This window comes from Xenia sp. Carnegie-2017, unplaced genomic scaffold, assembly GCF_021976095.1.
Source record: "Xenia sp. Carnegie-2017 unplaced genomic scaffold, XeniaSp_v1 HiC_scaffold_4, whole genome shotgun sequence".
NCBI classification, from domain to species: domain Eukaryota; kingdom Metazoa; phylum Cnidaria; class Anthozoa; order Malacalcyonacea; family Xeniidae; genus Xenia; species Xenia sp. Carnegie-2017.
Genome location: NW_025813504.1, coordinates 5287015 through 5431193, shown reverse-complemented (window position 1 = coordinate 5431193; position 144179 = coordinate 5287015). Strand labels below are relative to the sequence as shown.

General features: G+C 37.2%; 6 protein-coding genes and 3 long non-coding RNA genes across 16 annotated transcripts; 4 read left to right on the top strand and 5 right to left on the bottom strand.

The window, feature by feature from the left end:
- The first annotated feature begins 10121 nt into the window (after positions 1-10121).
- LOC124455630 lies at positions 10122-10772 on the top strand. Its single transcript, XR_006951951.1, has 3 exons — positions 10122-10167; positions 10294-10428; positions 10556-10772. It is a non-coding gene; the product is annotated as an uncharacterized LOC124455630 (long non-coding RNA).
- Positions 10773-32366: 21594 nt separating this feature from the next.
- On the top strand, positions 32367-33605 carry LOC124455546 (protein ALP1-like). Its single transcript, XM_047006183.1, is given in 4 exon segments — positions 32367-32465; positions 32604-33114; positions 33383-33531; positions 33534-33605. Coding segments are annotated over 4 exon segments (795 nt in total). The 5' UTR covers positions 32367-32383; the 3' UTR covers positions 33587-33605.
- LOC124455547 lies at positions 33592-34785 on the bottom strand. The gene is made up of 2 exons (XM_047006184.1): positions 34451-34785; positions 33592-34380 (listed from the first exon to the last, which is right to left on the bottom strand). Exons 1-2 carry the CDS (start codon positions 34614-34616, stop codon positions 33785-33787), a joined length of 762 nt encoding a protein of 253 aa, XP_046862140.1. The 5' UTR covers positions 34617-34785; the 3' UTR covers positions 33592-33784.
- A 3771-nt stretch (positions 34786-38556) lies between these two features.
- Positions 38557-49455, bottom strand: LOC124455665. 7 transcript variants are annotated; one of them, XM_047006305.1, is made up of 7 exons: positions 49346-49455; positions 49165-49253; positions 44155-44197; positions 43982-44028; positions 40199-42700; positions 39481-39641; positions 39227-39325 (listed from the first exon to the last, which is right to left on the bottom strand). In XM_047006305.1, exons 5-7 carry the CDS (start codon positions 42690-42692, stop codon positions 39314-39316), a joined length of 2667 nt encoding a protein of 888 aa, XP_046862261.1. In that variant the 5' UTR covers positions 42693-42700; positions 43982-44028; positions 44155-44197; positions 49165-49253; positions 49346-49455; the 3' UTR covers positions 39227-39313. The 7 variants fall into 7 exon arrangements, with proteins under 7 accessions (XP_046862258.1, XP_046862260.1, XP_046862257.1 ...); XM_047006307.1 differs by lacking the exon at positions 39227-39325 and having other exon boundaries at positions 39557-39641; positions 40199-40259; positions 40462-42700; XM_047006302.1 differs by having other exon boundaries at positions 38557-39641.
- Positions 49456-67127: 17672 nt separating this feature from the next.
- On the top strand, positions 67128-86587 carry LOC124455396. Its single transcript, XM_047006046.1, has 6 exons — positions 67128-67283; positions 79063-79121; positions 84947-85009; positions 85124-85182; positions 85393-86154; positions 86363-86587. The coding sequence occupies exons 2-6, from the start codon at positions 79091-79093 to the stop codon at positions 86402-86404; spliced, it is 957 nt and encodes a 318-aa protein (XP_046862002.1). The 5' UTR covers positions 67128-67283; positions 79063-79090; the 3' UTR covers positions 86405-86587.
- LOC124455394 lies at positions 86415-102379 on the top strand. The gene is made up of 3 exons (XM_047006044.1): positions 86415-86586; positions 95327-95772; positions 98315-102379. Exons 2-3 carry the CDS (start codon positions 95514-95516, stop codon positions 101608-101610), a joined length of 3555 nt encoding a protein of 1184 aa, XP_046862000.1. The 5' UTR covers positions 86415-86586; positions 95327-95513; the 3' UTR covers positions 101611-102379.
- A 7883-nt stretch (positions 102380-110262) lies between these two features.
- Positions 110263-133570, bottom strand: LOC124455398. Its single transcript, XR_006951827.1, has 3 exons — positions 133560-133570; positions 123081-123089; positions 110263-111437 (listed from the first exon to the last, which is right to left on the bottom strand). It is a non-coding gene; the product is annotated as an uncharacterized LOC124455398 (long non-coding RNA).
- On the bottom strand, positions 112428-113691 carry LOC124455397. Its single transcript, XR_006951826.1, has 3 exons — positions 113345-113691; positions 112976-113047; positions 112428-112840 (listed from the first exon to the last, which is right to left on the bottom strand). It is a non-coding gene; the product is annotated as an uncharacterized LOC124455397 (long non-coding RNA).
- Positions 113726-124130, bottom strand: LOC124455395. Of its 2 annotated transcripts, XR_006951825.1 has the most exons (3): positions 124038-124130; positions 116853-116975; positions 113726-113886 (listed from the first exon to the last, which is right to left on the bottom strand). XR_006951825.1 is itself a non-coding variant. In XM_047006045.1 (2 exons), the coding sequence occupies exon 2, from the start codon at positions 116525-116527 to the stop codon at positions 114809-114811; it is 1719 nt and encodes a 572-aa protein (XP_046862001.1). In that variant the 5' UTR covers positions 116528-116975; positions 124038-124130; the 3' UTR covers positions 114694-114808. The 2 variants fall into 2 exon arrangements, 1 of the variants encoding a protein (XP_046862001.1); XM_047006045.1 differs by lacking the exon at positions 113726-113886 and having other exon boundaries at positions 114694-116975.
- Positions 133571-144179: the final 10609 nt, after the last annotated feature.

The window sequence follows — 144179 nt, the reverse complement described above, 5'->3', positions numbered from 1 at the left end:
AACACAAAATGAACAAGATTGGTCTGCTTTTAAACTGGTTAAAAACAAAGTGACGAGTAAACTAAGAAATGCAAAGGAACAGCAATTTAAAAGTCAGTTCAGTAATAATCAAAAATGTCCAAAGAAACTGTGGTCTTTAATTAAAGACCTATCTAAAGATACAAGGAATAACGACGACTCCGTCCCTATTGCTGACGAAAACAACAACTTGATAAAGGATGACCATTCAATCGCTGAACGCTTTAACCGCTTCTTCGTTAATGTATATAAACGTCTCCTAAAGGCGGCTCCTGTACTTCATTATGATGCTCTTCCTGGTCCACCAGACAAATCTAACAGTCAAATTGAGAATAATATTCCGCAAATAACTCCTAGTGAGGTTAACGATTATTTTCTAAGTATACCTACACACAAAGCCACGGGAATCGATGGGCTTGGTGCCAGAGTTCTAAGGATTGCAGCTCCTGAAATATCATGCTCCATAGCTAAAATTATAAATCACTGTATTGAAACTTGTACATTTCCCTCTCAATGGAAAATAGCAAAGGTTAAATCTTTTTCAAGAATCAAGGAAACAAGCAAGATAATTAAAACTATCGTCCTATTAGTATTTTGCCTATTCCTTCTAATGTCTTTGAAAGACACATCTTCAATGCAATGAACACCTACTTAACAGAAAATTCACTTTTATACCGCTTCCAATCAAGGTTCCGTAAAAACCACGCCAGGGATACTTCTTTGTTGTTTATTCTGGATCAAGTCCTTTTTGACCTTGATAAGAACAATGTCAGCGGCTTAGTTTTTGTGGACTATAGCAAGGCATTCCACTTGATCAATCATGACATTCTCCTAGTAAAGTTAAGATCATATGGATTTCCAGATTATGTTGTAAAGCTATTGCAAAGCTATCTACCCAATCGCAAACAGTGTGTTACTGTAAATAACTCGACTTCGTCCCACCCTATGTTAACCAATGGAGTTCCTCAAGGTAGCATATTAGAACCTCTACTGTTTTTAATTTTCGTCAATGATCTTCCCGAAGTTGTTGGATCGGACTCAACTATACATGCTTACGCGGATGACACCACATTTAAAGTGGTTATATCACGAATTTTAGCCCCGCTTTTTTATTAGCTAAATTTAAAGACCTTGTTTCAGTGATTTTAAATCTGCAATTATAATTGAAATTGGATTGGTGAAAGTGATTTTACGGACGTTCAAAGTCACGATTTTCAGCATTTTTTTTGCGAACTTTTTGATCGGTATGCTAATGACTTGTGACGTAGAAAGTTGAACACATATATCAACATGGCGTATTCTACTAGTAATCTTAATAAGAAACGCGGAGGAAAACGCTGTGTTGCTCGCGGACCTAATCAAATTAGTTGCACCAATGACTCAATAACCGAAGGAATTTCGATGCATCTGTTTCCTAAAAAAGAAACAGAGCCGCAAAGACATAGAAAATGGGTAAATTTTGTGCGTAAACATAGACCGGGTTTTGAGGCTTCCTCTACCTCGTGTCTGTGTTCTGCGCATTTTGAAGATTCTTGTTTTGACCTTAATTTGAGCGTGCAAGTCAAGCTAATGCTCAACATGCCCTTTACGGATGCAGTGCACTCAAGTGAGAAGACCTTATAAGATAAGCTCATGTGGCTTGCTATTTTCCATTTTTACATTTATGCTATGATTTAATTCCATATAATTTTTCTTTTGTCTTTTTTCCCAGACTGACATTGAAGAAAAGATTTTCTTTACCATTTAGTGCATCCATGTATCTCCTATTTGGTTTTCATCTAGGCATATTTCCCGACCATTCTAAACTCAGCAAAGAAGGCCAACAGTCTCTACAGTGCACAAGTTAAAAGACCTTTCCATCATCGCCCCTCTGATGGTATGTAACCTTTTGGTTACCACTTGGATATGCTTTCCGAATAAAGTGGTAAACACAAGCAGGTAAAGGCCGAGTATTCTCCCATCCCATAGACCCACAAAACCATCTCATTACCATCTGTATGCCACAGCTCTCAAGTACCTGAAGTAAATAAAAAGGTTGGACCAATTATTGTTGATGAAACAATGTTGATGATAACATTGTTTCTCATACAATTTACAATCTTACATATTTAATGATTGTGATGCTTGGCAGCGATAAGCACGTCTATTCCTATCTCTCAATAGTGGCTGACGTTTTCAAGGACAGCCTCATGAACTAAAGGCCCAAATTTGGCATGCTGTGTTATGCATGATATTTTTTCAATCCTGCCATCGAATGTCATTTTCTGCAAAGCTGGTCCTATTTCCTTACAGCATCTGTACTCTAATGCGCCTTCTAACAAATCGGTATGACAGCATTGACAATTACACCTGAAACGTGGGAGCATGGTGGTTTATAAAGTAACTTTATGTATATTACAAACAGGAGAAAACAAACTTACCATTCACAGAGTGGAATTACGCCATCACTTCGTTGTTCTAAGGTCGCAGGGATAATTCCATCGGGATCATCTGGAGTATGCACTTAATAACCATCTCCTGCGAGCGGTTCATCGTCATATGCGAAGTCGTTTAAATGCTCGACATAACCCACGGATTCCGAGCTCGAATCAGATACGCATTCAGACATCGAATTCGAATTATCTGAGCACTGATTTGAGGCCATACTTTCCGGACAACTGGTTTTTTAATATTTTATTGAAAATACTGTTATTATTTGTTTTTAAGACAAGAAAAATGACAACAAAATCACCTCCTATAATATAATATTATATTGACGGAAACAGACGTGTTCAACTATCTACGTCACAAGTATCAATATGGCGTCGTAAAAAATTCGCAAATAGTACCCGACTTTGGAGGCAAAATTAAGCAACTTATATTTATCTGTTTAAGTCCAGCGACATGTCATAGTTCTTCAAATAATCCAAATTTTCAATTAAGCTCATAAAAAAGGGGGGCTAAAATTCGTGATATAACCACTTTAAAGGCAGCGCTAATATCGATGATGCACCTTTGGAATTGGAACGACGTCTTCAAGAATACATGGATAAATTAAGTAAATGGTCTAGTTATAATGGGATTGTCCTAAATGCTGTTAAAACCAAAGCATTACTTATCACCGGAAAGAGGCTACATTCATCATTAGTTGATGGCAATCACCTGTCAGTGACCCTTGATGGGGCCGAAATAGAACAAGTAACCTCTTATAAATTGCTTGGTGTAACAATCGATCAAGATCTTACATTTAGTGACCACATTTCTAGCCTAAAGGCCAAGCTTTCTCAGCGTATTGCTTTATTGAAAAAGATAAAGAGATACCTTCCAATAAAAGAAAGACTTTTATACTATAACGCCTTGATTAAACCCGTCCTTATGTACGGGAGCATGGTTTGGAATACCTGCGACCTTAAAGAACTTCATTGTCTCCTAAGGTTACAGAAAAGAGCTGCCCGAGTAATTCTTGGAGTGGACCCTTATTCTAGAAGTGTTGTAAACTTTAGTAAACTAGGCTGGTTGCCTTTTTTTATGAAATCAAACTAAATAAGTGTACAATGATTTTTAAGAGCCTTAAATGCGATGTGCCGATTTACATCAGAGACTTGCTCAAGACGAACAGTTCTGTACACAATAGGTCTACCAGACATGGCAATTTAAATTTATTATGTCCCAAATACCTAAGAAATAACGATGGTGGCAAGGCATTTAGTGTTGACGCAGTTAAGTTATGGAACAGCCTTCCCCATGATATAAAAAAAGCCTAGTATAAAACTATTCAAAACAGCTGTGAAAAAGCATTTTATAAGCTCATATTAAAACCTGCACAACTTTGAAACAATTTTAAGCAATAGCACATTAGCTAATTTTAATTTTTTATAAATTAATTTTATCTTTCTGAATATTTTTAATATGTCCTGCTTTTTCTACCATAGAATTTTGTAATTTTTATATATTTATTCATTTATCAGTTTTTAATAATGCTGTATAATCTAGTTAGAGGGCCACATGTTTGTCAGCTTTTCAGCTGTTACGTGTCCCCCTCTATAAATAAAGTCCTTACTTACTTACTTACTTACAAATAAAATAAAGTATATGTATCAAACTTTGAACAAAATGCCTCCCAATCATCATTCGGTTGTTGAATTACTGGGCAAATGTGTTTGCAAAGAAGTTTTCTTGTTCAGGAATCATTGCATTTACACAATGGCATCTTGCTTTCAGATCCTAACCAGACCTTATGAATGTTTTCTCCACTTGTAATGATAAAATATGTCGAGGTTTCCTGTTTGATGTCGTGAGTTTTAATACCTGATTCCAACCTGTTCATGATATGTTCAACCACCTCTCGCGGTCTGATGTGGAGGTATTTGGGAATGCGAATGTCATAGCCTTTGTACGATGACATGGATTTGATGTTTTGCTCTTTGTACCTTGCAAGAAATCAGTAAATTTTGATTGAGTATTATAGCTGAATTATATAATATAACAGTGGTATAATATATGTATAGGTGTTTTGAAGGAAAAAAAATACATCTCTTACTTTTTGTAACTATCTTGCAAAAACTGATTCAAGATTATATCAACGAGATCAGATATAGAATTTTCCTTCGACTCTCTAGATAAAACTGTTTCAACCAAATGTTATGTCTCACTATACCGTTATTTGTGTAGATATCAACACCTAAGCTTCGTCGCGGTAAAAGTGTAGCCATTTTTAGAAGTGTAGCCATTTTTAGAAAAGTGTAGCCATTTCTAAAAACAAATTTTTTACTCCTTAACACCTTTAATTAATGAAAGTCCTGAGAGACATTTATTAGGGGACTGTTAATATGATGATATTGAAAAACGTACAGTAAGGTAGTACATCAAGATACAAACCCCAAAACTCTGAAAAGTGTTTTTGCAGTTGAACAGATTTCTTCCAAGGGTGGTTTGCTTGTAACATTTCAATGTTCTCCTCCATGTCAACTTGACAAGAGCTCTTGCCGATATTTCGCAAGTATCTAAGAACGTCTTTGCATCCACTCACTTCATTACTAGCTTTAGATATCTACACATTCCATGCATTTTCTTGGTGAAAGTCACAAGCATGAACATGCATGTCTATATTACATCAAAAAATCTTTATATTTCAGTTTTTACATTTAATTACGAGGATGATGTTGTCATTAGCGCTTTTGTGCTCACTTGTTTGTCATCTGCTTTGGGTAAAACAAAAACACAGCTTTATGTAAAGCAGCATAAAGGATATTTTTGATCTATTTATTATTCGTAAATATAAAAGATCTACGTTAAATTACGTACAAAAACAATGTGCCCTTTCGGTTATCACCATTAATGGCAGAGGCGGATCTAGAGTATGTCAAATCCAACGCGCTACTGATGTTTGAAATTATAAAAAAACCTATTCATAGTAATTAAAATTCATTAATTATTCTTACTTTATTATCGCATATACTTGTGATAAAAATCCAGTTTTATTTATTATTGAAAACTAATGACTAATCCAATGAATATCTTGTTGGTAACCAGATCAGTTGAATTTTAATTGACCTGGAATAAACGACTGATAAGCGGGGTGGCTTTACTAGTTTGACTGATAATGGAGTCTATGAACGCCAAAAACGCTCATTTTATTGGTCAATGGCCAGATCAGTGGACAGTCTGGAATGGTCACGACCGATAAGAGGGGTGGCCGGACCGATAAGGGAGTCCAATTTCTATTTTATAATTGTTTCATTTGAAATTTTGTTTTAATGTGATTGGTTTCACCGATTTCGACTGATAGCCTTCTGAGTTAACGTAGTTAAGCGTTGTGTTTGGAATGCGAGATAGATTATCACATTGTGATTCACTTAAGCGTGGTTTATAAAGTCTGTTTCACTGCATTTATTTGGAAAATCGTTAAAAACTACAATGTTAAATATTGATATGTATGCTGCTGTTCAGACTGCAATTTTGCAAGAGAATGATAAAGTTTGAATGAGGAATAGTGTGGGGCAACTAAAATGTCGAGAAAGGATTCTTGTCATTGCTTTTGAAAGACAAAACATCATTGAGCAGAGATTTCTCAGCAGAAAATTACATCCCCAAAATCATGCGTAAACAACACGAGGAAAAAGGCTTTAAAGTATCCAAACCATTAACACCTATTTTTGCGTCCATGAGATATGATTTATGTCTATTGACTGTTGTATAAATTTTAATGAAGCAGATTTCATTTTTTGCAGAGTATACTAAAGATTTACAGCTTGGACTTTTAATTTTAATATAAATATTGGCATAGATTCAGCGAATAGTGAATTTATATTTGAACTTTGAATTATCTTCTACATTTAACTACGTAGCTATGTTAGATATTTCCTGGCCAATTACTTAAATTTTTTTTGGAGGACTTATAGGAACACGACTTTTTTTATCCAATTTAGATCAGAAGCTCCTCTTTTGTCATCGACATGGTTTCCCCCACACCAACGTACCACTGCTACTGCCATATCAACTGTAGCGGGATACGTTGGTACATCTGTGTATTTTATCATTAGACCTGCCTTTGTCGATGATGTTACAAAGTCGAATGCTTTAAAAAAGGGTGACAACTACGTACTAAATAGAACTGAAGAGGAATAATACCAAGGACAAATCAATTTGTTATTATACGTTGAAGCCGGAATACAAGTAATCTTGCTAATTATCATTCTTGTACATTATCCATCCAAACCTCCAAATCCTCCCAGTCTTTCAGCGGCCACTGGTCGAGTTGATTTTAGGGATGGTGCCGGACGTTTGGGTAAGAACTATAACTTTCTTCTTCTTGCAACAATATACAGAGCTAGTACTGGTGTGTTTGGTGGCTGGTGTGCCGTTCTGTATCAAAATCTCTCGGACTACGGTATACGGGTGACTGAACATTTTGCTGAATGGCTTGGCTTTGTCGAAGTCACTTGTGGTGCTTTCTCTGGTGTGCTATTTTCCACGTAATTATGTCTGTCGTTTACTTGATGTCTGCCATATTATGTTTATTAGCAGCCAATCAAGTTGTCTTTTTAGTTTTTCCGTTAATAACATGCTATTCACTCGAAAATCGTCTGTCTTCATAAAAATTATTTTCCTCTTTTCAAAAGGAATGCGATTCAGCCATGTTTAAATTTGGTGAATATTTTATATGCGTTTATGTCGACCACAGAACATGTGAATAGCCAAAAAAGAATTGTTGTTATATTCGTGATTGGTATTATTCTCTTCATGATGTTTTCGATATCAAACGGTTGCGTTTTAGGTAGCGGTTTAACGCAATTTTGTGTTTTAATGTGCTGCAGCATTGTGCAATCGTTTAGTTACAAAGATGAGTGCATGTTACTTAGCAATTTTCCTCAAAAGAAGCTTTACAAAAAGTCAAAATGTCAGTACCTTATCAGTTACTGAAGTATCGAGTAACATTAACTCGTGGATTTTTGCGTGAACTTAATGGTCTTCTTTTGGAAGTTGTGACAATTTTTTCTTATAAACGAGTGAAGCGCTTCCCTAAAAAAATTTCAAGTGTTAATCCAACTCGTGTGTAACGACATTTATGGAAAAAATATTGATTTAATTCATTGGGCAGAAAATATTTTCCATAGCAATGAACAGTAATTTATCTAAACAATTTGTATGGTACGAGTAAACATGGGCAGGTGTCGTTTCCGGCCATTCTCTTAATTTTTGCAATTTCAAAGTCACAACTGAAAAGCTTGTTGATGTTCTTAAAGCATACATATTCATATAATGCTTTTTAGAAACGCAGATTTCTCATCTACAGCAGGATTTCGACTTGCGAATTTTTTCGCGCAAAGCGATAATTTTCGTGATTTGATTTCCACTAGTAATGATAAAACCGCGAATTTCAAAATATATTCATACAAAGCGGCTGAACCGGCAAATAAAAGAGAGCTTAGTATTTACGACCAGGAATATGTTTCCATTAGCATCGTTTGCTTCGTATTTCATGTAAGAAATTCCTTAGTCAAAATAGTCGTTTTTTTGTAGAGTAGAGCCGTTAGATGGTATGGAAAGTCTTTCACGAGAAACTAACTCCTCGACGTCCGCCATTTAGAAAACTGAATGTTTTACAAGAATCACAAATCAGAAACACTGAATTCTGATATGCCAGCGAATTTTTTCGCACCGAAAAAGTAGAAATCAATCGAACTCAAATTTTCGGCGTGACGAACAACTTATGTAAATTTCATCGCTGTGTATATGTGACATGTTGAACGTCTGCGCATGTTTATATTCGAAAATTATTCCTTCGCGCGAAAAATTCGCAAGTGAAAATCCAGCTTAACAATGGTTAGGTATTTTTGTTCTTTGAAACCTCTTATATTTTGCCTTATTTTCTTTTTTAGATTTGCTGATCATTTTGCTGGACATTTAAAATTATTCCTTATTGCTTTTATTGCGTCTTCGTTTTTTGCTGTTTTGTTAATTTGTTATGTTTTCACTGGAATTATTGGATTCGACCAAGGTTTAGTTTACGTTTTGTTTGGCATCAGTGGATTCTTTGTCAACGGAACGATACCATTCTTCTTTGAGCTGGCAGTCGAGATAACATATCCGGTTGCTAAGGGTATTACTTCCAGTGTTATTACGTTCTTCAACAATTTTCTGCAATCGGTATTTCTTCTTCCTCCACTATCACATTTAGGTACAAAAATGGATGATGTTGGCTACCGTGTGCACTTGTGCTGTATCGGCGATGCTTATGCTTTTTGTGAAAGAAAGTTACAAACGATCATCCGTGGAATAGCATTCAACGACAGAAAATTATTTGAACTCAACTCCAGGGAACACATGAAGAAAATATGTCATTGAGTGATTTTAGTGTTCGTAATTTAAAAAAAAATCAAACTACTGAAATTTTACCTTACCCTTTGCTCTTTTCCACTCATCGCAAAATGCTCTTGCTGCGAGCTTGCGAGTCTGTTCGCGCAGTCAAACAATTTTGTTCAATTAATTCAACTATGCTGCAAGTCATAGTAAGCTCGCTGCAAGTAACTCGTAGGCACTTGCAGCGAGCTTACGAGTACGTTTTGCGATGAGTAGAAAAGAGCCTTAAAGGACACATGCAAGCTAGAAGACAACTTTATTTTATTGTAATGCCTCTAGCGTGAAAATAAGATGTACCAAGTTTCAAAGTCGTCAGCAAACTATTTCAAAAGATATTTAGGGTTATAATCGGTAAAAACACGATATTCGATGACCATTGGTAAAACGCCGTGAGATTGTTTAAGTCTGGGAACTGGGAAGAGTGACGTATTAGTTGACATAAACAAGCATCGTTCTTATATCTTTCTACGACTTGCACGCAGTGCTTGCACGGCTTTCGGTAGTTTGCTATTACTGTTTTTTATTTATCAAAAATTAATGGATTCTTCTGACGAAGATGCCGATTATGATATTGTCATCAACAACAATGAGGTACAACCTTACATGTTTGAGCGTTTGGCCAACGCGCAAGGTGGTCATAGTAATGACAATTCTCCGTCATCGGAAAGCGAAGATAAATACATTCACAGAATTGGAAGTGTTGAATGGTTAGTTGCATTTTATTGACGCTTCAATGTTTTTCCCAAAGTAAAAACAATGTTTTTACCTTTTAGGTGCGAGTGGGGCTTTTGTGTGGTCATGAGTACAGGACGGGAAAGTATATGTTGCCAAGAAGTAAACAATACTGATACTCTGATACATGGCGATAATATTTGTATCACACAAGAGGAAGAGTTTGCCACAGTGTGTACAAACGAAGCTGTCGTAAAAACAGCTATGGTCGTGTACACACATGACATTGGACCTATGCCTGAGAGTGAAGAAAACGAGTGAGAGTCTGATCCATTGTGGCTATTGCTCATCGTCGACGTGCTTTCTGTATCAGACCATACAGCGCTACCTTGAAAATGTTCAATTTCACATGACGTCGTCTGTGATTTTTTGCTATGATTTTTTGTTGAAATTAACTCAACCTTTAGATAAAATTATCGTATTGCTGGATTTTTCACAAAAATCAAAACGGCCGAAATGGAAAGTCTATACCTCTACTTATCATATTTGGCACTTTTGTTTGAGTGGTTCATGACCTTACGTGTTTTTGAGGACGGATTGTTATGGCTGCTTGGTATTTCACATTGCGCTTCTAAGGTACGTTAAGGAATTTTCTATAGTTAAAATAACAAAGAAAAGATCAAACGACATTAGCCTGAATTAGTTACCACTGTATATGTTTGTGTTTCGCTGTCTACATATATTTTGACATCTTTATCTTAGACAAACTTCCTTTGAGGTGAAACGCACAAACATTTCGTGCCGATGTCGACACATCTTGGTCGTCGCCTACAAAAGTCGTCATGTTCAGCAAGAACGTCGTCAATAATCTAAAATTATAAAATTGTCCTCAATTTGGTAATGCTATATAGCTTAGTTTTTGATAAATGTAAACAAATATTGCTAACTATAACTATAATAATCACCTCTTGCCTTCATCTCTTCTCAAATGCAATTCTAACATTTGTTAGCTGCTTCCTTTTAGATGCTACACTTGTGGGTTCCACAGAGTATTAAAAAATCGTCGATACAGCATCCTTCTTAAGGCGAAGCCGTCCTACTGATTGCATCGCTTCAAAATTTTGCACGAAGCACGAACTCTCGAAATGTTGCGAGCACAATATTGAGCTCTTTGTTGCCTTCAAATTTTTGCGTCGGATTTTTTCAATCCAAATATCTCGCTTGCGCTTGTTTTCGGGAAACGAAAAAAGAAACCTTTTGCTGCGTTTGATGGTTCTTAGAAGAACCGTTTTTATAATTAAATGCGGCACAATAAACCATATTTTCAATGCTAAATTGTCGTGTTGTTAATGCAGGCAAAGAAGTTACCAATATATTTTGAACGAAGCGTGCAATTGACCGCGTTTAGCTAATGTCAACTATTACGTCACAACGACCTTTTTCCAATCGGACATTGACCAGAATAAAGTGAGCAATAAATAAATAATTACAATGCAAATAATTACTGATAACTCGACTGTCTAGATATGATTAATATTTGTGGTTACATGCTAAGCTTGCGTTGGTAATATATTTTGAGCTTTTAAGTTTTAACTACACTTATAACTTGTTAGCGAAGATTTTTAAAGAGAACAGAAATTCGTTTGGCCAACAGATCAATGGGGCTCGTGCTAATTTCCGTAAATTATAAAACACCAACATTAGCAATAACATACAAGTGTATGTTTGGGCCGTATTGTTTTAAAGTTTATATTTTTGAATTTTTTGTAAGATTGTGCTAAAAATTATTTCACAAACGGACATCATGCAAGTGTTTCGTTGTCTTTATTGCATAAATTCTGATTCATTATCTCTAATTGTGATCTTTTTAGGCAGAGCATTCTTTTTGCTGTCAACTTTCGATTGCGATGGTAAAATCAGAGCACGAGTCCTTACAAGTTAGGTCGGTGTTTAATTAGCTTCATAGAAGTCAAATTTACATCACCAATTGTGAATTTGAATTGGATCAATTTTCCACGATCATTAACTCCTTGACTAGAAACCCAGGGATATATGGTTTACACCATTGAGTTCTATAATGACTGGAGCGGCTAAGTAGACTAGGGCGATGCTGTCAAGAAATGGCGGCCAATGGACCGATTTCCGCTGAAATGACTGCTTTGCAGAAAAATATATTCTCGTCTTCCCCTGGTGTCTATAGGTATTTATATATAATTTTTTAAAAACAAACACGATATTTTTTGGCATTTCTCTTATAATGCCAATACTTCAATTGTTCACTTGTTGGAGTCGTAGTTTCCACAAAAGAACATCTCGCTTTCACAGGTAAGATATTTTCTTGTTTTGTTGTTCATCGAAGATTGAAAAGCAATTATACGCATAAAAAACCATAAAATTCGTAAGGTCGTATTTTTTATAAAACGCAGCAAACTTTTCTGTTATTTGTTAATGTATGAAATCGTAAATTTACCAATCTATTTGCAAAAGAGTTTCCCTGACGCCAAAAAGACCCTGCTCATTTACTCAGTGGGTAGATAGTGAAAAGAAACGATCAGCATAAACAGTACACATGAATTGGAGCGGAACTTGTTATGTTCTTCTATTTTCTAACACCATGCAAGAAATATCAGGTTGCAAAGATGACTGGAAGATGTTATTGATCAAGTAGAGTTAAGAAAAAACGGTAAGACTGAAAAGACAAATGATTTATTGTCTTACCTACCCAGAATTATTTAATTTGAACATGGTCAAATTCTATGGATGGAGACAATGCATTCACCAAGGCAAGGATGCCTTGAATGCTTTAAAATCAAAGTTCAAGAACCAAAGAAAGATGGCAAAAAGGTTGTGTGTGTCCTGACACTTGATGAAAAGTCAATTCAAAAAAACATGGAAAATGTGATGGTCATAAAGTTTGTGTTTACGTGAATATTGGGTATTGCAGATTGACGATTACTCATTGTAGATGAATAACTTCAAACTGTAAAATCCATTGAGTGTTATAACATAACTTCATGGTTAAATCATATCATATCTTTATCATTATATTTTAGTAGAGTGTTGTTTGAATGTTACTAATATCTAATGCACTATACTGAAGCATTAAAGATTCAGTGATGAAACCTTTGAAGTTACTGTATTGTATATTTCTTCATTATTTCAGTTTTTGGTCTTAGAAACTGTTTCAGCCTATTTACCTATTAGAGTGCAGAATGAAGATTATCATATGCATTATTGCCGCTTTTTTTAAAGAAAAGTTTTTTCACTTTTCAGAGTTTTTCTACAATTTTTTGCTTCTTATTTCTTTTCATGAGATTGATCATTGAGTTTCATCACTGAATCTTTAATGCTTCACATCATGAGATTGATGATCTTGAAGAATTTCTTATTACAAGTAAATACGCATGCTCAAGTATTGAATTTCCATGCCTTTTTGCGTATACGTGTGGATAGGCGAAAACGATTCAAATAAGCTACGTGTGGACGCAAGGGGCGGATCTAGGGTATGTCAAATGAGTCACGCGACATATGTTTATAGTTCAAAAATTATTCATCAAATTTAATGATAACAATTTTTTTTGATCATTAATTTTCGTTCTGTAATCGTTTGGATTTCATCGTCAAAATTCTGTTTTATGTATGAGAACTTATACAAATGCCACCTTAGTAAACAGATCAGTAGATAAAAACACATCTAGAATTATATTAACTGGCTCGACTGGTTCGACCAATAACGGAGTTCAAGAATGCTTATTTAAGTCATTCCTTTCGTCAATAGCCTGATCAGTGGACGATTGGAATAATCTTGACCAATAAGCGGGGTGGCCGGACTGATAAGAGTTTCCAATTGCTATCGTGTAATTGGTTCGTTTAAATTTTTGTCTTACTGTGATTGACCGATTTGACCGATTTCGACTGACAGCCAACTGAACTAACGTAGTCAAGCACACTGTCTGAAGTGACTGTTTGATGGTTTCATAGTAATTTTCCAGAGCATCATAGAAACTAAACTACAATCATATGGAATTAATGGGAATCTTTTACAAATTCATATATTGACATGAATGCTGCTGTCAAAACTGTGAATTTTTCAAGAGGGTGAAAAAGTTATGGATGAATTGTAAATTCTTGGCAAAGATGATCTCGTGAGGGACATTTCAGTCATTGATGTTCAAAGCAAGCCAACATTGTTTTGAGTTTTATCACCAGAAATTTACACCCGAAATCTTAAGTAAAGGACAAGTGAAGTGTATGCATGAATGTAATATATGAAAGTCAATTTATGCGAGTATGTGATGCGATTTATGTCAATGTGGCGTATTAAAGTAAATGGTTTGAACCCGGGAGTATCGTTACATGTTTGTAAATGTAGATCGTCCAGGTTGGTATAGTCCTGAGAAGGACTGTTTTTGTTGTTGTTGACCGACGTTCTGACAACCTTAGCGGTAGTCATCTTCAGAGTTAAATGAGGAGTAAACGTCAGGTTAGCCGTATTTGTTATCTGGTTCTTACGTCATTGTATTGTGTGTACAGGAAATATGTATTGTCATTGTGAATTAGTGTGAAGTGAAATATTTTTAGTTGTGATATGTGATTTAGGTGTGATGTTTTTAGTTGTAAGTGTGGGTGTCAATTGTGTCTTGTCATTGTCCATTAATGTGAAGTGTAATGTTTTTAGTTGATTGTTTGTTTGTATTGTGAATAAGGTGCCGGTAATTGCTGTGATATGTTCAGGGGGGGTTGTTTCAAGTTGGTTTACAAACTTTCTAATGTAAGCCGTTGTCTATAGTCAGTACTGTAAGTAATGCATTTTGCCGAGTTCCAGTCAATGTTGTGCTTTGTGATTCGGTGATGTTCGGCAATGTGATTAGTTTTGCCTCGTTTGTTAGTAGCTCGTTTGTGTTCAGTAAGTCTTATGTTTAAGTTCCTGCCAGTTACCCTAATATAGGGAAAACTATACACATACTATATCCTCTATACGTGACAACAACTTGACAAAGGACGAAGAACAAGCTCTCAAACGACTAAAACACGACAAAAACATCGTCATTTTACCAGCAGACAAAGGATGCGTGACTGTGGTCATTGTCAGGAATGATTACTTCAACAAAATGGACACCCTTGTTAACGACAGACAAACCTGCGAACAACTCAAACAAGACCCAACACCTTAACTAGTACGCAAATTTAACAGCAAGATCTTCTCGATGAGAAAATCTAACAATATATATGACAGTATTTACTATCGACTTAGATGTTCAGTACCACGACCCCCAGATTATACGGACTACCAAAACTTCATAAACCACAACCACTTACAAACAAATCAAAACACAGACTGCAATCCACTAAACATTCATTAAAAAACTGAGCACTATACAAATACCGGACAACTATATACTAGTGTATTTTGATGTGAAATCACTGTTCACCAGTATTCCACTTAATCTGGCACTTACTTGTACAAAAACCCTCATTACAAGCACTACGGACGTACTGCCACTACCGACAGAAGACAATATGGAGCTACTGGAGCTCTGCCTCACCTCGACTTACTTCTAGTACAAAGGTACACACTACAAACAATTACATGGAACAGCAATGGGCTCACCCGTTTCTGTTGTAGTTGCTGAAATCTATAGAGGAAAGGGCGCTCACGACTTATAAACATGCACTACCTTTTTGGTTCCGCTACGTAGATTACACAATCGCAGCACTACATGCAGACGAGATGGATGAGTTTCACACTCACATCAACAAACAGAACAGCCAAAAACAGAACAACCACAAAACGAAACTCTTCCTTTTCTCGACTGTTTGGTAAAACTTGACAATTAAAAACTACGAACAACAGTTTATCGCAAGCCAACCCATACTGACCGACTACTTGACCAATCATCTTACAACTCTTTATTATACAAAGCCAACACAATCAGCACATTAACAAGACGTGCACAAATCATATGTGATTCACCGGACGCTCTACACAACGAAAACAACTATCTCAAACGTGTTTTTGACAAAACCAACTATAACTCTGACTTTATCAAACGCAACACTTACAAACCCAACGAATCCAGCGAAACGAACAACTCAGTGACAACAGCAACGATACCTTACATCAAAGGTACGTCTGAGACTATCTCGCGTATCTTACGACCATACAACATACGTGTTGCACATAAGCTAATCACAACGTTACGACAAGTACTAACGAACATAAAGGACAAAGAACAACCCAACGAACGACAAGGTGCAGTTTACACAATAAACTGCTCCGACTGCCAAGCCTCCTATTTTGGGAAAACTGGCAGGAACTTAAACATAAGACTTACTGAACACAAACGAGCTACTAAGAAACAAGACAAAACTAATCACATTGCCAAACATCACCAAATCACAAAGCACAACATTGACTGGGACTCGGCCAAATGCATTACTTCCAGTACTGACTATAGTCAACGTCTTACATTAGAAAGTTGGTAAACCAACTTGAAACAAACCTCCCTGAACAGATCACAGCAATTACCGGCACCTTAGAAACGACTTATTCACAATACAAACAAACGATCAACTAAAAACATTACACTTCACATTAACTAACAATGACAATACACAATTGGCACCCACACATTATAACTAAAAACATCACACCTACATCACACATCACAACTAAAAATATTTCACTTCACACTAATTCACAATGACAATACATATTTCCTGTACACAAAATACAATGGCATAAGAACCAGATAACAAATACGGCTAACCTGACTTTTACTCCTCATTTGACTCTGAAGATGACTACCGCTAAGGTTGTCGAAACGTCAGTCAACAACAGCAAAAACAGTCCCTCTCAGGACTAGACCAACCTGGACGATCTACATTTACAAACATGGCGTATGGTAAGCAGATTGATGCTTCTATAATTTTTGTTGCCGAAGGACTTTTAGCTATGATTTTTTTAGTGCTTGGGGGATCGTGGCCGTTATATAGCAGTGAAGTCCTACATTCATGCAAATGTATTTCAATGAACAAAAAATCTGTAGCCATAAGGCGCCATACTATTATTTACTTTATCATAAACAAATGTTTGCGGCTTTTCAGTTTATGATCATTACTCATTCAATCATTGGACAGTTATACTACACATTGCCATAAAGTACTAACATGAATACAAAACAGAAATTCAGCACGAATTCGTGTCACAAATTCTTTGACATAGTCATACTATGTCACTCTAGTTGATGAATACACGCTCTCGTCATTTAACACAGCTTCTGCCCTGACCAGTTCAGCAACAGAACAACCACTTCCAGCACTATCAATAGCTTCAAAAGAGACTGACATGGCCACCATGCTTGAGATAGAATCAAAGTATTTGTTATTCCGAGTTTCAAAAAGATTTGAAAAACATGGATGTCTTGCATAATAATCAGCACATAAAAATAATTCTATAGAGGTCATCACCCTCAAAATAGTCACCACAGAGTTGTCACCAACAAGCAAAAGTGACAATGGACTATAGAGGCAGTTGCCATTTGTAGCAGATCTGAAATAATGTTTTGTAAATTTCAAATATCATGCTTCAGTTCATTTCTGTATATCTTATCTTAAGTATACTATTGAACACATCAAGAAATAAATCAATAGAAACGTTTTAAATATGATGGAATTTGCGAAAAATTTCGTGCAAATGAGAATATGCTTTCCACTAGAAATGATAAAACCGCGAAACACAAAAATTATTCGTTAAAAGCGTCTGAACCGGCAAATAAAGGAGAGCTTAGTATTTACGACTAAGTATATGTTTTCATAAGCATCGTTGGTTTCGTATTTCGTGTAAGAAATTCCTTAGTCAAGTTTTTCATGGAGTAGAGTCGTTAGATCACTTTGATGGTACGGAATGTCTTTCACAAGGAACTAACTCCTCAACGTCCGCCAATTTGAAAACTGAATATGATTGACAAACATCACAAATCAGAAACATTGAAATCTGATCACTGTGAAACGTATAGTAATCATGGAAATCTGATTACTGACATGTATACACAATAGAAATCAATGAATCTGATTGGCTAGCGAATTTTTTCACAGCGAAAAAGTAGAAATCAATCGAACTCAAATTTTCGTCATGGCGAACACTTAATGCGAATTTCATCGCTGTGTATATGTGACGAGTTGAACGTATGTGCATGCCTAAATTGGAAAATCATCGCTTCGCGCGAAAAAATTCCCAAGAGTAAATCCGGCTTAAGGGTGGTGTGAGAATGTAATGTGGTATCAACCACAGAATAAGAAATGAACAGAAGGCCAGCTCTGGGGTGCAATGTGTCCCCGCCATTACTCTGGCTAGTTCTGCGGACTGCGGTTGCTAACTACTATAAATTATACAGAACAATGGAATATTTGCGTAAGAAAATCGCTCTTTTAAATTGACAAATTGACAGTATTTACATTGTATTTTAAAGTTCTGATAATTATAACGCAGATTTCAAAAGTAAACCTTCACAATGTGTAAATTAATGTTCTCGCACAAAACAATTATATACAAACTCCATGGCCAGTACTTACCAGAGTAATGGCGGCCGTTGAATTTCTAGCATGCACAATGAGACATGCGCGAGGACACTGATTTCAAAGGCTCCGACACTAAGTTGGCCTTCATTTCCTTTTCTGTGGTATCAACATTAACATCTATAGTTTAATGTATATATGTCAAAAAGAATACGAAGCAAAAGCATCAAAAGTAGAATCCAAACCACACGCCAGAATATAAACGTGAATACAGCCTTTGATTAATTCGTCCTACCACAGGTTCTGTAATACAAATATTTAAGTACACCTATAGTAAAATAATTCATTTTATAAAGAAAGAAATGATAATAAAGATACTTTCGGATATTGACAATTCTAGGCAAATTTAGAGGCCATGCATCTAAATTTTGTTGAAGATAACAGATTTTCCACAAATATATTATAGCACAATGATATAGTGTTAAACATAGGCAACACTTCTCAATTTTTTAGTTATTTCGTCCACAAACAACAGTTAATAGGTCCTCTTTTAGTGGATATGAAATATCAAACATTTCCTCCAAGACAAAAAGCACGAACAAGAAAACATTTCTACTTGCCTTGGACAGAAAATAGCAAGAAGAAAAACAGGTGCCATGTCTTTTTTCAATATTTCCACGCAAAACAAGAACAACAAATTATGATTCAACTTAATCTATAAAAAACACCAAAATATCATGAAATAAAGTTTACAAATTTGATATATCACATTTAGCTACATTCAGTTTAAGAGTAAACTTGTTTCTCAGCCACGCAAGCAACAAATTATCAAATAGTTTTGTCATTTGTGTACAATACAAGCGTACGCATGGCAGATTAACTTTGTGTTATCCATTCAACATAGCACTGCTTGTCTCAATGATGTAAATCACTTCCTTTTTACGTTAATTTTGGGGATATAGACAAGGTCATTAGCTACCAATGAATGATGGCTACTGACGCCATACGTCATCATACTTTCGCTGATTTCCATATCATACATAAGTTTTGATTTGTTCGTTTATGTCAGTCTTCATCGTGACTTGCTACCAACTAGACAAGGTTACAATACAAAATGCCAAGAGTCAGAAGATATCCGTAAGTACTAAACAGAAGAAAATCAAGAGAAAGAATCCTCCCAAATGTAAGAACTGCCGAAATCACGAAATAATTGTTAATATCAAAGGACATTCATGTGATCGTAAAGTTTGGCCGTGTGATTTATGTGATGAAGAAAGACGAAACACAAGTGCAAGAATAGCAGTACTTAGAGCAAACAAACGTTTATTCGAATCAGATGGTATGTTGTACAACAATTTATACTTTCTTGTTCAATGTTTAACTGATATAATATTTGATTTTCCCAATAATTCCTACACAATATGCGATGTTAGTTTGGTGAGAGGATAAATATCATTTTGTCCAACTAAACAAGTTTTATTTTCTTATGTTCAATTTCTCTAAAGGGATCCTAGCTAGCAAACTGTTTTTTCACACATCTTTGCGATAGACAAAATCTTTCAAGAACTATTTGTGTAAAATGAGCTGACCCACTTGAATGGCATTATCGTCAAGAAAAATGTAACATGTGTTAGAAGCATTACTAACGAAAGTTATTTGCGTTGTTTTTTTTTTGTAATTGGCGTAACCTGTTCTGAACAAATTTCACCGCTATAGCAAATTACCATTCTTCATTACTATAGAATGTTTATCATTTTGAAATAAGTAAGACCAAAAATATTTTCAATGTTGCAACAAACGCCACTTCGCAAATAAGAAGCACTTATAGTAGCTATTTTGTTTACCACGTGGTAGAAACCTCGCGCCCGTTTGCGTTGAATCATACTGTGAACTTTGAAGCAATTCAAAGTTCATAAAAAATTTTTCTTGTTTGACCATTTTGATAATGGCAAAGAAAATATTATACTTATTTTCACAACTTCTACACAATATTATCTTAAACACTGTGCACTGCAAACACTGTATAGTATGTCGGTGTTGAAATGGAGTCAGAATATCACCAATTGAAGAACTACGTTTTCAAATATAATTCTATAAATACTAAGAGCTCTAATGAGTTTTCTAGATGACTTTTATTGATGGAATATGTTCCATCATACAACAAAACCAAACCGGCTTCAGGATTGAGCAAAAATATTATAACCACTAATTTGAGAATTAAACTACATTCATAGCAAAGTTATTGATTATGAATTTCTTATAATAAAAATCAACAAAGGAATGTGTTGAATGAAGACAGTTAAAGCAATACTGTCCCAGCAAACGTAAAATGCGCTATTGTTCATAAACTGCTGTTCACAGGCCAAAAAAAAAGGAAAACCATTAAACTAAAATACATTGAATGCTACCTGTAATAGAAAAGTCTATTAATTTTTTCAAGCGAGATTACACTCGTGATTACACCAAGACAAGGTGTGTTAGGCTGTTGCAGTATTAAGGAAGAGCTGATATCGATATATCAAAAAAATATCGATATTTTTTCGGATACTTTTTTCGTTCGTTATCTATAATGCTGTTGGCGATGACACATATAGCTTAATCAAATTGAAACTTAGCCAACAATTGCCTCGCACGTGTGATTGAGTCAAGATTGTCTAATAGTATACAAAACCTTTTAATAGTTTTATCAATTAACGCATACAATTGTAATCTCACTTATCTTGGAGGAGTAACACTGATAAAATTTGAAAAAGGGTAGCAGCTGGTATCTCCGCCCTTAGAAAATTAAAGCAATACACAGACAAACAAACACTTATCTCTATTTATAATGCCCTGGTACATCCTTACTTCACATATTGCTGTGAAGTTTGGGGTGTATTGGGCGAAACTCAGTCCAAAAACTTCAGAATAGAGCTGCAAAAATTATCATAAGCATGGGCAATGATGTCGATTATTGTAACGCATTACAAGAATTGAAGTGGGAACCTCTTGAAATACTTAGAAAAAAAGCTAAAGCAAAGCTGATGTTTAAATTATTAAAAAATGCTGGACCAAATTCACTTACTAGATTGTTTACCTATAAAAAAGACATCACTGATTACAATCTACGCAATATTACAAGTTGTCTAAATGTTCCTATGCCTAGTACTAACTCCTTGAAGAAAAGCTTTGCGTATGATGGGGCTTCTGTTTGGAATTCAATTCCAGCAGAAATCAGAAATAGCAAAAGCGTGTCACTTTTTCAAAAGAAAATTGCTGCTTGCATTTTATGATTTAGTTTAACATGTAACTGATGGAATAAACTAAACTCTGTAAATATTTAAACTTCTCTTCTGTAGATAATTTATTTCTTAGTAAATTTTGTAATTGTTTTTGAACAAAAGCACGCCCCTTGTGGAAATCAACCCCAGTTGACAAGGCCAGCGTGTCAAAATAAAGATTTTCATTCATTCATTCAATCTTAGTTCCTTACTAACACTACTCATACCAAAATACCACTCCACTAAAAACTATTTATAATAACTAAATATATCGTAACGCAAAGTATTTCGGTATTTTTTTTCGATATTTTCGGTACATTGATATTTCGCTCAATGGGCAATCGCAAAACTGATTAAATTTATGACTAACATCTGCTTCCTGAGTTCATATAAGTTTCAACGATGATAGTCTCGATTTGATTCTTTAAAATATTTGATAAGATTGGTTTTGTAAACTTTCTTTAACTAATTTTCCATTTTGAGTTTTTTTGTCACTTTTAAAGTGCTCGGCAACAAAAGTGCTCGAGTAAAGAAAATGTCTGGCTTGTATTTTTATGATTACCGAGAATATCAGTGCGGATTTAACAGAATTTCAAAAATAACAAAAAATTATATGCATGGTGCGAGTCTGGCCTGACTACTGAATACAATGAAATATTCACTAGTTGCAATGACTCTGCATTCAAAGATTAAAAATCATTTAATAGCAATTGACACAAAATCAAAAGCAATAAGTTGATTAAGGTCCTCTCAGAAGGTTATGGACAAGATAGTGAGAACAAAACTACTGTTGTACATTATTGTCTTCTCAATATTATCGGGATCAATGTATGAAACTGAAGGTGTTATAATTTGGGGAAATTTTTTCACTAGGTGTAAGGTTGTTAGCATAGGCCTGCGTGTTTTACAAAATTGGGATCCGTAAAACAAACAATCACGTGACACAAAAGTCATATTACTATTTGTGATTTTGTCTTTTATAGATGAATTGCAAGAGTCACATGTTGAAAAAAAACAAAAAAATGCCAAAACAAAAGGGAAAAAGACAATCTTCTCATAGCCAATCCACGCACAAAGTTGTAGCTGATTTACCATCGACGTCTTTCAAAAACTCAAAACCAAATGCAACAAATATCCAGAAGCTCGAAGAAATATTCCCAAACATTTTTCCTTATAGACTCGAAATGATCCTTGAACGTAAAGATATTGACCTCATGTGTACCATCCAGGAAATCAATGGTCTATTGACAGATGCTGAATTACTTCCAAAACGATCAAGAAGCTCTCCACTCACCAGTACATGTTCTTTCAACAACCCACACCACTATCAAAGTCATCCAGGTAAGGTATATCTTAAACAGGATTAGGGCATTGAAGAAAAGAATGTAATACCCAATCTACTACATATCTTACTCTGCAAAATTCTATAGTTACTTCTGAAGAAAGCCGCCATCTTAAAAAAGGCAAAACCATTGAACTATAATACATGGAACGCTACCTGTAATAGAAAAGTCTGTTAATTTTTTCAAGCGAGATTACACTTGGGATTACACCAAGAGAAAAAGTGTTAGGCTTTTGCAGTATTAAGAAAAAAGTAATATAGATATATCAAAAAAATATCGATATTTATCGATATATCGATTTTTTTCTGATATGTTTGTCGTTATTTATAGTGTTGTTGGCGATGACACATAGCTAGATCGAATTGAAACTTAGCCAACAATTGCCACGCACGTGTGATTGAGTCAAGATTGTTTAATAGTATACAAAACCATCAATTAAAGCATACAATTGTAATGTACCTAAGTATCTTAGTTCCCTACTAACACTACTCATACCAAAATACCACTCCACTAAAAACTGTTTATAATAACTAAATATATCGTAACGCGGTGTATTTCGGTATTTTTTCTATATTTTAAGTATATTGATATTTCGATATACCGAAAAAACCAAGATCGATGAACCGATATTAAAAAAAAGATATTTATCGAAATTTTGATAAACAGCAACAGCCTAGATAATAGTATAGCAATTTTTGAGAGAATCTCGAAACACCACACATGCAGCGGCATATTTTGGTGTAAGATTTAGTTTCAGTTATTTCTTTTAGGTAGCGTTCTATTTCTTTTAGTTCAAGGGGCAATCGCAAAACTGACTATATTTATGACTAATAATTGCTTCCTGAGTTTATATAAAGTTTCGAAAAATGATAGTCTCAATTTTATACTTTAAAATGTTTGATAAGAATGGTTTTTTAAACTTTCTTTTAACCAATTTTCCATTTTGAGTTTATTTTTGGCCACTTTTAAAGTGCTCTGATATAGAAAATGTTTCGCTTGTATTTTTACTATTACCGATAATATCTGTGCAAGCCTAGCCTGGCTAATAAATAGATTGAAATATTCGATACTTGCAATGACGCAGCGTTCAAAGATTAAACCTCTCATTTAATCGCAATTGGCACAAAATCAACGGCAATAAGTTGATTAAGGTCCTATCAAAAGATTATCGACATAATAGTAAGAACGAAAGTGTAGTTGAACATTATTATCTTCTCAATATTTTCTACCTGTATCAATGTATGAAATTGAATGTGTTAAATTTGGGAAATTTTGTCACTAGGTGTAAGGTTGTTATCATATGCCTGCGTGTTTGACAATATTGGAACGCGTAAAACAAACAATCACATGACACAAAAATTAATTTACAATTTGTGATTTTGTCTTTTATAGATAAATTGCAAGAGTCACATGTTGAAAAAAAGGAAAAAATGCTAAAACAAAAGGAAAAAGACAATCTCATATCCAATCCACTCACGAAGTTGTAGCTGATTTCCAATCCAAAATCATCCAAAATGGACAAAATCCAAAACCAATTCCCTCAAATGTCCAGCAGCTCGTAAAAATATTTCCAAAGATTTTTCCTGATAGACTCGAAATGCTCCTTCAAGGTAACAGTGGCGACCTCAATCATACCATCAATAGTAGAAGCCAACTCACACGTCAGATTATAAACGTGAATACAGCCTTTGATTAGTTCGCCGTACCACAGATTCTGTAATACAAATATTTGTGTACACCTATAGTAAAAGAAGTCATTTTATAAAGAAAGAAATGATAATAAAGATAGTTTCGGGTATTAATAAACTCTAGGCAAATTTGAGGCCATGCAGCTAAGTTTTTGTTGAAGATAACAGATTTTACTCAAATAAATTATAGCACAAAAGTATTCTTTTAAATATAGGCAACACTTTTCAATTTTTTAAACATTTCGTCCACAAACAACATTCAATAGGTTTTCTTTTAGTGGATATGAACCATCAAACATTTCCTCCAAGACAAAGTGCGCGAATAATAAAACATTTCAACTTGCCTTGAACAGGAAATAGCAAGAAGAAAAACAGGTGCCATGTCTTTTTTCAATATTTCCACGCAAAACAGGAACAATAAATTATGATTCAACTTAATCTATAAAAAACACCAAAATATCATGAAATAAAGTTCACCAATTTAATATATCACATTTAGCTACATTCAGTTTAAGAGTAAACTTGTTTCTCAGCCACTCAAGCAACAAATTATCAAATAGTTTTGTCATTTGTGTATAATACAAGCGTAGGCATGGCAGATTAATTTTGTTTTACCCATTCAACATAGCAATTTTGAATTGATGCAAATCACTTCTTTTTCACGTTAATTTAGGGGCTATAGACAATGTCATTAGCTATTAACAGTTACACTAGCTATTAATAGAGTTGACGCCACTACGTCATCGTACTTACGCTAACTTGCATATCCTACATAAGTTTTTTTTTTCTTTTGTGGTCAAAGAATCGTTTATTCGAATCAAATGGTATGTTGTACAACAATCTATACTTTCTTGTTCAAAGCTTAACTGATACAATATTTGTTTTTCCCAATAATTCCTACACAATATGCGATGTTTGTTTGGTGAAAGGATAAAATTCATTTTGTCCAACTAAACAACTTTTATTTTCTTATCTTCAATTTCTCTAAAGCGATCTTAGCTAGCAAACTGTTTTTTCACACATCACTACGATAGACAAAATCTTTCAACAACTATTTGTGTGAAAAATGAGCTGACTCACATGAATGGCATTATCGTCTAGAAAAATGAAACATGTGTTAGAAGCATTAGTAACGAAAGTTATTGACATTGTTCTATCTGTCATTGGAGTAACCTGTTATGAACAAATCCCAGCGCTATAGAAAATTACCATTCTTCATTTCTATAGAACTTTTATCATTTTGAATTGAGTAAAACCAAAAATATTTTCAATGTTATAACAACCACCACTTCGGCAATAAGAGGCACTTTTAGTTGCAATTTTCGTTTACCGCGTGGTAGAAACATCGCGCCGTCAGAGAAATGTTTCCGCTGATTCGTACTGTGTACTTTGAAGCAATACAAAGTTGATAAAAATTGTTCTCGTTTGATCATATTAATGTTGGCAAAGAAAATATTATAATTGTTTCCACAACTTTTACACAAATTACACAAATTTTACAAATTTAAGCACTGTGAATGAGGAAAGAACGCATGCGCATTTTCTTAACGTGTTGAGATAATAGCTCAGCACGCGCGCACACTTGGAGCCAATGTTCACTCGTGCACCATTTTATTCAACATGTTCAATATTCGGCGCCGATGGCGCGCGAGGCGAATATTGCTAAAAACTTGACCGCACACTTGAGGAAAAGGCGTGCTGCAACAGTCACGAGTAACTCTCAGCTCAGCCGATGGCGCAAGTGTGCGCCAGGCTTTAAAGATAATATTGGTGATATAAAGAAAATGGCTTTTATGTGAAACACTTTTCCACTAACGAGAATGTCTTTGTGACACCCTACGTCTTCTTTAATGACTAAAATAAAACTGCATGTATGCAAAACTAAGAATTGTAATCGATAAATCATAGTCGGCTTTAAATTCAGTCTTGCACAGGTGCTAAGTCGTTGCTAAAATAGAAAGTAAAAGGAAGTTATTTATATTAATGAGCGAAACATGGTTCCGTTGAATGGATGATATATTCAAAAATGATTTATTCAGAATCATCGACACTGCCGACACATTAAAATCAAAGAAGCACTCCACATTAACAAAATTAACCCTGACCTTAATGTTCAAGTTTTTAAATTTAATACGATATTTAGTTTATAATACGCTCGGACGCTCCCCAATACTTTATCTTATTTCCTTTTTATTGTCGTAATTATGTATCATATTACTCTTATATAAACCTTGTAGCATTTATTATTTCACTTTTACTGAAGATGGCATAATGAGATGTTGAAACATGTCTATCTGAAAAAAACTTGTCGTGTATAATAAATGCGGATGATATATTGTTAATCTGCCATGCGTGCGCTTGAATAGTACACAAATGGCAAGTACTATACGACAATTTGTTGCTTGAGTGGCTCAGAAACAAGTTTACCCTTAAGCTGAATGTATCTAAACGTAATATATCAAATTGATGAACTTTATTTCGGTGTTTTTCGTGTTTTTTATAGCTTAAGTATAATCATAATCTGTTGTTCCGGTTTTACGTGGAAATAGGTACAAAAGACATCAGACCTCTTTTTTTTCTTGCAATATTCTGTTCCAGGCAAGTTGAAATGTTTTCTTATTCGCGCTCTTTGTCTTGGAGGAAATGTTATATGGTTCATATCCTTTAAAAGAGGACCTAATGAAAGTTGTTTGTAGACTAAATACCTCAAAAATTGAGAAGTGTAGCCTATATTTAAAGGAATACTATTGTGCAATAATTTATTTGAGTAAAATTTGTTATCTTAAACATAAACTTAGCTGCATGGCCTTTAAATTTGCCTGGAATTGTCAATATCCGAAAGTATCTTTATTATTTTTTCTTTCTTTATAAAATGAATTATTTTACTATAGGTGTACTCAAATATTTGCATTACAGAACCTGTGGTAGGACGTACTAATAAAGGCTGTATTCATGTTTATATTCCGGCGTTTTAGACACAAAATGTAGCATACATGTATTACTTCATTTACAATAAATTTTACTAGCTTTGTACTATATTTCGTACTGTGGTCTGTATAGACTAATATCATTTGTCGCATATTATATGATTGTTATTATAGATATAAGTAACTAAAAAACAAGAAATGTTTTAAAGGATCTTATATAATCTCATCGGACACTTTTCCGTTCTGTGAACACTTTGTAAAACATGATGGAATATCTCACTAAAATTATTAATTAATAGACTTTGTAGCAAGTTTTAAGGTGGAGAACGGACGATTCTTTTACCTGAATGCATTGAATACAAGCCCTGTTGTACAAATTTCCTTGCTGTAGTATGATAGAGTGGATCTTAAAAATTATCAAATGTATCATACAAAGTATTTCAATTGCATAAAGTTGTAATACAAATAGGAAGTCATTTATGTTGAAAAATTTCAAGTAGTTTTCGCTTTGTTTACTTTGCACGTGTCTTTCTGCGTTATATCAAATTATTTGTTATGGCATTTCCATGACAACTGCATGTACAATCTGGTGCTTGCAAATTTTGGTGCTTTTGGTCACCTACATTAGAAATTGGTAATTTCATAAAGCAGCAAAAAGCCTTCATACTAACAAACCATTTTGAACTTGAAATAAAAGACCAAAACATGAGTGATTTGAAAAGAAAAGCTAAGACTGTAATAAAGTCTTTGTCATTTTATAAGATATCAGCCGAATTAAAGTTCTGCCAATTCAGCGCTGATTACAAATAAAAAATGTAACAATTTGTTTTACAAGCAAGGTGTCATTATGGGTTTAATATATCACTATATCACAATGATAAAATGACACAATTTCTTTGAATAAGTGGCGTATAAACTATCCACCAGAAACGAATTTGGTATTTGGTTAAGATGTGTGCAATACAGATGACAAAATCTGTTACATTCAATTAGTGTAAAGGAAAAATGTCCTGGAAACGATTTAGCAAATGTCTAAAATTTGAGAAACATTTAATATAATGATACTGTAACAATACAAAGCTTTGTAGACAATTCTTTTCAAAAGATATCCCATTTTTATATAGAATTCTATACTGCTCTAATATATTCTGGAGAGTATACGTCTGTATAACTGAACTTTATGGTGAAATAATAAATAAGTAAAATATATGTGAAATCATTGCTTTGTTTATTGAAAATTACTTAAAGTGAACAAACGAAACGTTGTGAGTTTAGAAAGAAAATTTGGAGCTTGCAGAAATGCACATAAAGTACTTTGCTTTAATGCTGCCTAATTTGAAATTAAAATCAAAATCTATTCTCTATCAGTAGCTGAAGATATAGTAGCATTTAGAAGCCAATGATTATCTGAACATTTTAAAGGCTTGCCGCTTAAATGAGAAGGTGGAGAATCCCCGCTGAACATACAAAACACCTTGTAATCGATGTAATCGATGCTCTTTGTTCTATATTTTGGACAAACATGATATTTTCTAGACATGCATGTATTCGAGGCATTGGCAAATTGACTTATATTTACATCGAAGATCTATTTTTTTATATAATATTGGGGGTAGCAAACTAACAATATGTTGCCAAGTGTGAAATGACAAGGGTTGAGGATAACAAGTCAAGAGTAAGAGTAAAGTGATGAGGGTCGATGATATTACATAAAGTATAAGGGTAAAAGGACGATGGTCGAGGATAATACGTCAACAGTAAGGGTAACATATACAAAACCTTTCTCATTATATACAGATTTCGGCAGTCTTATGTATTATCGGTGCGAGTAAATGAAATATTCATAGTTAGTAGAACAAATTTACGTATAGTCGATGTACTGTCCTTTGTGTGTGGGTTACTTTTCATATAACTGTATATGTGTAACAACACATTTCATAATTACCTCTATTGTCAGTAAATAACTAATCAGATGAAAATATTATGTATGGCTTACAACACTTGTAGCCTAACTCATTTACTCGCATTGATGAATGATATATACAAATAAGACTGCCAAAACATGCGCAAAAAAAGTTTGCATTTTACATTCAATTTGCAAATGCCATTAATGTATGAAATGCCATTAATGTATGAAAAGCATTTTCTATAAAGTAAAAATGTCTTCCTATGTATGCAGATAAACCTTGAAATTTGGCAAAACAGCAAAGTATTTTTCATGATCACTAGGTATTTTTTTTGATGATCATTCTAATTTCTAAAGTAAATTATTTCAGATTTACATTCAAACGAGCTTTGATCATATGAAAAGACATTTATCTTAACCAGTAAGCATGACACATGAACCAATTTTAACATTCATGTAATTTTATGATTGAAGGCATTTTAGTTACATTCTGTTTGTATTTGATAATACAATGCTACTAGTGATTGCTATATAGCATACCTTGCATATACTTACAGAAGATAATAGTCTAGTGAAATTCCTAGTAAACATTAATGGGATTAAGCTGTCTATAATTGCAAATTTTCACTCTGATAATTTTAGGTTAATCGTAGGCAGAAAAAAATTTTGAGTTTTTTCTCAAAAGGTGAAGTAGCTGGCACTGTATGTGGAGACGGGTAAAGGGTTACAATAAACTTGCATGGTTTGAAGTCTGTACTTTTCCACATCTATGAACTGTCCCTTTTAGTACCAAATTACTAACTTAACTTATTAAATAGAGGTTTGAATTAGGTTCCCTAGGGGGGTTTATGCCTGACAACTTGGTAGAAATTTTTAAGGACTATGTCTTTTTTGGAATAACATTATTGTAAAATAAAGTTTATGTTCCTAGACATGCTAATGAGCCATATATTTGGCATGATAATGAGCCTAAATATTTGGCATGATAATGAGCCTAAATATTTGGCAAGACATTCAAGTATTGTTCACTTCAGATATTTTTTGGAAAAAAACGTAAGCAAAATCTGTTGTTTTTACGCAGAAAACGAAGCCCACAAAATACATTTTGTATTGTCCTAAAACGCTGAAAATCGCATTTCCAAGACTTTGAAATTCACAATTTTCTCAGGGGAGAAGGCCTCTTACCCCCCTCCCCCCCAGGTGCGGAGGGCCTCTGACGTTTTATGACTGATGTTTAAATATTCCTAGATCCGCCCCTGGTAGAGGCAAATCTTTTCAGAAACGGAGGAAAAAATCTCCGTATTTTTATAAATCCGTATACGTGTGGACATGGCCAAAGTGAGAAAGAAGGGTGGAAGTGTTAAAACGACAGTTGAATTGTAAACACCATTGCAAGCATTAACGTTTTGATGATTATTTTCATTTTGCCCAATTCATATATCAATACAACAAAATCAAAATGTGCGATAACTTTACAAGTATTTGATTCAGTTGTACTTCAGAACATCACAAAAAGGTTACTTAAAGTAATTTCTATACAATATTGTTCGTTTTCATTTATAAGACCTATGCGAACTTGACTCTTTTTGAAATTTAATATGAAACTCAATTACAGAAAATCCGTAAATATCCAGAGATTTAATACCCACTTTTTTAAAGCAACAAGAAAAAATCCTACAATTGTGGCGAAAAAGCCATCGCCCATTGCATGAAAAGAAGCAAAATAGCAATGATAGCAAATAAGCTAACTTCTCTCTCGTGAACCGTGGAGATGAACTGTGATATACTTTTTTTCTATAGACTAAAAACTTTAATCGATCAAACAAGTTTGACGCTGGTAACGTACATCTGCATTCATACATGTGTAGCCGACATATAGCTCTTTCGTCGATAGTTATAAAAAACATCCTCGTAGGAACAGATAACGGACAACCACAGTTGACTCGCTGTTATGAGTTTAAGGTTTTTACCTTGATTTTCATCAAAAATTGCTTGCCGAATCCCAAATACACATATACATTTTCCTCACTCTTTATTCAGGAGGGAGTGGGAAATTGTGAAATTTTCAGAAAAGCGGTCAATTTCGGTGAATCTCAGCGGCAAAGGACGAAATCCTCCATTTTATTGGCGTCATCCGATCATTGAATTATAAATGTACTGACATTATACGGCCCTCATATCTGTTTTAGCCCTCAATGTTAGCTAATATGGCTAGCAATTTCAAAAGCCAAAACGACCTCATGGGGCTAAAATGGCCCATTTCTTTTTACTGCATGCAGTGAAAATCCTTCGAACTCACAATGGCAAAGATCTTACAAACAAAGCACTGAAAAATAAAGTTAAAAATTTGCAACAATTGAGGAGAGGAAAAAAGAAAATCGGCAACATGTCAGATATAATCAACAAATTGAAAGATGACCTTGTTATAAAATCTGAAATAGCAAATATGTAAATTACATGAATCATTTGATACAATCCACCTATCTTTTTTCTTTACAATGCTTAGAACAATACTACCATCTCTCCAACTGGCAGAAGATATACCGATGACATTAAGGAATTTGCTTTGACACACTATTTTTATTCCCCTAAAGGCTGCTTTCCACTGTTGCGTTTTTTTTCCGTGCGTACATCCATAGATAAAAACGCACGGATTTTTAATCTCCAGTGCTGCGTTTTGCGTTGTGCATAAATTTAATGCGTGCTGCAATTCAAAATGGCGTCGAAAGAGGAGCGAAAATTAGCAATTCTACTTTTGCTTCGCCAAAGACGAAAACGAAGGAATAAATACAAAAAAAGGTTTTGGATTAAAGATATTTTAAAACGGCGAAAAGAACTGGGGGAATACCATCGGCTCATTCAAGAAATGCGGTTAAATGATCCTGAATCATTTTATCAATACTTTCGGATGACCCCTTCGCGGTTTGATTTACTTCTTGGTCTGGTTGGGCCATACTTGAAAAAGAATTCCTTATACCGCGAGCCTGTGAGTCCTGAAGAACGCCTCGCTGTTACTCTTCGCTTTTAGCGACAGGCGACTCTCAACAAAGCATAGCATTCAGTTTTCGACTTGGCCATGCTACTGTGACCAAAATCGTAGAGGAGTCTTCCGAAGCTTTGTGGTCTGCGTTGCAACCGTTTATCAAGCCTCCAACGACAACAAGCGAATGGAAAAAATCGCAACAGATTTTGGCAGTTGTGGAACTTCCCAATGTGTTGCGGTGCCATTGATGGCAAACATGTAGTCATGCAATGTCCCCCTCGGGCTGGTTCGTCATTTTTTAACTATAAAGGTAAATAAGAGTTCTTAGATAACGATATACATTGTAAATTTGCTGCTTACATGTTGGACAAGTCAAGTGAAACTGCATGTTTGTGAATATTGTGATTAAGCGAGTATGATTTTTTAACAATTTTTTATTTCCATTTAGGAACACATAGCATTGTTCTGTTGGCAGTTTGTGATGCTAGGTACTTGTTTACTCTAGTGGAAATTGGCAGCTCAGGCAGAAATAGTGATGGAGGTGTTTTTGGTGAGTCTAAATTTGGAAGAGCCATTGAAGATGGCAGTTTAAAGTTACCATTTGCAGATCCCCTTCCAAATAAACCAACAGAAGTTTGCCCATATTTATTCACTGCTGATGATGCATTCCCCCTTAAACCATGGATGATGAAACCCTACCCAGGAAAATTTCTTGATAAAAAGCTCAAAATATTCAATTACCGTCTGTCACGAGCAAGGAGAGTTGTTGAGAATGCATTTGGAATCACTGCAGCTAGGTGGAGAGTGCTAAGAAGACCTATAATGGCTTCAGCTAAAAAGGTGGCAAGTATAACTAAAGCAGTCTGTGCACTTCACAATTACCTGATGTTAGAAGAATTCGGTATTCCTAATTCATCAAAAAGGTATTGCCCAGCTGGATTTGTTGACACAGAAGACAGGTATAATTGCTATTTTCTCCGGTTAAAATAACTTAAATCTTGAGCTTATAAAATGATGTTTTTTCTCTTAGTATATTTTATCTTATAGTTACTATAGTATATGCAAGTTTTGAATGCCTGTATCTAATTTTAAGTCAGTTGGTTATGGTCTTATCATCTTAAGCATCTACCACTAGTCACTATATGAAATGTGCATGATAATACAACTAAATGAAATTGCCACAGTATTCGATAACCTAAAATGTTATAACTAAAGAAATTTTTATAGGTATGGACAGAACCTGCCAGGAGGATGGCGATCTTTGACAGAAGGAGACACGGGTCTGCAACAAATTTCACGACAAGGAAGCAATAACTATTCACGAAATGCCAAATCTGTGCAAAATTTACTGACAAATTATTTCTGCTCACCAGAAGGGAAGTACCTTGGCAATATGCGTATGTGCAAAATAATGGTAGACAAGAAAAATAAACCTGTTTCTGTAAAACAATTTTACATTTATAATATCATCTTATTAATAAGTTGTATTTATTTAATTAGCAAATGTATGTTTCAACTGAACAAAGAATAATCTGTTTCTTACAAACATCAACGACTTTTCTAAGTAACTTGAAAGTTAGTTCAATAACTTAAGTTTTCCACTTCATTTTACTTTACATCCTTCTCATGCTAACTGTTTGTTGACATTGAAGAGATTGCTTCACTTAAAACAATTTGAATTTTACTCATTGCCTTACTTTTTGCTTCTTTATCCAACAAATGTAGCTGAGCAGCAACACTTTTACCAAATGCATCTTCTATAGTTACCATAGCTGATTGATTTTGCAAGGATTTCTCACCACCAGATATATATTCCATGATTTTTACATCCAAGGCCCGATCAAGTTGCTTTTGTGACATTGCTGCATAAGACCTTTTCTTACTTGGTTGTTTTGAAGCAACATTTTGAACGTTTTCAATAATCTCAAACGAAGGGAAAGATTCTTGAGAAAATGCCTCAATACCAACCGTTAAATCATCAGTAGAAGGTTCAGATGTGATGGTAAGTGGATCTTGGCATGGACTTGAAAGAACAACTGGTTGGAAATTGCTGTCCGAATTCTTTGTTCGAATATTAACATAAGGTTTCAGAAATGACATTGCCAAAAGGTATGGATAATGTGGAATTTCATCCACACCTGCTCCACTTTTTTTCCCATTTCCACTTAACACACGGACATATGAATCGCGTAGGTTTTTCCAAATTCTGTCTCTGTAGTCGTTTACTGGGTCAAAAAATATTTAAGAATACACTTCGTTTATTACAACACAACACAACATATGCATTTATATTACCTGAATACGTTGATTGACAAGCTGCATTCACAGCATCAGTCACTATTTGCCACGCATTTTCCTTAATATTTTTGTTCTTATAGTTAGTGTCTTTTGTATTCCAAAGCGCTGGGTATTTTTCAATTTCTTCAATAAGTTTCTCCTCAACTTTTGTATATTTTCCCATCTTTTTTCAACTTGTAAATCAATTGGCAAAAGCATGCTTCATTGTAAAGCACGTGATCTGTAAATTCATTTTCATTGGATAATTGCTCGCGTTTTTCAATTTTGCTGCGTAAAAGTTAAGTTGTGCTCAACTTGTGCGTTTACGCGCTTGGGGGATACGTACGGAAACGTAAGGGTACGCGCGTTGAAAAACGCAACAGTGGAAAGCAGCCTTAAAGCTTACTAATATGTTCGCTCAATAATCCCATTGCCAAAGCCATCAATGATTAGAAAGTGGTCTTCCTCTTTGGACTGTGAACCTGGTTTTTTGGAAAAGGCTTTAAGTCATTAGAACAGGAGGTAAAGAGCTCACCAGCAAAAAAAGACTGCTGTCTAATGATTGATGCCATGGCCATTCGTAAGTAAATTATAGTCGACCGAAAAGATAAAGAAAAGTATATTGGATTTATCCATTATTGACCTATAACACCAGAAGACCCCGATACTGTGGCCACTGAAGCACTTGCATTCCTCTTGGTTGGAACAAGAACACATTGGAAGTGTCCAGCTGCCTACTTCTTATGTGATAAGATGTCAGCAAAGACACAAGCACAGCTTATTAGAATGGCCCTTGTACAGGCTGCAGAAGCAGGGTTACGTGTCTGGAGTATAACAGCAGAGTTCTCACAAAATCTGACAAACTTTAACGATATAAATTTATTGTCATTATCAATAGACACTATTTTTGATAAGAACACAATATCTTTGACAATTTGCCAAATTTTTCGTGAAGATTACGATTATGACACATAATTTTTGATGGATGTTTTGCCAGCTATTCTGATAAGGAGGTTAACATGTTTTTATTTTTCTTCAAACGAGGAAGCATCGATCAATGGAAGTGCATGTTTTATTGTTTTCTCGCCAATAGCTTAATTGACTCACATCAAGAGTACGACAGATTTTCATATTTGAGTAATTTGACACACTATCTAGTCCTCTAACTCATTACAAGAATCAAAATAGGTATATGCAATAATATTTCTTCTTCACAAAATCAGTAAAGTCTATGTCGCACGTTTGATGCAGTCGAGACAAAAGTAAAAATCATTTATGACACAACCAGAAGATAAAACACTGCAATGTTAAAGCTAAAACAACACACATATGTTGTAACAATTTTAAAGAAAAACAAATTTATACAAAGACAATTTCCTACAATAAAATACCAACATGTCAAATTTATGCTGAGTTAGTAGAATCGAACATTAGCTTTCCTAATGTAAGCTCGTTAAATGTCTGCCCTTTTTTTGAAAAGCAAACCCAGAAAAGAAAGGAAACATATTTTCTTGGAGTGTATAAATAAAAAGTCTTCATAATTCTATTGTGAAGACTGACATAGATCATTGAACTAAAATACATGGAACGCTACTGGAAGCAAATAATTGAAGCCAAATCTTACACTCAGACAGGAGTGTTAAGTGTTTTGAGATTCTCTCGCGGGGTGAAAATTGATTGACTACACACGCGAGTCTGGGTGTAAAAGTTGCCTTCAAAAAATTATTAGGCTTTTTTATTACAGGTAGCGTTCCATGTATTTTAGTTCAAAGACATAGATACACCGTATTTATTCGTTTGAGCATCACTTCCCGAAAGAGCATCTCCTCGAATAAGCGCCGCATTTTGAATCGAACTGAGAAATTTTTGAATCAACCTGAGAATTTTTTTTGTAAAAACATAGCAAAAACGTGTTGAAAATTGTTGTTAAAATTTTTCGTAACAACGCACATATTAAAGATCTTTTTAAAGAGCATCGCATCTAAAGTTTTAAAAATTTGAAGAGCGACACGGCGCTCAAACGAGTAAACACGGTTCTGTTATTACAACTATACTATTTAATAAACCATGTAAACTACAGCTTGAAACAAAATGAAAGTACAATTGTTCAAAATTCTAAAAATAAACCATCGCAAAATTGACTTCCAGTGATTCTCATAACTTGATGTTGCAAATGCAAGTTCAAGCCTTTTTTGCTGAAACTGATTTGTGATCGAAGCACTTTAACTCTGGAACCAGTATTGCTAGAGCTTTGTCTAAATATTCAGGACATTTTGCTGTCATTGTCTTATTTCATATGAAAAACCCACAACACTTTGTTCATTAAATCACAGTCGTTTGGTTCAAAATTGTTTCATTACGTAAGCGTAATGTTAACATTTTCTTTTCTTTGCTGTATTTGTAAGTACCATAAACTCGTCCGTATAAGATGATAATTTTCAAGTTTCAGTCTTATTAAAAGTGAGCAAAATGAGCAATCACCATCACAAAAAATATTAAAACTAATTGTGAGCAAGATGACATTTCAAAGAACGCGTGACGAGGATGACTTCAAAATTACATCAGGCTCTTTCCTCAAATGAAGATGTTCCTTCTTGCACCATCGTTTGAATAAAGAATAAACGATGAAATTTTATATAGACAAGCCATAAACATATCACAATTCAGCTGAGCAGTTTGCAATGTATAGGTCCACTGATGTTCAAGTTCACAATGTCTTTGTTTTCAGCAAATTTCTTTCGTTAAAAAACAATTCCCATGAACTATCCATTCGTAAAGACAGGTGTTCAAACGATAACAATTTATGACAGCAGTTTTTTATTACAGTGATGAACGCGTCGTAGAACATCCCTCACAGTCGATTATTTTCTTTCTCTCTTCTTGTAAAACATTAATAACTTTTGTTTTCTTTTCATTCCCGTTCAACAACACAAAGTTTGGAGTGTTTAGCCACGATGGTTAGATAGTTTATCACGATGATAAATGTCAGTCAAAAAGTCATTTTAAACTTGAGTCGAATATTTAGTGGCGAAGGCTGCCAAATGTTTCGTCTTGCCAAAAAATTTAGCAAAGCCACCTTTCACCTCATCATGAATTTATGTTTCAAGTTTTGCATAAATTTCTTTCTGCTGATTTTTAAGAGATCGCTTCTGTGAAGCGTAATGACAACTCAATTTACGTTTAGAAATATACGTCGGTCCAAGCATTGCATTTCAACTTTTGTCAAACGTTTTCTTTCATTTTGACGATTTTTTTTGGGAGATCATGCTTATAATCAGAAATAAATTTATGAAAAACAGAACTTTTATAACTCGTTATATAACAAAGAACAACCAAGAAAAATGACCTTTCGGGTCTTAGAAAATAAAGAGCTTTAGATTTGGCTACTTGTACGACTATCGCTACGAAATTTGACCACAAATGACTTACCTAGGTTTCATAAACAAGTTGCTGTACGCGTAATCAAGCAGATTGTTGTTAAAACGATAAATACTAGTACGATTACAAACAACAAGACTTTATTTTTTTATAGTTTGTCAAATTGTACTGGGGTGAATCGTTTTTTGATAAACACATTCACCCACGAACGCGATTGTGACGTAAAAACAGTTCTGTAGTAAGTAATGAAAACTCTACATCACTAATTTCATATTTCTTTTTAAATCTTTTAAACAATGTTAAAGATTTTCTTATATCGTAAAATCTAAATAGTTACCAAAAAATTAATTTTCTATGATTACTGAATACAGCAACTTGTTTATGAAACCTAGGTAAGTCATTTGTGGTCAAATTTCGTAGCGATAGTCGTACAAGTAGCCAAATCTAAAGCTCTTTATTTTCTAACAAAATAAGATGTTCTTCAATGAGAACACTAGCACACGACCGCATCTGTAAAATTTTGCAACCATCTGCGGCGAGTTTCTTTATATAACGACCGCACGGCCATGTTACGGCACTCACAATGCACAAATTCTAGCTATTTGGAGTCCCGTAACGCGGACACATATAGCACGTTAGATGACGTTTTGTATTATATTTAAGGTGGCTCGATAGGCAAAATTCGCCATTTCCAAAAGCTTATTTTATCATTAAAGAATTATTGGAATGCCATGATTTTGGGGACAGAAACAAAACTCTTAAGCAAATTAACCATAAAAAATTGGTATATATTCATACAATTCTAAAAGTGTAGTGACCTGGTTGTTGAGCCTGTTTTTCCGGCAATGAAAATTATGGGGTCACAAGAAACTTACTATTGGCAAAACTATAATAGGTGTGGTTCCCAATCTTTTATCATATTATAAACAATCATTGAGCTATGCAAGTAGCTATGCATAATAAAGTTGAGATACATCATTATACATGTTTTGTAATAAAATTAAGTTTTATTCGCGAGGTGAGATGATTCTCACGCAATTCACCAGGACTTGTAAGCCAGAAAAGACGGTAAAAACAAGTTTGCGTTTGCGGCTGAAATGTAAAACTCTAGGACGTTCGTGCATATGCAGGAAATGTAATTCTTTAATCTCAAAACACTTTTTCAAGTCAATCAATGTAAAGTGATCCGTAATTATAAATCTATCGTCCAAAAAGACAAACTTAGAAAAAGATAAAAACTTAGTTAAACTGAAAATAACTTGTATGTTTTCAACGTCAAATACTTTCATATACATACATTTGTAACTTATTAATAATTTATCTGCTGATGGTGAAAACACAGCGTTATCGATGCTGGTAGTCTGCCACCTATTTTCACCTGCGAAATCTTCATAAAAACAACTACCTTGTGCTAGATCTTCTTTGGTTGTCATGTATTCCTTCTGAATGATGTAACTCCAACCTTCAACTAATTTGTCTTCATGCCACATTTTGTAAGTTATTTTACTTCCAAACCTAGTTTTAGCAAACACATGATACTTAGAACTACATGCAAGTACGTGAACATTTTGATAACTTTCAAAATTTACTGTCATTTCTTTTCGCTTGTTCTCTATTTTAAAAAAAACAACAGAGTTAGTTCTTTTACAAGCAATTAATTCATCACTTACGTCAAATATTTTGTTTGTATTTTTTAGTTCATCAAAACTACGGAGAAGTTTTGTCAAATCATAATTCCATAACTCTGGATAATTTTTTTCCGTGAGCAAAATGACTCCATTTTCCACAGCAACCATGTCTTGAAAAAGACATTTCTTGACAATAAAGTCACCTGTGTTGAGGTTGTTGATAATTACCTTTGAATTTTTTTGGTCACTCAGATACAAAAAGTTTTCATTTGAGAAAACATTCGTGTTACGAATTACATGGTAAGAATTTATTAAACGTGCCCGTGCCACTAAAATAAGATAAGAGTCGAATCCATAATGAAAAAGAAGAACATTGTCATCACTTAAGATATAATAATAATAATTTACTTCTAAACCTTCAGAAAAACGTGATCTGTTGTCATCAAATGGATCAAGTGGATACAAACAACATGAGAGATTACGATCAAAATCATCAAAATTCTCACCAGTAGGATTTACAATAAAAAATTTCTCACTGTTAAGCCCTTCATAACTACAACACCAAGAATGAAGACCAACAGTGAACATAATAAGAGGCCTATCACAAGGTGAATAATCGTCAAAACCCATGTTTCGTAATTATTCGCTACATCAAATATTCTAAACACGTACTTTTCACTAATAACACCCAAATATCTTTCGGACTTGGAAAAACAGAGTGAGACAACATTATTGCATCTAAGAGTGTGTTTCTTCTCACCTTTCTCAACTTCCCATACTGTCAAAGTATCTTTGTAACTAGTGACCATTGTGTACTTATCCTTCGAAAAACATTTGTTAGTGAAGAACTTTAACGTAGTATCATCGCAATGGAACGGACTGGAGGAAATTCTACCATTTATATCTAGTACCATATCAAGTTGGGAAGCAAAAATCAAATCTTTGAAAGGATGAAAGACAACGCAAAATTCTTCCCGTTTTAAGTGTTTTAACTGAGTAACGATATTTTTTATCCATAAACACCTGTTTTTTCTCAGTGAAAAAAGTTGCACGATGAATTCTTCATAACCGCAAACGATATAATCATGATTTTGCGAAACATCAACCGAAATCAAATTTTTACCTAAACGTAAAAGTTGAGCGTTGACTACACCCATGTTGAAGCGTTCTAGATAATGGGATTCTTTAAAACGTGTTTCGAGCATTATGAGAGCTTGGGGCGCAAGATCGGTGATTTCGTTGACAACATGCTGCAAAAAAGTTGTTATATCATTCATAACCACCGCAAATTTACCGAAAAGCAACGTACTAAGGCAATAAAGATCATTAAATAACAATCGAGTGGCCTCAGAAAGATGAAAGTATACGTCATGGGTGACAATTAAGTTGAAGTTTTCCAAAATACGATCTTTATCAACAAACAAAGTGGCAACTAAAATTTCTAAGTCAACAAGATATTTACTAACATTTTCAACAACATTATCATTATTGATAATTGTAAGCATATGAGACAACCAATACTTAACTGAGTACTTAACTGATGCACGCTTAATTATGACATAGTCAACGCCGGTAGCTTTAAGTTCATCGAGTGTTTTCAAACAAAATTCTAAAATAAGCGAATTACCATCATCTCTATCAACTGAGTAATTATGTTTAATATCATCGACCAACCAATCATTTAAAGATTTGTGAAAAAACGAAACGCATCCATTTGCTTCGATAACAAACAAGCATGATATAATTCTTCTAAATTTAGCTAATGAGCGTTTCAAGCAAAGCTTATTCTCAATTATATCGAACGGAAGTGGTTCTTTGGCAACAACTAAAGCATTTAGAAATGACTGAAATTTTTCTTTACTGATTTTAAATGTTTTTAATTCACTAATTAATCTTTTTAAGCAGTTTTCATAATGATCATTTAGATCTTTCGGTATGGATGCACTCAAAAAACCTTGACTTTTGACTTCCTTACAGAGAAGAGATGCAAGCAACATAAGTCCGTCAGCTTTCTTTATTAAATCATTTTTTAAATGCATAAGGCTGTCAGTAGAGCCAATTCTTTCATCGATCAATAATTTGATGTCATTTAAGTTACGATCATCACGGCAATTAATAAACAGTGGATTTAATTTTTGGAGCTTGCTTAAACAGGTTTCGTTAGGACTTGTTGTAATTACAAAGCGAAAGCAAGGCGGAAGTTTGTGTAAGTGATTAGCAATCAAATTAGTAAGGCCATCTCTTTCGGAATGACACATTTTATCCAAAGCATCCAGCACAATGAGAATTCGCTTGGGAAGTTCAACGATTTTAGAAAACAACTCAGTAAAAAGCAAGGTAAATAATCCTTCCATGTTTATTTCATCCAAAGGCTCTGAGAGTTTTCCAGAAACTTTTTGTTCAAGAAGTTGTTTGTAAGCAGGAAAAGTATGAGCAATTTGAAAGGCTAAAGATTGAAGAAGTACTTTGGCTTCATTAAAACGGCTGTTTTTGTGTTCAAAAAAATGAACAGCATTCAAATATTGAGGATAACGTTTACATAAGGTAGCTGCAATTACAGATTTACCCATGCCGGCAGCAGCGGAAATAACAAATGCACGATTTCTGGATGTATCGCAATCGAACCAAGCTAAAAACTCATCAAAAACCCATTCCCGCGTTCCTTCTAAAAATTGTTCATAGTGATGCGTAATTTCACTCTCGAAGTCTAAACTCACAAGTTTTTTCGACAAAACATCTTCCACATTCTTCAATTGATCTATTTCTCCCTGAGTTATTCCTAAGCGAACTAATGGTTCGCTTACTTCCACCCAAAAACATTGAAAGTCATCAAAGCTTACTGAAGTTTTAGGTAAGTGAGCGAAACGATCATTGCGAAATAACCTGATACGGGTAATATCTGCTTCAGTTGAATGATCAGTAGGATTAGGAATGTTGTTCCAAATTGAATCACGCGGTGGTTTTAAATTGCAAATATTGCGCAGGAGAATACAAAGTAAAGTAATGTCAAAATCATTTTCATTTGGCAATGTTGGAGGACTAGGATAAAGTAAATCCCACTGTTCTTGACCAATTTGTTTATTCTTTAATTTCGAAAGTTTTGCCTTATTTGTTTTTAAGATATGACATAAATCAATACCTGACAGTTGTTTTTTCAATGTGATTCGCAAAGCCTCACCACCAAGATCAACAATTAATCTCATCAACTTAAACGCATTTGCTTTGTCTTCTGAGCTCTCTGAAGCAGTCATCATTTCAAAATCTAGAATGATGAATTCTATAATGAGATTTACACATTCACGACAAAAAATGAATATCAGAGCTACAGCAAAAGATCTTAAAATGCAATACTTATGTGAGTCAGTTTTAAAAATACTAAATAATACTTTTTAGAAAATAGAAGAACTTCATTAACTTAGATCATTTCAAGACATATTGTCCAAAATTCTTTTTCAACACTGTCTGAAAAGTGCAATTGATAAATAAAACACCGTATTATAGAAAACACAAAGTTAACAAAGTTATAATTTTCTTTTTTTAGAAGTAAAATAAGTAGGTATCCGTCATTTTGGTTCCAATTAGAATCAGTCCTTGCAAAGATCGAGTCTAACTAAAAGTGTATCGAAAGAAGAATAGTAGTATTCATTTTTATTCATTTCTTTTAAAAATTCATTGTATTCATTGATTTTCATGTGAATGGAAGTAAAAATATTTGTATTGCATAGCAAAATAATGAGCTGTGTTTGCTGGTCTGTAGTAAGATCTAAAAACATTTTTAATAAAATACTTTGCCACAGAATGCTCTTAAATACATCTAATAACACGCTTTAGGGTATTTCTCGACTGTGATTAATTGATTTTATCGGTAGCTCCGTATAAAATACACTGTAAAAATGCGAAACAACCCAAAGCTACAGAAACATTTACACGATTTGGAGCAAGAAGAGAAAGTTGGTGACAATATCAACAAGCAACTTGCTGATATTGTCTACAAACGATGGTAAACAAAGCTCCCAGATGCAAAACAAATAGAAAAAATGGATAAATATTCCAGGCAAAGCAGCAGTGACAAATTTGTTTTTCTTCGAGTTTAAAATAATTAATTATAGGGGCTGATCTAGGGTATGTCCAATCAGTCACGCGATTGATGTTTAGAGCTCAAAAATTATTTATCAAATTTAATGATTACAATTTTTTTTTGATTATTAAATTTTCGTTCTGTAATCATTTGGATTTCATCGTCAAAATTCTGTTTTATGTATAAAAACTCATACAAATACCACTTTAGTAAACAGATCAGTAGATAAAAACATATCTAGAATTACATTAACTGGCTGATTGATAAGAGGGTGGCTCGACTGGTTTGACTGATAACGGAGTTCAAGAACGCTTATTTAAGCCATTCCATTGGTCAATAGCCAGATCAGTGGATGATCTTGAATAATCTCGACGGATAAGCTGGGTGGCCGGACCGATAAGGGAGTCCAATTGCTATCGCGTAATTGGTTCGTTTAAATTTTTGTCTTACTGTGATTGGTTTTACCGATTCCGACTGATAACCAACTGAAGTAACATAGTCAAGACCACTGTCTGAAATGAATGTTTGAACGTTTCATAGTAATTTTCTAAAGTATGAGAGAAACTACAATCAAATGAGTCACTTTTAAAAATACTAAATAATACTTTTTAGAAAATAGAAGAACTTCATTAACTTACATCATTTCAAGACATATTGTCCAAAATTCTTTTTCAACACTGTCTGAAAATTGCAATTGATAAATAAAACACCGTATTATAAAAAACACAAAGTTAACAAAGTTAAAATTTTCTTTTTTTAGAAGTAAAATAAGTAGGTATCCGTCAATTTGGTTCCAATTAAACTCAGTCCTTGCAAAGATCGAGTCTAACTAAAAGTGTATCGAAAGAAGAATAGTAGTATTCATTTTTATTCATTTCTTGGTTCACAAGAAAATCTACCGGTACAAAATCTGAGTGGTCACTGAAAATTGAGCTTGATGAAAACTGTCGCGATTTTGAACGTTGTCGAGCACGCAATGTCTTAGCTTACTTGGAAAATTCGGAATGCATTCTCTTTTTAAATAGCATACAAACATATCTGCCCGTGGTTAATTCTTTCTTCGGTGGCTCATTTGCTGGACTAATTCGAGGTGCTATTCGCGGCGTTTTAGAATATGAATAAAAATTTTCTTCCTTTCTATAGTAGCTATACTATACATATGATAGCCACACAAAAGCAGTGAAAAAGAAATCAAATAAATTGAAGGTTGACCATGAAAAAACACAACCGTGTGTATGGTGAGCTGATGTTGAACTAAAGTATTGTTGTTTGTTATTAGATTATGACGTTGTATTTTGGAAGTTATTCTTCGCTAGTTGTGCAAGTTATGAGGTATTAACTATAAAGCATTGATCGATCGAAAGTTCTGTGTTAAAAATATAATTATATACGCTTTGCATTTTTTTGAGCTCGTTACAGCAACTACAGAAATTTAAAGGTGAACTCATACATTTGGATTATTTTTGTTTTACATAGGTATAATTTTAATGCAAAGCGATAACTTGCATTCATGCATACGGTGGTTAAATGTGAGGAGAGTAAAAATCCATAACAAGTAAAATTCGAGGAATGTGTTATACATATAAAATAGGAACGTTTTATGAATGTTGTACGAATGTTAGATAAACGTAAGATAAACATTGAAAATGTGTTATATCCCAACATTAATCTTAACGTCGTTACACGTTTCCTACGAGTTCAGAAAGTTTACTCAATGTGTGCAGCAATTTTTCTCTTTTCGCGTTAGCACAAAGCAGTTATGCGTCTGCCGATTCGTTTTAGTGACTGTATGCTATCCAATTTTAATGCGCAGTCGACACACAATTTTTAATTTTACATATAACTAATCCAATGTAACTATTCTACATCACAAATAAACATTTCAAGCTTTTACATTCACATCCAGCAACAGAAAGAAGACTGACAACTTTTACGTGTGACGACTAATATAGGTTTTCATAAGGTTCCTATTTCCGTTCTTCCATAAATTTAGTATCGATTACAATTATCTATTATTTATTTACCTACAATGTCAGACCTCAACGTTGTGTAAACGTTGGATGAACGTTAATACAACGTTTATACAACGTGATTTTGCCAACATCAAATGCATGTCTGAAACCATTATAACACTGTCCTGCACATATCGATAACATAAAGCTATACGCGTCATTCACAAGTCGTAGCAAATTGACTACACTTTATAATGAATATACAACTTAACTTGCTAGAAGTAAGATGTTTTGCATAGTTTTATAAACGTGTTGAACATAATGATTCAAATTTTCAATCCAACGTATTGTTTGATAATTAACTTAAACAAATCATTTTTACCTTTACTGGTACAGCGAGAGGAAATTCAAACTACGTCGCATTCACCGCGCGACTTAGTTAAATTCCTTTTTTGTCAAATTTAGCGCGATTTTGTGACTTCCTAATTAATCAAAAACTACTTTTCTTACACCTGATGCAGGTTAAGTACTAAACATAGTTCCAACTGCCTGCGGGAGTATTACCCAGCGCTAACCTACACTGAGTCAGCACGCCTGAAATTGGGTGACTAAAGTCTCTCTCCTGATTCGTTTATTGCCGTTGTGCCGACTAACCAGCCAGTGTTTTTGTTAAAATATGCAAGCGGTGTCGTGAGAAAGTCAGCAAATATCACTTGTCTATGCTTGTTGTAGGCTGAATACATGTTTCTCTTATCAGTCACTGAGACAGTCCACAATGCTGAATATATGTTTCTCTTATCATTCACTAAGACAGTCCACAATGCCGAATATATGTTTCTCTTATCATTCACTAAGCCAGTCCACAATGCTGAATATATGTTTCTCTTATCATTCACTGAGACAGTCCACAATGCTGAATATATGTTTCTCTTATCATTCACTAAGCCAGTCCACAATGCTGAATATATGTTTCTCTTATCATTCACTGAGACAGTCCACAATGCTGAATATACGTTTCTCTTATCATTCACCGAGACAGTCCACAATGCTGAATATATGTTTCTCTTATCATTCACTGAGACAGTCCACAATGCTGAATATATGTTTCTCTTATCATTCACTGAGACAGTCCACAATGCTGAATATACGTTTCTCTTATCATTCACTGAGACAGTCCACAATGCTGAATATATGTTTCTCTTATCATTCACTAAGACAGTCCACAATGCTGAATATATGTTTCTCTTATCATTCACTGAGACAGTCCACAATGCTGAATATACGTTTCTCTTATCATTCACTGAGACAGTCCACAATGCTGAATATACGTTTCTCTTATCATTCACTAAGACAGTCCACAATGCTGAATATATGTTTCTCTTATCATTAACTAAGACAGTCCACAATGCTGAATATACGTTTCTCTTATCATTCACTGAGACAGTCCACAATGCTGAATATATGTTTCTCTTATCATTAACTAAGCCAGTCCACAATGCTGAATATATGTTTCTCTTATCATTCACTAAGACAGTTCACAATGCTGAATATATGTTTCTCTTATCATTAACTAAGACAGTCCACAAAGAAAAAACGTTTATAATATAATTCTGCAAAGAGAGGATGAATTCTCTAAAATTAAAAACTTTCCATACAAACGATGCTTTAATGGATCATATATCGATCTCGGTGTTTAGCTATATTTCCCGAAAAAAAATCTACGCCAAATTTTGCATGCCAGCATAAGTAAAGACCATTGGTTAATGCAAAGAACGAAAGTTTAGCAAAGCATATCTAAATAAGACGTACATGATGACATAGTCAACATGCTTATTTAACATGATAGCGTGTTTAATGTATAGTACTTGATATGAATATGATAAACTACAATACAAACATCAGCTTTAATTGTAGAGTTAATGGATTTGTTTTAAGAACATTATATTGCCAGCAAGTATAAAGGAATTTTGAGAAAATTTTTCATAAATGTTTTACAGTCATAGCCATAAATAACGTACTATGTATACTATAATGTAAACTTTGAAGCACAACTTATGCAAGTAAACTTAACAGGTGAACACTTCATATTAAGAGTCTGAATTAATTTTGTGGGTAAATTATTTTATTTACCATCTGAAATTTCCTTATGTGGAGGTTACGTTAAGAATTCTTTATGATATTAATAAATTACACTGTGGAAATGTCAGAGTACCTAAGACACAAAAAAACAGGGCCTTAATGTAGTAAAGAATTCTAATGGAATGGGAACAACGTATGAGAGCACACAGGGAACAATTTATACAATAAAGGTACCTAATGGGATATTCATGCACCTAATTAATGTTAAAATGAAATTATTCAAGATCACCATAATACTTTCAAATGAAATCCTTCAATCAAATGTAATCCTATGCTTCTATTTATGATGGTGTTGATATATATGCTTCATGCACTAGGTAATATTTGTTTGCCAGAAATTTCTAGAACTCTCCAAATGTTAAACCCGAAGAAGAATATGGGGATGTTTGAATATTATTTGCTTATGACCATAGCAGCTTTAACTAAACAAAATGTTAAGAAGTAGAGTAGTTTGTTATGTCTACACTCAGTGTAATATATTACCCTGACTTTAGTTTATGTCTAGCCATAACAAATTATTTCTTTGTGTAGTTCTTAATGGCCTGGTTATTCAAATAAGAGCTTACATCAGGTGATGTTGTCAGAGGGGGCCTGAGCACCACAGCAAAATTCTTGCCACCCCTCCCTCCAATGTTATGTTTTACATATATTATATTATTAAAACGACAGCAATGGTCCTTCGATTTTGACTGGCCCCCCTTCACTGAAAATGCTAGCTACAGCACTCTTTAAAACATCATTGAATTATTTGACAACAAAACAGATATTGAAGATGTTATGGATTTATTTGCAAAAGCCATATAAGCAAAACTGAGTTGGCATTTTAGTTTCTTGATTGTGATATATACTTGTTTATAATTTAACTGTTCAATAACCTAAGCAATGTTACCTTTGTGCTATCTTTTGACATTTCTTTCTGTTGACACTCAGTTCATTTCAGTTAAATAAAATCTTGCATAAAAATTTTAGATGAACCGATGAAAAATGAATCCATAAATGAGTTGGAAGAGCATGTATGTATTATTGTAGGTTAGGTTTGTAAGAGCCAAGCCTCCCATGTATAAATTGTTTTTATTGTGTTTTGGGAATTCCAATAAATTCTAATGCAGAGGAAAACCAGTCAAAATACAATTTGAATAGCTTAATGTTAGCATTGTGCAATCAATGAAATCAACAACAAAAACACAGGCGCTTTCTGCAATAAAATTTGAAAATTTTCCTGGGGGAACATGCTCACTCCTAGGAAGGTCGCACCAATAAACCACGCAACAATTTTCCTAAGTTCATATGTGGAGCTGAAAATCCCTCGCTGATCATTATAACTTTACGTTTGAATGAGCTCATTACATAGTGCATAAATATAATAATTCCTTATGAAAGTTGGCAGCTATCACGATGCAAGCTTTTTTGTCAATTTTTAGATTTATAGCAGTTGATTAGTCGGCTTTAAAACACCAACCAAATGTTTGTTGAAGACCTACTACTACGTACATATTACGACGTACGTATATTATCATTGATTTAACTCAATTAAATGATGGGAAGCGTTCATCATACCTTTTTATTGAAGGAGATAAAAAATCTTTGCAATCATGATCATTTACTTCCTCAAGAGTAATTCTATCTTTCCCCTAAAGTTGACGTGGCTAGAATGATATTGATAAGGAAACATTCAGTGAATGGAACTGAGTACAACATTCAAAATTAGCAAAAAGTGTGAAGTTGACACTAGATTTACTTTAACACAATTGAATGACTTCAGTGTCAGAACCAAAATATAAATCCGTGTTTTAGTAGTATACAGAGCGTCGTTTCTGGCCCAACTCAACTTGAGAAAGCGTCGTTTCTGGCCCACCTCACAGTTTGATACCTATTATACGTAAGTCTAAGCAACCCAGCCCTAGTTCGCGTACGTATGCTAGCATAATTACAGCGAATGTCAAACCCAGGACAACGGCAGGAGCCAAAGACGGCCGGCCCACCCCCCGCGCCCGCGCTGCCGGCCGTCGGGGTCTATTAGTTCTGATGTGAGTATTATTTAGAGAGAAATTCTCACATAGAATATACGTCTTGACACATTATCATGAGGCAGGGAAAGAACAAGTGTGCGTGGTTACTACCCGTAAAGTTCACCACATGTGGGCGAAACTCCATAAGTGAATACTGCGGACTTCATATGAGGCGGTTAAGGGAAGGCGGGCGACTTCCACAACCATGTCGTAAGTGTGGAGTCGGACCACAGGCAGAAACTATCCTTTGTGAAGCCTGCGGTGTGAATAGGGTGCATCATAAGGTCGTTTATGCGGAGAAACAAGCAAGAAAGTGATTGCTAGAGTACTCGCCGAATTAATTTCGATTTAGAGATTTATCTCACATAGGGTATACCATTAAAATTGTAACAGTCGAGATGGATGTTATTGTTAAGGATCTTATACAATTATATAAACAAGGTGTGATCAGCGGAGGCGCTGCATGACTCTCTTGAGGCTCTTCAAACGCTATTCCCCAAACTGCGCCAAGAAATGTCACTCCGCCAATCCCCAAACCGCGCAGGCCTATCCCCAAACCACGCAAGCGCAGGCCTATCTCAAAACCACGCAAGCGCAAGCCTATTCCCAAACCACGGAAGCGCAAGCCCGCCGAGCCTACCGATGATGAACTTCTGGCTGAATTTAAACCACATGCCCCACAGGGCTCCTCCCCACCACCTACGGAACTTAAGTAAGATGAAACGAAGGCCTTCAGCTATCAGCTGAGAGGCTGGAAAATGCAGGTGCTGAAGAGACACCCTCCGAACGTGATTTGATGGCTTTCCTCAAAAACGCCCAGCTCTACATCAAACGCAAACTCCTCGAGGAGCTATTAGCTCCGTTGAGTTTCGGAAGGATGAAGCAAATGGTACTGAAGTGCTTCAAGCACCAGTGTTCCGGACAAAGCAAATCACGCTGCTACAGGGGCATGAGATTCCGCAAGCCCTACATGAAGCCTTCCCAACAATTCTGGAGAGATTGGAAAAGTTCACTCGGAAAGGGTCTGGGTGGATAGTGGATCGTGGTAAAACATTCTGACTTGACATCGCTCACTACCAGCCTTTACGCGGAGGCTCATACCTTCCTCTCCCCACCGCGGTCAAGAATAAGAAGACAATCGTCAACGTGAAAAACAAAGACGACGACTGCCTCCGCTGGCCTCTAAGGGCAGCGCTGTTTCCCGCAGCTAAGCACCCGCAACGGCCGGGCAAGTACCCCACTAAAGACGGCCTTGACTTTGCGGGAGAGAGCGCACCCACACCGCTCTCCCAGCTCGAACGTGTAGAGCGTCAGAACGACCTTGCTATCAACGTGTACGGTTGGAAAGGTGGCGTCGTTCCTTGCCGTCTGAGCAAAGTAGAAAGAGCTCGCAAGACTGTGAATCTTTTCCTCGTCTCGGATCCGAATGATCCTGAGAAATACCACTACACCTGGATCAAGAACTTTGACCGCCTTCTCAACCAGAGTGGCTATCATCAGCTGCATTTCTGTGAGCGTTGCCTTCACGGCTTCACCAGGCAGGATTTGCTGGAAGAGCATAAGCCTGAATGTTGAGGCATCAACCAGGCCGCGGTTGACATCAGAATGCCAACCCCCGAAAAAAACGACAAAATCCGCTTAGAGAACTGCCACAAGCAGCTCAAAGCACCGTTCATAATCTACGCCGACTTCGAGAGTCTGAGCTGCAAAATCGAGGGCCCCGTGCTTAACCCTGAAAAAGCGGAAACCAGCAAACCTCCAGGCACGAGGCATGCGGCAACTCGTACATAGTCGTTCGTTCTGACGGGGAAACGCAGCCGCCGCAGCTCTACTGAGGGCCCGACGCGGCCAAACATTTTCTGGAAGCGCTCCAAGAAAAAGAGCGTAAGATCAAGACGGTTTTGGCTAACCCCGAGCTTATGCACATGACAGGAAAGGACTGGGGGAGCCACAAGAAAGCCACAAATTGTCACGTCTGTAGCAAGCCCCTCGAAGGCGATTCCGTGCGAGACCACTGCCACATTAATGGCAAGTACCAAGGTGCGGCCCACAATGAGTGCAACCTGAATTTGCGGCTTAGCCAAAAAACGACAACCATACCAGTTGTCTTCCACAACCTGCGGGGCTACGACAGCCATCTCATCATGTAGACTATCGCAGAGACTGAAGGGAAGGTCACCTGCATCCCCAACAACGCCGAGAAGAACATCTCGTTCAGCATCGGCCAGCTCCGATTCATCGACAGCGCCCAGTTCAAGCTCTCAAGCCTGGATGGCCTGGTAAAAGCCAGCGACCCACGAGACCTGCGCATCACAGCGGACTACGAGCCGAACCTCCAGAAGCGTAACCTCCTGCTCCGCAAGGGGATCTACCCCTACGAGTACATGGACGGCCCCGATTCGACGAGGAGGCCCTTCCGCCGAAGGAGGCTTTCTACAGCAAGCTCTCCGGCGAAGGCATCACCTACGGCGACTAAACCCACAGAAAAAGGGTATGAGACACCTTCGGCTGCTCAAACCTCTGCGACTACCACGACCTCTACCTCCGGACCGATGTCATCCTCCTCACCGACGTCTTCGAGAACTTCCGAAAGCTGTGCCTCGAGCAATACCGGCTGGACCTGGCCCACTATTACACGAGCCCTGGCCTAAGCTGGGACGCTCTCCTCAAGCACACAGGGGTGGAGCTCGAGCTGCTCACCGATATCGACATGCATCTCTTCATCGAGAAGGGCCTGCGCGGCGGCATCAGCATGGCCAGCAGGCGCTTCGCCAAGGCCAACAACCCCAAGGTGCCACGCTACGATCCGTAGAAGCCCCAAAGCTGGATCCAGTACTACGACGCCAACAACCTGTACGGCTGGGTGATGTCACAGACGCTGCCGACAGGCGCGTTCGAGTGGGTCGCCCAAAAGGACGCAAAGGCGGCCCTGAACCAGCCTGCAGATGCAGAGAACGGCTACACTCTCGAAGTCGATCTGGAGTACCCAGAAGAGCAGCACGACAAGCACAATGCATATCCGTTAGCGCCAGAACGCCTGAAGGTCGACAACGCGTGGATGTCAGATTACCAGCAAAATCTCCTCAAACAGATGTATGGGGTGCGTCTCACGAGGTCGAAAAGCTGGTCCCCAATCTGCGCGACAAGACCCGATACGTCCTGCACTATCGGAGTCTGCAGCTCTATCTGCAGCTTAGCATGCGCCTGAAAAAGATCCACAGGGCACTCCGCTTCGATCAAAGCGCATGGATGGAGCCCTACATCCGGAAAAACACCGAACTCCGGAAGAAGGCAAAGAGTGACTTTGAATTCAACCTCTACAAGCTGCTGAACATCAGTGTCTTCGGCAAGACGATGGAGAACCTGCGAGAGCGTGTCGATGTGAAGCTGCTCTGGTCAAGCGAGACCGAGAGACTCCGCAAACTTATCGCCAAGCCAACATTCAATCGGCATCTCATCTTTGGAGATGCGGGACACCTTGCAGCCGTTCACATGAATAAAAGCAGTCTGCTGCTCAACCGGCCAGTTTTCGTGGGCATGAGCATTCTCGACCTCTCGAAGCATCTGATGTACGACTGTTTCTACAACTATCTCAAGGTGCTGTACGGGTCGTCAGCAGAGCTCCTCTACAACGACACCGACAGCCTTGTGCTGGAGATCCAGACTGAGGACGTGTACGCCGACATGAGACGCAACGCCGGTCAGTACAACACCAGCAACTATCCCAAAGACCATCCGCTGTTTAGCACAGCCAACAAGACGGTGCTGGGGAAAATGAAGGACATGTGCGCCAGGGCGCCTATCGCCGAGTTTGTGGGACTCAGGCCCAAGATGTACTCTATCCTGAAAGCCGATGGTCTGGAGGAGCGCAAAGCCAAAGGTGTTAAAAAGGCTGTCGTGAAAAAGCATATCAGTCATGCCCGGTACAAAGAGGCGCTCTTCGAAGCAAAGTGCTTCCGCCACGGTATGGATATGCTGCACAGTCGCGGGCATCAGATCTTCGGCGAGCACGTCAACAAGACATCGTTGAGCCCGCTGGACACGAAGTGCTGGATTGCGGCTGATAGGATCTCTACCCTAGCATACGGGCATAGGGAAGCCTGTGCGCATGGGGGAATATCATCACATCAGAATAACAGAAATAAATGCTTTCCACGGCTAAGACAACGGTTTTTCAGTACCAAAGGGCACCACTTGGAGCTCCTCGCGCACAAACGCGCGCTCGAGCCCATCGCTCAAATAATACAAGGCAGGCTTCCCGCCCTCAACCACAGCCCGCTCGACCTGCTGGGAGGTCACACTCCAGATAGGATCAGTCCCCCTACGCCGTTCGCCACCCTTGAGTTCTCCGGGTGCATACAAATGCCGCACCATAACATCCGATGGCAAGCCTTGCTCCTTGAAACCAACTGGACGAAGTGCGGGCGCAGCGTGTTTGGCCATGACGCTCTTCTTCCGAATTGCAAGGGAAGGCTTTTCGCCAGTCAAACAAGTAGTTTCATTATTGAGCACTTTAACACCCTCAGGTAATCGTGATACCCATTCTTTTTTCCGAGTTCAGGGCACAGCCAGCTCGCGATGATACTGGTAACCGAACAATCGCTCCGCCAATATTCAGCTAAATCTTTCTACGATCCCCTGATCTCTATGAACTCCAACCCTACCCCGTCGAATCGTGACACCACTTTTTTCACACGGTTTTTGCACAGCCCCACGAAACTCCGAGCCAGGGTTGACTTGTAAAACTTTAGGCCATCGAAGAGGCCCACGAGCATAAATGGACTCTAACGCCTTCCCAACATGGGTCGCTGTCTTGTCTGTGATTGCCTGGGCCTCCTTATACCGACTTGCTACGTCGACGACCGTCAGTGCGTATTTGAATGTGCGTCTTCCTACTCGATCATGAGGCAGATACAAGAGATCGGCCTGGTGGACCTCATTCGGGGTGCTGATGTCAAACTTAGGTCGGGGGATAGCACTTCGCGCTGGTGCAGGCAAGTAGATCTGCCAGATAGCCTGTTTTGTTAGCCATTCATGAGCCACATCTTCGCCGAAGCCAGCCTCTTTAGCCAGCTTTGGGATAGCAGCACGGCCACGCCAGTACCCCCGCAACGTTCCTCAACGCTTCCGTCCCTAGAAACGCGACCATGCATTGTCGGAACGACGGCTTCGACACTACGACGTGTCGTAGGCGACTTCTCTTCAGCTTGGAAATCGTCAGGACCACCGCCAGTGGTCAGAGGCACAAGGTCGAGCACCTTCTAATCATTAGCTAGAGTGTCTTTGCTGAACACACCCCCCCCCTTAATCTTTTTAAAAGCCCCTCTACAGAACCCTCTTCTATAAACAGCCGCCCCGCCAGGACAGCATGGCGCCCGCATACAGCCGTTGTTCGACTTTGCACTGCAAACGTATTCGTAACCATGACCTGCTCGGGAAAGGCCTCCAGAAAATATCTGCGCAGCTGAGGCTCTGTATATGCTTCTCTGTTTCAGCATGCGCACGTCCGAAGCTATCGAACAAGCACATGCGTTCCGGCACAACAAACAGTCAGCCAGTGGTACCCCCCTTCGACCGGTTCGAGGTGTTGGAGCGCTTCTACAGTAAGTGGGCAGCGGCTGCAATGAGCAATGCCGTCTTTTGCCCGCACCGCGCACGGTAGGTTCTTCTTCCCCATGTCGACAAACGCTTCCCGAGACATTGCTCTCCATCCTTCCAGCAAGACATCGGCAATATCGCCGAACTCCAGAAGTGGAAATGCTCTCATTCGCAGACATTGACCCCAAAGATCATGGCGAGCTGCTGCAGCAACACCATGGCTGGCAACCCAAAGCTCCTCCGGAAGACCCATCATTAGCTTGATACGTTACTCATATCATCTTTTGGCACATTAAATCTCTGACTAAAATTAATTAATATCAACGGTTCTTAGATCCAGAAAGATCGAATCCCCTTTGGAAATATACTCTTCAGTGTTGAATTTCAACCAAAAGGACACCTCATTAACTTGTTGGTAGGGGCGTAAACGCCGCAAGTCGGGCTTAGCAAACACATAACTGTTAATGCCGTCGAGTGTCTGCACGAGAAAGGTTTTGAGGACCCGGTTGTCAGAGTTGTCCTCATACTCCACAATGGGTTAGATCAGATCCGTGTAAAGGTGGACTGCCCACCGACCCGCGCTCAGGTCTATTGCATAAGGGAGGGTTTTCACGATTCCGGAGGAGCCACCTGCGGCATCCCACGATTAACCTGCCGCAATCTCGTCTAAGCCGAGGATGAGGGAGGGGCTATCTTTTTTCATTTTCAAAGTCTTACCAGCCGGCACCCTGACCTGAGCTCTGTTCTGAGCCCACTCGTAGCTGAAGACTATACCGTAATGACCGGCGTTGGCCAGAGTCTGGTTTATAACTCTGATGAGGTGCCCGACCTCTGTGTATGTCTCCGTGAGGATGCTGAGCGCGGTCTCGCTGTCACCAATAACAACGTACAGCTTGTTGCTTATAGGCCCGACATTCAGATAATGGAGCTCAAACTGGGCACTTTTGACGAAAATCGGCTTTCCCATAGTGTTCAGGTCCTTAACCCGCATCGTAAAGTTCGGCTCGAGGAGGCCGCGGCTGACCGCCGGCGAGTTATTCACCGCGGATAGGACTACGCTTGTTGCTGCTGCCATGTTATACATGACCAAACAACCCCCTTACATCCAATTGGAGGTACGAGCTATTGACGCATTTACCCAAGATGAACCATGGCGACGACTCTTGACACATCCCAAATCCCCGAGCCCTTCCGTGGTCTGCTGTCACCTGTGAAGTTAGTCCAGGAAGCCATCGAGGTGAGGACCGAAAATAAGGTCTCCCTTGTCGAGGGGCGAGCTAGGGTCACTCTCTATCCGGACAATCCAAGTCTCTCGACTGGGATAGACATCAGCTCGGCAAACAACTTTATGGCGCTTTCGGAATCCTATTTCATCGTCAAGACGTGGTACGCGGTAAAAGACAATCGCAAGATTAGATTAAAGATTAAAGGTTTTTATTATTCATCTTCAGATTAAAAAGTACGATGAATTTACATTGATTTTCTATATATTTATCATACCATACTAAGAATTACATGTTAACTTTATTATATATATATTTACAAGATCGAGCAATAAAAGATTGTTTATGACGTTTGGTCCGAGATAGAATACTATAAGTTTTGCTTTTACGCAACTTGTGCGAATTTTCTTTAGGATAAGGTACTAAAAATTTGCATGGATGATCAGGTTCCTCTATAATCCTTTTGATCTCTTGGGTAGTTGCTAGTTCACGTCTGCTTTTCAAGGAGGGCAAGTAGTTTTTATCTAGTTGTAAAATTTTTAAACTTCTTCTTTGTACACGTTCAATTTCTTGCTGTAAAAATGTGGAAGTCCTGCCCAGACTGCCGATGCATACTCTAATACTGGTCTTATTTTTGATGTATATGTTAATAATCCAACATCTGAAGGTAATGAGACTTCCTACAAAGTCGAAGATGATATAGTCTTTTATTTGCCTTGCTTGTAATTTGGTGTACATGTTCATTCCATTTAAGATCATTTTGACATGTTACAAAAGTTTGAAATTAGTAACTCTTTCTATTTCTTCTTCTCCAATAAATAGGAGGATGGTTCTTGTATTGAGTCCGTAAAGCATATCCACATATCCTTTGTTTTTCGGATTCAGAGCCATTCTGTTATTATCAGCCCATTTCCGTAATTCGTCGATTATTTTTGCATGGAACTGCATTCACCTCTTTCGACAATCTGGTTCTGAGTGCAATCATCCGCATATTTACATGTATTAGCATCTATTTCTTTAGGAATATTGTCCTCTAAATCATTTATATATACATTAAAGAGCACTGGTGATATGACAGCGCCTTGTGGCACGCCAAAGGGCAAGGTTGGATGGATGACATGGCTCCTTGTAGGTTGACTTGTTGCGTTCTTCCTGTCAAAAAACTTCGAATCCATTGCCAGAAAGACTTATTAATTTCCATAGATGCTAATTTTTGTAGTAATATATTGTGATTCACCATGTCAAACGCCTTTCGAAAATCTATAAATAATACGTGAACTCCCTTTCTACCTAATTGAGAATTATCTGTTGCATTATACCAATTTTGTGTCATAGATATTAGAGCAGATACAGTAGATCGGCCATGAGTAAAGGCATGTTGGTTACTCTTTATTTTGAAATCTGATTTATTCAAATGGAGTTGAAGTTTGTCTATTACTTTAGCCATTTGAGGAAGGATAGATATAGGTCTGAAGTCATTTTCAACATTGCTTGGATTATTAACTTTAGCAACTGGAGTTATTAGTGCATGTTTATATTGGCTGGGGTACTTGCATTGTTTTATACTTGTGGTGACTATATTGTGTACGACTGGTGCAAGATCTTCGCAAAAACGTTTAAGTATCCATGCCGGAATTTTGTCATCTCCTGTTGCTTTTCTAGGATTTAGGTGCTGTAGACAGCTCTTGACCTGTCCAATAGATGGTAAAGGAGGTTTAATGTCCTTAAGCGTTTGGTTGATCAAGTTATCTTCAATTTCGTAGTTGGGTAATTGGTTTAACCAAGTTTTTGTAAAGACTTGTTGTAATTTTTCAGCTAGTTCCAGTACATTTTCATCGTAAACATTTCTTTTTACATTATTCCCGTTATTAATTCCCAACATTAAGAAGATTGATTTATACCATTTTTGAGGGTTAGTCATACGAAAGTCTTTTGCTTTTCGTTTGTAATATGAAATTTTGGCGTTGTTTATAAGTTTTGAGACATCAGAACATAGTTTTTCATAACGTGCTTGATTATTACATGAGAAAGCACGTTGTCTGGCTTTGATCTTTGATTTTATAAAGCTTGTCATCCAAGGTTTATCTGAAGTATGCATTCGTACTGTTTTTTCAGGAATAGTTTCATCCATAATACTAAGCATCGTTGAGGTAAAAGCATTTACTTTTTCATCTACATCTTGTACATTAAAGACCTCCGACCAATCTTCAAGAATAAGTTTTCTGCATAAGACACTTTTCCAGGTGTTAAGAGTCTTACCTTTCTGGGAATTGTTGGTGTTTTTCTTTCTGTTTTGGCACTAATAGAAGGCAATTGTGATCAGAACGTCCCAATGGTGGTAGATGCTGTGTTGGTTTATACATATCTCGCATATTTGTCAAGACTTGATCCAAAACGTTTTTTCCTCTGGTTGGGTATAGGATAGATTTTTTTAAATTGAAACAATTACATAGATTAGTCAAGTTTAATTTATTGAAGTCTCCAGCAACTATAATTGCAGAGGATGGACGTTCACATAGCAACTGATCTAAATTTTTGATGAGATATTCAATCATATCATGTTCTTTTCGGCACTTTGTCCAGGTGGATAATAAATAATGACGATAATAATTGCACTAAATGGGCGAGGCGTTCTTGTTGGTTTAAGCACTAACCATAGCACCTCTTTATCATTGTCTTCATCAAATAACTTACGACTAACAGGTATACTTTGATGTACATAAGTAAGAACTCCTCCGCCAAGGGTGGGTCTGTCTTTGCGAAATATTTTGTATTCATCATTAATCGATATTGCTGTGTCTGGTATATTTGGAGAAAGCCAGGATTCTGTAATCAGTACAACTTCAGGACCATTATTCATGACGACTCCATGTAGTTCATCAATTTTATTAGTTATATGACATGCATTTGTGAGCATGATTGTTGGGAGAAAGGTTTTGACTGGATCATTACTATTAGTTTAATTTCTATACAGTTGCATTTGCCATAATTCGTATTGTATCCTTATTTATTTTAATATGTTTGATTGGTTTTCTCTGGGTCATACGAACGTCAATGGAGAAGATGTTATCATTGGTTGTGTAATCTGATGCGATTAAGCCACGATGCATTCGATCCATTTTCCTCCAGCTTAGCCCCGAAACCAGTCCTATACTGAGAACAAACGTCAACATGCGGTTCAACAGTAGTTATTTTTCGTTCAGTGTTTGATGAACAAAGTGTAGGTATGTTAACCATTCTTTTGCTTTGTTCTTCCTTTTGCAAGATGTCTGATAATCGTAATTCAAAAAGCTTGTTTGCGAAGATCTTGGTGATGTGAGTGTGTTGGGGATGATGGTAATACCGAAAAGGGTACTCTTATGATAAAATTGTTTTCTTTGTACTTTTAGAAGGTGTTTGAGATGGTGGATATTTAATGGAGTTAAATTTGACTTGATAATTACCATCCTTGGAGTTATTTTGCTTTGAGTTTTGGAAAACAGTAGTAGGACTCGGCAGTTGCTCGATGTTAATTGTTGTAAGCGATGTTAAATTTTGTTTTTGATCAGAAAGGACTTCATGAGTTGTATCAACTGGGTTTGATGACTTCTGTTCCAGATGGATAGTAGCAGCAGAGTTGTTTATCTGGAGTTGTTCCATGTCAGCATGATTTGCAGTATACTTGACATGTTGTTTTTCACGATATTTATTCATTTGCATTGAAAACTTGTCATTGAAATTTTGTTTGTTATTAATTGTAGTATAATTTTGTAGGGTAACGGAACAGTTTTTCGCCTTGGTGTAATTATTTTTGTGTTTGGCACGATATATTTCTAGTTGATCATCAGGAGAGTTAAGCGATTGTGATGGGACAAAATTATTGCAAATTTTAAATTCATGTGTATTGTTTCTAGTTTCAATAGCTCGGTCAGTCTTTTTGTTTTCAAATCTGTTTTTTAACATTAATACATCCGTTCTAAGCTCTTTAATTTCCAATTCAAGTTTGATATTTTATCCTTTTGTACTTGCAACTCTGTTTGCAATGCCCTTATATCATCTATGAGAATTTGAGCCTTTGCTTCGGGGAAAAGATTGGGTATTTTCCAAAGTTTGAAGTGCATCGACTCGGCTTTGAAGAATTTCGATATCAAGTTTAATATCTTCGACACACTCTTTAATGTTAACATTCGACGATTTAGGTGTCATTCCACCTGAGGCTTGGGAAGGAATACGTTGTAAACATCTACAACATACCTTTGTATTAGCTTTAAATTCCTCCAAAGTTGTAGATACACACATTTGAATTAGACAATATCTTAGTTGATTACCGCTTTCTCCTTGAAACATCAATGTATTCTGTCTACCACAGTACCAAGTACAAACCAAATCATTGCTTGAACCGACAAACTTTCTTGAACTACCTCCCGGTGATGACCATTTACCTCGTTGATCAAGGCTATTTTCGAAAAAGTCCTGCAGTGTTTTTAAACAATTTTGCCATTTTAATCGTTTTCCATCATAAGCAATACATTTAGAAGCTTTAAAACTATAAATTCTTTCTATATCACAATTAAGATTACATTTATCGCGAGACAATAAAACACAACCTTCCGCCATGTTTGAAAATCGCAACCACCCAAACACGGGCGATTACCCCAATTGGATCACTCCCACGAGCCCAGCCTTTAGTTGGGTAAAAAACATTCATGTGGAGCTCAACCAGCAAGGGTCGCAGGTGACGTCATGGCTTATATGCAGCCGGTTCAGCACATCCGAGTCTTATGGAGGCTCGATCGGGAAGTTGCAATACGCGGATAGTGACTTATTCGGCTTACAGAAGCTGGTTCCCAAGAAGGCTTCGAATGCTGCCTTGCAGACCACGTCTATGGAGTGGACCGTCGCGTTGGCTATGCCTCCGACAAACACAGCAGGCGGAGCCGGCCCTGACGATAGTACCTCAAAAGGGCACCTGGTGTCCAGCTCTCTTTAACCAAATCCTTCACGAATACGGTGCAAGAAAATATCGTCCGTGTTCTCAGCGGGAACTTTCAGTATAAGTTTCGCACATTCCTCCTCTACTCCAGTGGAGTTGTTGGCTGCCTTCGGGTACAAAGGTGAATATTCGCGTTGACCTCCAACAGGGCGATCTCAGCCGCTAAATGATCATTTCTAACAAAGGGGGCGGTGCAGATAAGGCAGATGCTATCAGCAGAATACGTATAGATCTGCTGGAGCTCGACATTGTCTACCCCACCTATCGCATGAAAAAAGACTACAGCCACCAGGTCTCGATCGCTAAGGAGCTGTATTTCTACACCTGGTGCCCCAGGGTAGTTCAGAAGTCGTTAAACGATGACGCTGGCACTCTCGCGCTCCTAAACAATGCCTCGATCCCAGGATGATGATTCTCTTCTTCACCGACTCGAGGCTCGAGTCACCGGGACTTAATCCAAATGCCGCCGCCGACTCCAGTAACCGATTGGCTATGATCCACGCCAACTTAAGCCAGCTCCACATCATCGTGAACGAGCATAACCTCTTTGATCACCCCCTGAAGCTCTCGTGGCAGTGCAGCGCGGGCGAAGCTAACTAAACAGGAGCTACTTACTTTTGACCCCAATAAAGTTCCTACATGAGAGGCTACAACTTGGTCCAAGAGATCTTCGGAAAGACGTACAGCACGGAAGTGCCATCACGGCCGAGGACTACTGCAACAACTGGTTCATGATCCCGATCAATCTCAATCTGGACCCTGTCACAGACAACGCAAAAGCGCGATGCAATCTTACAATCGATTATCAGTTCACGGCAGTGGCGGACAATCCTATTGCGCTCCCCTCCGACGCCACCACGTCAGTCAAAGTGAACCTTCTGTCCCTCGATCAGTATATGTACACGCTGTCGAAAGGCATCAGCTGGAGTGTCGTCTGAGTTATACTGTAATTATCACATCAGAACTAATTATCACAAAGAGCTAATTATGCTAACATAATTACATTTGAAGTGTGAGAAGTTTTTGTTATAGTATATAATTATGGTAGCATAATTAAAGCAACATTGAAGGTGGTGATCTGAAAACGAGCAGCCGCCGTTATCACAGGGAGACCTCGCGACGACAAACCGCTAATATGGCGGGTTTTCTCCCCTCCTACGCATGTTAGGCCTGGGGAGCCGGTGTGTCACCGTCGGAGCTGCGAAAAGCGTTGAGCGTCCCTATCAAGTCACAAGTGCTCATGCAGCGTGGAGGCTTTCCAGGCGCTGGCAGGTTGAGCCTGCTCCCATGCTGTTGGGAGAGGGGCGGGAAACCGGATCGCCAACAAATGAAGACGCCCCCCCTGATCGGCATACTGCAGTCATGATCCGCGGGGGATTGGCTTTTCCCCCAAGGCTGTTGGGAGCCGTCACCAGAATGGCCCCTTACGCGAAGAATGCCGCTATCCCCTTCGCCCACGTTTCGCTCGGCTCGCTGGGGGACAACGTCGTTGACAGTATCTTCGGCGCGGGTATTCTTAACGGCAACATATCCCCGCTCCGAGGACTGCGTGGAATATGTGACATCCCGCAGCAGACGACGGGCGATGCTGCAAAAAGATTGAGGGGCTGGAAAGACTCGCAAGACGACGGGAACGTTTCGAAGAACACGCGCAGCGCAAGGTCGACAACAAGACGGAAGACGGAGGCGTCAAAAGTGCAACGCCTAGAAGAACGGCAGGGACACGACGGAAGACCACGGGGCGAGCGAAGAATAGCTGTTTGGATGAATTCAAGAGCATGCTCCTGGATGCTGCAAAGCGCACGGGTAAGAGTGCAGCGAATCGCGCAAAATTGAGGGCTCTTTCTAGGTTGAAATCGTCAGCCACAGGTTCGGCACCAAATGTCCTTGCTTCGGCGCCCGCGGCGCTTCACGTTATCAGCATCTCTCAGGCCTTGCGGGCCGCGTCCTCGACCGACGAGCGCGCGCACATTGGGCAGACGTTCAACATTTAGAGCAGTACATATCTTTCCGAAATGGATTTTGGCTGTTATACCCGGGGTCAGTCGTCCCGAAACGCCATCACAGGCGCCCACGCCTACTGTTCTTCAAGTGTTATCGCGCGCGATACTAGCACTGGTGGGGGAAAATACTCCGCTATCCCCGGCTTGAATTTCACAAAAAAGAATGGTTTGACGATCTTCTGCCTTCACTAAAAAAATGGGGCAGAATGTTTTGCTCTTGGGTCAGAGCAATATGGGCAGAGCTTCTTCATGAAACGGCTCCTTGCTCACCTTCGTCCGAAAAGGCTGTACGTCATTTCGAACACCTTCGCTGATCAATATATCCAAACTAACACGCTCTTGAAGCATTATTCCGTGATGCCTGAATTGATTGAGGATACGAGTATAGAACCGAGTCCTACGTCATCAACGACGACATGCGCGTCATGAATCTCAAATAAACGCATAGGAATGCCTCTATAAGTTCTTTACGATGTATAGCCATCATCTGAAATTGAACGTCTTCTTCCTCTCCCAGAGCTTCGACACCATAAGGATATGAAGGTTAACACAAACTTTTCGATCTCTTCTGGTTCACGGGTAAGTCGAACGTCAAGCGGTTTCTTAATTCACTCTTCGGCGGCACGGGCAATAAGCCGGCTCTTATCTTCATACTGTACGAGAAACTCTTGACCCGCTGAGCGCCCGATCCTCACTATGGACTGCAAATCAGCGATTCAATGAAATCTTTGGTCTTTCAATGAAATCTTTGCTTTCTCCGTCATTACAAGAAAATCTGAGCAAGAATTAGAGAATGAAGTTCAGGAGGATATCACCAGTTTTATGTGTATGTTTGAAGAAAATGGAAAATATTCGAGTCCGGATCATCGATGGTCTCCACAGCGTCTTGAGCGGGTGGCGGAAGGTTATCTGTCGGCCTTCCTCATCCCAAAGGCGCGCGGCTGTAGGTCCTCCAGTTTATCGAAGCCAACCCCGAACATTATCAAACGCTAGGACCTTTATGGAGGTCTCGGGTTATCTCCCGAGAAATCGAACAAGGCCGCTGAAGCACCAAATCACCACCGGGATTTCATCTCTGTTGCGTAAAGCATTGCAGTATATACCAACACACCCCCTTGCTACGTTGAGCTTGCAGGAGCTAAAAAAATACCCAAGCGTAAAGAGCTCTATGCCTTGTTCGAGAGTGAGCTTCTCAATGAAGAGTCTGTCCTAAGCGCGGTCAAATCCAGGTTGCTAAACTATTCTAAAAATACAGGCCAAGTGGGCGACAGCGTTGCTGATGTCCGTTTGAAAAACCAACTCTTGGCGGTCATTACAACCGCACCTTCTCTCCAGACTCGGAAAGAGGGGGAGTTCGATCGCTTGTTGCTGTTCGTCAATGGCCGCTTTCTGGCGGGCCAAACGTTTCAGGCCTTTCTCAAAAGCAACTTTTTACTCCGCGTGCGCAGCTGGAACAATTTTATATGGAAAATCCTCAAGGGTTTGAAGCCAATCTCAGGGGCCTCAGGCGGATCAGGATATGCGTCTTGCCATCGTGGCTGACTATAGCGTGCTTGTGAACAACGTAAACCAACAGTTTCTCATGAAATATCCCTTTGAGGTGGTGGCTAACGCCGTAGTCGAGGTCAGGGCAGAAGTTTGGTGATTTGGCGGCCTTGCTTGAGACCTACTCCAAAACACCCGAGAGGAAAATTATAAATTATGATCGTCATTTTATGCCTGGAGGCGTCAGAGGCAAGATGACTAGCGATGCACGCGAGGTTGATCGATCAATGCAAGACAAATTGTTGAAGTCATCAAGTTCCTCAGGAGTAACAAAGGTTAATTACTTCATATTTATTACGAAAAACCCGTAGTTATGGGCTGCCTATGCTAGGATCCAAAAAAATACAAATTATTTATGAGCGCGCGAGAAACACGAGTGATGACGAATGATGACGACGAATAGTTTTTTGGCTTCAATTTTTGGTTTCAGTTATCATTCCAGTTACTTGAATATTGAATTCACTGCCTCTGCTAAACTATCCTCCAGATAAGGAATTTATACAGGTGTATAGCGGCTAAATGTCGTTTTGTTTAAACGCCATTCATTCAACTGGCCCTGGACCAGACCTTGTGTAGATGATGAGCAAACTAAAGATGACGAATCATTTTCTCTATCCTTGTCAGTGACATCCGAAGACGCTTACCTATCGAGTATACCAGTCAAACAGTGGAGAGAGTTTTAGAAAAGCTCAGAATATGTTAATGCAGGATGGAGCTATCATTTCAGGCCCAGAAGGTAATAGTAAATCTTTTCTTGTTTTAAGCGAAACAATACGAAGAGCCGAAGACCTCACTACGTGTTCAATGAAGAAAGTAGTGGGAAAGTTCGTCCGAAAATTGACTTAGTTGCAAACATGTTGTGACAATAGCAGAAAGAGAAAACAGCAAAAAGAATATGTTGAATGGCTAGAACGTAAAAAATAACCCTACTTTTGTCAACTTTGTCTCCAGGAATGGTGATGGAAAAAGTGAAATAAGCGAGCAACCAAGCGAAGAAGAAAGGGAGGTATAAAAAGAAAGACGATGATGCAGTAATGATTGTGGATCGAATAAATCAGTGTAGTTTGCAATCACAGCAAAATCAGGTTCTTCTTCATAAGCTACAACCTATAGGAACATATTATTTTCGACAAAAACAGCAAACACAACTCAAGCATTCAAAACAGCAAGTACTAGAAAAACATTCACAACACCTACTACATCCCATCTCCATCAGCAAAATTGCAATCCACAAGAATCAAATATGCAATCCACAAGAATCCACACCATTCTTGACTTGCGACCGTTCTCTTGAGATTTGCCAAACAATGTTGCTCGCCCACGCCGGCTGGTGCCAACAATTAATCTAATGAAATATTCTTTTGTATCAGACCACTAACATGGCTGGATTGCAAGTGAAGAATACAGGCTTATTCATAGGCTGAACATAATCGGCCAAACAGAACGTGAAAATACACATCCTCTCATATCGCAATCTTCCCAGCAGATTAACTATATTCCATTGCCTAAAGATATCTACGTTTCTCCAGGTTATCCAAACCCAATTTATGGGTCGTATCTGCAGCATTAACTGCAGTATTGTACACCTCAAGTCAAAAATGTTATAAATGCAGTCAGCAACAAGCCAGGTGGTTCATAGAAACCCCTATAATTACAATGTCTGAAACATAATGAGAGGATATTATGATAACGAAGGAATGCTTAAACAACGTCGAGGAAACGTTATTATCATGTTAACACAAGCTGCATAAAAAGTGAACAATCACATTTTGGGACAGCACTTTTGCATGTGCCTATTAATATTAAATATAGATTGAAGAATGAGCATGAGATATTTCTTCGGGAATTTGGCATGGTTTTGTAGATTAAGTAATAAGAAAGCTTATTTATTATTCTGCTAAATACTGATGTTATATATGTTTACACTCGAATGCAATGACTGTAAAAATGTGAACTCAAATTTAAGCTTCAAGCAAATATTGTCGAAAAAGATGAACGTATAGCATTAAATATACAATTTCAACCGCTTCACATACTTGGGTGCATAGCCTATGCATTTCGTTTAGTCTTACAATCATTAAAAACAGAGCTGGCCGGATCTTTCACGTCGGCGTCCGCGTCCGCCATCTGCGCCCGCTTTTCATCTTCACCCTTGCGATGATGTCATGCCAACATTCGCTTAACTTTGGCTTCCGTGTCTATACACTTCGTCTGTGGGTAAATATTTTGTGATTATAATAGCATTATATGTCTAAAAATACTTAACTGGCTTAAGAGCGTTGAAAGAAAAGAACTAAAATACACTTGATTGTTGTTAGTCCAGCAGGTAAGTTGTTATTTGTCCTATAGCTTTTATGACTTTTGAGTTTTGACTATAAACACAACAAACTTTAGCGGTTTATTTGACTACCACACATAACTAAAACTTTTGTCGGCAAATTTGTGTCTTTTTGTTTGAATTGAAGCTTTCCAATTGCTTTCAAAAAGATTGGCATGTCCCAATACCTTTGCATTTCAAACTTTTAGTATTGCTATCATGTAAAAGATCTTTGTAAATAACATATGTCATTCCAGTGCACAGACACAACAAACTTTTCGACTGTAGTAAGATATGATGAGAAATGTTGTTAAGTAAAAGCCCAGCATATACGAGTAAAGCGTTGAGTACGGCCATCAAAGAAACAAGCTTGTACAAGACCAATGTATTTTAATATGATATATCGTCGCGACTAAAGACATTTTCATACAATTTTGTTACGGTCTACTTAATCTTGCAAATATTTATAGTTATAATCACTTCAAGTTACATATGTTCCTTTGAGGTGTTTGATTACAAATGTTGTCGAGAAAATGGAAAATACGAAAGTATTGTTTCGAGTGAAGAGCCATTTTAATGGACTCATCATTTTCAGTTTAGGAGCAAGGTTAAGTAATCAACAGCCACATTAAGATTTACAAGCCTTTAGGTTTCAATTATACGCCAGCTATGTAGTTAACTCTGGATATTAGTTCGTGCGAAATCCAGTACTGCATAAACCTATGGACTTTGTGTCTACGTATATTCCTGTACTGCATTACTACAGGAGATACTGAAGGCTAATCTCCAAGTAATAGCAACTAATAAATGTTTTGTAATTTACACTTCATAATGACGAGAAATAGTCCTAATTGAAAACATTGTAAAAATAGAGTTTCGTGCATAGCATGTAGGGGTAATTTCCTTGACGTAGTAATGTATGAACTTATTTCCTACCCAAGAAACTATTAGTATAAATAGAAGTAAAATTAGAGATTAAAAGGTAGAGTTAGTTATTCGATAAGAATGTTAAGTTGTCGAGATTGTTGTGAATAGGTCGTAATTCTTTCTTAATAAAAATTCCATAACTAAGAATCAGATTGCAGATCAATTTGTTGGACGAACTCAACGAAATCTGCGACAATCACTACAAGTTACATATGTTCCTTTTAGTACAGCTGTTAATGACAAAATTATTCACTTGAATGATACAAGTATGAAATTTTCTCACATTCTTACTATGCCTAGAAACACAAAATTTTGATATAGGGCCAGCCCATATTTTACATTTAAAACGAGTTCTGCGAATGTCGTGTTTGCTGACGTCGTCGGTAGTAAAAAAAATAAAGTTCAGAGAAATCTGCAATTTCCTTGTATATTCTTATACAACATCTAAAGACGATAGAAAAACTATATTACAACTTTTGCTTTTGAATATTCTGGAATATTCTACATTAAAAGTGTTTTAAAAGTGTTGACTCTGCACTTTTGTTAAGTGTTTATATTAGGAATTTTAGCCCCCTTTTTTATTAGCTAAATTGAAAGACCTTGTTTCAGGGATTTTAAATCTGCAATTATAATCGAAATTGGATTGGTGAACGCGATTTTACGAACGTTCAAATTCACGATTTTCAGCATTTTTTTTGGCGAACTTTTGATCGGTATGCTAATGACTTGTGACGTTGAAAGTTGAACACATATATCAACATGGCGTATTCTACTAGTAATCTTAATAAGAAACGCGGAGGAAAACGCTGTGTTGCTGGCGGACCTAATCAAATTAGTTGCGCCAATGATTCAAAAAACCGAAGGAATTTCGATGCATCTGTTTCCTAAGAAAGAAACAGAGCCGCAAAGACATAGAAAATGGGTAAATTTTGTGCGTAAACATAGAACGGGTTTTGAGGCTTCCTCTACCTCGTGTCTGTGTTCTGCGCATTTTAAAGATTCTTGTTTTGACCTTAATTTGAGCGTGCACGTCAAGCTCAAAAAGAAGGTTGAAGAAAGATGCTGTCCCAACCATTGACGTGGCTTTGATTCCTGAACCATTACAGGACGAAATAACCGAGCGAAAGCGAAGACAAGTAAGTTTACGCTTGTTTATGTTAATTTTTCTTTTGTCATATGTAAATTCGATGTAAGTTTTGTAGATTATTCGACATACTCTCCATAAGCCATCGCTGAAGGAAACATGTTCTCTCGATGAGGAAGTACCATCTACTGGTGATGGAGCTGATCATGTTGAAATTTGCACTGAAGAAGCAAACGATTCGCCATTTGAAGAAGAACTACATGCAGTTGGTGAAGATATTTGTGAATCCCAGTTTCTATGTAAATCGTGCCATCGTCTTAAGAAAAAACTTTCATCTTTACAAAAGACTTTAAGGTGGTATAATAAGACAAAAGAAAAGAAAAAGAAAAAGACAAGAAAAACGACAACAAAATCACCTTCTATAATATAATATTATATTGACGGAAACAGACGTGTTCAACTTTCTACGTCACAAGTATCAATATGGCGTCGTAAAAAATTCGCAAATAGTACCCGACTTTGGAGGCAAAATTAAGGAACTTATATTTATCTGTTTAAGTCCAGCGACATGTCATAGTTCTTCAAATAATCCAAATTTTCAATTAAGCTCATAAAAAAGGGGGCTAAAATTCGTAATATAAGCACTTTAAATACATTGGAAAAGCGCCTAACCAAGAACAGTAATAATAAAATAATTTTAATGCTCTCATGTTATTGACAATCCCCCCCACAATTACACAAACGAGTACAAACTAAATGTGCTTTGACGCATTTACAACGACTAGACCATGAACTTTTGCATCCGCAACGAATAAGTTCATAACAGGCATCTTTAACTTGAGGAAGATTTGTTCACTTTGGTAACCAAAATTTTCATCACGGTACCAGCAACAAACTGACGTAGTGGGAATAGACTGCTCTTTCAAGCAGCACTGCCCCAGAAAAATCCACCTTGCAACAATGCACGCTTGTTGTGCTGAAGCAACGCTTCTGGGTTGTGGAATGTTATCCAGTGTTCTGGACTTTTTGGCAAACAACTCTTGTCTAGCTTTATTGACTCTGGTGAGATTGTTTGTGCGATCGTATAAGAGGACCACATATCGCTCAATCACCTGCAAAACATTATATGAATCATAATAGAGACCTTATTTGATAGATAATACATGCCATTGGCGGTTTCTGAATTACCTGCAAGGACGAACAAACAATCCTTTCTGGAAACAAATTTAGCTCTTGCAACGCTAATGTTAGCTCTGGAAATACATCCCATACATCCCATGCAGTTTTCTTTCCTCGACCTCCAAAAAAGAAAACAGTATCACACCCCGTAAAAGCGTGAAACAACGGTAGAACGGAGGCCTTGTCAGGTCCGATAGTCGATGCAATTGTATCCGCAAAATATAACGCGAGTGCTTTCCCGTGCCATAAAGAATCCATAATTCTTCTGCTTTGATGTTTTTCACAATTTAAATAGCCAGTGTCAATACGTCAGTATCATTTGTTATTACAACAATCCTCTGGTGGCTGCAGTTACTTGCATCTAACACGTGCACCATCAATCATGTGTCAGCCTCTTCATGATTACATGGTTCCAACATTGATACTTCGGTTCTTTTAGGGAAGCACAAGACCTTTTCTTCAAATGTACTGTAAATTTCTCTTCCTTCTGGAATCTGCTGGGAAATAACTTTCTGCGCTAAGAAATTGAAAAGATCCATTTTGCTTGCATCTACGCGCAGGAAGCCCTTCCAGTAGGGATACATGCTGTCGATGAAACCTTGCGGCGTTGACCAAAGCCTCACTTCTCCCGTGCGTTTTTTTTTCAGCGAATCCTCTTTGTATACATCCCACTCTAAATCAATTCTTTTAGCTGATTGAAATTGTTTTAACACATAAGGAATGAAAGCAAACTCTGCGTACTCTTCGAACGTTTCCCAAGTTCCAGGTGAAATCATTTGAACAACAACAGCCCCGTCTAAAATAATAACATCGGGAGTTGGTGATTGAACTTTGGTAATGGGCTCGATACACTTTGTCAAGTCTGCTTTATTACCAGTACGCAAACTTCCTGCTTGTGAGAGAGATGGTGGCCATGGTTGGTTCTCATATTTAAAGAACTCATCGAGATCACCACTTCGATTTTGACTTGCTATATACAATCTTGAAAATAAAGCACAGTCTAGTTTCAGAGTTTGTATATTTACTTTATCTTTTGACGAAACTCTTTTTCTTCCCGTTTTAAACGTTGGCAGATTATTTTTTTTCAACGTTTCAGTAATGCTCTTGCTTCTCTCAACAAATCTTTCTTCAACAAATGCTTGATACTGTTTTTCTCCAAGGGTTACAACATTGTTCACCGTGTCAACAACGAACTGTTCATCACGTCATTTGTGTGGATGGCAAATAGGTCTTTGCTCTCTTCTACAAAAGGATCCCCCATCGCTTGAAAATTGGAGACGACATTTGAGAAATCTTTATAAAATTCTCTTTTAATGGATGGGGTTTGCTCATGGTGTAGCTGACTGTCTACATGTGTACTCATCTCGAATTCCCTAATTATTTGTGCGATTTCTGGACCTGCAATCATCTATCTCCTAAAAGCTGAAAGGTTTTCGGTTAGTCCCACAGCACCACCTTCTCCCTTTACCACTGCATTAACTTGCTCGTGAGCATGATTCAATGCTATAGCTGAAAACTGTTTCTTCGTTTTATGCACCCCAAACGATCCCTTGGAGAACTTGTTAAAGACGTCAGGATGTTTGAATTGAAGCTCCGACATATCACTGATATGGACAGAATGCCATCTTGCATAATTAACATTGTCCAAAGCAAACATTCAGGGGACAAGTTGCTTATTTGACTGGAAGTATAAAGAAAAATTAACTTCTCTAAATGATCGCACTAGTTGTAAACAGAGTAATTCTAGTTCCAAAACTCTGGTCCAATACAGAAACTGTGGATGATCCTTCGACATTTTTTCTTTCCAAATGTGGAATTCTTTAGCTTCTCCATTGTCAACTTTCATGATATACTCCTTATAGGCATGTTGTTGTAGGTAGTAAAAACTGGCTGCTGTAACTGTATGTGCGCGTCTTGTTCTTGCCACATGATTGCAAGCGATGAATGACTGTACAACACCTTTGTTAGCTATACCTGCGTTTGTCAAAATTTCGGTCCAGCCACTCCCATCAAGCCATTTTCCTAGAACTGTAAAAGCCGTCATCTCAATGTGTAAGCATTACCACAAATTTATCTTCTCCATGACTGTTAGCAAGAGTCCACTGAATTTGCTTGGCTAAAGCAAATAGGGGCAGGTCTAGGGCGATAACTGGAGTTCGAGAGTAGTTGACATGACGAACAGCTGATTGAACAACATTGATTGAGTGTAACATCATTGCAAATGAATGCGCATTCTCCCGAAACATTGGGAGAAGTGCAATGATTGCCAGTTCGTAAGAGGTTGACGACGTTTTGACGGTCGATATGCTGCCCATGAAAAGTGTCGTCCTTATTAAGGTCTTCCTTTTGAACGAGATGTCGCACATGTTCAAGCCAGTCTTCCTCCGATCTTGCCTTTGGTTGAAGGTGGTAGATACAGTTTGCATAACGGTATGAAGTGGAGGGCATAAAGTTCGCCACATTATAGAGTCACTGGTGGGACATTACAAAATGATGGTGGAAGCTGTGAAATTTTTTTGGAACTAGAAATAGACGAGTCAAATTAATCTACTTCTCTACTTTCATGAACTGTAGGATGCTGCACGAGCGAAATTACTGTACCGTGGAAAGAGTCTTGTGCACTTATGGAGCGGTGATTATGATCTATGTTGTCAACTGCTGCAGTTGTAAACAATCCTTTCCGTAACTTCGATGGACAAACAACGTCATCACTCTCGTACCTTGCTATTACTTTGCATTGTGTCGGAAGAAACAGATAAAGCCGATCGTACGAGATGCACAATCCCAATTTGAAAAAGCGTCGATAAGTGATTTATCTCTCGTAATTCCATGAATTTTGAGGGACGTGTATATTGGTACCGGACATTCTTTTCTCTCTAGTGTGATGAGGTCTTGACGCTTCACCTCGTGATGTGCAATGAAGACAATAAGTTGAGAGATGGTTAAGCAAGCTTGATTTGGATCGCTTTCTGCCGGTTGTTTGTTTACAATGGCCCCTTAAAGTATCATATCTATAACAACTTTTAATGATACTGGAACAGAATCCTTTTGACAATCTTCGGAGAAGTTTCCGTTGAATGAGCTCTTTGTTTGGAATATATCTCTTCTTATAATCATAGCCGCCCTTGCTAAATGCCATGCTTCCGAATCTTCTTCCTTTGCCCTTTTAAGAGCGTTTCCAATTTCATGTTTCAATACAAGTATAGTGTCTCTTCCTTGACTTTGATCAGTAAGATAGGGAAAAACAGTCAAGATTCTTTCCTTAAGTCTGCTATTATTAATTGATCCACTTTTAACTCCTAATGCCTTCAACTTCATTTTAAAATATGTTTTCAGCTCCGTCATCTTACGCAAAACTAAACAATCTGGTTCTAGTCGTTCTTCGATACAAGCAAACGCTAGCCCATCAAGACTTGGTCCTGAACGATCAGAGGAGTGTTGACGTCTCAGCCTTCACTGCCCTTGCTCGATTATAGAGTGAAATAAGACATTTAGGATGGTACTTTGCCTCCATTGCTACCATATCACGATAATTTTGCTATAAGTTGTCTGTCGTTTAGCAAAACAGCATTCTAACCTTGCCGTCTATCTCAAGCGTTGAACCTGCACGAAGGTTTGAAGAGTTGTCTGGTTTATCACAAAATACTCGTTCTTGGAAACTGCAGGAAACTTGCTCTTCTGGCTTTAACTGGACTACCTTTTCGATTTCAGATGTTTGTTCTTCGTCTGTCTTCTCGCACTTAAACTTTCAGGGCACGTTGCAATTTTGTATTGTTGAAAAGATCCCTACATGACTTACGCCATGATGCTTGGCGTTCTTTCAGCGTTTTTTCTATTCCATTACCTCCATCGAGACCCTTTATGTCTAAATTCACCGGTAACATATCAATGTTAATAAATTCTTGCAGATTTTTTGCAAATGAGGAGTACCCAACTCCTGCATCGTTTCTTTTTGAGTTTGATGAACATTGTAGACGTTCTGCAGATGAACATTCGTAACTATGTTAGTTTCACTTTAACATTTTTTTGTTTTAAGTATGTTTTGTAAGCTCTTTGCTTGTTTAGTTTCCTCTTTTTTGTTGCAACGCGTGAAAACTTGAAACGCAATGAAAGAGTGAATACGGCTATTGACGTAAAGGAAAGCTCGACTTATGTAATTACCGATACTATAAATAACATGTAAATAATTAAGTCTAATAGATAGCGTAATAATACACCAGTGATTATTACTTGTGTAGCTTGTTTAGCTTAAAATAAAAGGTTCAGAACAGAAATGTTAGTGAACCAGCTGAGTAGCGAATCCTCGACACACGTTATTACAATCTTAAAGCAAGTTTTACAACAGAACAAGTACGGACATTATAACAGATTATTACTTTATGGTTGGTCAGTCATTGCGATTTTTATGCACGAGTTGAGAATCAATTAGGTGATTTTTGAATCGTTTCAAAACATTGAAGTGACAAAAAGTGCTAAAACCTGAAATGTTAAAGGATAGAATAGATATGTATTCTGAATACTAACACCGTGGGTAATAAATCTTAAAAGAAACTTAATTGAATGTTCTTCATTGTTTCGATACGATTTATCATTGCACTATGGTGAAAGCCGGGAGGGCACATTGTTATACACTTTATATATATTATATATATATGTACAAAGTGTATTATTATGGATAATATTCCTGGATAAAAGAGCGCTCAATATTCTATATATTAGAAGAGCGTAAGATAAAATGAACTAAAATAAAAATAAAATGGACAATTGTTTGCTGTCGCTCAGAGTTTCACGCCAAATAGGGCGATCTTCAGCAACTGACAGATAATATTATATTTGCTGACTATATACATCGACTAAAAAGTGTTAAGTTACATGACGGCATGCACTAAACATAACGGAACGTTTATTTAAAATATTCTTTTACGTCCTTTCAGGATAAGTAGCCTTTCTTCAAACCAAAGACAGCAGGTTCTTTGGTTTTGTTCGGAGGTGGAAGTTGTTTGATGAAGCCCCATTTAATGTTGTAGTTACGTTTGTTTTCTTTCAGTATCCACGTGTATTTAGAAAAGTTCTGTCTTTTGGTATTTAATGTTCGTAATTGATTTAATGTGGTTTGATATCGTGTCTTAAAGCGCATACAGTAACACCTATGTAAGTTTTGTTTCGTTGTTGTCAGTCGTTGTCACGTTATTTTGTATGAAATTACGTTGGGTTTCAGGCAATTGCCATTTGTCGGGCATAGATGTTTTTGTCTGCAGTTACATTTCTTTGGTGGGTTGTTCTTGTTCTGGGTTGTGTCTGGGTTAAGTCTTTTTAAAATAGTCTTATTGTGTCTGGTTATGAAAGTTTTCGTTTTCGCCGCAGCTGTAGCTTACGCGTATTGTGTGTCGGTTGAATATCTTGGAAGTATTATAGTATTTGGTGGGAAATGTTTGTCGATAAGTTGTAGGGAAGTCATGGGCGATGTGAGTTTTACGTTTTGCTGTATGGTGGGTTAAAAGCCAAAGTGACGTTACGTTTTCTGTTGTGCGTGGGTGTTTACATTGATGTTTGATGGATTAAGGTGAGTTGGGTGGTGAAGTTGCTTTGTTTAAGAGCTTGGTTGTAAATTGGTGCGGCATTTTCGAAGGTATGCTGTCAGATGAGAGTGTGTTAATTCGGTTGTTGATGGATGTGGGTAATGGCGTAATACTGATGGTGGGTGGTTGGAAGATCTGTGAATGTAGAGGGGCTCGTCGTTGGGTTTCTATAAGGTTTGTAGTGTGTCGTTGCTAGGTCAAATGTTACGTCAAGGAAGTTTGTGCGTTCATGGTTTGTCATCGCTGTGATTTTTAGTCCAAGCTCGTCAAATAGGTGTGAGAGGTTTTTCTTTCTTTGTCGCAGAGTCTTCCAGATTTCGTATTTATGACTGCAAGGCCATCGTCACGGTATAAGCCGACGTTGCTTCGATACCGCCGCTGCTGTAGTTGGTCAGTAAGAATAACCCTGAAGCTCATAAACTTCCGCTCATCATAGCTGCCCATGAAGTTTATCAAACGTGTTGGTAGCGTTGCGTTTGGATATGTTTTGGTGGAAAAAGGCGTTTTCTTGCGTGTTTTAACGTGTGTTCGCATTGTAATATTTCCTCAGGCATTTGATGGTGTTTGGTGATCGTTGAAGTCGTCTATGATGTGATATGAATGATTTTCTTTGTTCGGTTGGATTTGAACCAAGTGATAGCATCTGTTGTTTGCGCCATTGGTTTAGTTTTAGTTGTTTCGTATTATGTTGTTGATGTTGTCTAGGATGTTGCTGACTTTTCCGAGGTGGCTTTTGCAGGGTTGATGAGGCGGCATTTGGGGTTGTTTCAAAGTCTGGTCTTTTAAAGATATGAATGCTGGAGTATGGTTCATGGAGTTTATTCGGTCGGCGATTTTAGGTTGTCAGCGATTAGTTTCAGTTCGGAATTTATTTTCTTCTACAGTGTCTTCTTGCGTGTGTTTGTATGTCTTTGTCACATTGTCTGTTAGTAGTTTATTGTGTTTGAGGCGTCATTCATAGATGTTTTTGTCGGCGAAGATGAAGACGTTGTTTCATAGATGTTTGTTGTTTTGTTGAAATGAGGCGTCCATTTCATAGATGTTTGTTGTTTTGTCGGCGAAGATGAAGACTGTACAAAGTGTATATACAATGTGCCCTCCCGGCTATCATCATGGTGAAATGGTGACTCCTGCACTTGGGACACAGGACGTACGGTTACACGTTGTATGGATTGTATTGTAGAATTATTATAGTGCTCAAACCTATAAAGGTGAGCTTTGCATATCGCGAACACGGTGAACGTCTCCATACGAGACTCTCTACACAATCCAACATTGCTCAATCTACGCATGCGCTGTGAGCGTAATATACATAGTGCATTACAATGTGCCCTCCCGGCTATCACCATAGTGAAATGGTGACTCCTGCACTTGGGACACAGGACGTACGGTTACACAATGTATGGATTGTATTGTAGAGTCATCACAGTGCTCAAACCTATAAAGGTGAGCTTTGCATATCGCGAACACGGTGAACGTCTCCATATGAGACTCTCTACACCATCCGACAGTGCTCAAACAACGCACGCGCAGTGAGCGTAATATACAAAGTGTATTACAATGTGCCCCCCGGCTATCATAGTGAAACAGTGACTCCTGCATTTGGGACACAGGACTTACGGTTGACTCAGCACTTTTCAGAATATTTTCATGCACAATATTTGGGAAAGTATTGCCCAAAAGAAAAAGTGGTAATATAGTTTTTCTATCATCTTTAGCTTTTGTTTAAGAATATACAGGGAAATTGCAGATTTCTCTGAACTTTTTTTTCTACCGACGACGTCAGCAAACACGACATTCGCAGAACTCGTTTAAATGTAAAATATGAGCTGGCCCTATATCAAAATTTTGTGTTTCTAGGCATATTAAGAATGTGAGAAAGTTTCATACTTGTATCATCAAAGTGAACGGTTAGGTGTTTTTTTTGTCATTAACAGCTGGACTATTTGAGGTGTTTGATTACAAATGTTGTCGAGGAAATGGAAATTACGAAAGTATTGTTTCGAGTAGAAGAGTAATTTTAGGTCCCATACATACGTATTCGGATATATGATGAGCTCAGAGCATTTCCAATTTATAGGAGCTTAAAATTGAAAATTTGAATTTTGTGTAAGAAATTACAAACGAGTGTCATTTGGAATGAGAACCTGCAATCCCACTCAGCGTTTTAGTGATTTTACAACATGTTTATTACATTGAAATGGAGAACATAGAGTTTTTAGTAAACATTGAATTGAGAGATAAACTTTTTTTTACAATATCACAGTGCAGACTTACCAAATCTAGTTGTCTGTACAAAAGTCTTGTTCAATGTTGGAATTTTCAATGAAAAAAGCTTGATCATTCACTGAAATTTCATCTGCCAATCTAAAAGATACATTTTATTTCTTTTCCCTTAAATAACGAACACTCCCTTTAAGCATATAGCTACACCCGGTTTATAGCTATACGAATTTTCCAATTCGACAATTTTTTATTTCTTCATTAATTTAATCGTTCTGTAAACTATCCAATATGGAATTAAAATGCATGAAATAGGGACAAAACTGACGATAGTTAATATATATTCTTATAAACCTTTGTTTACTTGATGGCTTTACTCAAAGCTATATCTCACCGTTCATTATTATAAACTTTTTCACTTTGACTTTAACGGTAATTCTACAAAATAAATTTAACTCTATAAATCCATGGAAAGTTTTTGACTTATACTTATATTAGCTTCTAGTATCTTGAACCACTTTTTCTTACTGTTTGTATAAAATTTGCCAAACTTATTGACCTCAATTGTTATATTCATTTTCTACATTTCCAAAGCTTTGCGCAAAACTTTAGTCTCATTCTTAAATATAAACGCAGTTTTCGGTTAAACTTTTTTTACAATATCAAAGTGCAGACTAACCAAGTTTGGTTATTTATACTAAAGTCTTGTTTAATGTTGGAATTTTTAATTAAAAAGCTTGATCACTCACTGAAATTTCGTCTACCAATATGAAAGACACATTTTATTTCTTTTCAGCTTCATATGCGGTCTGTGGATTATAGACATGGCTACGAATTCTTCAGCGCCAAAATATGGTAAAACATTTAAATTGTTTATTTCTTTGTTAGAAATTACAAGAAAACCGCATGAATTTTTTACGTAGCTACATCGATCATTCATGTTTAAGAGATAAGCATAAGCTTTTGAAATAAGCAATTAATACCAGAGCCCTCTATTGGTAAGAGTTGGGATATGTGTTGTTCTCTGGTTTGCAAACGTTAATTGGACGATATCAGTCACATGATTGATTTTCGCCATTTTCGTTCGTAATTTTGAAATTTGAACTAATGTTTATACGGCGATTATTACAAGTTTCTTTGCATTTTGAGAAAATAGTTTGATTTTCTGGAGATATGGCTATAATAATTGATTATTTGATAGCTAAAACATTTAACTACATATCACCAAAATCATGGAATCGGGAAAGAACAAAGAAATGGCTTTATGATAGATTGGATTGCGCATAGTGACCATTGTGTCGAACTGCTTTTGACCTAAAGGTTCATATACGAAGATTGTTTTCGAGTAAAAAATCATTGGAAAAGTTCGTCCTAATGCTAAAGATTTAATAGTTTTCTTACATAAAAAGCCCGCACTTTATAGAAAGATTATGACTTATCATTATATTCTGAAATGACTCTAATTTACAAGCTCTTAACCACTTCAACAAACAATTATGGCTAATCTAATATGTGAAAATAATATACTTTCGAATATTGTATGTTGTATGCTTAGGAAATTTTTTGAAAGTATAGTATCAGTAATCATAAATAAGATATTTACTGAAACAGCTAGGTAAAATACATTATTTAGAATGCAATATACATTGCTGTCTGTCCTTTAAACCAGAGTATGTTCAATCGGCTTATCAATGATTTGGTCTGGTTTTTAAATAATCCATGATTTGGTGTGGTCTTTGGTCTTTATAATTTGGAAAAACATGCAGGAGTTTAGTCATTACTCAACTTATTAATTTTTTAAGCTAGATTAAAAATTGGATCAGACTCATATTCAATATCAAAGTCTGTACAAACAGTAGCATTTCTAGCAAACAAAACTGTTCTTCAACAACAGAATCGTTTTATGATGCACAAACAATAATTTCCTTTTCAACAAATACTTTCTACATGAGAATTCAAATTTAGCTACAGTCACAGTTTCGCAAACAATAAAGAAATAATTTATATTAGAAGCAAAATTTCATGAATACAGTGCCTCAACACAAAACTTTATCCAACTATGGATAACACTGATTCAATGGCAGACACAGCTTAAGTCAAAATAAATTATAGCAGCACAGTTGTAAATTTAAAATACTTTTTTGTTTTACAATAAGATTATTAGTGATGAATTTCTAGTTAAGTTGTCTCTACGGGTTTGAAATATAAATACAATAAAAAGTGAGTTGCAGTGATTTATTTTGACTTCCCTTATACCTAGCACCTAGCCATTGATTCAGATCTGGAGATATGTGTAGTAAAGTGTTTTCCCTGCCAAGAATATGCAACCGAAATGTCGAGTATTTTCTTTAAAACAAATATCTTGGAGCTGTTGTCGAAAACTGCCAGAATATACGTTCACACATACGTTGAAACGCCTAGCAGTGAGTCACGATTAGTTTCAAAGCATGAACTATTCAACCACGAAAGTAGCTCAAATCCATAAAATTGAGTTTGGTTTGCATTAATTATTTACAAAAACGCCAAAAGCTTGATTCTGGTTCCATTATAGTTAAAATTTTCATTAAACAAGGCGGAATTGCTTTATTATTTTGCTCATTTAGCCAATTTTACACAATTTCGTTATAAGTTCAACTTGAAAGTAGGAACGAAATTGTCCCAACTCGTAATACAATGGTCAATGTGGTCATAGTTGCGTTCACTCCCCCCTCTATGCTGAGTTGCAAGAAAGTTGCTGGTAAACTGGTACCTCCCGTGAGGTACGTTTTCCTTAAATAAGGGTTGTGAGGATGGTTGAAAGTTAAACACTTTAATTATTTACATGAATATATAATAGTCCAGGCGGTGAGTGAGGTAGGTATCACCCGAGCGGGTAATTTACAGGAGTAAGACTATCTACACCAGTTTTTGGCGTAGAACACGAATCCGCATGTTATTCAGTCCGACAAGGCTGCTTTTAAGAGTTATTTCCAGATATTGCGCAATGAAGCCTCATTTTCATGCAAAATCAAACGTTTTTAAGATTGAGCTATTATTATTAATAAAAACACAGACGTGATACCTACCTATTAATAATAATATTAAAAAGACGTATACTGGACCAGTTTTAGAATTAGAAGTGCAGTATAATTCAAATGGCAAGACCCCACCCCCCCCCTCCCCCCGATATAGCCTAGTTTTCATGCAAACATATTGTAATTTGATATAAATCTTAACATTAAATGTAAATCAACACTACTAGTTTTGATGTAGTTTCTTAAATAATTCAAATCACATACAGTACCTATAGCTGTATCATTCGTCGTCGTCTGAACTGCAGCTGTCTTCTTGGTCATCACTTTCCTCATCGCTTTCCTCATCACGTTCGACAAGTAGCTCGGCAACGTCGTCAGGATATGCTTCGGCGATCAATCGATGTTCAAGTTCGGGAGCCAACCATGGAACTGGGGATCCTCAATGCCATAATTGGATGCTGTGCTTTTCTCCAAAGCCTGGCCACATAGTTAGCTCTGGTCACGTGCTTTCGTAGGCTGCTGCTACATGGTGGTAAGAGAAAGGTCAACTACTTTACGCTCTTTGTTCATCTTTTCCAGAAAATAGCTGACCTTGCCTCGTTAACGTGTTCGATTTTCTTCTCTCCATACAAGAAGCATACAAATCTTTCCATGGCAATAAACATCTCCTCAGGAACATGCATTTCCATTCCCAACCGGCAAAATGTCCAAGAACTCTGCATCTTTGCTCACTTGTTTCCAACAGAAAGGCTTGCCTTTACGCAGAAAGCTTGCCACATAATCATTTCAGGTAAATGCATGGAGGCCAACTAATGCTTTCTTTTGTTGATTAGTTAGACTACACACGTTCAAATGAAGGAGCTTTCGCGTCTTTCCAGAACCGTTGTCGATGTAGATTGCCACATTGCTGATTGGCTCCATTCCAAGTAAATTATGGGAATATCGATGTCGTCGGAACTTGATCGTACCACACAGGCTATTTGTTGACCATCGCTATGGTAGGATGCATGCTGAATCAAACACGATCTTAGTATCAGCCTCTTCGTGGTCTGTTGATAGTTCTCTTACACAAGAAGAACCGTTTTCTGTTATATTCAGGTAGGCGTTCCCCCTAGCGAAGTATACAACACGTTGTCCTAGTTGGTTCCTATTTTGAACCCACACTTCTTCGATAAGCTCAAAAAGTCGCTCCTTGTTGTCTCCGTTACCAAGGAACTTCTTGAAATCAGCTGGTACGCGCACATTCGCACTTCTAATAACAAACTTGTCGCCATCACCTCGAAGGTCTCGTTCACTGTTCTTTATCGAACGATTCCTGTACGTATCACATGCAACGTAAACGATGTTATACCGCATTGGAAGATCTGACAACAGTCGTAAAACAACATCTTTAAACATGTTCGGTACCTTCACCATACTTCGAATAATAGCTGCTAGAATATAGATTCTATGAGCATATTGATCGTGTGTAGTCTAACTAATCAACAAAAGAAAGCATTAGTTGGCCTCCATGCATTTACCTGAAATGATTATGTGGCAAGCTTTCTGCGTAAAGGCAAGCCTTTCTGTTGGAAACAAGTGAGCAAAGATCTAGAGTTCTTGGACATTTTTTGCCGGTTGGGAATGGAAATGCATATTCCAGAGGAGATGTTTATTGCCATGGAAAGATTTGTATGCTTCTTGTATGGAGAGAAGAAAATCGAACACGTTAACGAGGCAAGGTCAGCTATTTTCTGGAAAAAGATGAACAAAGAGCGTAAAGTAATTGACCTTTCTCTCTTACCACCATGTAGCAGCAGCTTACGAAAGCACGTGACCAGAGCTAACTATGTGGCCAGGCTTTGGAGAAAAGCACAGCATCCAATTATGGCATTGGAAGATCCCCAGTTCCATGGTTGGCTCCCGAACTTGAACATCGATTGGATCGCCGAAGCAAATCCTGACGACGTTGCGGAGTTACTTGTCGAACGTGATGAGGAAAGCGATGAGGAAAGTGATGACCAAGAAGACAGCTGCAGTTGAGATGACGACGAATGATACAGCTATAGGTACTGTATGTGATTCGAATTATTTAAGAAACTACATCAAAACTAGTAGTGTTGATTTACATTTAATGTTAAGATTTATATCAAATTACAATATGTTTGCATGAAAACTAGGCTATATCGGGGGGAGGGGGGGGTGGGGTCTTGCCATTTGAATTATACTGCAATTCTAATTCTAAAACTGGTCCAGTATACGTCTTTTTAATATTATTATTAATAGGTAGGTATCACGTCTGTGTTTTTATTAATAATAATAGCTAAATCTTAAAAACGTTTGATTTTGCATGAAAATGAGGCTTCATTGCGCAATATCTGGAAATAACTCTTAAAAGCAGCCTTGCCAGACTGAATAACATGCGGATTCGTGTTCTACGCCAAAAACTGGTCTAGATAGTCCTACTCCCGTAAATTACCCGCTCAGGTGATACCTACCTCACTCACCGCCTGGACTATAATATATAATGTGTGATATATACTAATATGGAATGATGATGTATATAAATATATGATGTATAATGGAAAATATAAATATATAATGTATGTATGATATATATTATACATGTATAATATGCATGAAAAACAATACTGCAGTGTACGCATTAGCATTTGACTTATGGACTATTGCGTAGGTTAACAATGCATGAACTAGCATAAGATAACTAAAGATCTAATACAAGATAATACCAAAGATGTCATGAGTAATATCTGAAAATATAATTTGTAAGTATACCATATACATGCATTTGAGTTCACTCAAATCTGTGAGTTGTAATTTAAGTGCATTATAATTTACTATTTAAGTTAGTTACTTAATTTTATTATTAAGTAATACCCATTATTACATAATGACCAAGATGTAAGGCAATTATAAAGTGAGGAACAAACTATATCAAATTTGTATCAAATTAACAAACTACAAAATATGATGAATAAAAGCTGAGGAAAATTATAAAGTAATTCTGTCAAAAAATTCCGTTCCTCACTAAATCACTTGGTCGTTTTGAAAATATTGAGATAGGCGTACAGTGATTTATTGAAGAAAACACATTGGCCCATGGCAAAATTGTATGCATTATTAACATGCATACAATAAGAACATATGGATAAGCTGTATAAAAGTCACTACAAATAAAGCGATTAACCATTTCCAACTAAGCCGATTCATTGACTGTTCATATGACGTTGTACATCTTCTGACGTTGTTGTGCTCGTTACTAATTAAGCACTGCACTGTCATTACCACTTAGAGAAACTGCAAAGAGCATATTGCTATTTTGGTGAAATTAACCCACCTTAATGAGTCAATTTTACTTTATATTTCAAACCATATTTCACAAGTTTTTCTGTGTACATCACAGCATTCCAATGGAATGTTTTGTAAAATAATGAAATAAATATAAAGTTATTCTTTAACATACGGCTTATTGTCGAGTTAGTTGGTCTATAACTTCAATTGCATTTTTTAATTTTTTATGCTTATGCCTATTTCAACGTCAAGTAAATATGCCATTCATTGTTTGAACAAATGGCCACCATTCGTGCATTGCTAGCTACAAATGTGATCAGGTTTCTAAAAGTATTTGATTATTGTTCTCCATAATGTTTTTTTTACCATTTGTAGACTTTAAGAAATTGTTGGAGTGGACAAATGGAGACAAATACAACCTCCAAGTCAGTACGAAAGGTATGTATTCATTAGTACTAAAAATTTTTGCTCTCAGAATATTTCAATTTTATTTAAATTTTGATTGACGATTCTTGGCTGTCTTTGTTGTGACATTTATATTTTTATATACAGCTTTTTACAATATACTTGATGAAAACCAGAAACGAAGGGAATACATAAAAAGTGAACAGGTATTGTACCACTTTCTTTTTTAACTAAACTGTTTTCTCGATTAGATGTTAGTAAGCCAGAACAAACATTAAGCTCAACAAAACATTGCATGTTCGGGAGATCTAGCAACTCGATTGGATTAGATTTGAGATCAGTACGCGAATAACCACTGAGTACATCAAACATCTTTTGTTACTCTTACATTATGTGATGTGTATTTTTATTTTCAGCTGAATTCCAAACAACTCCTAAATATTTCAAAACGAGCTTTTGAAAGAGAAGAGTTAAATGTTGCAGAAACGTTTATTGGCAAGGCAATACAAAAACAAAAGGTTGAGGATGCTTCAAGTAAAAGTAACCCGGAGTTATACTATCACTTGGCCGAGATTCTACAGCAGAAAGCGACTGAAGGTAACTTGCAACAACTTGAGAGACAAAAACTATTACTGCACGCCACAGTGCTTTATAATTTTGTGAAAAATTGTTTGAACAAAATCGCAGAAGAAAGTGAGTTTACCACAAACATTTCAAAGCGTATACCTGAGAAAGTCTTGGATGCTCAACAGAGCCTTATTAAAACGGCTGGAGGGAACTCGTTTAGGTGTAAATTTAATTGGGATAGTAAAAAAAAAGCTTTGAAAGAACTACGAGAAGAGACCAAGAGTAGTTTGGAAGACATAAATGCTAAATACGATGCTGAAACAGGAAGTGATGAAGACCTTAGGAAAATGTTTATCAAACAAACACCCGAGGTAAAGGATTTGTTCAAAAAGGTTGCAACCAGGGTAAAACAGCTTGTAATAGAAATCATTGAAGAATGTCTGGATGTGTTGGGGAAGCCACCATGCAACTATGAAGTTATACTACTTGGATCTTTGGCAAGAGAAGAGATGACACCATACTCAGATATAGAGTGGGCAATACTAACTAGCTCTGAAGATGAGGAATGTAAAACTTTCTTTCGCAGTTTGACAAACCTTGTTCATTTCCAGGTAAGCAAAATAATAAAATCTTTCTTCAATTTCACCTGGAATATTGTTAAGAAACTACTATGATATATATTAGCCTTTCCAGCGTATTGAAGGTAACGAGATTAATTTTCAACAAAATAGCTTTCTTTGTCGCCAGATAATTAGTCTTTTGATATAAAATATCACTCAAGTATAGAAACATATTCTCCTCCAACATCATTGATTACAGATTATCAACCTTGGAGACCATTTTGCCTGTAAACGATATTGAAGTGTTAAGAGGAGATTGGTTTTATGATGATGTGACACCTCGTGGACTCTCTTTTGATGCTTTTCTTCCTCAAGCATGCAAGACACCTTGGGGAAATTCTCTGGATTTTGAGCTTATTCATACTCCTGCGACAATGGCAAATTTTCAGAGTGAATACTGGTACAAGAAGCATCCACACTTAGGTAGGTTTTTTTAGAAAATTGTGCGTCCTTCTGCTGACAAAAATTTTTAAAACATTATTAATATAAAACTCTTTGACAAAGGAATAAATCCTACAACCACGTGATTTCCGTTACGATCACATGGCAAATTCATTTTTGCTGATCCATGTACATGCAAACTGGAGGTTTAAAAAGGTTTGGTTGCTCGTAGGTCTAAACATGTGTAAGTATAAGAACTATTTCTCCCAACATTATTATACCTACTTTCCCAATTATTTTATATTCTCGAAAAGACTCGAACACTGTTTTCCTGCAATTGGCTTCTCTGTAGAACGGATTCTCGAAAAATCAAAATATATTTTTCAGCTCTTTAATATTTGCTGCCTCGTCCCAGCGTGACATCACATTAATTTTGACATAACTCAATCTAGTCCCTCTAATTGACACAAATATTTTCCATGCCCATAGTATCAGAGGAGCTTCAACCTCTGCTGCTAAAGCAGTTAACATATACTCAAAATGGCGGATGTTTCTGTTGCTAAGGAAAAGACGTGCGTTTCAAAATCGAAGAAAAACATTACAAAAAAATTCGCTTGTAATTTAAAAAATAATTTAAATCTTTTAACGTTTTCTGGCAATGATTTGATACCGAGAGTCTCTAAAAGTGTTTGTTTTAAACGATCTACAAATGTCAGGTAGATGGTCGTCAGCACGTGGTGATACGCTACATTTTACAAATGCAGTGTATAGTCTAAAGTGGAATAGTTCTTCGGATAAAAAGCTCTTAATAGTTGATGACGATGAAAATAATCAATTAGCAGCCACTCTAGCCAGCTTTGCATCAACGAATGCCCCTGCTCAAAACGAAGTAAAAACACCGAAGCACGTGGACGACGCTAACACTGACTCTGCTAAAAATGAGGCCAATCGGAAAATTATACTATCCAAAAATAACATCAATTATAACGAGGAACTTTTGAAAATAGCGAATTCAATAAATGAACTGAAAACAAACCAACAAGCAGAATGCTTCAAAGCGAAACAACGCCCAAATGACTTGAAAAAAGTCATTGCATCGCTAGTTGAAGACAAAAAGAATATGGTGGCGAAAATCGAAGTCCTTGAATATCTTGTGAAAGAGCTTACGGCAGAAAATACCACCATTAAAAATATTTTAGAAGTCAAACAAAATAATTGGATCAATTGAGAAAATGAATATATATACGAATAAAAACAGCTCGATCCCACCAACAGATTCTAAACCGACCACTGATGGTACTTTTACTCTGTCTAATACGTTTCAAGTTCTCGCCAATAAGAATATATGTCCCTCTCCGAAGAAAGAAAGTCAGATTCGGAATCAAATTGATGAATATAAATCTTTCCATGAATCCAAATTTGAAGTGATACAAAAAAAAATCAAGGCGTAGAACACCCCCTTTCATTAAAAAAGCCAACTTTAAACGAAAAATTTAGAGCGAAGACTAAGACCTTGATTTTTGGGGACTCAATGGTGAGACACATACATTAACCAGCCAAAGATTCAAAGAGCAGCGCGTGCGTACCGTACTGACAAACAGTGGAGAAAAAGCAAAGGACGTCCATACCAAAATGAAAGAAACACTACGGAATGAAAATTATAATTCATATATTATCCATGTGGGTACAAACAATCTGGTGAGTGAAGATGCTGAAAGTGCTGTATCCAAAATGTGAGCTAATAGTTGATTCCAAAAAAGTCAAAAATGTTGCTGTATAATTAAAAGGCATGATGGCCGTGTTCAACCATACAACCTGACTAAATTTAGTAAATTGATTAGTGATATGTGTATACAAGACAACCTAGCATTTATAAATAATGACAAAATTGATAAGAGCCTGCTATACAAGTCCAATCTTCATTTAAACAGGGCTGGTGATAAAGCATCGAGGAGTGCATTTTGCACTTATCTTAAGTCAGCAAGTAATGGCCAAAATAAGCATTTTTAGACCAAAATTATCTGAGAAAAAAGTGCAACGATTATCTGCAGTTTGTACGTCAAACATTGAGGAAGGTCCAACTATTTAAAAACCAAATTCTATTAAAGCAAGTAGCAATTTTCTATATGATCTTAACAAGGTTTCTAGCAAAAGGGGTTTTAAATGGTTTTGCTGAACATAGTCAGTCTCCCAAAAAGTATTGATGAGATAAGGTGCTCCTTATCAAAGGGTCATATTGATTTAATAGCCTTTAACGAAACTAGGCTTGACTCAACCATTAGCGATGGTTTGATGCATGTAACTGCATATGATTTAATCCGAAAAGACCGATCAAGGTATGGTGGTGGTGTTTACATTTATTTACGGAATACTATAAAATATAAAATAAGAAATGACCTACTCCCATCAAATGTAGAAGCAATTTGCATTGAAATTATTAAACCACAAAGTAAACCATTTTTAGTTGCCACAATTTACAGGTCCCCCCGGTGCTCCTTCTGAGTTTTTTAATGAATTTAAAAAAATATATAGAGTCAATGGATGATGAAAATCGAGAAATGTACATATTAGGTGATCTAAATTGTGACATGCTAAAACCATGTGATCAAATGTTAGACAAAACAATGAAACTTAAATCACTTTACGAAAACTATCAGCTTATTCAATTAATCAATCAGGCTACACGAGTCACAAAATGCAACAAAAGTCTGATTGACCACATAGTCACAAATACTCCCTAAAAAATATCTGAATCAGGAGTTATTTACACAGGTATTAGGGACAATGATATGATTTTTGCAATCAGGAAAATTCCCGTACCAAAAAGTGACAACATAATGGAAATAAGGAACATGTAAAACTTTATTAAGAAAACGTTTCTTGATGAACTCAGGGAGCAACCATGGGATTTTATATATTTCTTCCCGCAAGATACTAATGCGTTGTGGGAAAAGTGGAAAGGTCTTAAATTCCTTGAGATTTTTGAAAAATATGAATCCATTCAAAATAAAAAGATTCGAGGAAAAAATCTTCCGTGGATGACAAATGACATAAATAAAAATGCGAGACTATTTGGGGCACAAGGCAATGAAAACAAATTTAGAAACAGACTGGCTGTGTTACAAGAAAAGCAGGAATAAAGTATATATTAAACTAAAATATGCAATAAAAGAGTATTTACTCTTCAAAGATTGTTGGTCAAAAACAAAACCCTAAACAGGCCTGGAAAACTATTAATAATTTATTGGGAAAACAAAAGAATGAAACAGTTATAAATGAATTGATTATCAATGACAATACTTTTATAACCTCAGAAAGCATAGCAGAGGGCCTTAATACATATTTTTCTAATTTTGGCCCAAAACTTGCAGAAGAAGAATTTTGAGAATTATATAAATACAACTAAATCAGAGTTTGCTGCCTTTCAGCTATCTACTGTCTATAATGTGTACCATCTCATTTGTGGACTTTCTGCAAATAAGGCTACAGGTTGTGATGAAATTTCATGTAAAATTTTAAAACTAGCTGCACCTATCATATCTGAAACATGAACCTATATTTTCAATCAGTGCATAACTTTATCTGACTTCCCAGATGAGTGGAAAACTGCAAGATCTCTATACCTCTTTACTAAAATGGACTTCGTAATTTGCCTGGAAACTATAGACCAATTTCAGTTCTTCCAGTTGTCTATAAAATCATTGAATGTATACTATAGGATCAACTCTACAATTACTTTCCTAAATCTGAAATCCTAAGTGATTGTCAATTTGGGTACAGAAAATCCCATTCAACAACAACTGCATTAATTGACTGTACAAATGATTGGTACACATACATGGACAAAATGTTGCTCAACCTTGTACTCCAAATTGATCTAAAAAAGGCCTTTGACACTGTAAACAAACTGTGACAGCAAACAAACTTAGTTCAAAATTAACCAAGGCAGAATATTTGATCATAGGCTCGAAACAAATGATCAGAATTTTTTTACCTCTAATTTACATATTGCAAGTGGCAATTATAAATAGAATTTATGAGTCAAAAGTATGGGTTGAATAAGTGACCAACCCTTATCTTGGAAGAGTAACACTAATAAAATTTTCATAAAGTAGCAGCCGTTATTTTTGCACTTAGAAAATTAAAGGAATACACAGACAAACACTTATCTCTATTTATAATGCCCTGGTACATCCTTACTTCACATATTGCTGTAAATTTTGGGGTGTATTAAGGGAAACTAAGTCCAAAAGACTACAAAAGCTTCAAAACAGAGCTGCAAAAATTATCATAAGCATGAACAATGATGTCGATCATTGTAACGCACTACAAGAAATGAAGTGAGAACCTCTTGAAATACTTAGAAAAAAAGCTGAAGCAAAGCTGATGTTTAAATTATTAAAAAATGCAGCACAAAATTAACTTACTAGATTGTTTACCTATAGAAAAGACATCACTGATTACAATCTACGCAATATTACAAGTTGTCTGAATGCCTAGTACTAACTCCTTAAAAAAAAGCTTTGCGTATGATGGGGCTTCTGTTTGGAATCCAATTCCAGCAGAAATCAGAAATAGCAAAAGCGTGTCACTTTTTCAAAAGAAAATTGCTGCTTGCATTTTATGATTTAGTTTAACATGTAACTAATTAAACTAAACTATGTAAATTAAACTAAACGATGTAAATATTTAAACTTATCTTTCTCTACTATAGTTATTTTAATTCTTAGAGAATTTTGTAATTGCTTTTGAACAAAAGCACGCCCCTCATGGAAATCAAACCTAGTTGACGAGGCCAACGTGTCAAAATAAAGATTTTCATTCATTCATTCACTCATTCATTCATTCATTGAATTAATACTATCATGAATGCAGCTGGTTGAACACATGCTTCAACATTTAGCAAAATCTTTTACAATCCAATGACTTCAGAGGCAACTACCAACTCTGAAAATTTTGATCATACTTTACTACAGTCATTTAATATCGATTAGATAAGATTATGTTGGTAATTAAAGTTACTTGTTTGGTTGCTCTTTCGTGCTTTTTATAAAGAATTCGTAGTTCTGTGCTCATGGCCTTTTTTGACATGACCAATGGTGAAGTAGAACAGTAGTTTTCGGAACTATAAATTTTGTTTCAAAATACTACGGGTTTCAACACTATAGTTTTTGACTCAAAAAACTATAGTTTATTTTTGTAAGGGTCAACCTATATTCTTGTCAAATCTCGGTTTGTTTGTGTCTGTTGGTGTATATTTTTTTCGGGGAGTAAGATTTTTACGGTTTGAGAGAGCGCACAATCACAACAAAGTATTCAAAAAGTTTGTTTGGCTTTAAGTATGGAATCCGCACTGATGTACCACAAACAACAACGTATTTCTAATACGGTAAATACTAAAATCCCCTGAGAGATCATCAAAATTAATTATATCTCGTTTGGCAAATAACACATGAAACTTTAATCAGCATGCCATATTGCCAGTTTCATATTTATTTGCATTGTTTATCTGCTCTGGTTACTATTTTTGGGTGAGGAAAATGTTAAGCATATATTTATTTTCTTTCGAGTTTTTATGATTACGTTTAATATTGGTACATTGAACTAAAATACATGTAGAACGATAATTCTTATAGTTTTGTCCCATGATTGGTTGAAGCCAGACATGCAGTTAAAATTTGTCAAATTCCTCCCTTATATGCATTATTGGTGTTTTTTCAATAGCTGATGTTTGTTTAGCTTCTTGCAAGTAGAAAAACGTAAAAAATGATTTAATGTCATTTTTTCGACAAATTTTGCACATTAAAACTGCATCTAACAAAATTAGCTCATTCGCAGAAAAATATTTTCGAGGAGAAATATATTTAGCAAGAATCTAGGACGATCGATCGACGAACTAATACAAGTCTTCATGACAGAACTGAATGCTGAAAAATATGAATGCTATATAAAACATATTTAAATATTCATAGCACTTTATACAACTTGATCGTGTATGATTGGTGTACTTTTACGTTTTAATAACGCTCCAGTGATATATTTTGTTTAACGACACACAATTTTTCATTGTGTATTTCATTATTGTTTTTCATCAACTATCAAGATATGCATTGTTTTCATTTTCTTTTTCTCTCATTACTTGCTTTACACAGACAAAAAAGGACGCCAGCTCTGGCATTAACGCTGTGTACAATGTTGTGTGTGAAAATCCGGTACAGTGCATATATCTCAGTATAAGTTTTGTGTCTAAATTGCTGTCCTGTTTTATTGGATACAGCATATGCTGAAGGCACATCTGCAAGTCGTAATGATAATTGTAGCTATGTTATAAAATTGGGCGAATCGATCGCAAATTATTAGATTTTACTATGTTCAATTTTACAGAATTTTTAGTCATGGCACTTTACAGGCACTGTCATTTTTTGGAATCATCACTACGAAATGAGTTCAATGGGTATCAAAAAATTTGAAACACACTGCAAATATAAAAGTATTTGTAGAATTTTCGTGAACAGTAGCTATCTCTCAATCTTTTCTCAACCATTTTTTCCTCTTAAATAAAATGTTCTTTGTAAAATAATGCTTGACTTTTGAAATTTAGAATTAAAAAGTTATTTTATATAATTTCGTAAAAGCACTATTGCCAATACACATTTAATATAAACGACAACTTTTTTGAAAATAGACATGTTTCGACATCTCATGATGCCATCTTCAGTATGGGTGAAATAATAGGTGATACAGGGTTTATATAAAAGTAATACGATACATAAATTACAACAATAAAAAGGAAATAAGATAAATTAATGAGGAGCGTCCGAGCGTATTATAAACTAAATATTGTATTGAATTTAAAAACTTGAACATTGAGGTCAGGGTTAGTTTTGTTGATGTGGAGTGCTTCTTTGATTTTAAGGGTGAATGAGGTGTCGGCAGTGTCGATGATTTTGAAACAGGAGGGTGAATAGTTGGTTTTGCATGAGTGAGATTTAAGGTGTCGGTAGATATGAGAGTTTTTGTCTGTTGTGGTATGTTCCCTGATTCTGGTGGATAAATGGCGCTTAGTTTCGCCAATGTATCGGGAATTACATCCCGCGCAATTGAATTCATATACCACCATAGATTTAATTTAATCAGGGATTGGGTCTTTGAATGAGAAAAGGTTTTTGATTTTGAATGATGTGAAAATTAGTCGAATGTCAATATCTGTACAGAAGCGTTTCATAATGTTTGTAAGTCTGCGTTGTGTGTGTCGTGAGTAATGTCCGATGTTTGGTAGTTTGAAGTATAGAGTTGTTATTTTGGAATTTTCATTTGTGTTGGTTGTGATCGTCGTGTCAGGAGTTTCGGTGTCTAGGTTGAGGTTGTTGCTATGTTTGTTGTCGAGATATCGTTTTACGGTTCTGTTAATAAAGTGAAGTGGGAAAGAGTTTCGTCTTAGAGTGGATGTGATGTTTTTTATGTCTCGTTGAAAGCCATTGTTCGTATTGTTAAGTTTGTATGCTCTGTCGATTAGTGTGCGCATAAGTCCGGTTTTGTATGAAAGTGGTGTGAAACTAAAATAGTTCGTCAGAAGTCCTGTGTATGTTAGTTTGAGGTATGTAGATGTTGTACAGCTGTCGTGAGATTTTGTTAGTAAAATGTCAAGAAATGGCAGTTGATCTTGTTGTTCAGTTTCAAAGAAAATCTAATGTTTGCGTGCTGTGTGTTAATGTAATTATAAAACTTCATGGCCTCAGTTTCGTTAGTAAAACACAAAAAATATCGTCAACGTATCTGCGGTAAAATAGTGGTTTAGTGTCGTTGTAGTTGTTTAGCCAGTTTCGTTCATGTGAGCCCATGAAAATGTTAGCAAGTATGGGTGCTAAGGGAGAGCCCATCGCAACACCGTCCGTTTGGTCATAAAATTTTCCATTAAATAAAAAATGTGTCTGTGCTGTTGCTATTAAAAACAGCTGTGGGGTTGTGAGCGAATATTTAGTCGATTGCTAGGTTGATGGTTTCAGTAAGTGGTATGTTAGTAAATTGGCTTTCAACGTCGTAGGAGATGAAGAATTTGTGAATAACAACTCTATACTTCAAACTACCATACATCGGACATTACTCACGACACACACAACGCAGACTTACAAACATTATGAAACGCTTCTGTACAGATATTGACATTCGACTAATTTTCACATCATTCAAAATCAAAAACCTTTTCTCATTCAAAGACCCAATCCCTCATTCAATTAAATCTATGGTGGTATATGAATTCAATTGCGCGGGATGTAATTCCCGATACATTGGCGAAACTAAGCGCCATTTATCCACCAGAATCAGGAACATACCACAACAGACAAAACTCTCATATCTACCGACACTTTTAAATCTCACTCATGCAAAACCAACTATTCACCCTCCTGTTTCAAAATCAGCGACCGCCGACACCTCATTCACCCTTAAAATCAGAAGCACTCCACATCAACAAAACTAACCCTGACCTCAATGTTCAAGTTTTTAAATTTAATACAATATTTAGTTTATAATACGCTCGGACGCTCCTCATTAATCTATCTTATTTCCTTTTTATTGTTGTAATTTATGTATCATATTACTTTTATATAAACCCTGTACCACCTATTATTTCACCCATACTGAAGATGGCATCATGAGATGTCGAAACATATCTATTTTCAAAAAAGTTGTCGTTAATATTAAATGTGTATTTTATATAAATAATATTAATATTTGAATTCTTCATTTTCATTATGAAATAATTCAATGAATTATTTATTAGGAGATATTTTGCTGACTGTTGCGCCACTCCAAGACGACCAACAAACGTTATTGGGCGAATACAAAGCAATTATTGGCAAGATTTTACGTGAACCCCATGATATAGTTGGTTGTACTAAAACAACACTGTACTATCTAGCAGAGGACGTTGCATTCTATCAAAGGATGTTGATCGATACGGGAAAACGATGTTGGACAGCCATCAAGCATTCGATGGAAAGGAGTATGATGTAAAAAAGGAGATTTATCGATTGAATGATCGCGTCATCGTAGGATTTTCGATGGTTTTTGGTATCACCACAAATGGCTCCTTTAAGATTGTTGATGATTTGTGTGAAAGGAAGGTGATATGCTCTAGTGCAAAAGATAACCTTGCAAGTGCTTTAGCAATTTCACTAAAATTTAAGCTTTATAATGACCTTTTAGCGGAAAAACAGGACGAGGCAGGTAAGACAAGATCTAATAATTCCAACAATAAAACAGGACCGGTAAACAACAGATTATTTGCTTACGATACAACAAGAAAAGAAGAGCTGTTTCATTTTTTCTATGTATCAACTCCACTGTATGAAATGCTGCAAGAGTTTTGTGACGACAGGATTGACTCAAATGATTTTGAGCGCAATTTGTTTTTTGATTGCTCTGATAGAGTTAAAGGACACATACATTGTCGAATGTTAAACTACGTTGCTGCATTAGATTGTTATAAGTGTGCGCTTAAATTTGACCCTGGAAACATTAACTTAGTAATTAAACACATGAGGATTGACTTTATATTGGGCATAGGGTCTGACGACGTTTCTTTGATTGAAGAGAAATTCAAAGCTTTACTTCAAGAGATACATAAAAAAGCTGCTGAGGGCAAAGACAGCAAACGTAAAAGAGACTTCTTAGACCAATTAGTTGATATGCATCTGTTACACGCATCATATTGTGTAAGCCAAGGGAATATGAAAAATGCAATAACAAGTCTTGAGGAATGCAACAATATAGAATCTGATATTAGTGAGTTACAAAATTAAACGTGCGAGTGAAACTTATAAATACATCTCAAATCCGAATCACGCAGGAAGAATTTGATGAGATAATATATCAACTCACTGCATTGATAAAGGACGAAGGTAACAGCGTCATGGGAATAATATGGCTGAACGAATTAGGACAATTTCTAATGCATCAAGACAAGATTGGTGAAGCTTACCAGTGCTTGAAAAGAGCATTGTTGATGGGGCGTATTATTTTTGGTGATAGCATCAACTTTCATGTTCTATGGACTTTGTTCATGCTTGGGAGGGTTTGCTTTTGCTTATTTATGTACGAGGAGGCTAAGTTCTACTTTTCACTAATTCTTAAATCACTTGTGTCATCAGAGGAGCAAATTATCTTTGTCATAGAAAACAAGTCAGTCATCAACTAGCTATGATCAATACCTTCACAGACAACCACGTGGAGGCGATCACCTTCTTCGAGAATTCTTTAGATATTAGCAACAAAAAGAAAATAGAAATGAACCAGGGAAGAACAAAAGTAGACCTTATGATTGACTGTTTGACACATTGTGGATTGGCTACTATTTGGTTCAAATTAGGTGAAAAAGAAAAAGCATGGGAGTCAGCGTTAAGTGCTAATGATTGTCTGGACAATATCATACATCCCCAACATGAAGTATTACTTGTGTGTATTGTGTCAAAAACCTTAATGGACTTAGGCATGAGTGACGAAGCAATGTTATTGCTGATGCAGGGACTTGCTAGGGAACAAGATGCTGTTTTGAAGGAGAAATATCTGAGTTCTCTTGGAAAATTATGTTTCCAAAAAGGGTTTATGGAAGATGCAAAATGCCATTACACAAAATCTTTAGAAATATTGAAATCTGAGCATGGAAATACGCCAAAAATCGTAGAAAGGCTTCTAAATATCACTGAACTGTTAATAGACAATAAAAACCCGTCAGAAGCGTTTACCTACATGTCTGATACTTTAAAATATGTATCGGCCTTGGTTGATAACAGCGATAAATGCAATTACTTAATAAAGATGGTTGATAACTGGGAAAAGATTGGTGATTATGACGAAGCCCTACATTGCTTGGAGCAAGCAGTCAAAGTTTGTCAATCATCTAAGAAAAATGCACGGGAGGTAGCAATCGTTGAATTTGATTTGCATATTAAATTTAGTGACCTTGTGGAGAAAAATTTTACGAGATCTCTGTCAAAGGGTGAAAGAAGCTTTGATAAACAAATCATAAACGCGCAACGGCTGCACTATGACAGAGCTGGCAATGTCTTACGACAACAATTAGCGGTCGGTCAGTTTAACTCTCAAACTATTTCCTTGTTTTTACTACTTGCATCCAAATATCATTCTATTGATTTTGTTGAAAAAGAGAAACTTTTGCTTAAAGCTTTGCAGATGAGCGAAGTAATATACGGATCTGAGAATACGAACGAGCAAGTCGCTTCTATACTGATTGAACTAGCAGACATTTACATTTTGAAAAAGGATTATGAAAATGCAGTGAACTTTTTCGAGCGCTCCTTACAAATAGAAATGAAATTGCATTGTTTAGATCCTTACCATTCAAACATCATCCAACAAATTTCTCTGCTGAAGGTATTTTTGTTTGTGTATCCTGAATGGAAAAATTTGAAAACTACTCTGCAGCAAGTTCTTATTTTCTTGGAAAAGCACAGCAGAGAAGAAGCGCTAATGAACAGTGTTAGAAAAGCAATCTGTTTTTCAGACATGGCGCTCTTGTGCTGTTTTTCAGACGATTTAAAAAAAGCAGAGACGCTCAACAAAATCGCTAGAGATATTTTTACAACAATCAAACAGAACGAGTTCCCCCAAGATATCATTCTTGAAGCGAAAAAAATCTGCGGTCTTAATGATGTCTTGATTGGACACTTAACAAATGCTTCAGATGAGGTGTTCATTACTCTCCATAAATCTATACATATACTCGGAGAAATGTTTTCTTCTCTTCCAGAAACCGTTTACTTCTCAAACAAAGAAACAGTTCAAACCAGTGGTGTTTACAAATATACGTTATACAACCAAGCTGTTTTGCTTGATAGTAACGTTTCTGGCAAGTATTTCCAAGGCGATGCTTCAATGGAGATGTCTTTGCATTCGAAGATAATAAAACTGAACTCTAATTTAAAGAATGTTTCTGTTAATGCAGAAGCAATAACTGAAAAAGAACATTTAGCAACATTCCAAATTGCTTCAAGAGAAAAACTTCAAGAATATGATTCTCCGAACCATTTACCAAAACATATGCACAACAAAGACTGTGAATTCCTGACCGTTTCGATAAAATCGCATGCAAATCAATTAAACATCACCGACAAAAATGATATAGCCTACACTGTCGACAAAAATAATCCTAAAAATACCAACGTGAATCAATCTCTTTACATAAAAGATAAGTCAGGCGTTGATAAGAGTTTAAAGGAATCAAAAGCAGATGTCGAAAATATTATCTCTGTGACAGATTCTATTCTGCATAACTACATGAAAGGTGATTTAGAAACAGCTTATCAACTCATTGAAGATTCTCGGGAGCTTTTGTTTACGTCATTTTCATTTGATGATCAAATTCAGTTTTTACTGAATAGAGCGGAAAATGCAAAAACAAATAAAGACATTTCTGCTCTAATCGGCTCAGTAGATCTTGCCTCAAAATCCTTCAATACGGGAAATTCTAAGCCTGAGGCCAAATTTTTTAAGCTAAATGGAGAATGTCAACTGTACATGAAAAATTATAGAACGGCAGAGATCAGTTTTAATCAAGCAGTTGGTTTTCATCGTTCAGCCACAACAGGGTTGGGCTTTCATCATTATTTCGAATACGCAGAGACACTGATTGGCTTAGTCAAAAGTCGTCTGGTTTTCAATAAATTGGAGGAAGCTTTGTGCACATGCGAGGAAGGTATAGCAATAATATCTTCCATTGAAACTCAATTGATGACATCTAGATTGCTTGTACAGTTATTCTATCTTGCTGCGAAATGTAAGTTTCAAATAAGTAAAAACTTAACTCTCGAAGATAATCTCAAACAAGTCATGATATTTTGCCAACATGCATTAGAAACGAGTGAATTTGTGGACCGCTTGACTGGTACAAATGATCTTACGGAGGAGCTTGCCATTGGAAACGGAGAGTTTTTTGCTTTAAAATGTGAAATCAGGCTTCTAATGGCATCGACACTTTTGCGACAAAAAAAATTAGAAGAGGCGCAAAAAATTGCAAAAGATTTGAACGAATTTTTGCAAAACCTTTTTGTTGTTTTTGAAATGTTCTCGAAAGACACGTGGCCGTCTGGAAAAAATGATTTTATAACAATACAATGTTCTTTGTTTTCCTTAAATGGAAGGGCTTTGGTGATCTCCAATGAAACAGAGGATGCATTGATCAATCTTAAGAAGTCCTTGGCAATCGTTTTTACTTTACCCTCTGTGCAAGCAGTTGTAACTGTGGAAGAAATCATCACATTGATTGATGCAATTACTGTAATCGCTGCAAAAACTTCAATAAAAAAGTCATGCAGTCCTCTTCAGGAAGCTCTTAAAATATGCAAGAGTAAATTTCTTGAAGAAAATGAAAATTTAGAAAAACTTTGGAAATTCTTTGATAGTTTAGGGAATATCTACGTCAATAAAAATCGAAATGTGGAAGCTATTATTGTTTACGAAGCCGGATTATTGCTTGCTGACTGTTTGGAAGATGCCAGTGAAAGTCGTGGACAAACGTTACTAAATCTTGCAAATGCACATCGATTACGAGCTATCAATGATGATGTACAGCCAAACGTATCAGAAAAACATGGCTTGGCCGAAAAATACTATCAAACCCCGAATGGCTTTGGTACTGAAAACAGCAGCGTGTTCAAACATATTATGTACGCTTACTTCCTTTATGATGAATGCCGATTTAGAGAAGCTGAGATGATTTTAAAGCAAACTGTTGAAGATGACAAATTGTGGTCTAGAGAAGTTTTTTGCGAATACTCCCAACGAATTCTTTTTGGATCTGATATTCAATTTTATGTGGAGTCTTTCGGAGAATTACATACAAACATGGGAAACTTGGCTTACTCCTTACTGGTACGCGTGTATGTTCAGCTTGGGAACAAAAGAGAAGCAGTTATATCGTTTGATAAACTGTCTACAGAGGGCAGAGATTTACAGACTGGTTTAGGCATTACAACTGTATGCCTTTCTTATCTACTTGAAAAGAGTGAGAAATATTTGGTGTCTCTTATTGAAGAACCTGGGAAGTTATCGTTTGACGAATCTGATTTTCCACTATCGACGGAAAATTTGGCAAAAGTGTACTACGAGTTAGGTGAATATGCATTCACCTTAAATATGTGTGTAACTGCAAGGAAGTTCACATTTTTATCAACAGAATGCCAACTTTCAATGGCACGTCTTGAAGGAAATGCTTCGGTTATGTTTGCTGAAAGTGACACACGTCATCCCTATAAAACATTTCTTCATTTACTGCAACAACAAGAAAAGATTTTCAATAAATCGTTCGATGATCAACATGCCATTCTTTCCCAGTACTCGTTTCCTAAACCATACTTCATTTACTCTTCACTAGCCAGGATGCTGGACGACAAAAAGATAGATAATAAAATAGCATGCTATGAGCATTGCCTACGTATGGATAGAGGCTATGACATTGACCAGAACATGGTAGGAACATTAACAGAGCTTTATCAAGCAAAGGCATTTACAGAAGGCAAAAATGATAAGATCGTCTATCAGTCCTGGATGGAAAAAGCTCAAACCTGTTTTCAGAAATTGCTTGAAAGAAAAATTAAAATGACTCCTTTCGTAGAGATAGTTTATGCATCATTCCTCAAACGAATAAAACGCTTCGATGAAGCTATTTTTCTTCTTGAGCAAATAATAAGTAAGGACAAAGATGATTGGTCTATAACGTTCTCTGAAGTTGACGTGCCTTTGTTTGGAGTCTATGTAGCGCAGGAAATTAAAGCTAGAGTAAAATTGTCTTTGCCAAAACAAATTTTCGTTTATTATCAAACGGTTCTAGTTTATTTGGAAAGCGGTAATTTGGAAAATGCTAAAGAATGTGCACTTCGAATGGAGACATATGTCAACAGCCTTACATATGATACCATTGTTCACTCTTTTCTTGGGTACACATTTAAAGAGATTGGAAAAAAACAAAAGGCACAGGAAATACTTCAGTTAGTGCTGAACAAAGAGCCTGACAACGAGCCCGTAAAACTGGCCTTGGTAGAATTTTGAACGCTCGAAATAAGCGTAGTGAGTTAACGCTGTATAGACATGAAATGATTGCACAATATATTCACACGATTTTTTATCTCATATATGATGGACTTGCAATTCAAGACACATTTTAGCTATGAATAACACTCAAAAGATTTTCTCAATTATAAAAAATATGTAGCACCGGAACAGAACAACACATAGAAACAGGAACTTAAAATTTCTCAAAAGCATCGAATTTGCTTATTAAACTTTGTTCAGATAGTTAACAATAAAAATCGGTAACGTCGTCGTTACTGCCGTTGCGAGGAAGACTGAAGAATTTGAGCAATTTCAAAACTCCTCCTGTGTTGTAGAAATTGGGCTCGAGAGGACAGGTTTATTTTGAAATAGAACATTTCTATGGTCACTGCATGCACAAATGCAATTAATGTATTTCTAATCACCTACTTTTCTATTTTATTCTTAACTTTATCGTATATACTTAATGTAAAAACCATTCAGTAAGTAATTCATGCAAGTACTTATTGTAAAATTATCCAGTTGAAAAATTTTAACACTAACCAAATCATGATTACTTCTGTCATGGAAGATATTACAACCTTTACACAGCCCTGCAAAGGATTGATGACTAGCTTGTTACAAGTAATGACTCTTTATCAGGGGTGGATCTAGGGTATGTCAAATCATTCGCACGACTGACGTTTATAGTTCAAAAATTACTTATCAAATTTAATGATTACTATGTTTTTATGATCATTAAATTCCCGATTTATAATCGTTCGAAGTTCATTGTCAAATTTTTGTTTTATATCCTAAACTTATAAAAATATCACGTTGGTAAACAGATCAGTAGATTTTATCATATTTGGAATTTTATTAACTGACTGACTGATGAGCAGGGTGGCTCGACTGGTTTGACGGAGAAGGGAGTTCAAGAACGCTTATTTAACCCATTCCATTCCTCAATAGCCAGATCAGTGTACAATCTAGAGTAATCTCGACTGATAAGCGGAGTGGCTGGACGGGTAAGGGAGTCCAATTGCTATCGCGTAATTGGTTCGTTTAAATTTTTGTCTTATTGTGATTGCTTTGACGCATTTCGACTGATAGCCAACTGAGCTAATAAAATGAAGCTTGTAATAAAGTAAATGGTTTGAACCCGGGAGTACATGTTGTTACATGTAGATCGTCCAGGTTGGTATAGTCCTGAGAAGGACTGTTTTTGTTGTTGTTGACTGAAGTTTAGACAACCTTAGCGGTAGTCATCTTCAGAGTAAAAGGAACTATTGGGCTATTAATAATAATAATAATAATAATAATAATAATAATCCATATTTTAACAGATTTACCCTTTCAGTTGAAACAACTGTTATAAATTTTGTGTTATAACTGTTGTAAAAATTTTTAAATTTAGATTTAAAAAGCAATAGCGATTGTTCTTCCTTATAATTTTCCGTGGCAATCCATTTTATAGTTTCGCTCCTTGAAATGCTTTCTTAAATGAATTTTTGCCGGATTCTTGTTTTATCTTTGGTATCAATCCATTTTCTCGTGTTTTTTTTGAGTGATTTAACAAAGAAACGCTAAAATGTGATATCGATGGTAATAGATCATGGATATATTTGAAAAATTTAAGCGTTGCATTATTTTTTCGACGATTTACGATAGACGTTCCATTGAACTAAAATACATAGAACCCTACCTGAAGCAAAAAATTGAAGCCAAATCTTACACCCAGACACGCAAGACTACACCCAGACATGCGTGTGTAGTATTTCTAGATTCTGAAAATTGATAGATTACACAAGCGTGTCTGGGTGTAATCTCGTATGTCTGAGTGTAAGATTTGGCTTCAAGAAATTATTGCACTTTTCTATTACTTGTAGCGTTCCATGTATATTAGTTCAATGAGACATCCACCTAATTTTTAGTCCTTTCCCATAAACAAACTTATTAGCACGTTCCTTATGATTCTGTAGCTTATGACAAGTTTTGTGCTCATCTCCTAAAAACAATTTGCTGCAATAATAGTTCAAGCATTGCACAGGATTTAGTTTCAGTAACATATGGCGAGATATTCTCGCGTACCATTGATAATAGTTTTAATGTCGTAGAGTCTTTCTTATACAGTTTTAAAAGATAATCAGAAATTGTTAATTTATCATCCAAACTCTTTACAATCCTACAACATTCTCTCTGTAGAGTTTTGTACTCACCCATGATAAGTAGCGACCGACAATACCACTGCCCCTGCATTTATTAATCACATGGGGGCTTTCCTCTCACCATTGCAATAAAATTGCATGGGAAATATGGGCGTGGTGCAGAACCAGGGACTTATGGTTAACTGCCATGTATATATCTGCGAAACTTAATGTGGTTGCTGACAAAGCTTCCAGAACGTCTGATGTTTCCAAAGAATGGAAGCTTGATGCTGAATTATTTCTTGAAATGTCAGCACATTTTGGGACCCTGTAAGTTGACATGTTTGCTTCTAGACTAAACTATCAAATTAAACCCTATGTCTCGTGGCACCCAGATCCACAGCCGTGGGCTATTGACGCTTTTTGCATTGCTTGGATTAATTCGTTACTTTATGCTTTTCCACCTTTTAGTGTTATATCACAAGTTGTACAAAATTAGAAATGGCCCATGTACGGAAAATTCTCGTCGTGACGAATTGGCCAACTCAATCATGGTATCCGATACGGGCAAGATTAATAATTCACCATCCCATTCTAACCACAAAAGAAAAGCAACGTAAGCTTACCATCCGATCAAACAAAAGAATATCCATTCAAAGGGAAGCTGATGGCTTGTCTATTATCTGGAGATCATTCTCAAGTAAGGTCATTTCACCACCAGCTCAAGTAACAATACTTAATTTCTGGCAGCCAGGAACACAAAAACAATATCGGGCGTTTTCCTTAACATGTGGAAACTACATGTTAATGAACGGGATGCAGATCCCCTTCATTCCAACTTTATAGATAGTTCTAGACGCTCTATAGCAACTATTTGATCAAGGGATGAGTTACAGCAACATAAAGACTGCCCGAAGCATATTATCTTCATTCGTTATTACTAAAGAGAATTCTATGATTGGTACACATTATATGGTTCAGCGATTTATGAAGGGAGAGTTGCAATCCAGACCAACACTACTAAGATATCAAGTGACCTAGGACACCTTCATTGTTTTAGATTATTTAAATACATATCTCCGGAAGACTTAACTCTACAACAGCTTACTCATTATTTGGTAATGCTCTCTTTATTAGTTACAGGGCAACATGCCCAATCACTCCATCTCATGAACCTCTTAACTGAAGAGGGCTCATACACCTTCTATAAAAACCAACTTGTAAAACTGTCTGGACCAAAGCGCACTCAACCTACTTTAGTGATACGAAAGTTCCCTGCCGATCACCGATTATGTGTTGCCTCAATCATGGAAGAATATACTAAACGCTCTACTCCCGTTCGTGGTCAGGATAAGCAACTATTTCTTAGCACAATTTGACCCTTTCATTAAGTATTAAAGTCGTCTTTATCTCGTTGGATGAAGGTTGTCATGCAAGCTGCAGGAATTGATATAGAAATATTCAAACCACAAAGTGCACAAGCCACACCCACCAGTAAAACAAAGCAATGTGATGTTTCGATAAACTCTATCCTGCAAGTTGGAAGACTGATTGCGTTTTTCATCGTTTTACAATAAGAACGTTGTGTCTCAACGTGACTATGCGGAGTTTGGGAATGCCATTCTTTCAGCGTCCCAATAAGAAAGATATTAGTTGGGAGTTTTCTTTAGTTGAACTTGGCACGGAGTTCAGAACACATACTCTTGCATGTATAGAGCAGGCAAAGGAAATACTTTGAGTTCAAATTTTGTTATTTCTGGGTATGTTTGATACATCTCCAATTAAAATATGTTTATAACTTAATGTAGTATTTGATTTGTATGTAAAGCATGAATTGTGTCCACATGACTTTCAAATCTGGTGGGATCTCTGCGGTAGATGCTAATAGATTGGGGAATTAAACGAGACATACCTAAGTTGAAGTTCCATTGGGATTGTATTAGCATCTACATAGCAGAGAATACACGCCCACCTATCATGTTAATGCCTCCCCGCATACTGTTCATATGCACATGTAGGCGGTTCATGTGGCCACTATATTTGAAATACGACCAATGTGCGCATGCGTTAAACCTCGTGTAATATCTGCTCTGTAGATGCTAATAGAATCCCAATCGAACTTCAACTTCAGGTATGTCTCGTTCTAGTTCCTAATTGCTATTTTAACACGAATGTATTTTCATTAGCGTTATCTCAAAAATTGTTGACAATCATAGAAAGCTTTTAATAGATTGATTTTATACGCACGATAAAACATACTTTTCAACTAATTTACATATAGTACGCGATTAACTGCGTTGAAAGACCTCTCAAGATCCCAGTGAAAAAATCGACTTTCTTAGTCGCTTTCAAATAAAAATAATAGAATTATGCAGTGTATATTAAATTAAGAATTGTAATAAAATATTTCCTCATCACCCAAAATGTAAAAAAGAAGTTATATGCATAGGTATATAGAAGGATAAAACAGTCGAAAATAAATCTAAAAATTATTTATGAATTGAAGTATATGTTTTTAATTAGATAGTATTGAATTTGGCAATTTAGCGATTTAGATTTAAGGTTCTAAAGTTATTTGATTGAATCTATAAGGCTTTTTGAGATCACTAGTCATAAAAAGTTGTCTTTCACAAACAGATTCAGATTCAAAATCAGAATCGACGATCATTGTGGTCGGGAAATATTGCAGCAAAGAACTCTGAAGGTTAGTTTGACGATGTATTTTTATCGTAGTATTGCTACAGCGTTTACGTTTAGAGATACAGACGCAAATTACTATGAAGACCATTGAGTAAATATTAAGTCCATTTAAATGGGCAAAACACTTACTACAACATGCAGTTTAGCAAAATGAACTATATTAAAGTGCACGTACAACTATTTTTAGTTTTTTATTCTCAAATAGATTTTGGATAAATAATACAAATGCCGTTTACAGAATTTGAATAACTTTTTTCGTTTTGAGTTATCTTTCGGCAAAGATGAGAATAAAACCTAAATTTCAACGTTTTGAAAAAATGTAGAGAGCTCTAATCTGTGGCATAGGACTTACTTGTGACGTCATTTAAGAAACACAGACCATTGAGTTCTATAAGACCTTGAGGGGAAAAGGGGACTGGACCAGGTTGTCAAAAACATGGCGGTAATGGCGGATTTTGGTGGGCAAAACTTCCACTTTAAAAATTTTTTTTCCATATTCACTCCCTCCTGATTTTCTAATACGGTTTATATCAACGATAACAAATAAAAAAAAAACAATTACGATACCGACAGCATGTCATGTGAAAATAATACTTCAGAATTGCGTGAAAAAAATAGTACAGACACACATATCAAAATAAAGAAAATCGACGGCAGAGAAACGCATATTTTGGATGTAGCATTTAAGTTATTTTACGATAATTTAACCTTTTAAAAGTAAAAATCGAATGGCATTTTTTAGTAGACCTGAAAATCTCGTCAAACTTATACATTATTCCATGCTTCTGTGTGTTTGACTGTTTGTAGACAGTTTGGTGCAACTATTTTTCTTGCTAAAAGGGATATATCTGAATAAAAATGCTCCTAATTAGCGAGAAAATGTTTGCTTTAGTCCTACGACATGAGTCAAATAAAAATTTACCATGGATAAGTATCATAAGTGTATTGTCATTACCTGATAAATCTACTGAAAACTCATGAAGAAAGTATGTTGAACTAAAAGAGCTACGAAAAGAAAAAAACTCAAAACACCATGATGATACTGTTGGTTGGACATTTGTATTTTGTAAGCTGCTTGGCAGAACCGTGGCTCTCTTACTGAATAGAACTACATTAATTTTCCTTTAAAATACAAACTTGGAAACTAGTTTTGAAACTGGGAAAGTGCATTGCGTTCTCTGACAAAAACACTCTGTCTATTGCTGCATGAAGGCAAAATAGTTAATTGACAGTGTAGGTGAAGAAATTTAGCAAGTTCTATAGATATTGTTGTGCAATACTTACAGTCTTTTGGAGTTGTAATGTATGTCAAGAACAAGATATAATTTTTCAAAATGCTAACCCTGATTAATGATTAATGATTATTAAATGATTAAAAGGTTTTTATAATTTCGTAAAAGCACTATTACCAATACAAATTTAATATAAACGACAACTTTTTTGAAATGAGTTTTCACACTTTTATGAGTGAAAACTCATATTGAAGATGGCATCATGAGATGTCGAAACATGTGTATTTTCAAAATAGTTGTCGTTTATATCAAATGTTTAAAAGGTTTTTATTATTCATCTTCAGATTAAAAAGTACGATGAATTTACATTGATTTTCTATATATTTATCATACTATACTAAAAATTACATGTTAACTTTATTATATATATATTTACAAGATCTAGCAATAAAAAATTGTTTATGACGTTTGGTCCGGGATAAAATACTATAAGTTTTGCTTTTACGCAACTCGTGCGAATTTTCTTTGGGTTTAGGTACTAAAAATTTGCATGGATGATCAGGTTCCTCCATAATCCTTTTGATCTCTTGGGTAGTTATTAGTTCACGTCTGCTTTTCAAATAGGACAAGTAGTTTTTGTCTAGTTGTAAAATTTTTAAACTTCTTCTTTGTACACGTTCAATTTCTTGCTGTAAAAAATGTGGAAGTCCTGCCCAGACTGCCGATGCATACTCTAAAACTGGTCTTATTTTTGATGTATATGTTAATAATCCAACATCTGAAGGTAATTGAGATTTTGAGCACTACTACTCTTCTGTTTTGCTTGAACAACTTACAGCTACCAATACTAATTATTTATATGTACAAACTAACAATAGGTAATTAAGGGATAAACAACTTGATCAATCTTTGTATTTTACATCAAGCCTTTGAATTTGTTCCTTTTATGTCTTGGCAAAAAAATATATTAATGAAAGACTTACAAATCAAGTTTCTCGAAAATAGTATTTTGTACAAAGAAACTAAACATAATTGGAAAGTTCACATGTTGAAGACAGACTTTGCTTTTTTTTATTAAGTTGCTTGACCATGAGCAATTTAAACTTGTTTACAATTTGTTTAAAAAATTCTTTTTATTGATTTCTACTAATTTTTCATAAGACACCAAGAATTTCTTTGCCATCTATTTTTGCTTCTTCTACATTCAATTTCATTGTAACCAATGCATCCGATGTGAATTGGTGGATCACTTTATAATAACATATTAATTTGCTATTTTAGATTAGATATGGTAGAGATAATTGGGAAAAGAAACAGAAAGGTGTCTGCTCTTCTTACACCAGATGCATAAAAGCGGCAATTGTTACCATCGACAAAAATAGAACAGCGTGCAATATAAACTAACAAAATCCTTATGTTTTCGCTATCAATAATGGTCAATAAAAAATTCTTTTGCGAGGTGACGACATTATCCATCTAGCATGCAAAATAGTTAATCTCAAGAATCCGGACGTCATTTTTTGAACAGCATTAGAAAATATGTAGCAACCGTCTCACAATTGGTGGACATGGATCAACACGAGTTGGGTTGGTTAGCTAAACATTTTGGCCATGACATTGACATCCACAAGGAGTTTTGGCTGTTGCTGGAAATCTTCTGATGGCGATTGATGAGGGAAGAGATTCAAATTTAAAAGAAAAAAACTTACGAGGTATTACTCTTGAAAGTAGAGTAAAAGTTTCAACCGTACTTGAAATTATGAAGATGTTGCTACTGACACAAACAAAGATTGCTTTTGTTTTATTACTATTCAGATTTGAGAAAAAATGATGAAAAAATCGTAGATGAAGACAAAGGTGAACCATAAAAATTCATGAAAGGTGAAAGGTGAACACTGCAAATACATAGGCTATATCGTACTTGCAAAATAAGATAGAACTTGTAATTGTTCTACTACAAACAAACACTATGTTTCGAAGGCTTATTATGATGAACTTTTGAATGCTATAGAAAACTCACTTATCAACAGAAATTACAGAAACATCGAATGCGGTGGTAAACGCTACCAGTCCGTTAACGTTTATATTTACGTATAAATATACATTTAAGAAATAGAAAACAGTTTCTGTGTTTCTAAAGAATTATAGAAGACACGAACGAAAGTTCTTGACAAAAACAGAAATTTCGCAGGAACACGATATTCATATACTTCTCATTCATATTTCGATATATGTGTAGACGACGAATGCATGGACGGATTTTCTGGGTTCATACAAACATCCGATTTAACCCCTTGAATAAATTCTTCACCCCTCTAAAATGTATTTACCATTAACCTCCCTCCCATATTTTGCAAAACAAATAGAAAGGAACTTTTCTGGACAACCGTTTTAGACTCATTACTGACTTCGGTGACTACACTACTCGACAGCACCTAAGATTTAGATAATTTCTGTGTCTTACGTTACTTTCTCACCAGCTCACTCCACTAAATTTTTTAGTGCAACCCATATGAAAATAAAAGGAAAATTCGTCTATTGACAGACGTGAAAATTATTTAAGACGCGATATAATGAAAATCACTTCAGTATAATAAATCAACACACATATATTGCAACAAATTTGCAGAAAAACAATTTTTAAAACATATCTTAATGAACGTCTCGTAAGCGGACACCCTCAAGACTACAATCATATTATTTACAGTTTCTATTTACGAGATGTTCTGAGAGATATCTATTCATTACACGTAGCTATGTACACAACAATATGAAGTAAACACTAAATAAAACTGTTCAAAATATGAAAAATAAAATACAGTGGTATTACAAATGTGAAATCTTAAAAAAGAAAGAAGTTGAAATTACGTAACCACCTTTATTCTACAATCATCCACAGTTGGCAATTGTTTTATATTTTCATGGCATGTTGTTGTATAATTTATATATATTACAGCCTACACAAAGGCAATCAAATGTCATAAGTTTGTTTGGATCAAGAAGCCGCTTCGAGTATCGATGCAAGAACCAAACTTCCCTCGACGATCTCCAATGGCCCCAACATTTTGCAATGAAATAACATTCTTTTCATTCACTCTCATGGCTACATATATATGCTCACATTTTCTTTACTGTATTTAAAAGTACCATAAAACGTCCGCAAGAAAAGACAATTTTCACGTTTCAGATTTATAAAAAGTGAACAAAGTGTAAATTAGCTTCACCATTTTAAAATTTTAAAAGCTCATATCTTCCAATTGTAGAGGACCATGGTGCACAAATTACTGATATCTTTCATTAGGTCACTTTTTGAAACAAAGGTGTTCCTTCTCTTACCATCGTTTATGCCACGAACATGTCAAAATTTGGCGAAGTAGCTCGTAATTTGTCCACTGACGTTCGTGTTGTGAATTTTTTAGCTATTCTCATTTATTAGTTTCCATAAACTATCGATTCAAACAGTGTAAGTGTTCGAACGTTAACAATCCTTGACATCCGTTTTTCATTTAATGACAAATTAAAAAGTTAAAAAGGTTTAATTAAATCTTCTTTCATATGCAACAATTCTCTTTTATTTTCTTTCTCCCTATATTGCCAAACTTTTTTCGACATTATTGACTTTTGTAACACATGGTTTGAAGTGTTCAGCCACGATGGTTAAATTGTTTATCACGATGATGAACGTAAATCATGAAGTACGTTTCTTGTGGAGTTTACGATTTACTTTTTAAATTGTTGTAAAGTCAGCCCAAGGTTTTTAGTTTTTCTAAAAACACTTAGCAAAGCTATCACTCCTTCATTATAAACAGATGTTTTTCAAATGGATAAAGGCGAAAGTATTCATATAAGAGACGTATCTATTCGGCTGTTATTGTCTCTGTAACAACTTACTAAATAGATATTTTATAGCTATATCAAAATGTAATAATCAAAAAGTATTAAAGTGTGATTTTAGTGCAAGAAAGTATTGATTGATTTGCTAATAAATTGATTTTAGTGAAAGATAATGTCAAATAACGTGCAACGTGCAAACTGAAACCATTTTGCACTGCAAGAACCATTTACACAAAAATTATGTTAACATGGGGGATAAACAAAACATAACCTATGGTACAATAACCATGCAACACTAGTTCGCATTTTATTTGTTTGCGTGATAAAATAAAAGTCGATATAAGTGTTATATTGTATATTAACTGCATTGTTATAAGTGCTGTAGCTAAATAAGTAGTAAGTTACTATCATAAAGACGCAAACGTCATTTGTGTTCTTTGTTAAGTCATTTATTATGGTTAATAAATGTCCAGTTTTGACTGATTGATTTTAGTTTTTATGCATGATCTCCATGCAACATTTTGACATTATCATCAAACAGTGGTTTCTGTATAGAGCAATCAAAGTTAGACAAAGTTCGTCTCATGAAATCATACACCTGGATTGACGTTTTATTGTAAACATAAATTAGTTGAAATAACAACAATTTGAGGGATCATGCATAAAAAATGACATTAGTCCATTTAAGTTGGAAACTCATCATAACAGTAAAGAACAACCAAAAACACAGATGACTTTTCCATCAAAGAACATAATTTTAATCAGCCGACAAACTACTTTTAATGACTTTCATCTTATCACGCAATCATATAACATGCGAACTAGTGTTTTGTACTATTCCAAAATATTCAATATATGCAAAAGTTCATTCCACGATGCTTAACACAGTGAGACCTTACATAAAATATTGCGAACGTAGAAGTACATAGACTAACAATGCTGAGTATTATTTTCATTAAAAACTCTCACTAGTTCACATGTTATACGAGCTTGAGTTTGGCATAAAATAATTTTTTTTAAATAAACTTATGTTGTTTCTTCATAATTTTTCCACTGTTATTTAACATTCTTATTCAATTTTCTTTTTTAATTAAATTATCTCAGATTTATATGGTTGATATTGAATATTTTTCACTGGCACATGCGTTCTTGAAATTGAATTTACGTATGATGCAGGTACCATGAAGCATATTTTTTATTGGGAGGAGCGGGGGGGGAGGGTAGGTGTATCGATCGTTAACGCCTTAAAAGTTGGTTGCATGTTGGTGATCCGAGGACAATTTTCAAAAATTTTAAGTTGAGGCAAGTTATTGCCCAAGCCCGTCTCTGCCCTCCCTGTAATGAAGAACAAACGGTGTGAAAATTATTAGTTACATAATAAATATCATTTAACAATAAGCATCATAGCGAACAAAATGTGATGATCTTTAAGATAGTGTCATTAAGATGTATGTCATGAATAAAGCATACCGAGAATTTTTACATTGAAACATGAAGTTTATTCTTGTGACAAGATAAGTTTTGCACAATTCACCAGGACGTCTATGCCAGAAGAAAATAAAACAAGTTTGCGTTTATGACAGAAATAAAAAGTTCTAGGAAAGGAGCTCAAAAGCGGGTACTTTAATTCAACATTCTTAAAGAATTTCAAATCAATCAACCTATAATCACCAATTATAAATCTGTCATCCAAAAAGAAATACTTAGCAAGAAAGAAATCCCCAGGTAAATTATACAGAAGTTGTATTTTTTCAACGTCAAATACTTTCACGTACAATTCTTTGTCACTAATTAATAATTTATCTGCTGATGGTGAAAAATTAGCGAAATCAATTTTACCAGCTAATGAGAAAGGTGAATACTCTTCTTCTATGTTTAGCATGATTTCATTCTGGGATAGGTCATCCAAACCATCTAGTGCTGCATCTTCCATGCTGCTCGTCATTTCTTCCTGGATTATATCATCCCAATCATCTAGTTCTTTATCTTGTATGGTTCTAGTGATTTCCCTCTGAATCATGTCATCCCAACTATTTACTAGATTATCTTCATGCCACATATAATATATTGTTTCCTCCTCAAACTCTACTTTAGCAAACACATGATACTTAGAACTACAGGCAAGCACTTGCACATTTTGATAATTTTCAAATTTTATTGATATTTCTGTTCGCTTGTTTTCTATGTTGAAAACACAAGAGAATCTGTTTTTGAAAGCAATTGATAAATCACTTACCTCAAAAAACGAGTTTGTACCTTTTAGTTCATCGAAACTGCAAAGAAGTTTTGTCAAATCATTATTCCAAAGCTCAGGAATATTTTCTGCCGAAAGCAAAATGACTCCCATTCCTACAGCGACCATGTCCCTAAAAAGACTTTCCCTGACAAAAAAGTCACATGTGTTGAGATTGTATGAAACTAACATCGAGTTTTCTTCATCTCTCTGATACAGAAAGTTTTCATTTGAGCAAAAATTCTCGTTATGAAAATTGTAAGTGTTAGTCAAAAGTACGCTTGCTATTGAACACAGATAAAAGTCACATCCGTAAGCGAAAAGAAGAACAAAGTCGTCACTCAAAATAAAATAATACATTCCAGGACCTTTTAAACAAAAGCTTGATATGTTGTCATCCAAGGGATCAAGTGGATACCAACAAACTTCAGGAACAAGACTTAAGTCAGGAAGTTTCTCATCAGTGGGATTTACAATAAAAAGTTTCTCAATGTGAGACCTTGAAGAAAAAGCACTACAACACCAAGAATGAAGACCAACAGTGAACATAATACCAATCTTATCGAGAGGCAAATGATCGTCGCAAATAAATGTTTTATAATTATTCTCTACATCAAAATTCGAAATACACTTCTTTTCTTCTCTTCATCAACAACAGCTATAACACCTAAATACTTTTCTGAATTAGAAAAACAAAGCGAGGCCACATTACTACATCTTATACTGCGCTTCCTCTCACCTTTCTTAACGTCCCATACTGTCAAAGTATCTTTGTAACTAGTGACCATTGTGCACTTATCCTTTGAAAAACATTTGTTAGTAAAGAACTTAGAAGTAGAATCATCACAATGGAGCGGACTAGAGGAAATTTTACCATTAATATCTAGTACTTTATAAAGTTGGGAAGCGAAAATCGAATCTTTAAAAGGATGAAAGACAATGCAGAATTCTTTACATTCAATTTTCTCTAACTCTCTAGCTAAGTTTTTTATCCATAAACACCTGTTTGTTTTCAATGAAAAAAGTTGAACGATAAACCCTTCATAACCACAGATGACGTAATCATGACTTCATGAAACATCGATTGAAATCAAAGAATGAAACAAACGTAATAATAGCGCCTTTCCAAAACATGTGTCTCTGCTCTCTAAATATGGGGAGTCTTTGAAACGTGTTTGAAGCATTGTGGTGGCTTGGGACGAAAGATCTTTTATTTGGTTGACAACGTTTAGCAAAAAAATTATTTCATTGTCAAACCATTCATTCCACGATAGTAAACTATAAAGATCATTAAATAATAGTCGAGTGTCCTCAGAAAGATGAAAGTACGTCTCATGTGCGATAAATAACTTAAAATTTTCACAAGTCTGACTAAAATCAACAAATATAGAAGCAATTAAAACTTCCAAGTCAACAAGATATTTACAAACATTTTTAACGATACAATCATTATCACGAGCAGAAAGCATATGAGGCAACCAATAATTAACTGAATACCTTAATGAAGCATGCTGAATGATGTCAAAATTTACTTTGAGAGTTATGACATCATCCAAAGTTTTTGAACAAAATTCTAAAACAAGTAGATGACCCAAAGAAGTTTTTACCGAATAATCATGTTCACAATCAACCAACAACCAATCAGTTGTAGATTTGTGAAAAAAAGAAACACACCCTTCTTTATTAGTGACAAACAGACAAGAGATAATTTTTCTAACCTTGATGGATATGCAAGTTGAATTCAAACAAAGTATATCCTCAATTATCTTCCAAGGAAGAGGTTCTTTGGCAACCGCCAAGGCATCTAATGCTGACAGAAATTTTTCCTCCTCTATTTTAAACAACTCTAATTCTTTACCTAACCGTTTTAAGTAGGTTTCATAATATTCATCTAAATTTTTTGGTATGGATGCATTCGACAAACCTTGATTCTTAACTTCATTGCAGAGAAGAGATGCAAGCAACATATGTCCGTCGGCTTTGTCTACTAAATCATTTTTTAGATCTAAAAGACTGTCAGAAGAGCCAATTCTTTCATCGACCAATAATTTAATGTCGTTCAAGTTGCGATCATCACTGCATTTAATAAATAGCGGATTTAATTTTTCGAACGTGTTTAAAGAAACTTCGTTGGGTCTTGTTGAAATTACAAAGCGAAAACAATGTGGAAGTTTGTGCAAATGATTAACAATCAAGTTGGTAAGGTCATCTCTTTCTGGATAACCACATTCATCAGGAGCATCTAGCACAATTAGAATTCGCTTGGGAGGTGTCAAGATTTCGGAAAACAAGTCAGTGAAAAGCAAGGTAAATAATTTTTCTATTTTCATGCTACCCAAACACTCAGAGAGTTCAACAGAAAGTTTTTTTTCAAGAAGCTGTTGATAAGCAGGAAAAGTATGAGCAATTTGAAAAGGTAAAGATTGAAGAAGTGTAATGGCTTTATTGTAACGACTGTTGTTGTGTTGAAAGAAATGAACTGCACTCAAATATTGAGGATAACGTTTGCACAAGGTAGCTGCAATTACAGATTTACCCATGCCGGCAGCAGCGGAAATAACAAATGCACGATTTCTGGATGTATCGCAATCGAACCAAGCTAAAAACTCATCAGAAACCCATTCCCGCGTTCCTTCTAAAAATTGTTCATAGTGATGCGTAATTTCACTCTCAAAGTTGAAACTCACAAGTTTTTTTGACAAAACATATTCTGCATTTCTCAATCGATCTATATCTCCCTGAGTTATTCCTAAGCGAACTAATGGTTCGTTATTTCCACCCAAAAACATTGAAAGTCATCAAAGCTTACTGAAGTGTTAGGTAAGTGAGCGAAACGATCATTGCGAAATAACCTGATACGGGTAATATCTGCTTCAGTTGAATGATCAGTAGGATTAGGAATGTTTTTCCAAATTGAATCATTCGGTGGTTTTAAATTGCAAATATTGCGCAGGAGAATATAAAGTAAAGTAATGTCAAAATCATTTTCATTTGGCAATGTTGGAGGACTAGGATAAAGTAAATTCCACTGTTCTTGACCAATTAGTTTATTCTTTAATTTCGAAAGTTTTGCCTTATTTGTAGGGTTATATAAGACAAGAAATAAATCAATACCTGACAGTTGTTTTTTTAATGTGATTCGCAAAGCCTCACCACCAAGATCAACAATTAATCTCATCAACTTAAACGCATTTGCTTTGTCTTCTGAGCTCTCTGAAGCAGTCATCATTTCAAAATCTAGAATGATGAATTCTATAATGAGATTTACACATTCACGACAAAAAATGAATATCAGAGCTACAGCAAAAGATCTTAAAATGCAATACTTATGAGTCACTTTTAAAATACTAAATAATACTTTTTAGAAAATAGAAGAACTTCATTAACTTAGATCATTTCAAGACATATTGTCCAAAATTATTTTTCAACACTGTCTGAAAATTGCAATTGATAAATAAAACACCGTATTATAGAAAACACAAAGTTAACAAAGTTATAATTTTCTTTTTTTAGAAGTAAAATAAGTAGGTATCCGTCAATTTGGTTGCATTAAACTCAGTCCTTGCAAAGATCGAGTCTAACTAAAAGTGTATCGAAAGAAGAATAGTAGTATTCATTTTTATTCATTTCTTGGTTCACAAGAAAATCTCCCGGTACAAAATCTGAGTGGTCACTGAAAATTGAGCTTGATGAAAACTGTCGAGATTTTGAACGTTGCCGAGCACGCAATGTCTTAGCTTACTTGGAAAATTCGGAATGCATTCTCTTTTTAAATAGCATGCAGACATATCTGCCCGTGGTTAATTCTTTCTTCGGTGGCACATTTGCTGGACTAATTCGAGGTGCTATTCGCGGCGTTTTAGAATATGAATAAAAATTTTCTTCCTTTCCATGGTAGCTATACTATACATATGATAGCCACACAAAAGCAGTGAAAAAGAAATCAAATAAATTGAAGGTTGACCATGAAAAAACACAACCGTGTGTATGGTGAGCTGATGTTGAACTAAAGTATTGTTGTTTGTTATTAGATTATGACGTTGTATTTTGGAAGTTAGTCTTCGCTAGTTGTGCAAGTTATGAGGTATAAACTATAAAGCATTGATCGATCGAAAGTTCTGTGTTAAAAATATAATTATATACGCTTTGCATTTTTTTGAGCTCGTTACAGCAACTACAGAAATTTAAAGGTGAACTCATACATTTGGATTATTTTTGTTTTACATAGGTATAATTTTGATGCAAAGCGATAACTTGCATTCATGCATACGGTGGCTAAATGTGAGGAGAGTAAAAATCCATAACAAGTAAAATTCGAGCAATGTGTTATACATATAAAATAGGAACGTTTTATGAATGTTGTACGAATGTTAGATAAACGTAAGATAAACATTGAAAATGTGTTATATCCCAACATTAATCTTAACGTCGTTACACGTTTCCTACGAGTTCAGAAAGTTTACTCAATGTGTGCAGCAATTTTTCTCTTTTCGCGTTAGCACAAAGCAGTTATGCGTCTGCCGATTCGTTTTTGGGACTGTATGCTATCCAATTTTAATGCGCAGTCGACACACAATTTTTAATTTTACATATAACTAATCCAATGTAACTATTCTACATCACAAATAAACATTTCAAGCTTTTACATTCACAGCCAGCAACAGAAAGAAGACTGACAACTTTTACGTGTGACGACTAATATAGGTTTTCATAAGGTTCCTATTTCCGTTCTTCCATAAATTTAGTATCGATTACAATTATCTATTATTTATTTACCTACAATGTCAGACCTCAACGTTGTGTAAACGTTGGATGAACGTTAATACAACGTTTATACAACGTGATTTTGCCAACATCAAATGCATGTCTGAAACCATTATAACACTGTCCTGCACATATCGATAACATAAAGCTATACGCGTCATTCACAAGTCGTAGCAAATTGACTACACTTTATAATGAATATACAACTTAACTTGCTAGAAGTAAGATGTTTTGCATAGTTTTATAAACGTGTTGAACATAATGATTCAAATTTTCACTCCAACGTATTGTTTGATAATTAACTTAAACAAATCATTTTACCTTTACTGGTACAGCGAGAGGGAATTCAAACTACGTCGCATTCACCGCGCGACTTAGTTAAATTCCTTTTTTGTCAAATTTAGCGCGATTTTGTGACTTCCTAATTAATCAAAAACTACTTTTCTTACACCTGATGCAGGTTAAGTACTAAACATAGTTCCAACTGCCTGCGGGAGTATTACCCAGCGCTAACCTACACTGAGTCAGCACGCCTGAAATTTGGTGACTAAAGTCTCTCTCCTGATTCGTTTATTGCCGTTGTGCCGACTAACGAGCCAGTGTTTTTGTTAAAATATGCAAGCGGTGTCGTGAGAAAGTCAGCAAATATCCCTTGTCTATGCTTGTTGTAGGCTGAATACATGTTTCTCTTATCAGTCACTGAGACAGTCCACAATGCTGAATACATGTTTCTCTTATCATTCACTGAGACAGTCCACAATGCCGAATATATGTTTCTCTTATCATTCACTAAGCCAGTCCACAATGCTGAATATATGTTTCTCTTATCATTCACTGAGACAGTCCACAATGCTGAATATACGTTTCTCTTATCATTCACTAAGACAGTCCACAATGCTGAATATATGTTTCTCTTATCATTCACTGAGACAGTCCACAATGCTGAATATATGTTTCTCTTATCATTCACTAAGCCAGTCCACAATGCTGAATATATGTTTCTCTTATCATTCAATGAGACAGTCCACAATGCTGAATATATGTTTCTCTTATCATTCACTAAGACAGTCCACAATGCTGAATATATGTTTCTCTTATCATTCACTAAGACAGTCCACAATGCTGAATATATGTTTCTCTTATCATTCACTAAGACAGTCCACAATGCTGAATATATGTTTCTCTTATCATTCACTAAGCCAGTCCACAATGCTGAATATATGTTTCTCTTATCATTCACTAAGACAGTCCACAATGCTGAATATATGTTTCTCTTATCATTCACTAAGCCAGTCCACAATGCTGAATATATGTTTCTCTTATCATTCACTAAGCCAGTCCACAATGCTGAATATATGTTTCTCTTATCATTCAATGAGACAGTCCACAATGCTGAATATATGTTTCTCTTATCATTCACTAAGACAGTCCACAATGCTGAATATATGTTTCTCTTATCATTCACTAAGCCAGTCCACAATGCTGAATATATGTTTCTCTTATCATTAACTAAGCCAGTCCACAATGCTGAATATATGTTTCTCTTATCATTCACTAAGACAGTCCACAATGCTGAATATATGTTTCTCTTATCATTCACTAAGCCAGTCCACAATGCTGAATATATGTTTCTCTTATCATTCACTAAGACAGTCCACAATGCTGAATATATGTTTCTCTTATCATTCACTAAGACAGTCCACAATGCTGAATATACGTTTCTCTTATCATTCACTGAGACAGTCCACAATGCTGAATATACGTTTCTCTTATCATTCACTAAGCCAGTCCACAATGCTGAATATATGTTTCTCTTATCATTCACTGAGACAGTCCACAATGCTGAATATATGTTTCTCTTATCATTCACTAAGACAGTCCACAATGCTGAATATATGTTTCTCTTATCATTCAATGAGACAGTCCACAATGCTGAATATATGTTTCTCTTATCATTCACTAAGACAGTCCACAATGCTGAATATATGTTTCTCTTATCATTCACTAAGCCAGTCCACAATGCTGAATATATGTTTCTCTTATCATTCACTAAGACAGTCCACAATGCTGAATATATGTTTCTCTTATCATTCACTAAGACAGTCCACAATGCTGAATATATGTTTCTCTTATCATTCACTAAGACAGTCCACAATGCTGAATATATGTTTCTCTTATCATTCACTAAGCCAGTCCACAATGCTGAATATATGTTTCTCTTATCATTCACTAAGACAGTCCACAATGCTGAATATATGTTTCTCTTATCATTCACTAAGCCAGTCCACAATGCTGAATATATGTTTCTCTTATCATTCACTAAGCCAGTCCACAATGCTGAATATATGTTTCTCTTATCATTCACTAAGACAGTCCACAATACTGAATATACGTTTCTCTTATCATTCACTGAGACAGTCCACAATGCTGAATATATGTTTCTCTTATCAATCACTAAGCCAGTGCACAATGCTGAATATATGTTTCTCTTATCATTCACTGAGACAGTCCACAATGCTGAATATATGTTTGTCTTATCATTCACTAAGCCAGTCCACAATCCTGAATATATGTTTCTCTTATCATTCACTAAGACAGTCCACAATGCTGAATATAAGTTTCTCTTATCATTCACTGAGACAGTCCACAATGCTGAATATATGTTTCTCTTATCATTCACTGAGACAGTCCACAATGCTGAATATATGTTTCTCTTATCATTCAATGAGACAGTCCACAATGCTGAATATATGTTTCTCTTATCATTCAATGAGACAGTCCACAATGCTGAATATATGTTTCTCTTATCATTCAATGAGACAGTCCACAATGCTGAATATATGTTTCTCTTATCATTAAATGAGACAGTCCACAATGCTGAATATACGTTTCTCTTATCATTCACTAAGCCAGTCCACAATGCTGAATATATGTTTCTCTTATCATTCACTGAGACAGTCCACAATGCTGAATATACATTTCTCTTATCATTCACTGAGACAGTCCACAATGCTGAATATATGTTTCTCTTATCATTCACTGAGACAGTCCACAATGCTGAATATACATTTCTCTTATCATTCACTGAGACAGTCCACAATGCTGAATATATGTTTCTCTTATCATTCAATGAGACTGTCCACAATGCTGAATATACGTTTCTCTTATCATTCACTAAGACAGTCCACAATGCTGAATATATGTTTCTCTTATCATTCACTGAGACAGTCCACAATGCTGAATATACATTTCTCTTATCATTCACTGAGACAGTCCACAATGCTGAATATATGTTTCTCTTATCATTCAATGAGACAGTCCACAATGCTGAATATATGTTTCTCTTATCATTCACTAAGACAGTCCACAATGGTGAATATACGTTTCTCTTATCATTCACTAAGACAGTCCACAAAGAAAAAAACGTTTATAATATAATTCTGCAAAGAGAGGATGAATTCTCTAAAAGTAAAAATTTTCCATACAAACGATGCTTTAATGGATCATATATCGATCTCGGTGTTTAGCTATATTTCCCGAAAAAAAATCTACGCCAAATTTTGCATGCCAGCATAAGTAAAGACCATTGGTTTATGCAAAGAACGAAAGTTTAGCAAAGCATATCTAAATAAGACGTACATGATGGCATAGTCAACATGCTTATTTAACATGATAGCGTGTTTAATGTATAGCAGTTGATATGAATATGACAAACTACAATACAAACATCAGCTTTAATTGTAGAGTTAATGGATTTGTTTTAAAAACATTATATTGCCAGCAACTATAAAGGAGTTTTGAGAAAATTTTTCATAAATGTTTTACAGTCATAGCCATAAATAACGTACTATGTATACTATAATGTAAGCTTTGAAGCACAACTTATGCAAGTAAACTTAACAGGTGAACACTTCATATTAAGAGTCTGAATTTACTTCGTTGGTAAATTATTTTATTTACCATCTGAAATTTCCTTATGTGGAGGTTACGTTAAGAATTCTTTATGATATTAATAAATTACACTGTGGAAATGTCAGAGTACCTAAGACACAAAAAAACAGGGCCTTAATGTAGTAAAGAATTCTAATGGAATGGTGACAACGTATGAGAGCTCACAGGGAACAAAGTAAAATTTATACAATAAAGGTACCTAATGGGATATTCATGCACCTAATTAATGTTAAAATGAAATTATTCAAGATCACCATAATACTTTCAAATGAAATCCTCCAATCAAATGTAATCCTATGCTTCTATTTATGATGGTGTTGATATATATGCTTCATGCACTAGGTAATATTTGTTTGCCAGAAATTTCTAGAACTCTCCAAATGTTAAACCCGAAGAAGAATATGGAGATGTTTGAATATTATTTGCTTATGACCATAGCTGCTTTAACTAAACAAAATGTTAAGAAGTAGAGTAGTTTGTTATGTCTACACTCAGTGTAATATATTACCCTGACTTTAATTTAAGTCTAGGCATAACAAATTATTTCTTTGTGTAGTTCTTAATGGCCTGGTTATTCAAATAAGAGCTTACAACAGGTGATGTTGTCAGAGGAGGCCTGAGCACCACAGCAAAATTCTTGTCACCCCTCCCTCCAATGTTATGTTTTACATATATTATATTATTAAAACGACAGCAACGGTCCTTCGATTTTGACTGGCCCCCCTTCACTGAAAATGCTAGCTACAGCACTCTTTAAAACATCATTGAATTATTTGACAACAAAACAGATATTGAAGATGTTATGGATTTATTTGAAAAAGCCATATAAGCAAAACTGAGTTGGCATTTTAGTTTCTTGATTGTGATATATACTTGTTTATAATTTAACTGTTCAATAACCTAAGCAATGTTACCTTTGTGCTATCTTTTGACATTTCTTTCTGTTGACACTCAGTTCATTTCAGTTAAATAAAATCTTGCATAAAAATTTTAGATGAACCGATGAAAAATGAATCCATAAATGAGTTAGCAGAGCATGAATGTATTATTGTAGGTTAGGTTTGTAAAAGCCAAGCCTCCCATGTATAAATTGTTTTTTATTGTGTTTTGGGAATTCCAATAAATTGTAATGCAGAGGAAAACCAGTCAAAATACAATTTGAATGGCTTAATGTTAGCATTGTGCAATCATTGAAATCAACAACAAAAACACAGGCGCTTTCTGCAATCAAATTTGAAAATTTTCCTGGGGGAGCATGCCCACTCCTAGGAAGGTCGCACCAATAAACCACGCAACAATTTTCCTAAGTTCATATGTGGAGCTGAAACTCCCTCTCTGATACATTATAACTTTACGTTTGAATGAGCTCATTACATAGTGCATACATATAATAATTCCTTATGAAAGTTGGCAGCTATCATGATGCAAGCTTTTTTGTCAATTCTTAAATTTATAGCAGTTGATTAGTCGGCTTTAAAACACCAACCAAATGTTTGTTGAAGACCTACTACTACGTACATATTACGACGTACGTATGTTATCATTGATTTAACTCAATTAAATGATGGGAAGCGTTCATCATACCTTTTTATTGAAGGAGATAAAAAATCTTTGCAATCATGATCATTTAATTCCTCAAGAGTAATTCTATCTTTCCCCTAAAGTTGACGTGGCTATAATGATAATGAAATGGACTGAGCACAACATTCAAAATTAGCAAAAAGTGTGAAGTTGACACTAGATTTACTTTAACACAATTGAATGACTTCAGTTTCAGAACCAAAATATAAAATCTGTGTTTTAGTAGTATACAGAGAGTCGTTTATGGCCCACCTAACAGTTTGATACCTATTATACGTAAATAAAAGCACCCCAGCCCTAGTTCGCCTACGTATACAAGCATAATTACAGCGAATGTCAAACCCAGGACAACGGCAGGATGTCCTGCGTTTGACAGGAGCTTTACCCGTAAAGTTCACCACATGTGGGCGAAGCTCCATAGGTGAATACTGCGGACTTCATATGAGGCGGTTAAGGGAAGGCGAGCGACTTCCACAACCATGTCGTAAATGTGGGGTCGGACCACAGGCAGAAACTATCTTTTGTCAAGCCTGCGGTGCGAATAGGGTGCATCATAAGCTCGTTTATGCGGAGAAACAAGCAAAAAAGAGATTGCTAGAGTACTCGCCGAATTAATTTCGATTTAGAGATTTATCTCACATAGGGTATACCCTAAAAATTGTAACAGTCGAGATGGATGTTATTGTTAAGGATATAATAGAGTTATATATACAAGGTGTGATCAGCGGAGACGCGCTGCATGACTCTCTTGAGGCTCGTCAAACGCCAATCCCCAAACCGCGCAGGCCTATCCCCAAACCGCGCAAGCGCAGGCCTATCCTAAAACCACGCAAGCGCAAGCCTATCCCCAAACCACGCAAGCGCAAGCCCGCCGAGCCTACCGATGATAAGCTTCTGGCTGAATTTAAACCACGACGCCCCACAAGTGAGATGAAACGAAGGCCTTCAGCTATAATCTGAGAGCCTGTTAAATGCAGGTGCCGAAGGGACACCCCTCCAAACGCGACTTGATGGCTTTTCTCAAAAGCGCCCAGCCCTAAATCAAACGCAAAGTCGTCGAGGAGCTACTAGCTCTACGAGGAGTTAAGTTTCAGTTGGCTGTAAAGGTTGAGCTTCGGAAGGATGAAGCAAATGGTACTGAAGTGCTTCAAGCACCAGTGCTCCGGACAAAGCATATCACGCTGCCACTGTCGCATGAGATTCCGCAAGCCCTACATGATGCCTTCCGAACAATTCTGGAGAGACTGGAAAAGTACACTCGAAAGGGGTCTTGGTGGATAGTGGGTCGTGTCGAAACACTCTGGCTTGACATCACTCACTACCAGCCTTTACGCGGAGGCTCATACCTTCCTCTCCCCACCGCTGTCAAGAATAAGAAGGCAATCGTCAACGTGAAAAACAAAGACGACGACTGCCTCCGCTGGTCTCTAAGGGCTGCGCTGTTTCCCGCAGCTAAACACCCGCAAAGGCCGGGCAAGTATCCCACTGAAGACGGCCTTGACTTTGCGGGGGAGAGCGCACCCGCACCCCTCTCCCAGCTCGAACGTGTAGAGCGTCAGAACGACCTTGCTATCACCGTGTACAGGTGGGAAGGCGGCGTCGTTCCTTGCCGTCTGAGCAAAGTAGAGAGAGCTCGCAAGACTGTGAATCTCTTCCTCGTCTCGGATCCAAATGATCCTGAGAAATACCACTACACCTGTATCAAGAACTTCGACCGCCTTCTCAACCAGAGCGGCCACCATCAGCTGCACTTCTGTGAGCGTTGCCTTCACGGCTTCACCAGGCAAGAATTGCTGGAAGAGCATAAGCATGAATGTCGAGGCATCAACCAGGCCGCAGTTGCCATCAGAATGCCAACCCCCGGAAGAAACGACAAAATCCGCTTTGAGAAATACCACAAGCAGCTCAAAGCGCCGTTCATAATCCACGTCGACTTCGAGAGTCTGATCTGCAAAATTGAGGGCCCCGCGCTTAACCCTGAAAAAAGCGGCACCCACCAAACCTCCAGGCACCAGGCATGTGGCTACTCGTACACAGTGTTTCGTTCCGACGGGGAAACGCAGGCGCCGCAGCTCTACCGAGGGCCCGACGCGGCCAAGCATTTTCTGAAAGCGCTCCAAGAAGAAGAGCGTAAGATCAAGACGGTGTTGGCGAACCCCGAGCTTATGCACATGACAGGAAAGGACTGGGTGAGCCACAAGAAAGCCACAAATTGTCACATCTGTAGCAAGCTCCTCGAAAGCGATTCCGTGCGAGACTATTGCCACATTACTGGGAAGTACCGAGGTGTGGCCCACAATGCGTGCAACCTGAAGTTGCGACTCAGCTGAAAGACGACAACCATACCAGTTGACTTCCACAACCTGCGGAGCTACGATAGCCATCTCATCATGCAGAATATCGCAGAGACTGAAGGGAAGGTCACCTGCATCCCCCAAAACGACGAGAAATACATCTCGTTCAGCATCAGCCAGCTCCGATTCATCGAAAGCGCCCAATTCATGCTCTGAAGCCTGGATGTCCTGGTGAAAGCAAGCAACCCACGAGACATGCGCATCACAGCGGACTACGAGCCGAACCCCCAGAAACGTACCCTCCTGCTCCGCAAGGGGATCCACCCCTACGAGTACATGGACGGCTGGCCCGATTCGACGAGGAGGCCCTTCCACCGAAGGAGGCTTTATACAGCCGGCTCCCCGGAGAAGGCATCACCAACGGCGACTACGCCCACGGAAAAAGGGTCTGGGACACTTTCGGCTGCACAAACCTCGGCGACTACCACGACCGCTACCTCCGGGCCGATGTCCTCCTCCTCGCCGACGTCTTCGAGAACTTCCGAAAGCTGTGCCTCGAGCAATACCGGCTAGACTTGGCCTACTATTACACGAGCCCGGGCCTAAGCTGGGACGCTCTCCTCAAGCACACAGGGGTAGAGCTCGAGCTGCTCACCGACATCGACATGCATCTCTTCATCGAGAAGGGCCAGCGCGGTGGCATCAGCATGGCCTGCAGGCGCTTCGCCAAGGCCAACAACCCCAAGGTGCCAGACTACGATCCGTGAAGCCCCGAAGCTGGATCCAGTACTACGACGCCAATAACCTGTACGGCTGGGCGATGTCGCAGCCACTGCCAACAGGCGCGTTCGAGTGGGTCGCCCAAGAGGACGCGAAGGCGGCCCTGAACCAGCCTGCAGATGCAGAGAAGGGCTACATTCTCGAAGTTGATCTGGAGTACCCAGAAGAGCTGCACGACAAGCACAATGCTTATCCGTTAGCGCCAGAACGCCTGAAGGTCAACAACGCGTGGATGTCAGATTACCAGCAAAATATCCTCAAACAGATGTATGGGGGTGCGTCTCACGAGGTCGAAAAGCTGGTCCCCAATCTGCGCGACAAGACCCGATACGTCCTGCACTATCGGAGTCTGCAGCTCTATCTGCAGCTTGGCATGCGCCTGAAAAAGATCCACAGGGCACTCCGCTTCGATCAAAGCCCATGGATGGAGCCCTACATCCGGAAAAACACTGAACTCCGGAAGAAGGCAAAGAGTGACTTTGAATTCAACCTCTACAAGCTGCTGAACAACAGTGTCTTCGGCAAGACGATGGAGAACCTTCGAAAGCGTGTCGATGTGAAGCTGCTCCGGTCAAGCGAGACCGAGAGACTCCGCAAACTTATCGCCAAGCCGACATTCAATCGGCATTTCATCTTTGGAGATGCGGGAGACCTTGCAGCCGTTCACATGGATAAAAGCAGTCTGCTGCTCAACCAGCCAGTCTTCGTGGGCATGAGCATTCTCGACCTCTCCAAGCATCTGATGTACGACTGGTACTACCACTATCTCAAGGTGCAGTACGGGTCGTCAGCAGAGCTCCTCTACACCGACACCGACAGCCTTGTGCTGGAGATTCAGACTGAGGACGTGCACGCCGACATGAGACGCAACGCCGGTCAGTACAACACCAGCAACTATCCCAAAGACCATCCGCTGTCTAGCACAGCTAACAAGACGGTGCTGGGGAAATGAAGGACGAGTGCGCTGGGGCGCCTATCGCCGAGTTTGTGGGACTCAGGCCCAAGATGTACTCTATCCTGAAAGCCGATGGTCTGGAGGAGCGCAAAGCCAAAGGTGTTAAAAAAGCTGTCGTGAAAAAGAATATCAGTCATGCCTGGTACAGAGAGGCGCTCTTTGAAGCAAAGTGCTTCCGCCACGGTATGAATATGCTGCGCAGTAACGGGCATCAGATCTTCGGCGAGCACTACAACTCAGGCTTCCCACCCTCAACCACAGCCCGCTCAACCTGCTGGGAGGTCACACTCCAGTTGGATTGGTCACCCTACGCCGTTCGCCACCCTCGAGTTCTCCGGGTGCATACAAATACCGCAACATAACATCCGATGGCAAGCGTTGCTCATTGAAACCAACTTGACGAAGTGCGGGAGCAGCGGGTTTGGCCTTAACGCTCTTCTTCCGAATCACAAGGGAAGGCTTTTCGCCCGTCAAAGTAGTAGTTTCATTATTGAGCGCTTTAACCACCTCAGGTAATCGTGATACCCATTCTTTTTTCCGAGTTCAGGCACAGCCAGCTCGCGATGATACTGGTAACCGAACAATCGCTCCGCCAATGTTCGGTTAAATATTTCTACGATTCCCTGATCTCTATTAACTCCGACCCTACCCCGTCGAATCGTGACACCACTTTTTTCACACGCTTTTTGCAAAGCCCCACGGAGCTCCAAGCCAGGGTCGACTTGTAAAACTTTAGGCCATCGAACAGGCCCACGGGCATAAATGGACTCTAATGCCTTCCCAACATGGGTGGCTGTCTTGTCTGTGATTGCCTGGGCCTCTTATACCGACTTGCTACGTCGACGACCGTCAGTGTGTATTTGAATGTGCGTATTCCGACTCGATCATGAGGCAGATACAAGAGATCGGCCTGGTGGACCTCATTTGGGGTGCTGATGTCAAATTTAGGTCGGGGGATAGCACTTTGCGCTGGTGCGGGCAAGTAGATCTGCCAGATGGCCTGTTTTGTTAGCCATTCATAAGCCACATCCTCGCCGACGCCAGCCTCTTTAGCCAGCTTTGGGATAGCAGCACGGCGGCGCCAGTACCCCGCAGGACTGTAGAACACGTCTGCGAGATGTCCCTCATCGTTTTCGTCCGTAGAAACGCAACCATTCATTGTTGGGACGACGGTTTCGACACTACGACGTGTCGTAGGCGAATTCTCTTCAGCTTCGAAATCGTCAGGACCACCGCCAGTGGTCAGAGGCACAAGGTCGAGCACTTTCTGATCATTAGCTAGAGTGTCTTCGCCGAACACCCCCTTAATCTTTTTAAAAGCACCTCTACAGAACCCTCTTCTATAAACAGCCACCACGCCAGGACAGCATGGCGCCCGCAGACAGCCGTTGCTCGACTTTGCACTGCAAACGTATTCGTAACCATGACCTGCTCGGGAAAGGCCTCCAGAAAATATCTGCGCAGCTGAGGCTCTGTATATGCTTCCTCTATTGTAGCGAGCGCACGTCCAAAGCTATCGAAGACAAGCACATGCGTTCTAGTACAACAAACAGTTAGCCAGTGGTGCCCCCCTTCGACCGGTTTGAGGTGTTGGAGCGCTTCTACAGTAAGTGGGCAGCTGCCGAAAAGAGCAATACCGTCTTTTGCCCGCACCGCGCACGGTAGGTTCTTCTTTCCCATGTCGACAAACGCCTCCCGAGACATTGCTCTCCATCCTTCCAGCTAGACATCGGCAATATCGCAGAGCTCCAGAAGTGGAAATCCTCTCATTCGCAGACATTGACCGCAAAGATCATGGCGAGCGGCTGCAGCAAAACCATGGCAGGCAACCCAAAGCTCCTCCGGAAGACCCATCATTAGCTTGATACGTTGCTCATATCATCTTTTGGCACAATAAATCTCTGATTAAAATTAATTAATATCAATGGTTCTTAGATCCAGAAAGATCGGATACCCTTTGGAAATGTACTCTCCAGTGTTGAATTTCAACAAAAGGACACCTCATAACTTGTTGGTAGAGTTGCTGGGCGCCGCAAGTCGAATTGTTAATGCCGTCGAGTGTCTCGGTTTGAGGATTCAGAGTTATCTCCAGCGGGTAGTCAGATCCGTGGACTATCGACCGCTCAGGTCGCATAAGGGAGGGTTTTCACATGGTCCTCAAAATCTTATGAGGGAGGGGCTCTTTTTATCTTCAAGGTCTTTCCTGAAACTCGGTTCTCACGCGTAGCTGAAGACTACCGTCGCTGACAGGCGTTGGCCAGAGTCTGGTTTATAACTCTGATGAGGTGCCCAACTTCTGTGTATGTCCCCGTGAGGATGCTGAGTGCGGTCTCGCTGTCACCTTTAACAACGTACAGCTTGTTGCTTTCAGGCCCGACATTCAGATAATGGAGCTCAAACTGGGCACTTTCGACGAAAATTGCCTTTCCCACATTGTTCAGGTCCTTAACCCGCATCGTAAAGTTCGGCTTGAGAAGGCCGCGGCTGACCGCCGGCGAGTTATTCACCGCGGATAGGACTACGCTTGTTGCTGCTGCCCTGTTAAAAATGACCAAACAACCCCCTTACATCCAATTAGAGGTACAAGCTATGACGCATTTACCGAAGACGAACCATTGCGACGACTCATGACACACCCCAAATCCCCGAGCCCTTCCGTGGTCTGCTGTCACCTGTGAAGGTAGTCCAGGATGCCATCGAGGAGAGGACCGAAAATAAGGTCTTCCTGGTTGAGGGGCGAGCTAGGCTCACTCTCTATCCGGACAATCCAAGTCTCTCGTCTGGGATAGACATCAGCTCGGCAAACAACTTTATGGCGTTTTCGGAATCCTATTTCATCGACAAGATGCGGTACGCGGTAAAAGACAATTGCAACCACCCAAACACGGGCGATTACCCCAATTGGATTCTCCCACGAGCCCGGCCTTTAGTTGGGTAAAAAACATTCATGTGGAGCTCTACCAGCAAGAGGTCACGCAGAGTGACATCGTGGCTGATATGCAGCCGGTTCAGCACATCCTGAGTCTTATCGAGAGCTCGATCGGGAAGTTGCAATACGCGGATAGTGACTTATTCGGCTTACAGAAGCTGGATCCCAAGAAGGCTTTGAAAGCTCTCCCCTTGCAGACCTACTCCTATGGAGTAGACCATTGCGTTGGCTATGCCTTTGCGACAAACACAGCAGGCGGAGCCGGCCCTGACTTTAATGCCGATAGTACCCTCAAAAGGGTGCCTGGTGTCCAGCTCTCTTTAACCGAAGCCTTCACGAATACGGTGCAAGAAAATATCGTCCGTGTTCTCAGCGGGAACTTTCAGTATAAGTTTCGCCCATACCACCCCCTCTACTCCAGTGGATATTATTGGCTGCCTCCGGGCACACAGGGGAAGATTCGCGTTGACCTCCCACAGGGCGGTCAAGTCGCTACATGATCAATTCTAACAAAGGGGGCGGTGCGGATAAGGCAGACGCTATCAGCAGAATACGTATACATCTCCCGGAGCTCAATATTGTCTACCCCATCTATCTCATGAAAAAAGACTACAGCCACCAGGTCTCGATCGCTAAGGAGCTGAATTTCCCCACCTGGTGCCCCAGGGTATTTCACAAGTCGTTGAACGATGACGCTGGCACTCTGGCGTTCCTAAACAATGCCTCGATTCCCAGGAGGATGATTCTCTTCTTTACCGACTCGAGGCTCGGAGACGCACCGGGATTAATTCAAATGCCGCCGCCGACTACGGCAAGAGCTTCTTTATGAAGCGGCTCCTTGCTCACGTTCATCCGAAAAGGCTGTACATCATCTCGAACACCTCCGTTGATCAATGTATCCAAACTAACACGGTCTTGAAGCATTATTCCGCGATGCCTGAATCGATCGAGGATACGAGTATAGAACCGGAGTTCTACGTCATCATCGACGACATCCGCGTCATGAATCTCAAATGCGGAATGCATAGGGAATGACTCTATAAGTTCTGTATAGCCATCATCTGAAATTGAACGCCTTCTTCCTCTCCCAGAGCTTCGACACAATAAAGGATATGAAGCTTAACACAAACTTTCTCTATCTCTTCCGATTCACGGATAAGTCGAACGTCAAGCGGTTTCTTAATTCAATCTTCGGCGGCACGGGCAATAAACCGGCTCTCATCTTCAAACTGTACGAGAAACTCTTGACCCGCTGCGATCGCCCGATCCTCGCTATGGACTGCACCAATCAGCGATTCATTTATTAGTGCAACAAAAAAACTATTGCGGTGGACTTTCAATGAAATCTTTGCTTTCTCCGTCATTACAAGAAAAATCTGAGCAAGAATTAGAGAAAGAAGTTCAAGAGGGATATCACCAGTTTTTTAAGTGTATGTTTGAAGAAAAATGGAACATATTCGAGTCCGGATCGTCGATGGTCTCCCACAGCGTCTTGAGCCCGTGGCGGATGGTTATCTCTCGGCATTCCTCATCCCAAAGGCGCGGCGGCTGGAGGTCCTCCAGTTTATCGAAAGCCAACCCGAGCACATTATCAAACGCGCTAAGACCTTTATGGAGGTCTTGGATTATCTCCCCGAAGGGGCCCGAGCAAAGGGCGCTGGAGCACCAAATCGCCACCGGGATTTCGTCTCCTTCTTGCGCAAAGCATTGCAGTATATACCAACCCATCCCCTTGCTAATTTGAGCTTGCTGGAGCTAAAAAAACACCCAAGCGTAAAAGAGCTCTATGCCTTGTTTGAGGGCCACCCTGAGCTTCTCAATGAAGAGTCGGTCCTGAGCGCGGTCAAATCCAGGTTGCTGAACTATTCTGAAGATACAGGCCAATTTCGCGACTGCGTCTCTTCTGTCCGTTTGAAAAACCAACTCCCTACGTTCACTACAACCGCGCCTTCTCTCCAGACTCGGAAAGAGGGGGAGTTCGATCGCTTGCTGCTGTTCGTCTTTGGCCGCTTTCTGGCGGGCCAAACGTTTCCCGAGGCCTTTCTCAAAAGCAACTATTTCACTCCGCGTGCGCAGCGGGTACAATTATTCATGGAAAACCCTCAAGGGTTTGAAGCCAATCTCAGGGAGACTCAGGTGGATCAGGATATGCGTCTTGCCATCGTGGCTTACTATCGCGTGCTTGTGAACAACGTAAACCAACAGTTTCTCAGCAAATATCCCTTTGAGGTGGTCGCTAACGCCGTAGTCGACTTCGGCAGTCCCCAATTTCGCCTGGCGAGGCAGAAGTTGCAGGAAATTAAACAGCATCCTCTTGCGGTACCGGGGTCAGGGCAGAAGTTTGTGATTTAGCGGACTTGCTTGAGACCTACTCCAAAACACCCGAGAGCAAAATTATAAATTATGATCGTCATTTTATGCCTGGAGGCGTCAGAGGCAAGATGACTAGCGATGCCGCCTTTATTAATGTGCTCCTCAATAACGGGAGCCGCATCATTAGCAAATGTCTTGCTATGTTGAACGCTCGAGGCCTTGTTTGAATGTTTCATGGAAATGGCATTTTGGACAAACACTTGGGAGAAGACGGCGGCTGCTTCGGTAATCAGTGATCAGGAGGAGTAGCTTGCTCGTTTTCAGGATGATGTGGTCAAAACAATACAAAAATTGGGAATGAGGATACCGAGGGCACTCTCTCTCATACTGTCGCGCAGCTGAAGGTAAACATGCTCGACCTCCATGGCCTTGATGACCGTTCAGGTGGTTTACGGAGAATTGCTACAGGAACGCTGCCTGATCTCGTACGACAGGACGTTGTGCTGGCGCGGTTTGGGGAGGGTGCGAATCTGAATAATGACAAAGTACGGATTCAGAGCTTCTGGATTGAGCGGGCTGAAAACGAGAAGTATCATATAAGCAGCGGTAAACTGCGAGAGGCTTGCGTTTGGAACTTCCATCTCTTCTAGCGGGGTGATGGCACCTCTCTTCTCACTCGCTATTCCGTGGTCCCGCGGGAAGTCTCGGACAACCGAGGCACGTACGGATACAATTGGAGACGTACCTAAAGGTTGTATTATCTTGAGTTCCCCTGATACACATAATCAGCATGGCTTTAGGTTTGTGTATGACCCAAGCACAAGCAGTCGAGATTTGGCTCCAAGATATGAAACTTCCTGTGACGAATTTAACGCGCTTCCACTGCCAATTCGATGCCGAGCAAGATCCACCGAGATCAATCTCTGTATGGGAATACGCCTTTGACCGCCCCACCCGTACGCAGCTGGAGACCGTTCTCACCCAAGCTCAGGTCACCAAGCGGGTTGAGTATCGGCGTTCCGATGGCGCTACGAGGAGGGTGGGACGCCCTCCTACGCGTATTACTCTGCAGGCGGAGAATGAGGCCGGCGGATGGTCTCCGCTTGGCCCGGTTCTCAGCTCGAGTCGAGTGCTTCGCATGGGGATTGCGGCTGCTGTAAACGATGTTCCCACCATCCGGCTGAAGGTGAACGATGTTGAGAAGTCAACTTTCGAAGTGCGCAAGCCACGCGGGCAGGTTTCAGCTTCACAGTTTTCGACTTTGCATTAGAGGTTGACGCGGGTGCCGTTATTGGGTTTTCTTCAACAGACGCTACCGTTGATTTTATAATGACATTGCTATTGGAGCAGTATGACCTTGTGTGAGCCCTCCGCGCCCTCTTCTTCAACTCCGATGTCGAAGGCGCCTCTCTATCCTACGCTGCCTACTGCGAGCGATGCCGGAAATACGTACCGATTACAGAAGATTTCAGAGGTCGAAGCTCACTTGCACGCGGAAATGGAAGCCCGCCAAACGCTCTACAAAAAGTACAAAAGAGCTGTGAAATGGTTAAACAGCGCGGGCAAAGCCCTAGCTGCTATCACTGTGGGCAGTGCTTTTAGCGGCGTGGCAGTACTCAGTACCGTCGTCTTAATTCCTGTCGTGATCACGCTCGAAGTCCTAGCAGCTGTTTGCGGCACGGCCACTTTCGTTGGTCTAGTCGTGAGCCACAGATTGAAGAGTGATTAAATGAAGAGTGAAGCAAAGCGCGAAGATAATATCTTCATTTAATTTCAAACACCGCACTGCATAAAATATTCATACGACATTCCTTTCATGAGAAAACATGAGCCCAACAATATTGACCTGCTCACCACTGTGTGACTTCATAGCTCAGTTGGTCAGAGCAAGGCACCGCAGAGGTCATGGGTTCGAATCCCGTTGAGTCACCTGATTTTTTCAGGTCCCGAGACGATTGTTTAAATTGTCCAGCAAAGTGCGAAGATCATATCTTCATTTAATTTTAAACACCGCACTGCATAAAATATTCTTAACAACACTTTGTTATTCACATCGCTAATATCATAATAATTTTAAAATACGTCTTTATTATATCAGTGAAGAAACAAAACAAATCGACATAGAAAAGTAATCAGAAAGACATTTTGATGAACAATGGTAAGTTAAACTCTACGAGATGTATATCATCAAAATATGCGAATTAAAGTACTTCTGTCGTCATTAAGCGAAGCAAAGTTTTCGACCAGTTCCTACGTGAACAAATTCAATAACGACGAATATGTTCAAGATATGAATACCTTTGTTCTTACTTTGTTGTAAATTTTTAATTTAAGTATTCATCTTCTAAAAATGCCTCGCACTGCTGAAATTATCTTCGTCACCTTCAACTTTCAAATTTCAATACAACTTGCCATCTTATTTTTCAATTGTTACAAAGCCAAAAAAACAGAGCTTCAGGGTTAAATCTCTCTACCGGTTTCCCTGTACATGTCATAAAAATTTTTGCAATAATCAGAAGTTTGTAAAAGGAGTAAAAACGCGAAAACTGTGATTTTGTAATACAGATTATACTAAAGTGGGAGCGATACCCCCCATGAAGCCAGTAGCAAATGATCGATTTTCCGGCTTCAATTTTCGCAAGAGATGCGTTATCTAGTCTAATATACATATCAGTGGGGCCGACACTGAGGCTATATTACGTGTCTTTCCATATTTCGAAAGTCGTCCGACTCGAAAAATCGGATGAAAATCTATAACTAACTACAGATTTGTTCCAGTGAACTATACTAACAACTGGAACGATAATTCCTACAGTTCTTGCCATGGATGGTTAAAGCGAAGCTCCCCCCTGATATAATGCGTGTTTTCTTGGCGACCGACTTTTGTTTTGGCCTGTTGGCAGTTGAAAACAGTGAAAAAATTATTTCTTTTGGTTTTTTTAACACATTTTGTGCTCTAAAATTGCATCTACCATAATTAGCGTATGCCTCAGCAAGATACTTCGAGGAGAAACATAATCGGCGAGAATCGTGGACGATTGTTTTTAACAATACATTATATCAAGTTTATCGGCCCGTTATATGCAATGTGTTCATTTTCTCATGTGAAAATAGTTTTTTAAGAATCCTTTTCCGAGGACCTTGCACTTTTCTTTATGACACTAAGCTGTATATATATTTGCAGATGTATATATTTCTATGGTATTCGAAATGTTGTTCAAAACACATTTTTCTAATTTGCAAATTGCTCAATTTTTACGAAAGCTCGTAGGACTGTGTATTTAACATGGAACTATAATATTTTGGTGGATTGAACGTTTATGTATGCCTAAAACCTTCAAAAACGCAGAAAAAGCAACAAAAAATCGCACGGGCTTCAGGTAATTTTTGTCTTTGCTTTAACATTATTCAGCAATACTACGATCGTGACTAAAACACCACACGAGTACATACGAGTACATACAAGTAACATACGAGTACATACGAGTGACATACGAGTACATACGAGTAACATACAAGTACATACGAGTAACATACGAGTACATACGAGTGACATACGACTATTTTCTGGTCAACAAATGAGAAACAACACAATTTCTTCAATACATTGATATTTGCGTTTATTTTTCCTTGTATTTGTGTGGACTTTGGGGCAACCATTTGATGGATTTAAATGCTGAAAAGGTATTTTACTTTCATACTACATTCATTTGTATGTTTTAGTTGAATTTGTTATAGATATTTTGTCGATGCGATTTGCCGGTATTTGAGCGCTTTTTGACACACTTTCACCTAGGAAATACATATTTATGAAAACGATTAAATAAACAACGTATAAATAGTGCTTTCAACACGTGCTATATGAAATAAATGTACATTATGTATATTTGAATTAAATGAGAGTTGCACTGTGTTACGTATATATATCATATTATGCGCACAATTTCAGCTTATTTTAATGTTTTTAAAGTTCTAGCTGATATAATTCAGTCTTTTAACTGCAAAATCAGTATCTCAAAGACCAAAATGAATGTATAATCGCCTTCATAAATATGTATTTCCTAGGTGAAAGTGTGTCAAAAAGCGCTCAAATACTGGTAAATCGCATCGACAAAATATCTATAACAAATTCAACTAAAACATACAAATGTAGTATGAAAGGAAAATACTTTTTTTTTAAATCATCAAATGGTTTACTAAAGTTCTAAATAAAAGAAAAATAAACAAATATCAATGTATTGCGAAATTGTGTTGTTTCTCATTTGTTGACCAGAAAATAGTCGTATGTCGCTCGTATGTACTCGTATGTTACTCGTATGTACTGTATGTTACTCGTAATACTGTATGTCACTCGTATGTATAAATATGTTATAAGTATGTGTATGTACTCGTGTGGTGTTTAGTCACGATCGCAATACTATAGTTTTAATGGATCCACTTTTTGAAATTTTATAAACATAAAATGCCATATTTTTTACAAAAGGACTGGAGCTACCTGCAGATGGCATCATGCTGGCTTCAAAGTGAAAGATATTTCTAGTTGATATTATAGTTCACTAATTTGTTCCCGATTTTTACGTGTTACTATGGCTTCAAGAAAAATGATTACTCATCGGAACGTCTTCTTTCAACACAGCTGGCGTCGTTGAAAAACCAAAAGCTTCAGAGATTCAAAAGAAGAAAAATCGAAAACGAACTATTCTCGACAACCGCTGGCATTAACCTTGCTAATCATCATATTAACATTTTCACGGCAACTCTTCCGGACTCGCTCATCGGACCGTTATTGTTTCTGGAATGTGGATGAATCTGATAGTATCGTTTCGGTCCTGAGACGAGATATGTCAAAAGTGTGATCACTATAATTCCATATATGGCAAGAATCACGTTATGGCATAAATGTTTTTCACCGACTAATTAAACGTACCTTGAGTTGCATAAAACGTGGATAATTAAGTAACTGCGAAGTTAAGTGGAACCGTTGAGTGTTGTTTACGTTTAGTGATATAAAGCTTAATCAATTTATGCTTTGTAATGGCGGGCGAGTGAACTATAAAGGACTTTAAAATCAAGAAAAGTCTCTTGGGTAAAATTTTAAAATAAGGCTACTATGGTCGTTTTACGGATGTTGATGATGCGAAAAGAAAATTTAATAAACGATTCACGGTGACATGGTAACCGGATTAAATTGTTGCATACTTCGGACTTTTCTCAAGAAAATCGACCCTTATCATCTGTCTGACATACGATGTCGATGAATGATATGAGTCTCGGCAAGAACTGCCTTATTTCATGTACTAATAATTAATGAACTTGAAACAAAACAATGAATTCTTCTCGAATTGATTCATATTTTTTTCTATGTGCAAGGATTTAAATAATTGAATGGCCTTGCTTCTACAGAATTTAAAACTGAGAGATTGAGGGCAACAAAGGAAAAGGTCGTTTCGTTTCTCTTTATAACAGCTGAGTAAAATGCTTCAAAGAAATGTGTGTATAGACATAAGTAACACATATTTATAAAAGATGACAATGATGGACTTTTTTATTGTTAGAAAACATTTCTTTAAGTCATCATAGTTAGTAGCCATGTAATCCAGCAACTGTCTTTTCTCTGCTTGTGACATGTTATATTCACAGCTTTACACAAAATACTTATTTGTTCTTAATTCTGCCTTGCAAAAAACTGAGTTATAAAAACTATTAAGTATATTTATTAATGAACATGAATATGAAACTTTTATTCATGCCTTTGTGATTTATTTGCCTTTTTGTCTAAAGCTTGGGAGTGTTATTCATTTTTTTTTCTACTTTTTAAATCATTAAACATTAGCTAGATATTTATTGGCAGGCAAGATTGTATGTACATTAAAAATAAACATTTTACATAGGAAATACTTAATGAAATATCAATAAAACCCACTAATTGACTGTCATGTATATTTCCTGATTGTGTAATAAATCATGTGCAATGGATAATGGACATATATCAAGCAACATGCACTTTGCATGCACCATGCCTGATCAGAAAATTCGAGGAAAAGAAATATGCCGATTGTATTTAATGCTATAGGTAACTGCATTATTGCAGATTGTTCCTGCAAGTATGTATTGCAAAATCTTTCCTAAAGACTTTCTTTCCAAGAAGTTTATCGTAACTTATGACGAATCTGTGAAACACGCTGCTGGAGAGTGCCTGTCTAGGTCCATAAAGAGTGACAAACGTAAGCAACTGGCAAATCAATTTCACAAAGGAGTTGCCCAACCTTCAAAAGTGTACCGAGAAATCAAAGAGGGGTTATCGGTAGATGCAAAGGCAGCTGGAAATAGAAATGAATGTGGTAAAATTCAAAGACTGCGAGAAATATAACCAGTGAACGAAGACAACAAACTCACCTAGACAAAGACGTCATGACTTCCTTGAAGATGGCTATAGATGGTTTAATTCAGCGAAAAAAGAGCGCGAGATGCCTCCCAAACAGATTGAAGGATTTGTTCAAGCAATTTCATTTTGTCCACTTTGGATATATATGTCCACTTTGGGTATATATCAGGTGCATCTTAGGCATTACTTATGCACTAACGATATTGCATAGATGGACGCAACTGGAACGATTGTGCAAGATTTCATGGATTTCAAAAGAGTACTTTATTATGCAATTATTGTTCGACACCCAAAGAAAGGAAATCCATCATTGCCAATTGCCGAAATGATCACGAATGCTTCCAGCATATGTTACTTTATTGAGAGGTGTCGTCGAGATGAGGCAAACGTGTTCAAAGGAAACTTTCGAATACCTCATCGGTTAAATACATATTAATCAAAGGCGTTGGCTGCTCTGAAAGAGTCCAACGGAGAAACCCTTTCCCCTGTTTTTACTTTGTGCATTCAGGATTGTGCAGAGAATAGCATTCGACGAAGACTTTACATTCGTAAATTTACATGTTGCCTACAGTCATTTCATGAACATAATTCACAGGCGTTTAAAATCAATTATACGTAATAAAGTCAGTACGGCAAGTGAGGTGTGGTATTGCTTTAACATGTATTGGTTGTCGCTGTAGGTAAAATCCAGAACTCAAGGAGAATTTGATTATATTCTTCTACATGTTGCAACTTGCATGCTTCATAAGACTCAAAATGATAAAGTCCAAAACTCGTTCAGCACCTTATGGAAATGGATGCATGCAATCGAGGAGCGAGAACAAATCCTTGAACATATTGAAGTGAATGGAGTCTTTTTATATGTAGGTGATGATAATGTCGTTCCTACTGAAACAGACAGGAATACAACTCAAAATCCATTCAAAAATCATTATGATAACTTGCTACGAAATGTCATGGAAAGAGCGGGAAAGTAAGTGAACAATCCTTTATAGTAACTAGATTGTTTCAATAATTTTTCCCAATGTAAAATAAGTTATTTTATAAAATGTTATTTTATAAAATTTTATTTTATAAAATAAAAAAACAAATTCATTATAGTTTAGCCCATGGAGAAAGCTTAAATATTTATGGTTGCGTAACCATGTGATGAAGGGTATTAATGTATAGAACGTTTGGTAGAGAATAAGACCATCCCAAGCATAAAAACAATTAAAAATATGCATATGGTTATGTCTAAATATATATACTTATTTTACAATAATTTTTTATGATTCTATTTGTACATCATGTGTCACTGCTTTGAACGTTCGTTTACTTTACTCGTATAAAGGCATGAGCATCGCTGCGTTTACACATCTCGGTGCCCAATGCATTTTCTTATCGCAGTACCCCATGGCGTACTGTTACTTCCTTTTAGCATGGATCGCAAGGCCAAATGCATATTTGCCACTGTACAATATCAGCGCTGAGCATTAGACGATAAGTTTGTTCACACTGTACCACTAATGATAAACATTACTTTCTACTTAGAAATGGCAGAAAAGAAGCACAAAATGGTAAAACGATAAGTAATATTTTTCGCAAAGATAATTAGTTTTCTGCATTAAGTGAAAAGAAATATTGCAACTTGTCTTGATAGCAAAGTGTGAAGTGTTCAACAATAGTTAATTCAATTTTCTTACATGGCCATCTACATTGTTAAACGTGCTTATGAGAAAGAATAGTCTCAAAAGAATTGTGTTTATTAACATGCATGTTGTCCAATCAGTTTATTGTGTGTTTTTTTGTTTCAGCTATTCAAAAAAAAACGAGTCAGCGGAGAAGAAGGTGACTAAGAGTTTTTTCCTCTTTGTGCTTAGCATAGTACTTATACATATATGATAATTGAATATCTTTATGATCATTTTTCATGTTAACGAATGCTAATGAGTATAGTATAGAAAGCAGCTCCACAACACTGTAAAATTCACTCTCGTTCTTTATAAAAACCAGCGAAATGCATTTTTCGAAATGCAAAACTAAGTATTGTAATGCAAAAATATGTAATATATTATTGTTTAACATGACCAAATTAGGAGAAACTTCAACGAGAACAGGTTTACAATTTTAATACACGTTTTGTTGTATTTTTTTGGACATGGAAAATCTCCAACGTCTTTATCACTCGTTATTTTTTAGCATACGTCGAAAAGCAAGAACGAATCAGTAAGGTTAAACAAATGACACACTTGCTCGCACAATTTATATATGTTTATAGATGTACATTACTTTATTATTTCAAAATGTAACATATGCAATGAGGTAGGGCACGCTCCCGATGGGTGCCCTGTTCGTATTACGATATATTTCAGCAGAGAAAACGCTTTGAACATAAAAATAAGTTTTTTATTACGATAAAAGAAAAAAAACACAACGAACGTCGTGTATACGTACACATGCGCCCACGATATAACCTTAAACATAGTTAATACTTCATAACAACGTAGTTAAGAATGTTGAGTATAATTTACAACACTCCCACTCACTCAATATGTCATAATGTTTATACAAGTCCCAGTTTGCATCGCAGATATTCAAATTGTTCTCTTGGTAATGGTTTCGTAAAAAAATCTGCCCCCTTTTCCTTGGTTGGACAGTACTTTATTTCGAGTGTTCCATCTTGAACTTTCTCGCGCACGAAATGGTGTTTAATATCAATGTGCTTTGTACGCTTGTGTAGCACTGGATTCTTTGAGATAGCGATTGTACCTTGATTATCTTCATGTATGGTTGTAGCCGCAGTACAATCTATTTGTAGGTCTTTCATCAGTTGTCGCAGCCATACTAATTCTTGGGTTGCATAACATAACGCAATGTACTCCGATTCCGACGTTGAAAGAGCCACTGTTGGTTGTTTCTTGCTTGCCCAACTGATTGCACCACCTGATATTATAAACACATTTCCGGAAGTTGACCGTCGATCATCTGTGTCAGAGGCCCAGTCTGCATCAGAGTATCCATCTAAATCGATACTGGTTTTTTTGTACTGCAGGCTTAGTTTACAAGTTCCTTTCAAGTAACGAAAGATGCGTTTCACAGCTGTAAGATGTGCTTCGTTCGGTGCTGTGTTGAAGTTAGCTAATGTTGTTACTGCCTGAGCTATATCTGGATGGGTAGCAATTGCCGCGTTTATCAAACTTCCTACCACTGACTGATAGTGAGAGGCATCGACTGATTTGCTGTGCCCATCTTCTTTAACAAGTTTGACGCTTACATCCATTGGCGTAGACACTGTCTTGCAGTCTTGTAATTTATACTTTTCAGAATCTGGTAATGTATTGCTCTTGATTAATTTGTAGCACACCGTTCTTGGTAGTAATACTAACTTCTAGGCAGTAGTGGAATACGCCCATACCTTTCATCTTGAATTGGTTTGCCAAATTGGCCTTTAGTTCATTCATCTTTTCTTCAGTTTCAGTCAGAAGTATGAGGTCATCAACGTGAACAGTGATAATCGCCTGCTTATCTTTGAGAAAACGAATAAATACGCAAGGGTCTGCTTCACTCTGAACAAATCCTAATGATAACATAAACTCTCTGAAAACCTTATTCCAGCAACGTGGACTTTGTTTAGACCATAAAGCGATTTTTTGAGACGACACACTAGCTTTTCTTTTCCTGGTTTTACGAAGCCTTCGGGTTGTTGCATGTATATTTCCTCTTCCAATGTTCCATTGAGGAATGCCGTTACTACATCCATTTGATGGATCAACATACCTCGAGATACACCAAAAGCCAGAAGAGTGTGAATTGACGAAAAACGAACCACTGCAGAGAATGTCTTTTCATAGTCAATTCCATATTTTTGCAGAAAACCCTTAGCCACCAGACGACCTTTAAATCTCTCTACCTTTCCTGTCTCATCGTATTTAACTTTAAAGACCCACTTGCAACTGATAGGCTTACGACCAGCTGGTAATTCGACTAATTCCCAGGTCTCATTCTCTAGTAAAGACTGGTATTCTGCATATGCAGCAGATTTCCATTCCGTTGCATATTCACTATTAAGAGCATCTTTTAGGGTTTCTGGCTCTGTGATCTCAGATACGTAAAGTGCTGCATACCTCGATGTAGTGATCCCAGCATACTCGTCGTGGTAATATATTGGTGGATTTCTCTCCCTTCCTGAGCGTCGAGGCTCATTTAGGGATCATGTTGTTCATTTCTGGTTGCACGAACTTGTCCCTTTATTTCTGTTTCTTCTTCAGCACACTCGGTAATATCTTCATCACACTTCATTTGAGCTTTTGTTGATACAAAATCTGTTTCATTAAATGTAACGTCCCTCCAAATAAAGACTTTTTGTCGATTCTCATCATACTGCCTGTATCCTTTCTGTATAAGGCTGTAACCAACAAATATCATCTTGACTGCCTTTTGGTCGAATTTCTGGCGCACCGCATCAGGAACATGAGCATTAGCAGTACAGCCGAAGACACGAAAATGG

What these genes read in the sequence shown, in the direction of transcription:
- LOC124455395 (XM_047006045.1), bottom strand. Translation starts at nt 116,527, where the DNA reads ATGTTTTTGGGTGGAAATAACGAACCATTAGTTCGCTTAGGAATAACT.
- LOC124455396 (XM_047006046.1), top strand. Translation starts at nt 79,091, where the DNA reads ATGGCTACGAATTCTTCAGCGCCAAAATATG. An exon ending in TTCTTCAGCGCCAAAATATG is followed by an intron (nt 79,122 to 84,946) that starts GTAAAACATTTA and finishes TACCATTTGTAG; the next exon opens with ACTTTAAGAAATTGTTGGAG. An exon ending in CCTCCAAGTCAGTACGAAAG is followed by an intron (nt 85,010 to 85,123) that starts GTATGTATTCAT and finishes TTTTATATACAG; the next exon opens with CTTTTTACAATATACTTGAT.
- LOC124455665 (XM_047006302.1), bottom strand. Translation starts at nt 42,692, where the DNA reads ATGATGACTGCTTCAGAGAGCTCAGAAGACAAAGCAAATGCGTTTAAG. An exon ending in AGTATGGGAAGTTGAGAAAG is followed by an intron (nt 39,642 to 40,198) that starts GTGAGAAGAAAC and finishes ACCTCAACACAG; the next exon opens with GTGACTTTATTGTCAAGAAA.
- LOC124455547 (XM_047006184.1), bottom strand. Translation starts at nt 34,616, where the DNA reads ATGGGAAAATATACAAAAGTTGAGGAGAAACTTATTGAAGAAATTGAA. An exon ending in TTGTCAATCAACGTATTCAG is followed by an intron (nt 34,381 to 34,450) that starts GTAATATAAATG and finishes TTTTTGACCCAG; the next exon opens with TAAACGACTACAGAGACAGA.
- LOC124455394 (XM_047006044.1), top strand. Translation starts at nt 95,514, where the DNA reads ATGTTGGACAGCCATCAAGCATTCGATGGAAAGGAGTATGATGTAAAA. An exon ending in GGAAAAACAGGACGAGGCAG is followed by an intron (nt 95,773 to 98,314) that starts GTAAGACAAGAT and finishes CTTCTCTTCCAG; the next exon opens with AAACCGTTTACTTCTCAAAC.